Below are 120,179 nucleotides of genomic sequence, written 5' to 3'. Positions count from 1 at the left end.
TCGCTTTATTGAAGCAAAATTATGATATGTAAAAGACTATTGTATTGATTATTTATTTGTCACATATATTCTTATGGAGTGATGCTATTCACACTTCTTTTTAATTAATTCTCACACACATCTCTCAAATTTCGGTAGTCGGATCAAATAAATTGAAGTAGATAAAAGAACAAAAACTATGAAGAAGCATTTGAGAGGTAAAAAAGAATGTGTGGATAGTATCGTCCCTCTTAGATATTTCATTGTTTATCATTCATTTGCTCCAAAATTAAAATTGTCCAATACGATAGATACATGGTCAATAAGGAAAACCCTTTCATCTTGATTTTGGTACAGTAACACAGAATCCTTATTAGAAAGAGCTTGTATAGATATGTAATTTAACTAAAAACCATATTGTTTACTCAAAAGTATGAGTATATAATTAATAAATCTTTGAGTTGGGATGATGCCATGGCCTAATGGCGATTAATATCAAATTTGGACCACTAATCCATTATCTGCGAAAATGATTAAGGGTTGCATACGCTATAAGACACGTTTAACCTACTTTTAAGGAAAGCAAAACCCTAATTCAAAAGCTCCTCCTTTTCATTCCAAAGCAAAAGGTTTTTCTTTTCACAGTAAACAGAGCCACATGAGGCCCCAAATACAGCACAAACGTGTGCAAACCAGATCCTGCCAAAATAGTGATACGACAAAAAACATTCAGAGTTCCGTATCAATAGCAAACTTCGTAATGAGAGAAAGCTTCCTTAAGTCGTTGTCCAAGCATGAACTGTGCACCCACCAGTTTTCTAATGGTGGAAAGTTCTCTCGCCACTCCCCAACTGCTGTTTATTGAGCTCAAAATGGATGAGAGAGAGGCTTTTCTATGCTATGGTCTTCTTAATTGCCTAGTCTCGGTTTTCCCTATATAATACCCCTTAATCCACTTCTTATTGTTAGACGAAGTCAATGCCAACGTGTAATCACCGAAACTTAAGGAGTCTCCATTCAGTTCAAACTCCCCCAACAAACCAACATGCCGCCACTTCTTATATCCCCCCTCCCAAAACGACCACCACCACTTGTGATTTCACAATCTCTCTTCCCCCTCCCAAAACATAGATGGAAACCTATGATGCATAGACACGGACACGGACCTTGAGTTGCTTCCTTAGCTCTGATAGTTCGGGGGGCAATTTTCGAGTGCAAAGCGTCTCCATTCAATTCAAACCCCCCCCCCCCCCCAAACAAACCAACACGCCGCCACTTCTTATATCCCCCATCCCAAAACCACCACCACCACCACCACTCGTGATTTCACAATCTCTCTTCCCCCCTCCCAAAACATAGATGGAAAGTTGGAAACAAAGCCGCTCACTGTTCTTTACAAAGGCAACACCTATTTTTTCAATATCACTGCCGAACAGGTTCCTATTCTTCCCCTTTTATCTAGAAATAATGAGTTATAAGGGCCAAAATCTAAAGCACCCAGTGGCAAAGCTGTTGAGGAGCAAAAAGGGGCGGCCGTCCTTCCTTTTGCCAGAAAAGAAGCCCAGAAATCCTAGTTTGTTGTGATGCCGCCCTTCTGGCCCTGGTTTTGCCAGAATCTGCAGACTGCAGTTTTTCGTTGCTACTACGTGCAACTTTTTTTTTTTTTTTTGTAAAATCCAGGCCGATACCATGTCAAAATGTATTGGGGATCCTAGTCACATGACGAAAATACACCCATTACATATTTTGCACCAAAACTTATGTATCGATATATTCGTACCGAAACTTATGTACCAGTGCAATTGTAGCGAAACTTATGTATTGATATATTCGTACCAAAATATATGTACTGATACATTCGTACCGAAACTTATGTACCAATGCATTCGTACCGAAACTTATGTACCACTGCATTCGTACCAAAACTTATGTACCAATACATTCGCGCTGAAATTTATGTACCGATGCAAACGTACCGAAACCTATGTATGTACTATAGTCATGTTCTGAGACATTTTTTACCAAAACTTACGTACTGATGCAAGTGTACCGAACCTTATGTATTGATACATTCGTACCGAAATTTATGCACTGATGCAATCGTACCGAAACTTATTGAATTAATTGTTATTGATTAATTGAATTATTATTGAATTAGTTAAATTATTAGTATATGATATGATTATTGATTTTCTTTATCAGAATATGATTATTGATTAATTGAATTATTATTGAATTCGTTGTTATTCATAGTACACTCTAGGGGTGCAACTCGGACGGGTTAGAAGATCAACCCAACCCTAATTCAATTTTTACAATTTGGGTTGAGTTTTAATTGGGTTCATTCGGATTCAGGTTTAATCGGATTTGGGTTTACTTGGGTTGGTTTCGGATTCAAGATTCCCAACCCATCACATCTTTTTGAAAAAATGTCAATATGATGCAAGAATGATGTGATATGTGTGATATAGATTAGATTGTTTAAAGATGCATGTGCAAATCTTGGATCACAGGTTGGATGCTTCAAAAGTTTTAGAGTGGATAATGGTTGCTATGACCTACTATTCGCCTTTTCATTCCAAAGCAAAAGGTTTTTCTTTTCTTGGGGTGATATTCTTCAATACCCCTTACTCCACTTCCTATTGTTAGACGAAGTCAGTGCCAACACTTGAGGAGTCTCCATTCAGTTCAAACTCCACTCCACCCCCCCTCCACTGGCCGGCCCCAACCAACCCACACTCTGCATACTTGTTTTTGCACACAGGCAAATATTGCATTAGGGGGTTGATCGTATGAGACTTCTTTTCGTATTCTAAACCACGTGGGCTTTTACAATCTTGCCACCGAAGTGATATAAATACCCCCACCTCCCATTCCAGCTTTGTATACCGACACCAATTCGTTGACAAGAGCTCATAAAATCAGTCAATCTCCCTCACTCACTTAGGAGCAAAGTTCACTTGGGTTTCTCTAGCACTTCTTTGGGTATGTTTTGTGACCAAACCACCACCACCACCACCACCCAAATCACAATCTCTCTTCCCCTTCCCCCCTCCCAAAACATAAATGGAAACAAAGCCGTTCATCATTCTTTACGAAGGCAGCACCTTTGTTTTCAATATCATTGCCGAACAGGTTCCTCTTCTTCCCCTTTTATCTAGAAATAATGAGTTGTAAGTAGAGGCGGATCTATTACCTTCTGCAAAATAGGAGAAAGAAGATGACTATTTTTCTTTCAAATTACTTGGCTAAAACGAGACCGTTTTGAGCCAAACCATTAAAAAAAATGGAAAGCGTGCATTTTTTATTGTGATTGGACATCCGGTCACATCTCTTTGGTTTAAACTCCACGTGAGGTTTACACACTGGGACTCTTCCAACCAATTAAAAACTTTAAACTTACCCTCCCCCTTTATGCTTATCGATGATTGCTGCCCAGTGGGCCTATAATCTTTGTTGTGCAGGCCGATAATATATTAGAAGAACTTCATCACCACCAGCATATGCAACAATTGCAGCAGTTGGTTAATCGGGTTGGGTGGGGTTGGACAAATGATCAACCCAACCTAACCCAACCCAATCAATGCAGGGGTTGAAATCGGGTTAGGTTCGGACGGGTTATAACTTTAAAAAAACCTGTTTTGTTCAGGTTTAAAATCGGGTTGAACATAAGCGGGTTCGGATTGACCCAACCCAAATTACATCCCTAATGAGCAGGTTCGGGTGGGCTCAACCCAAGTTGCACCCCTAATCCCAACCCATCACAACATCTTTTTGAAAAAACTTCAATATGATGCAAGAATGATGTGATATGTGTGAAAAAACTAGTTTTTCCTTCCAATTACCAAAATCTGTTGTGATGTCGAGTTTGTTAACTGCTCTACAAGTTCTAGCTTCTGGGGTAGAATTTCTTAATTTCACCAAGGATTCACGGTAAACATGGCATGGGATTATGAACAATTCAACAGAGCAATACTACTACGTGAATTATGAACAATTCAATTGAGCTAGCATGAAAAAATATAATATTAATTAATGAATTATACATATAAACGGAAACCTATTCTCCTCCCAGCTTTTCGAATCAAGTTGTAAATGCACCAGGACCATAAGCAAAAGAATTAGGTGTTGTATCTTTCTGTTGTAAAATACATCGACATTAATACCCCATTTAATGTATGCTGAGTAGTTGGTCTGCACAGCTGATATAGTTTGCGTCCGAGGGAATATCTGCCGTCCTCCTTGATTTTCCCGATACCTTTTTGTTTCGTAGTTGTCTTTCCGCTTCCTTCCTCTCCCCTCCATAGAAGTTCTGAACTCAAATTAGACAGTCCTTCTTGACATAACCATAAGAATTTATGGACCGCGGAACTTCGGATAATCCTCCACGATTCGCAGCTAGAGCTGGGTTAGTACATCTAATTTTCCTTTACTTTCCTTTTCCTTATTAGTTATCATCTTTTTAGTTTTTTTTTTTTTTTTTTTTTTTTTTGCATCTATTCTTCTCTGAAACCTTTTCATTCATGCACGGTCAGTTCGGTGAAAGTCTACTGGCCTTTGCATTCAATCACAAGCCGATTGTAAAGCATAAGGGAAATAGTACACAATCCTGTGAGCACACGTCTTGTACGAGGTACCGGGTGATATCTATAATAAGAAAGTGAGTAAGGCCGGGTGATATCTATAACGAGAGAGAGAGAGAGAGAGAGAGAGAGAGAGAGAGAGAGAGAGAGAGAGAGAGAGAGAGAGAGAGAGAGAAGTGATCGAGCATCCTCTCCTAAGCTCAGGATGTGGATCCTCCTGACCAGCCCATCTGGATCATTCAAAATTAATCGAATGGCTAAACATGAAGACTTTCTAAAAATTATAATAATTGCAACCGTTGGATTAAATTTGAATGGTCCAGATGAACTGTGACGACCAACAGAAGATGTGTGAACATGTTGTTTGTCATCATTGATTACGCATGTGATTACACTATTTCTTGACTTGTTCTACAATATTAGTCAAAATATTTTCTGAAAATCTTGAAAAGATACCAAAATGATTTATTGACAACAGAATTAACGGTACATGTACAATTCGGAGAACTGAAACATCTTAATAACTAGAGAGAAAGAAAGCAAATTTTAAAAACATTTTCAAGATAATCATCTCATGAAATGATCCAAGCCGTCCAATGCATAAAAATATTACAAAAAGCAAGTCCAACTTTTTAAAACGAATCAAGAGTGTTTCCATCAAATTTTACAGCCTGATAATATGGTATCATACACTCTAGGACCTCTCTCTCTCTCTCTCTCTCTCTCTCTCTCTCTCTCTCTCTCTCTCTCTCTCTCTCTAGTTACGTAATAAAACGACATTATAAAAAATGATGCTTAAATCCTCCTTTAAATAATATGATTAGTCCAAATCATTTCTTTGAATATTCTGGTTAGTCCAAACTCTCCTTCGAATATTTCGGATAGTTCACACCAAAGTGAAGTCACTTAGTTGATAATTAGCCTATTGTACAATGTTTTCACATTACATGAAACATTGCCAACAATGATTATAACTTGTTTGTATTTGATAAATAATGAACAACATCAATATTATCTACTATCTAAAAGGATTTAGTTATCTAAATTTTTTTGGGACCTACCCTTTTAAACTTTGCCCCTCTCCTCGACAATTCCTAACTTCACCACTGAAAGCACCCTTTTATTAATTAACTAATTTTTTGTTTAATTAGTTGGTACTTAGTTTCTAATTGATTGGGTTTTGTTGTGCAGGCTGCAGCACCAGCAGCAGCAGCGTCGAAGGGCGTCAAATGTCAATGGAAAAGTTTATGGAGAAAGTCAAAAATAGGTAAATTCATGATTAAAAATTGTCCAAAATAAATAGTAAATGTGAAAATAATAACGCGTTTTTGGTTTTGGATAAGATTACAAGTTCCAAGGAAATTAGGAACTTAATCGTGAACGTGGCTATGCGAGTTTTTTTATTATTTTTAATAATGATTTTTTATGGGTATTTTTCAAAAGACAATTAATTACATTTTTATTTATTTATTGCGGAGTACAATTACTTTAATTAAATATTGTGTTTACTATTTGAATATTAAATATGTTAATTATTTTAAATTTTTTTCTAATTTTATCCAATGAACCACTCGATCCGTTAACTTTCACCAAACCGACGAAATTGGACAGAGAGCATTAATTATTAATTTTGTATTGCCAACCCAACGACAAAGTTTGTCATATAAATATTGTTTAGTCGACGAATTGTTGTCTATCAGATCACACCTAATTTAATGAAATTCAAAACATGTGTTCACACAACAACCAAAATTTTGTCGATTAAACTTCTCTCCGTCGGGTAAACCTCAGTCAACGCATGTTTGTCCGACGGATTGTCGTTGCAAATTTCGTCGAGTAAATAGAAGTTGTGATCTAATAAATGACCCTTTCGCAATTGGATTTAAGCTGATGTTTGAATGTTAGAAAGTGATATTTCATCTTGGTCCAGGACTCGAAGAGCTTTAGGAGCTTTATGTTCATAAGGTTGGAACCGAGGGTATTTGATGAGTTCATTAGGATAGCAAGAATACACGTTCGGGATTTTGAAATTACTTATAGCAGATATGGAGGCATACGAAGATTAAAATCTTATAAACTACATGTTTTGATTGCTAAGATCATTGCAGATTTTTTTGCAAGTAACCTGATCTAAATTCACATTTAAAAGAATTTTTATTGCTCTTAGAACAAGAATTTTTCTTGTAGAACTCCTGCACTTTGATGTCTGCAAGAATCTGTCAGCCAAAAGGCTCAAGATAAACATTAGTTTGTGTTCTCCTAGAAACTCCACTGTTAGTTCTCCGATGTGTATTTGGAACTAATAAGGTGGAAGATCTTTAGGTGGAAGCCCCTTCACGTCTGGCGAATTTTCAAATCTAACACGTGGACAATACAACAGGATGATGTGGAGCACGTGTAACCATTTAGCTTCACACTGTGACAACCTGCTCTGTACCAAAACTTACATACTGATACATTCGTACTAAAACTTATGTACCGATGCAATTGCACCGAAACTTATGTACCAATAAATTGTACCAAAGCTTATGTGTCCATACACATGTACCGAAACTTATGTATTGATGCATTCGTACCGAAACTTATGTACCGATGCAATTGTACCGCTACATTCATACCGAAACTTATGTACCAATACATTCGTGCCGAAACTTATGTATCAATGCAATCTTACCGAAACTTATGTGCCGATACATTCGTACCGAAACTTTGTACCAATGCAATCATACCGAAACTTATGTACCGATGCAATCTACCGATACTTATGTACCGACTCAATCGTATCGAAACTTACGTGCTGATACTTCTGAACCTATGAGGTTTTTTTTTTTTTTAATATAAAATTGGTTTTGTATTGCTGTTTATTTTTTTAAGGGGCTTTTGGATCTAGTTCCAAAAACATAGGTAGTTTTGAGACTGAGTCCAGTTATCCAATTACATATTTTGATATCAATTTTACCCCTTCATAATCATTTATTCAGTTTTTAAATTTTGAATATTTAAATACTCAAACTAAAATATTATCTAGTAACCACGTACTATTTATGAAGAAAACAAAACCGATATAATCTAGTAACTTCCTACCTATTGTATAGGAAGAAAAATGTTTTATACCTACAAAGCAGATATAATCTACCTGCAAAACAAAAATAAAATACCTATTGTATTGGAAAAAAAATGCTGGGAACATATGGCGGAACATAGAAATATAAATATGATATAATATACCTCTATTCAAGGAACGAATTTGGTGGAAAGAACACAAAAATATCATCCATGAAAAAAATAGACAAAAAAGAGGAGGATTGATAGAAGGAATTGATTGGAAGAAATAAAAAAGGAGGGATGAAACAGACTGGGGTTGAGGTGATTATATGGCTATAACTAATCCTACAATTAAGGGATTAGTTAAACGACAAATAATCCTGTAATTAAGAAATTTTGTGTATTTACAACAATTCGATTTACAACAATTCGTAAACCTAAGGAGTAAATATGATACAAACCACAAATAAGCATACATGAAATCTCAATTATTGGACCTATTTCAATGAAGTGGACTAATTCCACTAATTGGATCTATATCAAGTTATCATTTTTTTTAATTATAAAAAATTGAATTTTAATAAGTATTATCTATTTATATGATTGAAGCATAACAAAATACATTAAGTATAGAGAGGTAGACAATTTCGGATGGTAGGTTATAAATAATAAATGTGCTGTAAATACTTAAATATGGTAAGTTTTAATAACAGGGACTTAAATTAGATTAATAAAACCATTTAGATTAAAATCTAAAAAGAATCATATTTAACTCATAAAATCTAAAAGCCCCCATCACTTTTCCCTCTAACTCTCCCTCTCACATTGCTTGTCTTTCTTCTCTGCAACAACACAGAGAAATCACCCTCACTCGTCATCTCCTCCGCCGAGCTCCACCAGGCCATTCCAAATCACCATCTCGCCTTTCTCTTTTCTTTGGACCAAGAAAAATCTAGGATGGGGCTTCGAGCTCAACACTAAACCAGGGAACCCTTCAAACCAAAGACAAATCTCCCTCTCACATGTATCAACGGTTAAAAATCACCTACATACAGTTAGAAATTACGAAGATGCATGTAGGTTGCATTTTTAGAGAGAGAGAGAGAGAGAGAGAGAGAAGGGTTTTTTTATTTCGAAAGGAGGAATGAAATGGATTGGTGTGCAATTAATTAATAGTTAGTGGTCATTGCATATTGTGTTTTACAAAGTGGGCTTTTTTTAATCTGTGTTTTGTAAAAGGGGCTATTCTAGCTAAAGTTTGCAAAATATTAAGTGGTCGTCATCATCTGTAAGCGTTCAAGAGATCAGTTTTGATGTGACAAATAATGTATGAAATCAATACACAATGAGATAAATTTACTAAATATAAAGAACTATAACTCTAAACCCCAACCCTAACTAGAGGTTTAGAAACTCACATCACAAGTAATCTGGCGGTTACAATCTCTTGCCACATCACGTGGTATGGTTGGTTGGTTGCATGGGCGTATACAAGGGTCCCTTGGGATCCTATTGTTCAATCAAACTCACAAAAGCATGATACCCCTATATTTTCATCCCCACCCAAGACTGTAGGCAAACCATTAAAAGGGGGACTTTGCGTACTAAGACCCGACATACGTTGCACATCTGTATCTCTTTCCATTTTTGCGAACAAAGCTTAAAGAATAGTAGAGGCAGTGGATCCCACATCGACTAACTAACGTCAAAGGAGTCAGGCAGGATGGGTATAAAACGAAAAGGATGGACGCGGTGAAACATACTTACCTGGACAGGGTCAATGGGCGATCGCGAAGGCTCATGGCCTAGGTTGGTGACCTTCATTGCACTCCGAAGGGGTGCCTGCCTATGGTCTCCTCAATGTAGGAGAGCCAATGTCATAATTTGTTGCTGCGGGGGCTTGCGTTCGCGCAGCCCCTACCCAATTTAAGTTTAGTTGTTTATAAATGATTAAAGCATTAATCTATGTGAATCCATATTTTAAGTAGTTGTGTTATTGGTTGAGAATGCTTATGAAAACTGTGGTTGTTACTGGTCACGAATGTTATATTGGCATGTTTTTAGTTCGGAATGTTATGGAGGTCCATCTAGGCTAGTATTTCTCGGTCTCTTCGTTTTGGTAGAGGAGATATGTGGAAGGGTCCGAAATGATATGTTGGCATCTCAGGGCCTAGGCCTTGATCTGTTCACTTTGGTGGATATATATGAAATAAGGTTTGCAAAGATGACACTAACTCAAAACAGGGGTCGTATTATTGATCTAAAATATCACGGAGTCATCATGATGTGCAAAGAACACCGAGTGAAATAGCGCAAAGCACTCCTTATATCTTCGCATTAGTAGGGCGACCCCCAACTACAATGGTGCACAAAGCACTCCTAAACCATCAAACCTCAAAACACTATATTTGGTGCAAAAAATGCAAAAATCTTAATTTTGATTGAAATGTTGACTCGGTGTAAGTGTTGAATTTAGGAAAGGATGTTGATTAGTTCTGCTGAAGCTACCAACAAGATGACCTACACGAATCAGAACTTTTGCTCAATCATACAATGATACAAATCACAAATTGGAATTGTATGGAATTCGACAACATTGTCAGTCGAATTTCATGTTTTCTGCAACGTGCCTAATGGAATCGAAGAGCGCAGTAGACAAATAACGCTCTCCGAAGCTGAGGAACACAACCTGTAGAGACAAGAAGGGAAAGCAGAGATGTTGATGGACTTGGATTGGGAGAAATGCAGCCCAGTAAGGTTCTATTTCAACTCGGAAAAGGCATTTGGACTTACAACAATGAGTTTCCCAGCATTTTCTTGCCTCTTTGCTAACTTTATAGCAGCTGCTGCAGCACCAGATGAAATCCCCCCTACAAATTATTTGCAACGAGAGAAATCTCACATTCCGAAATTCTGTATCAGAAAATCATGGTGAGTAAAAAATTCATAGAATCATCATGATTGTAAAAGTGGTTCCAACTAATCGCTATCATAGCAGAAGACCTTCTTTTAGGGAAAGTAGCTTAGAAGTTTTGATAGCTTCCTCGCTGGATACCTAAGCGGAAACATGAGCATTCGTTAAAAGGAATTTCAAAATCGTTTGGACAATGTACTTGCTGTTATAACAAATACATGCAAGTATCAGAAACAGTTAGAAACTTTTTTGTTCGACAAAGTAAAATCAATCTGTCAGGACAAGAATTTGAACCTGTCCGTAAAAGATCATCTGTTATCGTTTCTAAAACGTTAAAAACCACGCTGATTACTGAAAAATATGATCTACTATAATAATGGTAAAACTAACCACTGAAAAATGCAACAAGGACTTGTGCAAGCAGGTAATGTCACATCTAAAATATAATGATTTCAAGACTTACTTGAATAACTTCGTCGAGAAGGCTAACATCCAGAACTTTGGGTATGAAACCGGCACCAATTCCTTGGATCAAATGTATCCCTTTGAAGCATGTGCATATTATGTATCCAGATATGCAAACGTCAATATATGAGGACAAAATCTCAAATACTGTGAAATCGTAACTCATCTGGTGTGCCACCATTCAAGATAGCACTTTCGGCTGGCTCTACCCCGTAAACCTAGACATAAACAAAACAAATCATAAGACTACACCATGTAAGTTATGATAGACTTCTCTCTTTACAAACGCGTATAATGCAACCTTGATGTCGGAATTTTTCTCTTTTAGGAACTTCCCTGCACCAGTTACTGTCCCTCCAGTCCCTATCCCTGCAACTAGAGCATCAACTTTCCCTCCCAAGTCTCTCCATATCTCCGGGCCAGTGGTTTCATAGTGAATCTACACTAACGATAAGAAAATGATTCTTACACTCTCAAACAAATCTAGCCATGTCATGGTTGCTGCAAAAAGTACCTTCGGATTTGCAGGATTTTCAAATTGGCAAAGCATATGACTATTAGGTGTGTTACTCAGCAACTCCTCGGCCTTATCAAAAACTCCCTTAATACCCTTGGCAGGATCTGTTATGTACACCTCAGCTCCAAACGCTCCTTCTTTCGAGACTCACTATGGATGGCATGCTTAGCTTGAGCTTGTAACCCTTGCTAGCAGCAAGGAACGCTAATCCAATGCCGGTGTTTCCACTCGTGGGCTCAACGAGGACAGTCTTTGGCGAATCAGTGCCCAAGAATCACATAAACAAGCCAGGGAAGTATGTTAGTTAAAACACTCCACATCTGGGATTATATTTTCATATTTTCTATCGAAAAATCTATAGGCTGCCGCAAGAATATAAAATGTAAAAGCCATCCAACCACAGCAGTAAGCACAATGGTGTTTCAATCCAACCTCCCCTGGTGTAATCAGACCTTTATCCTCTGCGTCCTTGATCATACTATACGCAATTCTGCATAGTAAAATTTGAGACAGACTCCACATCCCTTGCTAAATTGTTTTCGTAGTAGAAAAACAAAACAAAGATTCTAGGGAAAAATAAGAAAGAACATGCCTGTCTTTCACACTAGAGCAGGGTTCCATTGTCTCTAGCTTGGCAGCAATTCGAGCTACACAACCATCCACAACATTATTGAGAACACCATTGGGGTATTGCCGATTGACTGCATAAATCACGTAAGAGAACGAAAAGAAAACATACTGTAAGACACGTTAAAATCTACAAAAACTGAAATGAAAACGAGGTAAAGAATCATCGGAAGCTAAAGAATCTCAGAGAAATATTTACTTCGGTGACATCTTTCCTGATTGCACAGTTGCCCTCCATGTTATCTTTCCAGGCTGCAATTAAGCTGATAAAGAAGTGGAAGAGTGAAAGAACTTGTAAACAAGAAGGTTGGCAAAAGAGATCACTAAAGTCTTACTTGCATACCAAGTAATTGCTGATAAATATTGTAAATTTTTTATAATATTTTGTAGCAGTTTTTCAAATTTTCAACCACATTCGATACAAAATTTAAGCTGAGAAAGAAAACCCAATTATTTGACAATCAAACAAGGAGAACCGAAGTCTAACATTGCAACCTCATCGCAGTTTGGGATTAATAAATAAATAATGATGATGATGATGATTATAATTTAAAAAAAAAAAAAAAAAACAATCGTTGATTTCCAAATATTGTTTCTGAGAGATACGGGAACTCTTTTGCTTTAACTTTCTATTCTGTTTTAGTCAAACACAGCTTTGCACGCTTGTCATTCTTTTTGCACTATTGACAAGGCAAATTCTTGAGTGTAACCGTGATATATATTATCGAAGAGTAAAACTTAGTGAAACATGATGATATATATTATTTACATGAACATGGTTTGTAGCTTGTTTTCTCTTGGTTATAAGAGCGTTTGTAGCCCTCGGATTCTAATGTGAATTACTTGCCAACACAGCTTGTACAAGAAACAAATGAATGGAAAAAGTTCATGGAGTGTTGGGTTGAGAACATTGCAGTTGATAACAATTACAAGCTAAGTTTAGGCACAGAAAGCGTATAAGCTAACGGGTCGGTACAAAATTAGACTTCCAACTGTTTATGGGTACAACCGTTTACAATATAAATAGATGATTATAGGTATTTTCCGTTGGTACAAACATGTACTCATTTAACTCTCGTTTGCTTTTGCGTTCTCTTTCCTCTCGACTAACGGAAACATTGAAAACTCTGACATAGACATGAGGTTTGACTTTTAATTTTTTATCAGTGTAGTCTTAATTAAACTAATCCTTTATGCAACTTACATTTTCTCATAATAACAATAAATTAATTATTCTGGTGTTCTGATTAGTGATTAATTATCATGGGTTCATAACTTGATTATAGTAAACAAACACGAGCTGAACTCATATATACATACATGTGTGTGTGTGTGTGTTGATGCTCCTATATGTTCTTGCTGTCTATATAGTGGTTGCTAAGTGCGAATCCAATTAGTTTTGCCCATCCCTAGGTGTCATTAGTAAGCATGTCCCACATCGACAAACTAAGGTCAAAGGAATCAGGCCGGACTGGTATAAACAAGAAACGATGAGCATGTAGAGAAGTACTTACCTGGACAGGGTCTATGGGCGATCATGAAGGTTCATGGCCTGGGTTGGTGACCTTCATTGCACTCTGAAGGGGTGCCTGCCTATGGTCTCCTCAACGTAGGAGAGCCAGTGTCAAAATTTGTTGCCGTTGGGGCTTGCGTCCGCGCAGCCGCTACCCAATCTCAAGTTAAACGGTTTGTTAATCTAAATATAGCAGTTGTTGACGCAATTTTGCCTTTGTCTTTTATGAACAGAAATTATAGAACTCTAGGATCTTACTTCACCTAAAACCAATTCCCTGTTTAGCCAAATCATATAGCGTATTCATTGATGTTCTAGTTGTATGATGATGTTAGGGACTTAAGTGGAACGAGTTAATGACGTTCCAAACCAAAGCCATGTAAACTATTAAGTCCAATATGTTCCATGGAAGTCTCTCTAACTAAGCCAAAAGTAATAGTGATTGTACCGATAACTTAGATTAGCAAAAACCAATCGCCTCCTTTTTTTATTCTTAGTATGTGTTGGAAAGTGACTGAATTTAGTTTTTATATATGTTGATTCTAATCCCTGGGTATTCCCTAGCCACTTGCAATATAGAATAATTGTCAATTTTTTATTAGTGTAGATCTTTTTATTTATTTGAACTATAATTTAATTAAAATTCAAAACACAGAGATGATGATTTGAACTTAAATACAAAGCGGAGAATAAAAATGATTTAACGAAATGTAGGCTTTGGTATGCAAAACACTAGGTTATTGTGGAATTAAAAACATGGGTGGAAAGGGGAGCTATCAAAAATTAATGGTGCGACTTTATTATTTTGGTTTGCAGCCTTTGGTGTTGATGCTCACGTTGATCTAATAGGTTTTTTTTTTTTTCTTTTTTTTTTTTTTTAAGACAAGCGTTGATCTAACAGGTTTGATTTTAGCTAAAAATGGTAAGTTCTCCTTTGCAAACTTCGGTTTTTGTGTGGATTCGTCCCACATTGACCAAGTACAGAAAGCGGAGGGAAGTGAGGGGGTATAAATAAGAAATGCAGGTGACGGCTACAACTTACATACCTGCACGGGGTCGAATGGGTGATCAAGTAGGCCCATGGCCTAGGTGGGTGGCCCCCATTGCACTTTGGAGGTGCACTTGCCTAACATCTCCCTAGAGGAGACTGTACGTCGTAATTTGTGGCGGTGGGGCTGTGTACGCGCGGCCCCTCTAAAATTCTATTCTCAAATATTTTATTTATATTGCTGGTCGATTATTCATTATAAAGAGTAAGTTACGTAAAACGCTATGCTGCTAATTCGCCATGTGGACCCATCTCACCCGTTAAATTTAGCATTTATTTAATGGGTATATTCCTTAACAGATGAACCCAATCATCCGTGACTAATGTATCATTTTGGGTATGTCCGCGAAACTCCTTGGTTCCATTGTGACACATCAATTTATCATGTGTACAGAAATTAAAGTCGTTATACATAACATCGTATTATCAAATAAAAAAATGTTCAAATAAATCCGTAACATACAATTTTATCATTAGTAGTCATACTATACGGTCTATGCAAGTCTATAATTAGGAGTCATACTTTGAAAGGCATGTTCTATGCCATTTGCCAATTCTCTTCTAATTTTGTTATCTATTAATCGATTGGAGAAAAGACTCTTAATTTTCTTCTAAATGTATTCCTCTCACTGTAATAAACTACAAAATAAAAAGACACGGACATAGCCTGAAACTCGAGTTGAATTGAATGAACCATATAAATACTCGTGTTTCTTGTATGCTTGCACAATTTTACGTCTTGACTGCACCAATCCAATTTTTATCACATTCATTTGCAAACATGCATTTTAAAGACAACCAATATCGATATTTCATATTGTTCGAATTGGCCAACTTTGCACTCAAATCATGCTGTAACAAAAAGAATTAAGCTCTAAATCTTGCACATAGATGATAGACCACGAGAGGAAGTATTGTTACATGAGAGCTCTGTGCAACTCTATATTAGATTTCATCTTGATGATTCTATGAAGGCTTATTAATTTGTATCCCATATTATAATCCAATGGGGTCTCCCAGCTTGTGAAAGTTGAGTGCATATATCCCACGCACTTATCACATATAGGACTTATCAGGATAGTCAATGGGATGCGAGAAAGATCCCAGAAAAGTAAGCAACTTAATGGACAAGATGCGCACGAGTCCCACATCGGCTAGAGTAAAGCAAGAGAAGAGAGAAGGTGCTATAAAAAGAAGTGAGAAGCAACGTAGCAACATACTTACCTGGACGGGGTCAATGAGCGATCAAGAAGGCTCATGGCCTAGGTTGGTGACCTTCATTGCACTTAGAAGGGGTGCCAGCTTAAGGTCTCCCCAAGTGGGAGAGCCTACGTCATAATTTATTGCACTGGGGGCTTGCGTTCGCGCAGCCCCTGCAAATTTATATCAGATTTCGACTTTGACTTAACGGGAATTTAAGAAATTTTCAGCTGAGGAATAATTTTGAATGTGAACTGGGTTCTTATGTCAGATTTCTACTTGACTTACCGGGAATTTTTGAAATTTTCAACCAAGGAATAATTCTGAATTTGAACTGTTTTCATGATTTTGCGTAGCAACCAGGGAAAAGAGGTGACACGAACGTTTTTTTCAAGGTGGGTGTGGGGTTGGCATCGGGTGGTTTGGTTCGAGGTGGATTTCAGTTTTATTTTTCGTCCCGTTATTCAAGAGTCGGCATTATTGAAACCAACCCACCCAATGAATTGAGCAAACCAACCCACCCAAGCATTGTTTTAGGTGGGGTTGTGTTAGGGCCTCTTCCACAAGTTGAGCCTATTGCTTTCTCTTTTATTTTTGCGTGAGTATAAGTGACAAATTCAAGGCCAATGTTATATTTAGACCTAAATTTAGTGGACTGGTGTTGTTTTGAATCCTTCCGTGTTGCATACCATTAAAATTTCATCATTCATAAAGTACAAGTTCGTTCAAGAGTTGTTGAATTGTATATGTTTGTCTACTAATTACCTTATTATAGCATATAGGTCATCCTATGCCCATACATAACACTAATCAAAGATGATAACCTATCATTCTACAAAACCTCTTATCGGTTGCATTGGTTAGTAGACCCTGCATCATGGCTCAGGATCAGAGACCTTTATATTAAAGTGCGGCTTTTAACCACACGGTCTTGACAGGTCGGTGATTTTTAATCGTAGGCGTTGCATGGGATTACAGTACTCGGAGGAGAGCAAGAGGCCATCAAGCAAGGAACAACAACTCCAATAACCGACCCAAGTATCCGACCTTCACTAAGACATACGGTGGGATGGGTTCACGTTTGAATGAAGGAATTGAATCCACAGTTATTGAATTAGTTGTTGGCATATCGACTCATGTGCACTCATAAGTTCTTGGGCCCTTGAATCATGGTAGAACGCCGCAGTTAGGGGGCCCCGAAATTGGAATGCGGGAGAAAGAATGGAAAGATAAATGGATGGGGAATCCCCCTATGTGTTAGGAGCCAAAAAACGGAAAAATATTCGTGCAAAAGCATGAGAGCCCCAAGCCTATGTAATAATATTATGAGAGTTTTAACGAAAAGATCGCGGTATTATTCACTATAACGAAAAACTACATTTTTACATTAAAAAGTCAATCCTGGTACTATTCACTTTATCCTTTATTTTGTCCTTATCGTTAAAACTCAAAGTTTTCAAGCCATTTTCATTAGTTTTCCTTAATATTAACCCTTGGAAGATAGTTTCCTTAATTTCCCATTCAGTGAGTCTAGCCAACGTCATAACATGTTGTCGTGGGGGCCTCCGTTTGGGAAAAGGATCCGGCGAGTGGTTTGGTTCGAGTTGTAAGATGTTGTCACTGGCTTCCATTCTTCTTCCTTTGGATTTCGTACATCAAGGAGAAAGCTAGCAACTTTTCAACCTTAATATGTTACTTGTATATATGCTCGATAATATGTTACTTGTAACTCCAACACTCATCATTTTACATAAAAATCTATGGGATGAGATTCTCTCCCCTCGAAATCTTCTCACTTCCTTTCTCAGTACGTCTCTCCTTATTGACGTAGCTTAGTTATAACCGTTCAAATAGAAGGGAGCTGAAGGGGAGGGTCATTTGGAGGAGAAAGAATCCTCCTCCAAAATGTAATCCTGCAGGCTGTTTCTCTCGGGGACTAAGAGCAACTCCAGCGTTGGAGCCCTCCCCCCTGGCAATACACTATTCAATCCACCTAATGAACAGTAATTGCCCTTAATGAACAGTAAGTAGCCCTGGCAATAGATTTTGCATCTCCACCGTTACACTTCTATAGCCCTGGCAATAGGCAATAAAATATTAGTATTTTTTTTATTTATAAAATTAATACAAAATAATTTTAAATGTAATATCGGATAAGATTTTTAATCGTTCTCGTTGCGCCACGTGTCATTATCCTAAATATTATTAAATAATACAAAATAATACAATTATTGGTGATGGATTTCTGATAAGATTATTAACCAATCACGTCGCGCCACGTGTCATAATCGGTTCACAATCTTTGAGGATAGATTTCCATCAGATTTTAAACGAATGACGGCATGCCACGTGTCATAATTTGTTAACAATCTTTGATGATAGATTTCCATCAGATTTTTAACGAATGACGGCATGCCACGTGGCATTATGCAGAACGTAATCCTTTCTGAATCCTCTATATAATCCACCATCCATCTTCACAAATCTCACACCAAAATTCTCAAGATCTCTATCATTATTCATAATTTATGCTTCCTTATTCACAAAAAATCAGTATCAATATTCATAGTTTCTGTTTCTTTCTTTCAATGTCTTCTTCTTCTTCCTCAAGGATGATGTGGGAATTGAATCAGGAAGAGGAAGACTTGTTTAACCAATCAGAATCAATGTTCAATCACCAGGGGGTAAGAAATGAGAGGGAAGAAGATGAGGAGCATCGAATGAGAGATGACGACGTAAGAAGGGGCAGAGCCTCACATTCCCGTCGAGTCATCCAAGTTGCGGCTCAGATCTGCAGGCCCAGCCGTTCCGGAAACCTTGATAGAAGCAGGCAACGACGAGGTATTGAACTCTTGGATGATTATTTTGTTCCTAATAGTGCATTCCCTGATACGTACTTTAGACGTCGTTTTAGAATGGAACGACATTTGTTCAACAAAATCATGATTGCTGTTTGCAACCATGATTCTTATTTTGTGCAAAAAAAAGATGCTTTTGGTGCTATAGGTCTACTGCCGGAGCAAAAAATTACTGCTGCCTTGCGGATGCTTGCATATGGAGCATCTGCAGACCAAGTGGATGAGATAACGAGGATGGGGCAATCAACCATTCTTGAGTCCCTGATGAGGTTTTGCGGAGCAATCGAATCTATCTACACCGCTGAGTACCTCCGCAAACCCACACACATGGACTTGGAGCGGCTGCTGAAGAAGGCGGAGATGCGTGGCTTTCCTGGGATGATTGGAAGCATTGATTGTATGCACTGGACGTGGAAAAACTGTCCAAGTGCATGGCAAGGCGCTTACGGGGACAGAAAAGGGGCAAAAAGTATCATTCTGGAGGCGGTGGCATCTTTTGATACATGGATTTGGCACGCCTTTTTCGGGGTCCCGGGAGCTCAAAATGACATCAACATCCTTGCCCAATCCCCAGTGTTCAACGATGTCCTGCAAGGAAAGGCACCAAAAGTTACATATGAGGTCAACGGACGTATGTACGACGAGCCATACTACCTAGCTGACGGCATCTACCTGCGCTGGTCAACATTTGTTAAAACAGTGCCACGTCCGCGGAGTGCCAAGGAAATAATACAAATAAATAATACAAATAAATAATTATAATGAAAATAAGTAACTAGCAAATATATACATATATATATATATATATAAGTAACAAAGATAATGAAAATAAGTAAGAAGGCTTCAAGTTTAGTAAATAATGAAAATAATTAACAAATAAATATATATATATATATATATGTCATGTTAACCTTAAATATACACATTTTTTTTTTCTTAATGTAAGTGATATTATACATTAATTTTAATGAAAATAAGTAACAAATAAATAATACAAACAACATAATTATAATGTAACAAATAAATGTAACAAATAAGTAACAATAACATAATTATAATGTAACAAACAAATTAATAATACAAACAACATAATTATAATGTAACAAATAAGTAACAATAAATAATAAATTTTGTACGTAACAAATAAATAATACAAACAATAAATTATAATATCTTGTTACCATATCCGAGTAATTTTCCCCACTTCGAATATTACTACTAGCTTGTGCCAAAGCGTCTCTCCACGTACTAAACGATTGGCTAAGTAATTTCCAACGACTGGACATCGATTCTTTGATTCTTTTCCCACCAATTTTCTCAAGATAATTGGTATGAATAAGACTCCACATTTCTCGCAACTGCATCTCATTACCCGTAAGCGAACTATGAGTAACTTCAACCCAGCTAGTACACAACGCAACATCTTCAATAAGCGACCAATTCGTACCTGCACCAGTGGTCATTTTGTTGAAAAAAAATGGATTCAAACTTTGAGACAAAGAAAGGAATGTGATTGAAGGTAGTTGAGAAAATATGAAATTGTTGTGAAGGTAGATGATAATGAGAAGGTATTTATAGAAAAGTAAAAACAATTTTTTTTACAATTTTTTTCAGATTTTTCAGATATTTTTTTGAATTTTTTTGAATTTTTTTAAAATTTTTATTCAATTAATTAATCTCTGCCGTTGGATATAAAAAAATTTGAATTCCAACGCTCCAGATTGTGCCACGTGTCACAACGGTAACTTTTCAGATTTTTTAAACTATTTTTTCATTTATTTTTTAATTTATAAAGCATTTTAATATCCACCGTTGATCTCAGATCGAACGGTGGATATTAAATCTGACACTTTTTTTTTTTTTACCGTTGAGATCTAACGGTCCACATTAAGTGACCGTTAGGATCTAACGCACCGTGGGAAGCCACGTGGCTTCCCAACGGTAACTGACAAAAATTAATTTTTTTCTGATTATTGTGTCGGGACGCGCCCCCACGCGCGGGTGGGGTGCACGCGCCTGACACAAAAAAAATTAAATAATACGCTGACGCCACCCTGGCGTCAGCATGGCGTCATCCCCACCTCGGGCTCAAGGCCTGGCAATCCCTCACGGGCCTGGCCCTCGGGCCTCCCCCATCCACCGGGCTGCCTCACGTTGGAGGCCAACCACCGGCCCTCGGGCCTTTGTTTTGGAGACTGTCCCCTGAGCAATTTGCTACGGTGGGAATGCTCTAAGCTTGGAATGGCAGAGGCACGAGCATCATCATTGGCAATTTTTGCAGCATTTTATTTGGTTGTTATCTTTAACCCTATTTACAATATTTGTAGCTTCAACATTCAAGTCCCACATCGGAAATACGTCCAAAGCGAAGGGGCGAGGCTGAAGCATAAAAGAGGAATGTGAGGCACTAGGCAACATACTTACCTGGACGGGGTCTATGGGCGATCAAGAAGGCTCATGGCCTAGGTCGGTGACCTCCATTGCACTTAGGAGGGGTGCCTGCCTATGGTCTCCTCAACGTAGGAGAGCCAACGTCATAATTTATTGCACTGGGGGCCTGCGTACGCGCGGCCCCTGTCAAACTGTAGTTCTAAACTTGTGTTCATAAGGTTGTCTCTAAACCCTAAAATCGTGTGTTTCTTAAAGCTCATTTTCAATAAATTAACAAGGGACCGATGAATTGACTGTCGGATGACATAAATTAACCATGGTAGTACTACCCTTTATTATTAGCCAATTTCTTTTTATTTAGATTCGAACTTGGATCTTAAATTCGGATGTGAATTTGGATCAAGGAAAGCAGATTCAAACTTAGGTGCAAATAGATTAAGGGAAAGTAGGTTCGGATTTGAACTCAGGTGCAAAAGAACAAGCACGCTGCCTGCCTACCCCAACCCAACCATCTATAATTTGCTAATTTTGCTTCATTTGATGCTATCATACAACCATCCTTGCTGTTAATTGCAATGAATTTATAAGAGAGAATGCAGTAAAGTTTCTTAAACTAGTCAGCCATACAAGTCCTGTTTCCTAAATTACATTACAAGCAACAAAGCCAGCACACTATTCTTCACAGCAATTTATTGGGTCACTCATGTCAAGAAGCGAAAGCACTCAAAGCAGGAACACGGTGCAACATGATGATCGCGAGCTCTTCCTCACACAGCATGAAATTTGTACAACTCCTTTGAAGAAGCTGGGGAACATATCAGGGCTCAAACACCATGCTCTCGGCCTCCCGCTTCACAGATTCAAACAACACGGAGGATAGATAACGCTCTCCGAAGCTGGGGAAGACCACCTGCAGACATTTTGGAAACAAAAAGTAGTTAGACCCTATTAGCAGAGTGATCCGGTCTATACGGAATGTGCTGTTCCTGTCAATTTGTACAAAGGAATTTAAGTTCGCCACTAATTCAGCGAAAAACAGGAGAAAAATGTCTATAAACACACTTAGAACCAAGCACGATTGTACAACGTCTAACTATTGTTTGGAAATGAATAATGCCTTCTTTTTCGGGTATATATCTGAGAATTACTGAGAACCACTTAAACAAGAAGCCAACTAGTTTGACACATTGTTGAAAATCCATTGCAGTAGATAAATAGCACTTACAACAATGAGCTTTCCAGCATTTTCTGGCCTCTTTGCAATTTCAATTGCCGCTGCAGCAGCAGCACCAGATGATATTCCTACCTGCAATACAAGTTAAACATAAATTATAATAGAAGATGGAACTACGGAAGAAACCAAAGTAAACCAGAATACTGCGATTGTTGTAAAATTCAGGACACATGTAAACAGCATGCTAAACGAACCAAGGGACATCCTTTCCTTTATGGTTTTGGACTTACCAGCAAACCTTCTTTCAATGCAAGAAGCTTAGCAGTTTCTATAGCCACTTCACTTGTTACCTGCAAAGCCATAGAAGGATGGGTTTCAGTCTTGGCTCTCAACTATAATCGACGTCATGCAATGAAATTCAAAATGTGCATTCGCAACCAGGATTATTTAACTCTTTCCAGTATTTTCATAAGCATACTTATCGCTTCTTTCACATTTTAAATTGCAATGTTTTCCCATTTTATGCAACTTCTTATATCAGCCAAAAAGTCACTTGAAAAAGACCAATCGTTACAAAACGAATAACCACAATACCACATGTTTTCAGTGAAGAATTGTCAATTAAGTTTTCAGGCTCACTTGAATAACTTCGTCAATCAGGTTGACATCTAAAACTCCAGGGATGAAGCCAGCACCAATTCCTTGGATCTTGTGAGGGCCTAAGATATAAGAAGTCAACTGATCATAAAACTGAGAAAAGGACAACGTGAGAAGAAAATGTGCACTTTTTCAAAAATTAAACTCTAAATAAAGAGCCCGCAGCCCAAGTCAAAAGGCCCAACATTTTATGATTAAACACTTTGCGATTGTGACAAGCAGGTCATCATGACTCACCAGGCTTCCCTCCAGACAAAACAGCACTTTCAACTGGTTCTACACCATAGAGCTAGGCATGCGAAAGGCAAGGGAGCAAGCGGGCAGTTAGAAATATGAGAAATAATGATATCTGAAGAATAAACAGCACTTAAACATTGAATAATTGCTACCCTCTACATTATACTGTGCAAAGAAAGGGCCAACCTTAATGTCCGGATTTTGTTCTTTGAGGTACTTCCCAACACCTGTTATCGTACCTCCTGTCCCTATCCCAGACACAAAGGCATCAACTTTACCACCAGAGCCTTTCCAGATTTCTGGTCCTGTAGTTTCATAATGCACCTAAAGAGAAAAGAAAAGACTTTTGATCAATCTATTCAGATAAAAAGTCATAAATTAACAAAAAATGATATGAGCTTTCACCTTTGGGTTGGCAGGGTTTTCGAATTGCTGAAGCATATAAGCATTGGGTGTCTTTGCCACTATTTCTTCAGCCTTTTGAACAGCCCCTTTCATGCCTCTGGCTGGATCTGTGAGGACAAGTTCTGCCCCAAATCCTCGAAGAATGATCCTTCTTTCAAGACTCATTGAAGCAGGCATGGTGATTATTAGTTTGTAACCCTTAGCAGCTGCCATGAACGCCAATCCTATGCCAGTATTGCCACTTGTAGGCTCAATCAGGACACTCTACAACATGATACAGGAAGAACTTGTCAAATCAAAAGTTTCTCATTTACCTCATTAACTATAGAAACCGAATATGGAATGGAACAATAGTAGGCTGTGAGAATGTAGCGAAAATTACCAATCATTATAATCATTTATTTATTACACGGAGAAAGACAGGAAGAGATGGGAAGAAACAGCACACGTCAATATAGAGATGAATTCCATATGATTGATTGATATCTGAACCAAATTGTCGAATGATAGTGGACATCATAGGAACTGACTGTATGCAGAAAAAGGCCTTAAACTATGAAATCGGATAACGATCAATAACAGAGATTTCTATAAAGGCTTCAAAGGCACCACATGGAATCAGAAAACCCAATTCACTTGTCTAGATAAGTAAGACATGAGTACTAACCTCGCCGGGCGTAATGAGACCTTTCTCCTCAGCATCTTTAATCATACTATATCCGATCCTACAAAGAACAATCAAATTAATTAGAAAAAAAATCATAAGTTTTCATACAAGTCCAACTTCAAAACAATCAGACTAAAGAAAGCACACGCTCGTGACAAATTATCCCAATCAAACAACTGCGGAGTGTGCAACCGATAAATATTCGGATCAGAACTCGTTAGTACCGATCTTTGACACTAGAGCATGGCTCCATCATCTCCAGCTTTGCAGCAATCTTTGCTACACAGCCATCTACCACACGGTTGAGATACACCAACGGTGTTTGACCGATCAACTGCAAACATTCACAACGAGTAAACAAATCCGATCAGCTAAATACCAGATAATGTTCAGACACTAAAAGGCCAAAAGGGTATGAAACTGAAATGGGAATGGGATACGACTTACTTCAGTGACGTCTTTCGCAATCCCGGACTTCTCCTCCACCATTTTTACCAGATATCTGTTTAAACAATGAAGAATTGAAACTTTCAACAAACAAAAAATAAAAAATCCAAATCATTCAGCTTCAAAGTAGCAGCAAAAATAAATATCAAGTTTTTTTACGGCAATCTTTTATGACTTTGAACTGTAAGTGATTTGATTTCTTTTGTTTCCTTTCATTTCTGGAGACTTAACAGTCCAAAGTTTTAACCTTTTCATTTTCCTCCATTTTTCTCAGCAACCAAACAGATTAAGACTTCACATTAAACAACCAACAACCCCAATAACCATTTCCATAATCCATGATCATGATACCACAATCAACTGAAAAATAAAATTGGGTATTTCGATTGAATAAAAAAAAAAATTCCCATCATATCAAATCATGCAGGAAGAGTAACAATGCTAAGATTTTTATGAAATATTGACAAAAACGAAATGGAAGAGAGAAGTTTACCAGGTTGAAAACTTTGAAAAAAGGATGAGCTGGCAAAAAGTTTATGAGAGGTTGTGAGAGCAAATGACAAAAAGGAAAGAGTTGCGGATATTTAAAGAAATCTTTGTTGGCATCACGTCTGTCTGACTTTTCGCCGGCTTCTTCTTAGCAATTCTTTGAAAAACAAAAAAAAAAATTTGTTTGAAAAGAAAAGGTATGTTAAAAAGTTACATATTTACTGACCAGAAAATGAAATAAAATCATATATTATTTGCTGATGCTAAATTGGAAATGGCGTTTTCTATGTCTTATTTTTAAAGGAAAACTAATGAAAATGGTTTGAAAATTTTGAGTTTTAATGATAAGAGCAAAATAAAGGGTAAAGTGAATAGTATCAGGATTGACTTTTTAGTGTAAAAATGTGATTTTTCGTTAAAGTGAACAGTACCGTGGGCTTTTCATTAAAACTCCCTATTTTTAAAACTGTTGAAAGCGTTTTTTATGAAAATAATTTCAGAACTAATTTTTAGCAAAAAAGCAAGCAAATATTGAAACATGATTGATATTTCCGTGGGAAGCATTTCAAGCGCTATTCAATCCAAGAACTTTTATTTAAAAACACTTTTCGTCATTTTAATAGTACTTCCGAATAGGCCTTATTTCAATTTTCTCCTATTATTTGTGAATTTATAATTAGTATTTGTTTCGCTATTTATTTTGGTAATATATTTTTTAAGCGATTTTATTAGAAGGAAAGCGCTTTTCACACAACTATTTTTATTTTTCACACACGCTTGTTACTTTTTTATTAATTCATTTGTTTTGACAATAAAAAATTAGAAAAAATGTATAAAAAAAATGTATAAATAGCAATGCACTTATTAAAAACGCATTCAATTTTTTTATTAAAAGTTCATGTGCTTCAATGAAAGTTCTTAGAAGTGCTTCTTTACAAAGTGATTCGACCACCTAAAAGCACTCTTATGTTTAAAAACAATCCTAAGCAAATCCTAAATTCCTTTTCTCCTATGACATCAGACAAAGAGGAACTTTCTCACGTATTACCATTATTCTCAGTTATAAATCATTTTGTATTTTAAGATTAGTTCAGAGAACTATTATTTGCACATTCTAAAAGTTTAATTGTGAACCCTTCATAAGAATATTTTTCTTTCTAAATATAGAAAGTTTGGAGTGCACAATTTGATTATTTTTAGTTACGCTTCCTGAAACTTCATTTTAATCTCGCTTTGCTCCTCATAATTCAAAAGCCGCAACTTTACTCCCTAAAACTCAAAATTCGTTTCACTTTGCCTTGACCTCCTAAAACTTGAAAGTCACCTGTTTAAAACTCAAAATTTGATCCCAATTTCCTTAGACTGTTAATTTCTTATGTGCGTTTTTTTTTTTTGGACAATTTCTTATGTGGGTTTGATTTGGGTGAGTCAGACTAATCAATTTCTTTTTTGTTGTTTTCATCTCTTCAATTTCTTTTAAATTTAGTATTATTTGATTGTTGTAATCAAATTTATTGCACACGTGACATAGTCTTATTAAGTGTTGGGTCTCACACAAGGCGACCTATAAGTTTCAAGAAGAAGAGATAGTTCATAAGTTAAGTACAATGAATTTTGAGTTTAAGAGAATAAAGTAGTGACTTTTGAGTTATAAAGACAAAATGATATTAAACTAGAATTTCAAATGACGTGGCTAAAAATAAGCCTAATTTTATATACTAGTGATTTTGACTTTTTATATGCGTAAAATTTCTATATCAATTCAGATGAAAGTATTATATTACCATTATTTGTGTGAATATTGTGTCCCATTCAATAATTTAGTAATGTGTGCCACAAGTAACTATTAGCTCGTTTGGAAGTGTTTTTAAAATTATTGAAAACACTTAATGAAAATGTCTTTAAAATCAGTCCTTAGTAAAAATGCAAGTAAATCCTAAAAAGGCATTTAACGTGCTTCCTGAAAGAAGCACATAATTAGTGCTTTTGGAACCTAAAAATATTTTATCTAAAAGCACTTTCAATTATTTTAAAAGTACATCCAAACGAACCAATAATTAATTGTGCTTTCAATATAAAATGCAACATTTATATCTCACTTTGTTTGTTGATAATCGGTTAAGATTATATATATATATATATATTTTTTGGGTCAAAGGTTAAGATAATCTTGGGATATCCTCCATGAGACACCGAGGAACGAAAGAATATGTTTACTCGTAAAATAATATCATAATACTAGACATTATATTTTATTTTTTCTAATTAGTTTTTTTATGATCACCCCTTTTTTACTCTTTAATCATGATGCTTAGCTTAATGCTCCCCTTCCTTTATTTTTTTATAATTGGTTTTTGATAATCATCTCTTTAATCATGATGCTTAGCCTAATGCTTCCCTTCCTTTAATCACCTTTTTCTTTTGTTGAAAAAGAGGTGGGGGATGCTGTAGACATCGAAATTTCAGTAAAAACAAATGTTCACCAATGCATTAAAGTTTTGACGTGTCAAGGCATACATGGCATACGCCACGTGTTGTACAAATTGTACACATGGCGTGTGACTCAACAAAATAGGAAGAAATACCCTTGAAGGATTAAACAAGTTTTTCTTCTCATTTTGGGCAATGACAAGGCAAGTACATTTCAATCCATTGAGGATCAAAACAAGTTTTTCTTCTCATGTTGGGCAATGACAAGGCAAGCACACTTCAATCCATTACGGATCAAAGTAAGTTTTTCTCATTTGGGCAATGACAAAGCATACACATTTCAAGTTAAAAATGGTGCTAAGTGGGAAATTAGGCCATAAGTTACACCACTTCAAGTTTAAAATGGTATTAAGTGGGAATTTAGGCCACCACTTCAAGTTTAAAATGGTATTAAGTGGGAAATTAGGCCATAAGTTACACCACTTCAATTTCAATATTGCATTAAGTGGGAAAATTAGGCAATGGTGCTTGGAAAGGAAAAAAATATTTTTGTGGTGGTGATTCATTCTCAAAGCCTATAAATAGGCTTCTCCATCAAGGTATCAAGCATCAAGGAATTCACAAATACATTTCTCTACTCCAAAATTAGAAGAGGAATTCCCCAAATCCTTGAAGCTTTGAAACTCCAAAGCTTCCAACCATCCAAATTCCCAAGAATTCCGAAGGATCAAGAAAGCTCTCTTCGTTCTTCGTTAAATCCTCTTTCAAGATCAAGCCCCGACGGCCCTTGAAGAAGGTGTTCATCGTTCATCCTAAGATCAAGCCCCAACGGCCCTTTGGATCAACAGCACAAACAAATCCACACATCCAATCATTCTTCAAGATTAAGCCCAAAAGCCCTTGAAGATCCGCTCATCCATCAACCTTCAAGATCAAGCCCAAAAGCCCTTGAAGAAATCCACACAACCATTATTCAAGATCAAGCCCAGACGGCCCTTGAAGAAAGTGTCCATCATTCATCATCCGTTCATCCTAAGATCAAGCCCCAACGGCCATTTGGATCAACAACATCAACAAATACAGACACCAAAACCTTGAAGCCTTAAAGTTCTAAAGCTCTCAAGAAAATCCCGAATGATCAAGAAAGCACTCTTCGTTCTTCGTCAAATCCTCCTTCAAGATCAAGCCCCAACGGCCCTTGAAGAACTTCCACCAACTCAAGATCAAGCCCCGACGGCCCCTTGAAGAAAGTGTTCATCATTCATCATTCGTTCATCCTAAGATCAAGCCCCAACGGCCCTTTGGATCAACAACCTCAACAAACCCATACACCCATTCTTCAAGATCAAGCCCAACGCCCCTTGAAGATTCATTCATCATCCGTTCATCCTAAGATCAAGCCCCAACGGCCCTTGGATCAACAAACAAATCCACACATCCATTCTTCAAGATCAAGCCCAAAAGCCCTTGAAGAAAACCAACTGTTCATTCAAGATCAAGCGTCGACGGCCCTTGAAGAAAACCAACCGTTCTTCAAGATCAAGCCCAAAAGCCCTTGAAGATCCGCTCATCCATCAACATTCAAGATCAAGCCCCGAAGGCCCTTGAAGAAACTTCCATCAACCTTCAAGATCAAAGCCACGAAGGCCCTTGAAGAAACTTACAACTGTTCATCCAAGATCAAGCATCGACGGCCCTTGGATCAACAAATCTACATCTTACAGAGATAGAATCAGAGGATCAAATTACAAAGAGATCGTAACCCCAAAATCATTAAACACAAAAAATATTATTTTGTACACGTTATTCTTGTTTCTTGTTTCAAGGAACTTTCGTGTTCACAGATGCAATATGAGAACTTTCCAGAAGGTCATCCATCCTAGTATTACTCTTACCCAAACTCGCTAACTTCAGAGTTTTGATGGAATCTGGTGCATGTGAGTTGGTACGATCGCATAAGAGGTGGGGGATACAACACGAGGACTTCCCATGAGGTTACCCATCCTAGTACTACTCTCGTCCAAATTTGCTTAACTTCAGAATTCTGATGGGCTCCAGTGCATGTGAATTGGTATGATCGCATCCTCCCCTTCCTTTATCTTTACTACTTGCTTTTTTGATAATCACCCCTTTTTTTATTTACATAATAATACTTGTGAGAAGCTTATGGACTATCCCATAAAAAATAACAGAATCACAAAAGGGTTGTACCATAATTATTATGTAGAAGTATGAATTCATTACAGTACTAAAAAAAAGTATGAATTCATTACAATTGAGAAATCCTCTTTTCTTCTTTCATATTTGAAAAAAATTAAAAAATTTGGAGTGCACATGAGATTTTAGAATGTCGATAACAATAAAAAAAAAAAATCATATTTTTCATTTTGAGGAAAAATGTTACAAACCAAGGTTCTAAAAAGGCACTAGTCGGGTGCTGAATAGGGGCCTGGCGCCTATTGATTTTTTTTTTTTAATAATTAATTTGTTATATAATATATAAATAAATGTCTACTTATACTAAAAAAAATACATAATTGTATTCCAGATACATAAATTACAAAACATAATGACATAAAGATTATAAAGTACTATAACAGATTGAAAACACGAGGAACCAGTATATAATGAGCGTTCATACAAGTATTTAACAAGTCACTTACAATTTATTGAAAACATAAGATGCAAAATCAAAGTTATCTATTTTTTGTCTAAGTGAGAATCGTGACATAGACGGGCATGTCTAGATTTCAAATGCTTTGAGATTAATTAGAGGCAGTGGTTAGCTGCCTAACTTCTAGGCAGGGACTAAGCAGCGCTATACCGTGATTTTTGGAATAGTGTTATAAACTTATAATTAGTTTGTAATATGGTCCCATAGATGTTAATCAATTGCAATAAGTTTAGGATAAAATTTAGGAATTTGTTGTTATTGAAAATTACAACAAGAATGTCTTGCGTTCCATGACCCTTTTGTCTGGGTTGCGGCCGCTCTTATGAATGATGTGTTTGATATTTGGAAGATGAGATATGCATCTATACGTATTTGAGTTAGTTTTATTCCTTCCGTTTTAACAAAAAATAAATAAAAAATTACAACACAAACATTTTAAATATCCCAAGATTCTCAACTATGAATAGAGGTTCAATCATTAAACGCGTCAAAAAGAAGCAACAAATTTAGAAAAAAAACATTAACAGACAAAAAATTATTTTAAAAAATTGGACCAAGTGAGAGTGATAGTTAGAAATTAGAATAATTTTGAAACATTCATACCAAAAAAAAAATGTTCGACTGAAAAAAAAAGGTGTTTCCCTTCTGGCCCAACTCAAAAGGAACCGGGCTCACAAATCATGTTAGTTTGGGCCGAAAACAAAAATCTCTTGGTGTTCGATTGAAAAAAATTGTTTTCTTCTGGTCCAGCCCAAAAGAAACTGGGCTCGCATATAACATTATTTTGGGCCGAAATTTAAAATCTCCTTGGGTTAGCCTGCCTGATTAACCATTTCATATCACAAAATAATCTTCATTTGTTGGTTCTCAGTTAGAAGTCTACATAACTAGTTGAAATTTAAGTTACAAATTACTGATGGGATCAGAATATTCAGTTATAGTTCATTTGGTGTTGCAAGCCGATGATAATAATCATCCTTTCGATCTTCTTGTTTTTACATGCCGATAATTTCTTTCAAATGTTGGCAATGCGAACTTCGGTATGTCTACAAATAAAAGAATTTTGTGGCGGACGGTATAGCAACCTATAATCTTGATTTAAATTCAGGTAATTCTTATTTTGACAATCCTTGTGACATCCCATATCGTTCAGGGGAGTGGATCCTGTAAACCTTATATGTATATTCTCATCCCTACCTAGCACAAGGCCTTTTGGAAGCTCACTGGCTTCGAGTTCCATAGGAACTCTGAAGTTAAGCGAGTAGTGCACGGGAGCAATCTCATAATGGGTGATCCACTGGGAAGTTCTCGTGTGAGTTCTCAGAAATAAAATCGTGAAAGCGTGGTCGGGACCCAAAGCGAACAATATCGTGCTACAGTGGTGGAGCGAGTTCGGGATATGGTGGACCTTGGGCAAGGATGTGACAATTTGGTATCAGAGCTAATCCCTGGATTGTAAGATCCCACATCGCTTAGGGAAGTGAATCATGTAAGCCTTATATGTATATTCTCATATCTACCATGCACAAGGCATTTTGGGAGCTCACTGGCTTCGGGTTTTATCGGAACTCCGAAGTTAAGCGAGTAGCGCGCGAGAGCACTCCCATGATGGGTGACCCACTGGGAAGTTCTCGTGTGAGTTCCCAGAAATAAAACCGTGAGGGCGTAATCGGGGCCCAAAACGGACAATATCGTGCTACGGTGGTGAAGCGGGCTCGGGATGTGGTGGGCCCCGGGCAGGGATGTGATAATTATCTGAGCCAATCCCTGGGCGGAAGTGTGTCGACGAGGACGTCGGGCCCCTAAGAGGGGGTGGATTGTGACATCTCACATCGTCCAGGGGAGTGGATCCTGTAAGCCTTATATATATATATATATATATATATATATATATATATTCCCATTTCTACCTAGCACGAGACCTTTTGGGAGCTCACTAGCTTTGGGTTCCATCGGAACTCCGAAGTTAAGCGAGTAGCACGCGAGAACACTCCCATGATGGGTGACCCATTGAGAAGTTCTCGTGTGAGTTCTCAGAAACAAAACTGTGAGGACATAGTCGGGGCCCAAAGCAAACAATATCGTGCTACGGTGGTGGAGCGGGGCCGAGATGTGGTGGAGCCCGAGCCGAGATGTGACAATCCTCATTCTTGTTCAGTTAGTTTTATTCGTGAAGACAACTTGAGATATTTAGGTCTAGATTTATTATTGAGTAGATTTGTTCAAGCTCTTGCTTTTACCCCTATTTTTTTTATAAAAAAAAAAAAAGTTTTTTTATTTTTTTTTCAAACAATAAATTTTTTTAAATTAGAATTAGATTAGTCACTGACGAGGTTTGAACCCATGCCGTCATGCAAAGGCTTAACATTTTTCCATTACTGTGGTAAATGGCCACTTGCAGAAAAAAAAAAAAAGTTCGAATTAATACTTGTTTACAGAATTGAATCATACCGTGGAAATTACAAATTATATGAAATATATATTTCGGAAATAACATTTTTTATTTTGAGAAAACCCCGAAGAGGTTTGAAACCGTGATGCCAAACAACCTGCATGTGATCGCGTGTTTTTAAATTATGTGTGTTGAAAATAATTAATAGCAAAACATATTTGCAACTTTTTTTTTTCTTTGAACATATTATCTAAACTAAAGAGAGGGGTTAGACTTAACCTCATAATGAGCTAGTAATAATATGATTCAAATTCGCATTTCGACAAGAATTGAATCTAAAATCTCTTATTTACAAATGAAGACCATAATACTAAATGGCTGCAACCTTTATTTATAGTAAAAAAAATTTCCTTAATAAGAATTTCAATTAAAATTTAGCACAGGATGATTGAAATGTAAGCGGACCCGACAACTAAGTTGATACTTCTCAATATATGATATACTAATAGTAAACAAGTATACGTGTTATAATTCTATATTCACCATAAACTAGTTATCCAATCACACTAAAATATTTTTCGATAAAGTTAATATTCGAAAAGATCAAAATACAAACACCTCAACTCGGCAAAAGCAAACAAGGACAACACCACTCTTGACAAAAGGAGAATAAAAAAAAAACAAGTACAACAGCAGTCCTATGTTCTAACATTCGTCACCTCTTTATCTGTTCGTTATGAAGTATAATTCTCTTCCTTTATTATTTTTGTATCTTTTAATTTCTATTTATTTGAATGATTATGATTAAAACCGTTATTACTTTATGTTGACTTTTTTATTTAAAAAAAAAAAAATGAAAAAAGGGGAAGGAGGGAAGAGAAGTTGGAACGGTATTCCTCACGGTGAGGGCATTTTGGTCACAACAACTTTTACCTTTTAGCCACCAGAAAGCTCCGTACACGCAGATCTCCAAAAGCTTCAAACTCCAAAGCACCTTTTTTTTTCTCTCTCCGGCTCCGACAAAAACGACACCGTATTCATGGGCGTCCCTGCGTTTTACCGCTGGCTAGCGGATCGGTACCCGCAGTCCATCGCCGACGTCGTGGAGGAGCATCCTAGAGAGGACTTAAATGGCATCCCATTGCCAGTCGACGTCTCCAGACCAAATCCTAACGGATATGAGTTCGACAACTTGTACCTTGACATGAACAACATTATACATCCATGCTTTCATCCGGACGGCAAGGTTTGCCCTCTCTTTTCCCTTGCAATTTCCGTTCTTTTTATTGAAATTGTTGATTTTGGTGCTCTCAGATACGGAATTTTGCTTAAATTTGTTGTTAATGGTAATTTTTTTGTTCAAATTATGGGTTTTGGAGGTGTTTGTTTGGGTTGCGTCCACAATTTCCTCACTTTTTGTTGCTGTCGATGAGAATTGAGTTCCAGATAGACTGTTTGCATGTTGTTGCTGTGGTGTTTGCGTTTAATGATCGAAACGATTGATTTCGTAGTTGTAGAGATGAAAAACTTGGTCTTTTGGTGTAATTGTTTGGATTTAACCCTATCTATATCTTTGTATATGTATTTTGTGGCTTGCCAATACTTGAATTTAGTGCCTTTTTCTTGTGAGAAGTACGAGACTCCGTTGTTTATCTTTCGTATGTCGGCTTAAATACTGACTTGGACCATTAGATTGAGTAAAAGTTATCCTGTTGTTTTGTCGGTGTTTGAAATGTGGGCATTTACCAGGTTATTATGTGCTTTCGGTGACCTCTTTATGATGAAATGCCTTTACTTAAACCTGTATTATGATGACATGTTATTTTTTTGTGTGTGCAGCCTCCCCCCTCAACCTATAATGATGTATTCAAATCAGTATTTGATTACATTGATCATCTGTTCACATTGGTTCGACCAAGAAAGCTTCTTTTTTTGGCAATTGGTATGATTTAACTTAAGACATGTTGTTAGGTTTCATCTCTAAAATTTTTCTTGCACTAAATTCAGTACTTAATATAAATTTTTTTTTTTACTCTCGCAGATGGGGTTGCTCCAAGAGCTAAAATGAATCAGCAACGTTCTCGACGTTTCCGAGCTGCAAAAGATGCGGCTGAAGCGGTACCATCTTATTCACTGTGCATAATTGGTTCCTGTCCAGGGAGGCATTGACTTATTGTTGTCTTTCTTAAATGTGTTATGTTAGGAAGCTGAAGAGGAAAGACTGAAGAAAGAATTTGAGATGGAGGGGGCATATTTGGTTCCTAAAGAGAAACCTGAAACTTCAGACTCAAATGTTATAACCCCTGGCACTCAATTTATGGCAGTGCTCTCGGTGGCACTTCAATATTACATACAAAGCAGGTTGAACCACAACCCTGGTTGGCAGTCTACGAAGGTTGGTTTGACATCATTGTCTGTATTGATTTGCAACTTCCTCCCTAAGCCCCTTCAAGATCGGATGGTTCTTTGCCTACGGAGTAATCCATTCTTTATATTTTTACCATGTACTTCTGGTTTTCAGGGTACTTTGTCTCTCTAAATTTATTTATGGGGCTGCATTGGGTGGTTATTTGAAGGTTATGCTTTCTGATTCGAATGTTCCTGGCGAGGGAGAGCACAAAATAATGTCATACATCCGACTGCAACGCAACCTCCCTGGTTTTGATCCTAACACTCGGCATTGTCTTTATGGTTTGGTGAGTTTACGATTTAGGCCTTTTGCGATTCTTATATTTGCTGCAATAATTATCAGGTTTTTGTGAATAGTTCTTTTGTTGTGTGCATGTATGCGTGTTTTGTGCTCTTTGAAAGGGAAACCATTTTGTATTCCTTTATTACATTGCTTAGTTTAGCTCTAATCTGAGTATTTGGATCATCATAATCAGGATGCAGATCTGATTATGCTGGCTTTAGCTACACATGAGGTTCACTTCTCAATATTAAGAGAGGTAATTTCTCATTCTTCAGAACACTTCTGAGTTGTTTATTATAAGGAAAACTAATGAAAAGGGCTTGAAAACTTTGAGTTTTAACGATAAGGAAAAATAAAGGGTAAAGTGAATAGTACCAGGTTTGATTTTTTAGTGTAAAAATGTGGTTTTTCATTAAACTGAACAGTATCACGGGCTTTTCGTTAAAACTCCCTTTATTATAAGTGGTTGGTCTTATAGATTGTTAACCACAATTGTACAGGTGATTACTTTTCCAGGCCAACAAGAAAAATGTTTTCTTTGTGGACAAGTTGGTCATCTGGCAGCTGAGTGTCGTGGTGTACCTGATGATAATGGAAATGTGGTTGATAAAACACCAATTCACCAGAAAAAATATCAGGTTGAAGAATTGTAATCCAGCCTCTTGTTGCTACCCCTTTTGAATTCCTCTTGATATCATTCTCATATTATTCCTAAATTGACATTTTGTTTCTGCAGTTCCTCAATGTGTGGGTATTGCGTGAATATTTGCAATATGAGCTGGATATTCCCAACCCTCCTTTTCCACTCAATTTTGAAAGGATGGTGGATGATTTTGTTTTTATGTGTTTTTTTGTTGGCAATGACTTTCTTCCACATATGCCAACATTGGAGATCAGAGAGGTATGTTATTGTAGCCAGCAGTCTGTTGCTTTAATTTTCAGAAGTCAGCCAATTTTATGGGTTTAGATACTAAGTTTATTGCATCCTTGTCAAATTAAAATGTCTTAAGATTTTTTAACTTTTACTGTATCAAACACATGATTGTTGCACTGTTCCTTCTGTTTGGTTGTTCACTTTTCTTTTTTACATGATGAAAGGATAAAGTTTTGGCCTTTTCACATACAAGCACTTGATAACATTGCACTTCCGAGAAAAACACTTCAAACCCAATGCTTTAGGACAAGAACCCTCTGACTTTGTAATAGGAGAAGGGCACCAAAGGAAATCTACCGCTAATAATCCATTAGACCATGGCATGTGTATAGATTAGGGTTTTTTTCCCTGTAGTTGAGTTTTTGAAGTGTTTTTGTATAAAACTTATAGTTGTTGGGGTATTTTCTAATTTCTATTAACTTTTTACTGCCTCAGGGTGCTATTAATTTATTGATGCATATTTATAGAAAGGAGTTTACTGCTATGGGAGGTTATCTTACTGATGCGGGTGAGGTAAATTACTCTTCTTTACATGTCTATTAAACTTGTATCTCATTGCATTTTCCATAAATGTCATTCTGATGTGTCAATCGCAATTTCTTATCTATGATGTTTGTAATGGGTGCCAAAGTCATCTAGTTTCTCTTGTTTTTTTATATTTAAAAGTATCAACTATTTGGATGTTAACATTTTTTAAGTGCGTGAAAATATCTAAAATTCACCCATGGATGAGGATTGAATGAATGCCAATCCTATCGTTGCTACATAACAGTATTGGGAAGACCTGTATTGTAATGTAGGAGACTTGTTACCACTAACTCCTTATTAGAGATCTAATACGAATAGCAAACCGTAGTAAACTGTGACTGCAATTATTGGAGCTCCTGCAGTATTGTGTGTAAATGGTATACAATGCCTGATATAGAGATTCAATTAAAATAGCAAAGAAAGGAAAGAGTGGAACATGATTATTCCTAATAGTCAGATGTGTTTGTTTTATGTAAAATATTTTAATCTCTCTCTAAAAAAAAGTTGGATGTTTGCTCTGTTATCACATTTGTTTGTTTAAATATGTTTCTATGAAGAATTTGTGTGTAACATAGTAATATTTGCAATTTTATCGACCAATTGGAAAATATGTTCCTATGTGAGACTTGTGTGTAACATGGTAAAATATTATTTTTTGGCATAAAGCTTATGTAACGATAGTTTATTTTAGTGAACATTGGGACCATGTATGTGCTTATCCATGTGAGTTTCTCTCACAGGTATTGTTAAACAGAGTTGAGCATTTTATTCAGTCTGTTGCTGTTTTTGAACAACAAATTTTTCAAAAGCGGGTTCGAATTCAGCAGGTATTTCGCTTCTTTCTGATTTAGCATGTACTATCAGTTCATTTGTTTGTCAATTTACTGGAGCATCTTCAAACCAAGGGATGATGACAAATTTAAGCATGATAAAGAATTTATTCCTTTCAATTGCTGTCTTGTCCTTTAAATAATTTAGCCTTTTTTTTTTGCGGGAAGTTTTTTGTCAAGATTGCTAACCTAGGGGACTCTTTAAGTTTCTTTTTGTGATTACTTGATTATAACGGAATTCCTCTGGTCTTAAAATTTGCCCGTTACCATGAGTTGAATGTTTGGTTAAACAAAAATTTAAACTTATAGAGAGATGTAAATGATGTTAGTTATATAGGCGTGTCTGGCAAAAGACAAGTAATTTATAGGTTATGCTATTTTTGAGGGGCATCTGTTCTGAATTAATCATAATTATGTAGTGACTTATGTATTGTGTCCTGACCTCATGTGGATCCCTTTGGCAGAAAAGTTAGTCCATTCATGTTCAACACTATGTATTTCCCTACATGATATGTGAACCAAAGGCTTAGGGCGTTGTTTTTTAACGTATTTGAACACATGGAAGTGCATTTTTGTTAGGGGGTATATTGTGGAATTACAGGTCACTGAATCATACGTATCCATAACTATTTATTGGTCAGAAATTTGCTCCTTTAGTCGATCATACAGGTGTTTCTTCATGCTGAGGATTACTTTATTGCAGGCTATTGAGAATAATGAAGAGAGACATAGAGCTAGAAGAGAAACTTCAGCAGAGGTACCGGCTCCGGTGATAGACAAGGTCTGCAATATAATTGTAACTGTTACATCAAATTTTTATATAATGCAGTGATAAAAGAACTTAGCTTTTTTGTGCCATCTATTGTATGTTAACTCATTTCACTGTAAAGTCATGAAGTTAGTGCAAAAGCTTCTTAGAAACTCTACACTATAGAATTTTTTCTTGCTCTGGTTGGATAGCTAAGACTTTTCAATGTCCCTTATGTTAAATAGGGGAGGCCAAGTAATTAAGGAATGTATGGTGTTTATACATCTGAATGGGTTTAGAACTGTTTTTTATTTTATTTCTCAGGTTAAATTGGGAGAGCCTGGATACACAGAAAGGTATTATGCTGAGAAATTTCAAGTATCAAAACCAGAGGAGATTGATAAAGTCAAAAAGGACTTGGTAAGTTCTCTCTGGCGAGACTTTTTAGTAACATTATTTGGCTGTGGAATGTGGATATGATTTTGTTTTTGGATATCATTTACACTACCTCTTTTTGATTTTCATGTGAGCTGATCTCTTTATTTAATAATCTGCCATATATATTTTGGATTGAACCTCAGAGGTTTAAGCTGTGGGGTGGGGTCTGTACCTCTACCCATCTACAATTGGGCTTCTTTTTATCTCAGAAAAAAAAAAAAAAGAGATTGGGGAAAATGGTTAAACGACTGTGATTAGGTCTGTACATACTACATACCAACATGCAAGGCAATTTAGGATATCAGAAGATTTCATATGTTATGAGTTTAGGAGATTCTTGTTGGGTTCAGTTTGGTGCCTTCATTCCATTCTAAAGAGCTTGCCAAGTTTTATTGGAGAATGCTTGTTTCAGTGATGGTAAAGATGGATTGTTTTTATTGAGTAATTGGGTGCTTCATTGTTTTTTATGGTGTTCTAATTCAAAAGTTTTTCATCTTTTTGATGTAGTTTCGTCATGGTTTGATGGGACAATTACTAAGTTACTCCATGCTAAAATATTTTTGTTTCTTTGTAGGTTTTAAAATATGTAGAAGGCTTATGTTGGGTTTGCCGATATTATTACCAAGGAGTCTGCTCATGGCAATGGTTAGTTGGACTTTAACCCTTTGCTTCTTTTAACTACTTTGCCTCATCTTATTGCTGATCTGCAGGCCTGACTGCTCTATCTCCAAGTTGGAGGAGTGACAAGTTGAGCCAACTTGTTGACTGGATTGTGTCCCGTTCAATTTCAATAACTATGCTTGTGTCTGTTTGTCATTTTTTCAGGTATTATCCATACCATTATGCTCCTTTTGCCTCTGATCTGAAAGATTTAGATGAATTGGAAATAACATTTTTCTTGGGAGAGCCATTTAAGCCCTTCGATCAGCTCATGGGAACCTTACCAGCCGCAAGGTCTCTCTCTAATTTGTGGCGTTGAATTTATTCAAATAAGTTAACATTTATGTTTAGAAGATTTTCATTTTGTAGACGTGATAATGCTAATCTCACTATTTCTATTTTACAGCTCCAGTGCTCTTCCGGAAAAATACAGAAACTTGATGAGTGATCCAAGATCTCCTATCCATGATTTCTACCCTGCTGGTAATAATTGATTAGTTGTATAGATCTTTTTATACCGTGAAGTTGTATCCTATCTGATAATATTTTCCTTTTGAAATATCTGACTACAGATTTTGAAATTGACATGAATGGCAAGCGCTTTGCGTGGCAGGTATGATCTTGTGTAGTGTTGTTTTTCTTTATTTTTTTATATTGTAGTTTTTTTTAACCTTTTGGAGAGGTAAACTAATGGTAATTATATCACTTTATGTGTCTGTGTCTGTTTGGAAGTCAGGGTGTTGCCAAATTGCCATTCATTGACGAGAAGAAATTGCTTACGGAGACAAGGAAGCTTGAAAGCACTTTAACGGTCTGGAAGATCATTCATTTTCTTCCTAATATTTTTTTGCATTAGTTATACTTCATGTTCATATAATTAACTGTCAAATTTGTACTCCCTAAAATGAATTTAGTATACCAAATACTTACGTAAAGCGTTGGCTTTTATAAATTCTAGGTTAGCTTGCAGGAATTATGTTTCAGTTTCACAATCAGGTTTTTAGGAAACATATGGCACCAGGTGCTAGATTCTTTGTGTTTACGTGTGGCGTGTTTAATTTAATATTCATATATTCGCATAGCATATTCCTAGAAGTTTGCATAACACCAGAGACTACAGAGGAACATGATCAACTAAGGGGGATCAAAGTCAACAGTTCTGATAGACTGAATTTTGGGGTTGTGAGAATAACTGGAAATATAAATCTGTCCTTTCATGCCCATCTCTTCGAGCTCTGAACCAATAGTATTGAAATTATTGGCTGTGTGTATTTATTGGTAATTTGAGAGAGAAATGCCTTGAAGCTGTTGGTCTTTGGAATCATGGATTACATTTTGGTCAGAGTAGGAGTTAAGGATATTATATGGTAGGCTGCAATGAGCCTACGACTTATCTCTGGATTCTCTATCTTACCATAGGGCTATTTTGGACATCTTGCAGGAGGAAGAGCAGGCTCGGAATAGCATAATGCTTGATTTGCTTTATGTTTGTAGTTCTCATCCTTTGGCAGCACACATCAGTATGTACTACCAACTGTGTTATCAGACCCCCCCACATGAAAGATGTTTATGGATCATAGACACAATTACTAGGTAGGTTATTTTAGTAATTGTCTATATTGGGACTCGTGGTTTAATTGTCATTGTGGAACTCACTAGAATTGCGACCCTCTTACTTTTTTTTCAGTGGTGGAATGAATGGATTCCTTTGGTTATCCGAGAGAAATGGCGTTAGACATGTAATCCCTTCCCCTGTTCATGGTTATCCAAACCTTCATTATAACCAAGTCTTGTAAGTAGGCTCCTTACTATTGTTGTTGTTTTAGTACTTAAAGAGAATAAAGCGTTTTCATGGTGGGACTTTTCATATGCAGAAATGTTACATATCTTAACCCCACTCCTCATACACACATTCCAGAACCTCCCGAGGGTGTGATAATGCCCAGAAAGGTATGTGAGCTCTGGATTCTTTGAAGTTCTTGCCCAATTCTGACAGAATTTTTGGTTTTAGTCCATGTCAAATACATATAGCTTATATCCCCTTGTGAACACATTCCTTCTTCCCGTTAATGCTGGCATATATATCAGGTTCCTATGGTTGGTGTTTCTTTTGCTCATGCTTTGTTCAATGTGAATCTTCTAGTGAGAAATATTATGTTATTGTCATTTTCTTATGGGTCAAAAAATGTGAGGAGCTGCATATAAGTTGAGCTTTTCTTATTTTCACTTCATGTGTTGATTTATAATCAAATTGTTCCATGCTTGGAGATGCTAAGACGGTTGGGATTATGCTTCGTTTCTTGTCCTCTTTTTCTGTTATTCGTATTCTATTAACTTTTCTGTTACTCTTGACTATCTGGGATTCAGGGGGATATAATTTGAATTATTCTTTTAAACGTCTTCAGGTTGTAAGACCTACAGACATCAAACCATTCCCTACGTTATGGCACGACGAAGGTCCTCGACGCCAAGGTAGAGAGAGGTGGGTTGAATTCCAGTTGTCCTGATTTTACATGTTTTTCGGCTTAGTAACGAGATCTCAAATTGGGAATATCTGTGAGAATCTTTATCTTATAACTACTGCAACTCAGGACTCTGGATTGTTGTTTCTGACCCTGAAGCGTTTGTTTTATAGGCCACAAATACCTGGAGCAATTGCTGGATCCATGTTGGGAGAAGCAGCTCATCGACTAGTCAAGAACACCCTTAATATTAGACCTAATAGTTCATCCTCCGGATTTTGGGATCAACCGCCACTACGAAATTCCGGAAACTATGCAGGAAATTATCCAGTCAACCGACCAAGACCAGCTGGGCCCTCTGGGTATGAAGGTGGCTTCCGTGAAGAAGCAAAGTACGGAAATTCCTTCAATCCTCAGGTCATGATGACTAGGCCTAGATTTCCCGCGTCAAATGGTATGCAAGGTGACAGACAGAATTTTAGGGCACAAGAAAGAGTGCAATATCAAGAACAAAGTTTTAGGACACAAGAGAGAGTACAATATCAAGAACAGTACCACAACCTGAGAACCGCAATGTCTAGTTTAACAGTTCAAGGCAGTGTGAGAACCAGGTCACCTGCAGTGGCACCACCGGGGATGCCAAATTCAGGATACCAAGCAAACCATCAGCACCTGTTTGTGCAGAACATGGGTGCTCTTCCTTCGCCACCTACCAAGTGGATTAGCAAAGAACCAACTGGAAATGGTGGATTATATGTAAGGCAACAGGAAACTGGATATGGCGGAGCATATGAGCAACCACAGGTCGAGAAGGTCTATCAAGTTAAGGCGCGCGCTCCCCAGGATGTATCAGACCGTGGAGACCAGAGCGGGAGTGATTCTTCAGGATTTGTGTGATGTTGCCTGGCTATTTGTAAGAGGTGCAGCCACCCAGATTACTCCAATCTAGACGCTGCTGATTCTGGGGTTCTGATGCGAAACTGATTTGGCTTCCCTATGTTATGGAGTCAGTACCGAAAACCGCAGGTCTGTTTGTTACATCAATACAAGAGGATTTTTCTTCAGAAGCTCTCACAGGTTGTACTAACTGGCTACGGCGGGCATATACGACTAACTATTTCTTACGTAGTTTGTGAAATATGCAGTATATAGTTGCAGTTTGTTGTCATAGTTTCATAGGAAGAATTTGTGAAGGCGCTTGCCCAAATCAGAAGTAGGGGTTGATGTGTCATTAGCATGCAGGGGAATAATGTTATGTCATCCAAAAGGAATTCGATGTTCGTCGCTCCGAAAATATTTTCTATTTATTCGTTCCTTTTTATACCCGGATTTTTTTTTTTTTTTTTTGAAAGTATGATATGATTCGAGAACAGGGTTGTTTAAATGAAACGAGATTTGGTGCTCGTGTTTTTGTTTGTGGAATTCAAAGGGTTCAGCTGAGGGAACCAATCTTTTTAACTTTTTCAATGCGAGATGAATGCTCGAATGGCGGCGAGAGTATTCTAGGCTTTCTTGTGTTTACTAAAATATGTGTAACGGAGTTTAAGATCCGTAATCCAACACTAAAGAAATAAGATCAACCAACTTCTAATTGAGCCAGGCATATCATTTTCTTTATTTTCGTAATTTATGACTTTTTCCGTTCCAAGTAAACATTCCGAAAAAAGAAGTGAACCTTTACAGAACTACAAATCTCACAAGACAAAAAGACACTATACCTCTGATAATTTTACTAGTAAATTGAATTATTATACATTTTCACAATTTAGAAAAAAAAAACCCATACTTGTTTGATTATTGCAGAAAATACCCAGATAAGAAAAGCACAAAGAAAAGGAAGAGTCCCCCAAATATGAGCACAGCCTTCTGCCCAGAAGTGAGTGTATTCCCACCCAGCCCAAACTGCTGGTTCTGCGCAAACCCAGCGATCTCCACACTCTTACTCACAAAGAACCCCTGCGCCGCCCCGCACGTCGGACACCTCCAATCCTCCGGCAACTTATCAAACGGCAATCCCGGCGGCACCGGGTACGACGGGTCACCCATCGCCTCGTCGTATTTGTACCCACAAGACCTGCATTCGTACACCCCAGTGTTCAACACAGCAAACTTCTCCTCCAGCCGCCGCTTGTCGAACGTCGTTTCGAGTTCCTCCGCCGGCTCTACTGGGTCCACGGAGGAGGCGGGAGGGGGCAAGGTGGGTTCTTCTGAAGTGGGTTTGTCTTCCTTCGACACATCAATGGAGTTTGCAGACAATATGTGCGGTTTTGGGGGGATGTGAGTGAGAGAGAGTGAAAAAGTTTGGACCTTTGGGAGGAGGTGGGGATAAGGGAATTGGGTTTTGGGCTTTGGGTGGGAATGTTGCGGGAAAGTGGTTGAGAGGTGGAAAGAAAAGGTGGGTCTTGTCGCGCAAGCCATGGATGTCTGTAATTTCTCTCTGTTTTTTTGTCTGTAATTCTCAGAGCTTCTTTGTTGGTGAAAAGAAAGAAGAGAGAGAAAGTGTAGAAAGAGAAAATTGGGGTTAATTTGGGAATGTGATTGTTGTTGTTTGTTTATGCGGGTGTTTCAGTGATGTATGTGCATCTGGGTGGAGGAGAAAGGAAAGGGATCCATTGGAGGGCATATGCTTGCTTTGAAAGGAAGAGTTGGATAAGGTGGGGAAGGTGGTAAACTGTGGGTGGATCCAAGTTATTGGGCCGGGTTTGGGTTTGTGTCCAAAAATCATCAAACCCCAATAACCAATAAACCCAACCAAATACACAATAAATTAAAATTCTCCCCCCACCAAATAAGAACAGGTTATAAATAGATAAAAATTAAAGAGAGAACCTTTACTAGTGACATGAGCGAAGTATGTGTGAAATATCACACTGCAACTATTACACAAGCGGATGACTAATAAAAGATGGACGGATAGATACTGATGTTATTTATCTTTCATTTTCTCTGTATTTTGATAGTACACGGAATGCTCTATTTATAAAGCAACTCCAGCACACACCTTTTGAAAAATAGGATCTCCTTCATTTCCAAAGTCCACATTACTGTGTGGGTATTCATTAATCTACCAAGAGAACAATATTAGTAACTACTATATATTATATCACAAACGTCAGTTCAGCTTCTTACAAAGGGGTAGATCAGCATGTATTAGGAGTTGTACTTACGTTGGATCGGATAATAACATCATAAACGGCGTTTAAATTCTCAGCTGTTCAGGTTGTTCTACTTAAGTTTCTCTTGTACATATATTATTTCATGATAAACAACATCAATTCAATTTAACATTGATATTATTGATACAAAATCTATTATTTGACAAAAAAACGAAATTCCATCACACCTGAATGTCCCATCACAAAAAGTTAATTCAATTTCATAGGTGTTTTTTTCAGGAAGCATTAGGTAACAATTTCTCTACCAAATCAAGATTAACAAGCAAACTTTTCTATCCTATTCAACAACAAAAACAATCTTAGAAACTAAGCTCCTCCCTTGGACCTCAATTCCTCCAAAGCTGCCTTAACCTGATGCTGCACCAAATCCAACCTCTTTTCATAAGCCTCCAACTCCAAAATCTGCTGCTGCCTCCACTTCTCATCCTCCACCAATTCTCCGACTCCGCCGCCGCCGCCACTTCCCATTTTACCTCTCAAACTCAGAGGCATTGGATTCATAGCCAACCCTACTATCAACCCTCTCACATCATGACCATTATTCATGTTATCATCCACATTAGTAACGTTATTATTCTCATCAAACGATGTCGTTGGCCTCTCATGATCCGCAACGCTACTACTCGCCGCCACATTGTCCTCCTCCCTCTTCACCATGACATTATTGTTATGCGATTCTACGACACAATTATTTCTGGTTTTTTCGACGTTCCAAATCTTATGCGAAAGCTTGAAAACCGCATTGTCGTGTGCGTTTTTAAACCGGAACTCTTTCCCGGAGGAGTTGATTTCGTTCATTTTCTTCAGGACATTGTGGTACTTCCTCTTTAGTCTTCTCAGCTTTTCCACCATTTTTGTCTTGCTGCATTGGAGCTTTAACCTCGGTTTGATTTCGTCGTAAAACAACGCCGTTTCCTTAGCGGTGGCCTTGGTAATTCTGGTTTTTCTGGTGCCGTAGTAGTCAAGAAAGCCACGCAACAGCTCAAGCTCGTCCCCCTTACTCCAAACCCTCTTACCCCGCCGCTTCTTTTCCTCTTGGACGGACGTTAATGCCTCGTTTGCATGGTCAATATGCCGTCGTTTCGCACGGGGCTCGTATATTGTGAAGCTGTAGTCGGAGGTGGAGCTGGATTTTGGTTCCTCCACTTCGTCCTCATGCTCGGCCTCATGGGGTTCGTATGAAACGTCGTTTTCATCGTCATCGTCTTCATGATCATCAACATTGTGACCCTTTTGTGCTTGACGGACATTGTTGTTGCCGGGGTCATGATGACAAATATCATCGTCATAGTCAGATTCATACTCTGACGATGAATATGAAGAGGAAGAAGAGGAAGAAGAAGAAGACATGATCCAACTAAGCAGCGGCTGCCACGCCATTTTCGAAACAGGACTCGCAGACCAAACCAGAGATAGAAAGCTTGTTCTCGATCCTTCCTTCGGAACAGCAGCTTGGTCTGCGAGTTGGAGAGAATTATGGCATGCAGCTAGGGTTTGGAGATTTAATTGTATTTTAGGTTGAGATACCAGAAGGACAGATAGGTTTCCACAGTTAAGAAGGTTGTTGATAAGAATAGAGGATTAATTAAAGTGATGGTTAAAGAGGAATGGTGTGAATGGAGGAGAACAAATATCAATGGCTGCCGGCCACTGTCCGATAACGGCTGCGATATAGATGTAATACGATGTATTTCTTAGTAAATGTTATTTAGACACCAATTGTTACAATATCAATTTCTACAAAAATGGTTACAAAAATATTTTATTTAAAAATGTTTTCAATCGTTTAAAAATATTTACCAAACAAGCCCTAAGCCATATTATATGAAGTTGGTAATTAGAGTTAACCAACAAGTAAGTGCAATTACAAATTACAATAGCAATGCAAAGGGAAGTTGCATTGCACCCCCAAGGCATTGCCCTTAGAAAAGGGAAGTTGACGACTTACAGCAGGTCTTAGCCTTTTTTTTTGTTTTTACTGATCGCTAAAAAAAAAAGTCAGATCAAATCGGGTTATATTGAAAAAAATAGATTTTTTATTTTTATTTTTTATTAAATGATGAATTTTGTTAAATTAGGTGTCATATTAATCACGGATGAAATTTGAAACTACGCTGTTATACAAAAGCTCAATTCTTTTCACCACTATAGTAAACGGCAGCTTGCCAAAAAAATAAATAATTGGATCGATGAAGAATTTGCAAAACATCTACATTGATTAATTAACTCAAAGTGGGGTTAGCAAGTGGGGCCATACATGTAGCAACCGAGTTTGATCAAGGTCACCACCACCACCAAACTAGTCCACCATCGATCAACAGTCCAACACGTAACACATAAACTATAAGTCTATAACCATGTGTCGTGAACCAAGTTCCAACCAACCACCCACTTGACCCCTTCCCTCTCGCCCTAACCCCAACCACCCCCCCCCCCCCCCCCTCTCTCTCTCTCTCTCTCTCTCTCTCTCTCTCTCTCTTAAACGCAAATTTATAACCTCATCCCCCACCACCCGCCAATTTTACCCGAGATTCCCATAACACCCTCCCCCCACCACCACCGCCACGTCTAACATGGCCCCCGATCAGGACGACGTCGTTCTCCCCGAAGGCGACCTCTCCTCCTCCTCCCAGGACGATGAAGAAGAAGACGACGTCGTCGACGAAGACGAGGAAGAAGATGACGTCGAAGACGACGACGATGTTCTAAACGACGATGTCATCAACTCCGCCTCCCCTTCCACGTCATCCGCCGGCGCCACGGATTCTATCCCCGTCGCCATCGCCACCGCCACTCCTACCGTCACTGTCGCCCTTCCCGCTCGGGCCCCTCCCACCGTGCCTCTGACCCTCACGTCTGCTCCAACCACCGTAATCGCAAATGACGCCGTCTTGTCATCCGATCCCAAACGGCACCCCGCGCTGTCGTCCCAGCCGGAGGAGAAAAAACAGGCGGCGCTGGACGATTCTCGGAGACTCTTCCAGAGGCTGTGGACCGACGAGGACGAGATCGAGCTGTTACAGGGCTTCCTCGACTACACGACGCAGCGAGGCAGCAGAGGCTCGCATGGCCAAAACGACACCGCTTTGTTCTACGACCAGATCAAGTCCAAGCTCCAGCTCGACTTCAACAAGAGCCAGCTCGTCGAGAAGCTCCGGCGGCTGAAGAAGAAGTACCGGAACGTCCTCAGCAAAATCGCGAGCGGCAAAGACATCAGCTTCAAGAGCCCTCACGATCAGGCGACTTTCGAGATCTCCCGCAAGATCTGGAGCAATATCGGCCGAATTGGCGCCGACGAGAACGCCCTCGACGACGAAGATCCCCCTAGCAATCCTAACTTCGGCAGTTATGAGATCAAGGCCGAGGAGGCTGCCGGTTTCGCCGGCGATAAGAAGTCCACGCCGAGATCGCGCAAGCGCTCGCGAATACAACCAAGGTCCGACGAGAAACGGCCGCCTCCGCCGCTTCGTGGCGGTTTCGTTGAGCCGTCGCCGGTAATTAAAGATAACAACAACAGCACTAATATTAGTAACAATGGTGGTGGTAACAATTGTAGCAATTGCAATGTTCAAGGGTTGATTGAGGAGACGGTGAAGAGTTGTTTGTCTCCATTGTTCAAGGAGTTGCTCAGTAATGCAATGGGCGGCGGGCCGTCCAGAGGCTTCGGAGGTTTGGCATTCAATCCGATTCCCTTGAGCTTCGGTGGGCCACCGATGAACTTGAATTTCGGGGGCGGAGAAGTGGCGGATGACAAGTGGAGGAAGCAGCAGATTTTGGAGCTGGAGGTGTACTCGAAGCGGCTAGACTTGGTTCAGAATCAGATCAAAGTGGCATTGGACGAGTTGCGGTCCAATGGCGGGTGACCAGTCGATTGAAGGAAGACATTGATGGTAAGTTTGGGGACTCTTCACGAATCTTGAATTTTTTGTTCATATAAATTTGCTCCGTCTCTCTGATCAATGGTGCAGCAGGTGTTCGCATTTTACAAATTTTTCCGTCTTTGTTGGTTTCGTAGAACAGTTTTCGAATAATGATTTTCCGATCATTGTCTAGTTGTTTGATAGTTTTGTTCATACTCCTTAGACATGTGTATACGAGGTAGTGTTCTTTTCCTTCCCATATGTTCTTGTACATGAGATGTTCGTCAACATAAATTGATCAAGTTAGCATCTTTATGTATCGCTCTGGTCATGTTCGAAATTTGAAGATGTCATTTTGCGAGAGGGCAGCTCTCTCGTAGTTTCCATGACCGGTAGAGAAAGATCGGCGTTTCATGTTTTAGAAATCTCTTTATGTTTCAATGACCTGAACCTCTTTGCTCATGATTTGCAAGATCGGTGTATTCGACTATTAGTACTATGCAGATGCAGAGTCGTATACATATACTTGTGTTTGTGTTTGTGTTTGTTAAGCAAGGAGTTGTTCGTAGACATGTGCTGGTTTCGATTTTGGTTCGTAGCAAGGAGTTGGCCGTGTGTATCTATGCCGATCTTGGTTTCGATTTTGTGATCGAAACAATGTTGTATACTGCGTACTTTGGATTTCTTTGTTGGTTGTTTTACCACTGTCAACGCCTTCGAGAGACTCTACTCTAAGTTGGCTTTGTATTTTGCAACCCCGAGTTTGCGGCCGTGATGAGGAAACTAGGGTTTTGTTTCCGTCATCTGGTCGTTTCTGTTGGGAGATTAGTACGTCTACCAGAACCAGATTAGGATTTTCGAGCCGGAGGAAGTTGAAGTCGGAGAATTTTGTCGGAGTCACAGCAACGGCTGCACTTTCTGATACGAAACAATTGAATTTTGTCGTGAATTTGTGAAACGTCGTGTAATAATGACAAGGAGAATTAAGACTTCAATCAATTGTTTTGGATGTTTCACCAAGAAGGGAGCAATCGTGAAATCAATGCATGTGAAATTTCGACTTTGTTTTCTCAAATACCTGTTCGGCAATGACCGCGCTGTTCCCGTCAGCTTTCTTGATCTCCATGTGAGCCTTCTGGTAAAATGCAGTGCCCCTCAACGCGTCCGCAATGGAAGCATCGAAACCAATTGCTATGGCAGCTTCGGCTTTAGCTCCGTAAACCAACCTCTGTTCCGAAAGAGCAAAGACAGATTGTGGAAACCGTAAAACAGTATGATCTAGTTATTGTTTCAACGAAGTTAAGGGGTTTGAAAATTGGACCTTAAGTCTTGAAAGATGGATAGCACCAAAGCACATTGGGCATGGCTCACAGGATGCATATATTTCACAGTCCGAGAGCTCTATTCGATTCAACTTCTTACAGGCCTGTCCAAAACAATCGTCCCAAGATCAAATAAAGAACACCATAACTAAAACTTGTAGAAACCGGAACCAAGCGAACAAAACATGTTTGCTAAGATCTACGTACATACATACTCATAATGCTTACAACTCTACGATGACAATGCCGATCATACAAACCTTATCGTATAAATATTTCAAGCTCATTTGGTTATAAAAACTAAACAAATTGGACATGGCTTTAAGTCTTCCCTAAACCAACCAATATGCACGAGTATGCATAAATGCCCGAATGCTAGTACGGATCCAACAGTTTGGGCATGATGCAATGTAGTTATATATTAGTCTAACCTCTCTTATGGCAGTAACCTCTGCGTGGGCGGTCGGATCAGTATGTTTTAGAACCATGTTGTGACAGCTTACGACTATTTCATCATCGCGAACAATAACTGCACCAAATGGCCTGCCGTCTCCACAATCAACTCCCTTATAAGCTTCTCCAACTGCTTCTGTTAAGAATTTGTGATCTCTATCCTGTTCAACTGGTTGAACAATCAAAACAAAAGGCAAAGCATGATAAATACGAAGACCAGATCTGGTTGCAAAGTACCGCCTTTGTTTACATAAGACGGGTTTGGTGTTAGCTTCTTGATGTGCTGCAAATGCAGAGGCCACAGAAAGGGTTCCGTCTTGCGCTTCCACCGCTGCCAAAAAGAAGAGTAGCAATGAATAACCTAAGCACCCAAAATTTCCCAATTACATATGGCAAACTTCCAACATTTCTTACGACCCTCAGAACTTTACAATTAATATACAAGTTCCACGACTTATCTTCTGATAACATCTTAAGGGAAACAACGTTGTACCCAATCGAGGGCCCGACCAGTTTTAAGCTTTCATACATATACATAGTATTCCTAGTATTTAGGTGAAAAGAAAAAAGAACAATATGCAAGTGAAATATGCGGAAGAAAATTCCATAAAACAAAAAAATTTGGAGTAACTGCACTCGGAATATATATCAAAGTAATTATCGTTTGGCACTATAAAACCGACATTAAAATGAAGTCCCCGAACAAATGCTCAAGGACGGACACAACATCCACGTTAGGTCGTTAGTTCTTTCGTCAAGCGATTCATTGTACCTAGTCATTGCGAATTCCGACCATGGAATTGCATTTGATTATTTCAAAAGCATTTCAAGTACATTGTATCTAGAAATTATAGGATCATTCCAACTCGTATAACCTTACTGTTAAGGTCCAAATTCCATTCTTTTAAACTCGCATTGATAGGAGGAGGGACCTTGCATGGGCTTATAAGAGGTTGGTCTATAGTCTACTCTCTATATTGCCAATTGGTTTTACGGTGGAACCCAACTTTCTTCACCCTAAACTCCACCGAAGCAGGGTGTTTCGTATAATCATTCTGATCTGTATCCTTTCGATCATACAATCATCACAGAAACAAATTAAAACATTGCCCTCTTTTGAATCTTTTGCTGTCGAACTAACATTTTAAACTTTCTACTCTGTTCTAAAACCAAGGCAAGTCTTGGATTAAAAGGCAGTGGAAGCACTTGCAGTTGCAACATGCAAAACATCCACTGATTTTCTGGGCAAAGTGATCCGCACAATTCCAGACTTACCCAAAAGAAAATATGCAAATCAGAACAAGAAAGGATCCCAAAACCACAGTTTGAAGTAAAAGTTCAGAACTTTCAAGTTCTACCGGAAAAAAAAAACGGTAAAAATCCAGAAGAAACAATCACATACACTCAGTTCCCAATAGATTGGACGGACATGCATGATCGAAGAATTACCCAACAAAGAAAACGATGAGTAAAACAGTAAAAGTAAAAATGGGGTTAGAAAGAAACGTACCGTTAGCTTCCGCCATTGATGGGAAATGGGATTGTGTGGAGGAAGAAAGAAAGATCAGAGGAACGTGGAAGGAAAGGAGAAAGAAAGCGAAGTGAGAGATGGAGAGATTGAGAAGATGAGAGAGCTGTGATTTGTGATAGTCCACGAATTATTATATATATGTAGTTGTCGGTGGTAAAGTGCGAGAAGGAGACTCAATGGAATGGAAGTGCAAAAGAGTGAGAGCGACAAAGACACGACATGCCGGGCTGTTGGGCTGTGATTGTGAGGAGAGATTTACATGCCATTAGATTGCGTCACGGTAGCGGTATTTTGAGTTTACCACGTGTTAAAGTGTTGTTATTTTATCGCGTCACAATGAGTGATTGATTTGAAAATACGTGACTGTAATAATATGAAGAGATTCTTCTAGTTGCACTTGAATTTGTCGTAAACGAAGAGAGATTCTTACAGTCACTTAGTATTACGGTCTAATGATATTCCTCTCTACTTGTAAGTGAGAGGTCTTAAGTTCAATTTTCGCCAAAGACGAATTTGAATCACATAATTGCTAGTCCATTGTGAGTAGATAATATCAATTATTCAAAAAAATAAAAAATATTCTTACATACAACCAACCAGTTTTGACATGTCAACTACCCTGATTAGAATTTGGATCTAAGGATTTGCCGTAAATAAGGGCAACTAACATGTACCTCCAAATGATTTTTTAGATTTCATGCTTGAGATCATTTTTCCAAACCTTTTGTTGATGTCATGATTAATTATTCTCTTGTTCGTAAAACAATAATTGGATGACAACTGAATTCTCCTTATTATAATACATACATTGTTAGTGGCCCTCTACCACAATGGTGAAAAAGAGCGTTCTTGTTGCACCACGACATGCGTTCGAATCCCGTTTGCAACCTAATCTAACAAATATATCATTTGACAAAAAAACAAAACAAAACAAAAAAAAACAAACATTTCACATTTTAAGGCAACTAAAAAATTTCCATTACACAAAAATAATCAAACTTGGAGATCAAGAAAGCTCTACTGCTGCCCTAAGTAGTAGTCGAAATTCGAACCCTAATACTCTTCAGCAAGCACGGCGCATCGTTTTAATGTCAAATCCTTCTAGGAACTGTAGCCCTTCTGCAATTTAACCATCCCCATTGCTGTAATATTTTTCACCTCAATACAGTTGAGAAAATCTTTTCTCGCTTTCTTCATGATCAAGCTTTCCTTTCGCTTTCGGACGGGACCGTCGTCGCCACCGCAGGAGCTGCCGGTGTTACTTCCTTTGTTGCTTGATGACGACGGAACCTCATCCTCGCTTCTTTTTCTTTTGTTCCATGACGATGACGGAACCTCTGTCTCTTTGCAAATAACAACTCGCCGGCTTTGTTTTCGCAAAGCTTCCTCTTTATACCGCCTCTTCAACCTCTCGGCAGCCTTCTTTTCGGCCTCGTCGAGTTCTTCCTTCTCCTTTGAATCGTACAGCTCCATCCATCTGTACCTCACATTCTCCTTCTTCATCCTTTTGCTCGCCGCATCAGTCCTTAAACGCCCGAACTTCTGTTCGTAGAATTTCCGCCACAACTCTTCGGTAACTGGACTCAAATCTCTACCTCCGCTACTCTTCTCTACTTGCCTCAACTCCCCGACCGTACATTGTGGTAGGATTTTCTCCAGAACACTGAAATCTATGTCGCTAACATTACCGCCGTTGCGGCGCAGTAAATCAGCCACCGTAGACGGAGGAGCTGCTGCCTTCGCTTCCACATCCATCTCTCTCTATGCTCACAATTAAGAGTAATTGAAGGTCTGAAAAATAGTATGCAGTCTTGCGTTCATACGCTTTAATTTATAGGCAACGATCAAGTGCGGTTTCCTTTTCCTGTTGGGAATAGGAAATCCTAGTAAAAGGTGGCTTGTTTTAACTTTTATGTTTTTTATTTACTTTTTTAAGTACTCTTACCCCTACTGCATCTAAGAATCCAGATCCTTGCCGAATCCTCTTTGTGAGGATTCCGGATATCCGTAAATCGTGTACATTAATCGTACATCGTGCGGTCAGAAATCATTTTAAATATTTTTGTTTAAAATTAAACACAAACAGTACTTGATAAAAATTAAAGCACGATATACAATGAACGAACACGATTTACAGATCTTTAGAATCCTCACCAATAGAATCTGAAGAGGATCCTATTGGTACATCTAAGAATTTGCGGTAAACTAGGAGCAATGGACATGTATCGAAAAAAGTTTCATTATCTATTTTATTAGTTTATTCTTTTTATGCAAGTGATATTCTAATTAATTCGACCTAAACTACGAAAAGAGAGATTCAAACTTAAGTGTACATAGAAAAACACGCTGTTCTAATCACCGAATTCCCAAAATTGACAAAGGAAGGATCCTAGTTGGGTAAATAATCCGGTTTCCTTTTCCAGTTGGGTAAAAGGGATCTCCAAGATTGACAAATAATCCTAGTTTGATTAGGAAATCCACACACCAAAATTTTTATATGTACCGATAATACAAGTCACGTGGTCTCATATTTCGGGTCTTATAAATATATCATATACTACTTTGAACAACTAGCTATTGATTTCTTCAATCTTTGTTTTGTTTTTACTCTTTCTCTTGAAGTCTTTGAGTATTTTTCTTCTCGTTAGACTCTTACCAACAGAGTTACAATGCAGAAAGACGGAGCAAAGAGGAAGGCCAGCCGGAAACCTACTCGGCCATTGCAAAAGCGGGTCAAAGCCTCCGAACCCAAACTGGAACCCCAGCACTTGGTGGAGGAGCCCCGAAAACTGAAAGACATATGGAAGGCTGCGTTTCCTGTCGGAAAAGGCTGGGACAGGATGGACTCCGTGCACAAGGAGTTCAAGTGGGATTTCTTCAATCTCGAACGCGCATTTGAAGAGAAGGGAAAGCTGAATCATGAGGTTATTGGTAACAATGACAAGGTCTATCTGTTCGGCACAGTCGAATGTCATTTTCAGAGGAAGGATGAAGTTGTAGTTCCTGTTGTATCGCCTTCCCCGCCATCAGATGACATGGGGATTAAGCCGGTGAATGGAGCAGATATTAGGGTTCCAACGAAAGCGTTGAAGATGGATTGGATTCCATGCATTCCTCTGTACAAGAAAGATTCAGCCACCCAAGTGATGAAGTATCCTCAAATATTTGTCTTGGGTTGCACGGAAAGGAGAAGTGACGCTTCAAACTGCACGAAGGATGAAAGTTTCGTGAAACGTCAGTACTTCTTTCCGTGTTTAGATGATCACGAGGAGGAAGAAGATGACTGTCGGGTAGGAGGCGAGGAGGATGAATTTGCCAAGTTCATCATAGAGGAGACGATAGGAGGAGACAAGGAATTGTCTCCTGTTGTAAAAGCTGGCTTGAAGGAGTATGTGGAGGACATGCTATTTGATGCAAAGAGAAACCATGGAGAGAACGAAGTTAGTAGCAGTAGTGTTTTTTCATTCATCCGAGCGATACTAAGGGACGGGAGATGCAAATGCAAGCACTCGGACGAAGGGACAAACACTCTAAAGCGCTTGAGCCGGGAAGAGGGTTTCAGAAATAGGACGATGTACAAGTTCTACCGTGTGCAAACACCGGAAACTCCCGACATTTCAAAAGCTAAATATCGATTCATCAACAAGTACTACGGCACAGCTCTTGAGGTTCTGTAAAACAAGATGCCAAATCCTAAAGCATGTGTTGAAGTTCAATCACTAGTTAATCAGTGCAATGAGTCTGAAAACTTCATCAAAGAGTTTTATATCCACGACTAAATTGTCGTTCATTAGAAGATTAAGAAGTATCTTCGCTTCGATATCACGAATAAACGAAGGTCGATGAATAATCTGAAATCTGTTGCTACTTAATATGATAAATCTGTCCTCATCATAATACTGATATTCGGGAAAAAATAGGAAGAAAAAAAAAAAAAAACTAAATATTAGATGGCTCTCTAAAATCCACAATGACAGGCAAAATCTTTCATTTTAAACGCATCCTAAAGGCAAAACATGAACAAAAACTAGAACCGAAATCACTAGCCCTCATTTCTTCTTTGTCTTGGCAGCATCTGAAGCCTTGGTCTGCACAAAAAAGAACAAAATCGTTGTAAGAAGCAAGGTAATGAAATCAAACAAGAATTACACAAGGAAATAATATGTCACTTTCCTACCTTCTTTACTCCTCGGATCTTCTTGGCTCTGTTCTTTCTCTCCTTCAATTGCTTCCTTGACTTCTCTACTTTAGTATCAAGTCCGTTCTGCAATATCAAAAACGTTTTTAGTGGTATGAACTAATGGAGGTTTGAAGCAGAACCGATGAGAAAAATTACTATATACTAAAAAACACAGTATGAAACCAACCATGAAGAGATGGAAATAAAAAGGTTTGGGGGTAACATGACCATACTTGTGCTCCCACGCTTAGTTTAGTTTGTCATTACAAGTGACGTACATATGTACTCATGCTCAACTACTAGTGAACGCCAGAAAAGAAAAGATACCAAGAGACACATTACCAACAAAATACCACTTGGAAGATACATTGATAAATCCGACCAATTAACAATCAACAGCTTTACAATTCTTACTGACTTAACTTAGATTAACTCAATGTGTCCTAGGGTTTACCCGTGTGTTCATCAAATCACTTCAACAAAGCTATCTACATTTCTAGCGCTGGCAATGTCCTACGGTTTAGGTAGCAAAAATGAAATTTGAATAGATGAACTTATCAGTAAAATCTGGACTTACCCTGATCAACCTGTACTTGGGTTCATACTTCTTTGCATTTTCAACAGAGTCATAAATCAATCCAAATCCAGTAGATTTGCCACCACCAAAGTGAGTCCTGAACTTGAAAACAAAGATTGCATTCGGGTCCTTGACCTCATAGAGTCTTGCCAGCTTCTCCTTCAGCTCAGCCTTCACAAAACCAACACACCAATTCATTTAATTAGTGACCAAGCACATAATTCACATTATTGCTATCCAAGTATCCATTACGAGAAAGAAAGAAAAAAGGTCATTTCAAAACAGTTATTTTACAAGCTCTAGTTCTTCGTCAAACATAACACCATTGATTGAACAAAACATACTGTGACAAATTAAGATAAATAAATAGCCAAAAAAGTTCTGTAACCATACCTTGGAAACATTTGGCCTGCCTGGATGAAGAACATCAATGACCTACATGGAACAAAAGCAAAAATTGAATTACGATTAACCCCGTAAGAGAAGATTATCACGGAAAGCTGACAACACGAAAATCTAACAAATCATTTCAAACTCGTATTTTTCACTGAACTCCCTTCAATCCAACATAAATTCAAGTTAAAAAAAAAAAAAAGAAGATCTGACCACAGATAATACAAACCAAATTATTAACAAAAACCAGTTGGGTGACTCAGAATTAAGTAAAAAAATAAAATAAACATAATCGGATCAAAGCATCCATATTTACGGTGAAAAATCACAAAAAAAAAAAAAATATATATATATATATATATATATATAATGCTAACCAAATTATAAATAAAAAACCAGTTGGGTGAATACGAATTACATAAACAAAACACATATCCAGATCAAAGCATGCAACTTTAGGGAGAAAAATCACAAAACTAACGAAATAAAACAGCGTAAACATCGCTAACAAGTACACTAAAAAGTTAAAGATATAAAACCCAGTTAAATACTAGAGGCAAAAAGTAAGAAATTATGGAGGAACTCACGAATTGCTTGCGAGAGAGAAGGCGGTTGGTCATGAACTTCCTGGTTCGGATGGTGACGGCCTTGTCCGCCATGGTTGGTTTTGATTACACCCCAGAGGGCAATGAGGCGGAAAATGCAGTAGTCGCGGCAGCGGAGGCACAGAAAGTTTGAGAGAGAAGGAAGAGTTTTGATTTTATTGGATTAGGGTTTTAGGAGGATAGAGATTCGATGGGTCTGGGCCGAGCTACATTTAACTTTCTTTTTTAATTAAGGCCAGGTCCAAAGGGTCTAACAATTCTCCGGTCGGACTTGGACATCAAGCCCTGATTCGGGTTGCACAAGAAATCAGTCTAGAATTCAATTAGGAGTGCAACTCGAAGGGATTGGACGGACTAAAATTCCACTGATGATAACCCATTCTTATAATTTTGTTTCGAGACCGAATTTTATCAAGCTAGCAAAAATATGATCCCAACTCTCAATCAAACCCAAAACAAACTCGAGTAACACAAACACCTAAAAAATTGTACACAATTTCTTGTATCGTCAATATGTACAAAATGAGTGAACATTTGTATACATACTAGACATTAAACTTGGTAAGGCAAGGCCTGAATTCAAGGAAATTATGGGCTACAACTAGCCGTGTCACTTCATTTCCATGACCGAAACACAAAAACTTCTCAAATAAGGCAATCGTTTTAGACAAGAGCAACTTATATAATACGAGTACATTTGTTACGTAACGTTTACACGAATTAAAAACTTACACGTGTTTTTATTTCATTGACACTAAATGCCACTATAGAAGTGTGTCATGTCAGATTAGTCCTCCTCCTAGGTCTATCCGATGAGTCTTCAACCGTTGAATCTTGATCCGACCCAAATTGCACCCCTCTATCCAACAAAATATAAAATAAAAGTCACGTGCAAAGCACAATCTATCTTCATGAGTTCATCCATGAAAAGACAAAGACACGGAGGAAGAAGTTTGAGGCGGAGATTGAACGAACCAGACGCCAAAGCCGCGACAGCAGCTGCTATCTCCTCCCCATAAAATCCAATTCTCAAAACAAAAACCCGTCCACGCTTTTGATTTCTGAATTCCAAAAACGCTCGACTCGAATGGCGGCAACAGCTTCATTGATCCAACCCAACCCACTGAGATGGAACAAGCGCAATATCCTCCCCCCTCTCCGTCCCCTCCCCACAAACCCAATCAAATTCAAAAACTTCAATTTCCAAATCCAAAAACTCCCCTGCAAATTCAAAGTTCAATGCTTTAAGCAGCTACCCGAATCAAAATCTCGGTCCCTGGAAAACCCAGCACACCCAGCAACAAACCCACCAAACCCAATTGGGATTATCACCGGAAAGCTGCTGAATGCTCTGAAGGCGTTGAGAAAGCCGGCAATGGCCGCCGTGTTGTTTGGTCTGCTGCTGATGTCCAACCCGAATTTGGCATTGGCTGCATCGGGCGGCCGGGTCGGGGGACGCTCGTTCTCGTCTTCCTCGTCGTCGTCGAGGAGTTATTCGGTGCCGAGGACTTCGAGTTCAAGGCCCGATTTTTCGTACTCCGCGCCGTACTACGCGCCTTCCCCGTTCGGTTTCGGTGGCGGGGGAGGTGGGTTTTACGTGGGGCCGGCAGTTGGGGTCGGAGTCGGAGCCGGGTCGAGCTTCTTCCTGATATTGACGGGCTTCGCGGCGTTTGTTTTGGTTTCCGGGTTCCTTTCGGATCGGTCTGAGGGCAGTGTGCTTACTGCTACAGAGAAAACAAGCGTTATCAAGCTTCAGGTATGATTGAATGCTTGTAATTTTCGCAAGGCAGTGGATATTTCAGAATATTTTGTTTGTATGTATGTGTGTGTGTATATATATGTATGTATGTATGTGTATGTATATGTATATGCAATTTGAAATCCTCTGTAAAATTAGAGCTCCTTTTACATACGACCCATGACTTGTTAGGTTGGAAATTTGTTCGTTTATTGAAGTTTAATTGACTCGTTTTCCCTTGATTGCATTCAATTAGGAAGTTTATGTTGAAGTGGCAAATTGTGGGAGTTTTTGCCTTTTTTGGTCGGTACATGTTAAAGGAAGGGATGATTTTGCTACAAATAGAAAAATTTGGGGATTAAGAAATGATATGGTTGTAAGTAAGCACATTCTAGGATGGATGTTTATAGATGAATGAGCATTTGGGGATTGGAGAAAAGTGCCACTTGAAAAATACGGCAGTATTTGTAAAACATATCACCATCGACTGGCTTTAACCTCGAAATGGGGATAAGTGTAGGGGATCATACATACAATTTGGAAATTTTTTGATATTTAGTGCTGTAATCTCACTGTGTTGACTAAATTTTGGAAATGTGATGTGCACTTTATAGACTCTTCTGTTGGATTGCAATGAACAATGTATCCTCTATTGTTTCACCTTTACTTCTTTAAGGTTGGTTTGTTGGGCATGGGACGAACACTCCAAAGGGATCTTAATCGGATTGCTGAAACTGCAGATACTTCTACCACTGATGGTTTGGCCTATGTTTTGACAGGTGAACCTATATATATTATTATTCATGCACACTCACATCATATAACTGAGCTCTTAGAATTGGTTTTTTTATTATACCAATATTTAGATTTATTGCCATACCCATAATGTCAAGTTACGATCTTTTATTACACTGAATGTACAGCTCCTACGTTCTTCTGGCTACGATTCTTTCTATTCTTATTTATTACTTTAAAGATCAATCATCTCTCAAAGGATTGATTATTGGATAGCTTGTTCTGGACTTCCCTATAGGTTCTGCAGAGGCAGGGGAAGGGCGGGTTCAAAGCCCTTCATTAGTATTATCTTAATTTTTTATTACTTTTGTTATTCTGATGCAAATTTTACTCAAATTGTAGAGACAACACTAGCTTTGCTACGGCATCCTGATTATTGCATCTCCGGCTATTCATCTGTAAGTTCATAACATCTGTTAGAGTACTTGGTTTCTTTCTGGTGTATTGTTGTGGTTGCCCACCATTGTTAGAGAAGGTGGAAACCCCTAGGAAGAGATGATGATAAATCAAAGGAATTCATATCTCTCTTAAGACATTTGGCACTATAAAGTATAAGATAGTATATGGCAGTGGCAGCTACTCATCAGATAACTTAAACAGATTAGGCTAATCTTTTAAGGATTGAAACTTTTGAATTTTGATGTCTCGTGCACATATGTAAAGCTTTCATACAATACCTAATGGTTCTGCCTCTCTTTAGACAAATTGTGGGAGGCTGCTTGATCTATGATGGTGAAACCGTTACTATTGTTTACCATTCTAGAGGGCCGGTGGTATTCTTTAAAAGGATTATAATAATTCAAGGGAACTCTGATACTCAATAAACTAATTGCAAACCAGCGTTGGTCTGGTGGAATAATGTCTGAAGTACGACCAGGATTGGAGTATTTCTTGTAATTGCTTATGGATGTATCATGTATGGAGTAAAACATAAAGTATAACTTAATAAAAGTATGAGGATTGTGAAGGACATGGATTATAACTTTTGTCATGCTTCTAGGTTGCTCTAAAACGAGGCATAGAGGATGCAGAGAAACGCTTTAATCAGCTTTCTATCGAAGAAAGGGGCAAATTTGATGAAGAGACACTTGTCAATGTGAATAACATAAGAAAGCAAAGCTCTACAAGCCGGAGTGCTAATGGATTCCGCAACGAATATATAGTGGTAAGATCAAGTTGGGATAGCCTGTGTTAAACCACATTTCCAGTTTTCAGTGTCAGTTATTCATAGTATACCAAAGGACAAACCCGTGTTGCTTGTTCACATGTTAAGCTCTGAAAATTCTATTAAAATCAGTGTTTCCATCTCAGCATTGTTACCAAGGCCCCGCTGGCCTATCATGGAAGTATTGGTGAATATGAACGTTTGGGAATAGAAATGTTAATATTTGACCTCATTTCTGACTGAACTTAATTCAGATAACAATATTGGTGGCTGCTGAAGGGGTGCATAAGTTGCCTGCCATCAATGGCAGTGGTGACTTAAAGGAAGCGTTGCAAAAGCTTGCATCCATTCCGTCGAACAAAATAATGGTAACAAAAACATTATACTGCATGGAACTTGTAAATTTATCTTTTAGATCTGTGCTTGATACCTATACGTGTTGTTCTTTTTCCTGCAGGCAGTAGAGGTCTTGTGGACTCCTCAGAATGAAACTGACACTCTGTCGGAGCGGGAACTACTTGAAGACTACCCACTTTTGAGGCCTTTATGAGAGAACACTCAGGTGACCAGGCACAGTCCTGCAAGAGGCACAACTGAACTATCCTTCAACGGGGTTGTACTGAATCATTGATGAAAGGCCATTTCGTTAAGGTATATATCCGCGATGTACAGAAATTATACATGTATAAGAATCAGTGTCTTTTCGAATTATACTCTATACAGAGGCTTCTACAATTAGTGTGGAGTTTGGCCGTGTTAACTACAATCATTTGCATGTAATAGAGGTGTACTTTGCAAATTTAATGCAACAAAAGCTACAAGTCCCACTCAGTATGAGCTTGTAGAGTGGTTTTGCAAAGGTTTCTAATGGTTTGGTTCAATAAGTGGTTACATCTGGTTAGTTATTAGAACTTCTACACCTGGGATGCAATTATTGTGGCAGTATCCTATCCCAAGTGAATCACACGCTGCCGATGTAGGAAAATTAAAATACATTATAGTATTGATTCGCTTGGGATAGCTCCACAATGGCATCCTGGATATAGGTGACTTTCCTGCATTGGCAATATGTGAATCACTTGGGATACCTCCACAATGGCATCCGTGGCGTAGGTAAGTTTCTCTGCCATCCAGGAGTAGAACTTTCAAGCACATGGGGTCATTTATGTGGTGTTTCAAGTCAATCACATACTGCCAATGTGAGGCAGTTAAAATGTGTAGCAGTGCACGTTGATTAATTTGAGATACTATCACAGCGGCATCACAGACATAGGTAAGTTTCTCTCGGTTAAGAGTATGAAAAGGACAAGTCAAGGGTTGGACTAGGACTAGGCTTTAGAACTAGTTTCTTCCATCATGTGTTGTGGAGTTTGCCTAACATTCCTACCATTTTCGGACGTGGGAACTGCATCACAATGGCACTTTTTATAGGCTTCTTTTTTACCTCTTTCGGCGGTAGCCTGTAGGGTTGGAACTTGGATGGAGATAGGCTGTTGAAGTAGTGGTAGGGGAGTTTTTGGGTGGTGCTTTCTTGCAAGAAACACTTTTTAAGTTCTTTTCGACTTCAAAAATATTTCGCAAAAAACATTTGCAGTCATTTTAAAAACACTTTTAAACGAGATTTTGACATTTCAGCAAAGTTTAAGGTTCAATGAGCTGAGGTGGTGGAATGAACTGACCTTAGACATTGAACTTGGGTCTAGCCAAGTTGAGCAAACTACCACTTCGGTTGAACCCAAGTGGTCCAACTCCAATAATTCTCTTCACGAATCATGTATTCATGATGGTGTCTTGTGCCAACCCATGAAGTGGAGGTCATTTTCCGAATCAACCACAAGAAAGGTTGTGTTTTTAGTTAGCACTTTCAAGTTTCAATTTCTAATGACACTCAAACGCTATATTTTGATGAAGAAGATCCTAAATTCAAATCTCGTAAACCACGTTTACTGATCTATATTAAAAATAATAATAATAAATAAATGAACTCCCAGTTGTGAGGGTGGGTGATGGTTAGGAGTAAGCTAGAGATCCAAAGAATCTATCAGAACCCTTCTTTCTGAATTAAAAAGTTGTAAAAAGGGAACTAATTTTTGCACGCATTTTTTCTAAAAAAGTAACTTATTATTTCTTCTTTCTAAATAAAAAAAAGTTGTAAAAAGGGAACTAATTTCCGTACACATCTTTTCTAAAAAAGTAACTTATTATTTTTTGAACAAACAATATTATCTAAGTTAAGAGGGAGAGGTGGGCTTAACCCACAATGGGCGGTGGGCTTAACCTATAATGGACTAGCAATAATGTAGTTCAAATTCGCCTTTGACTAGAACCGAATCTAAAACCTCTCACTATACCACTAAACCGCAATACTAAATGGCAAAAGTAACTTATTATTGAAATCACATTTTAAATATTCTATGTTGGAGCTAGGAATATATTCCAATTTCATTACTCTCCCTCCAAGTTTGAGTTATCCCAAAAAGGTCCAAATTGATTTTTGTGGGTCTGCAATCCATCTCAAAATAAGTAAAAACACATGACTTGAATCCCACTTGAGCAAACTTTACATCACCATCGTATTATTTAAGTGAGAGAGATTCTTGTGTCTCTCTCACTCGTCTAAAAGTGGCAAAGCATGCAACCCTTTCAATCGTTTAAAAGAGGAGGAAACTTTGGACAGGGTGGAAGAGATTCTTGTGTCTGGTACTCGAATTAGGTATAATGTTTGAACTAGTTCTCTTCTTAAATGACTCAATTATAAATAAATAAAAAATTTGAAAACCCCATTGATTGATTGTTAGGGAAGGGTCGTGTGCATGTGGATATCCTGTCTAGAGTACCGTATTGAGATTCTTTTCAAATTTTTGTATTCGGAATTCAAGAATCAAGAAATTTGAATCACTGATTTTTAATCTTACGATCCTTGTTAGTTCATATCAAAGATTCGGATCTTTCTCTTCAACGACTCGAATCTCCTAATTCTTAAGCTTCAGACACAGAAATTCGGAGGCAATCTCTATTCTAAAAGTACCCCTTTATTTGGAGTCAAATTACCAAAAAGTTGGTCAGATTTGTTGTCATCAATATCTATTTTTTAAAGCTTAAAAAGTTGTGATTCAGATTTGCACAATCTGAACCGTCTGATCAACCTATTCTAGTAAGTTCGGAAATTCAGATCGTTGAAATTTGATCCAACGGTTACAATTATTATAACTTTTAAAGTAAACATCTATTTGTAACTGTTTAATCAAATTTCAATAACCAGAATCCCCGAATTTATGAATTAGGAGAAATGTATCCGAAGATGATCCATTTCCCCTACATACAATCCCATTTGGATTTTCCCATAATGTTATGGAATCTAAAACCTTTTGAGTTGGTCTCAATTTAACACCCAACCAAGCCACCAATGCAAATTATGCAATATAAAAATAAACGAAAAGACTGGTTGGCCTCCACTTTGTTGCCCACTTTTACCAAACCCAAAAAGAATGAAAGGTATCATTATTCCTACTTATTTATCAATTACAATTCTAAACGCGTGGAAAATCTTTTTTTTTTTTTTTTAATAAATGCGTCAACTTGTAATGTACGAAAATAAGAAACAACAGCTTAGTACGGAATGGGGCTAGTCAAATGATGTGTTCTATGATTTGATTTTTGATTATCTATATTTGAAATTAAAATAAAATCATATACCTAAACTTTTTTAGATTCCTCAAATACCTGAATTTGTATTCATTAAGCCATCTCGTTTGGGATGGTTACACATAAAAAACAGATTTGAGTTTTTATTAATACAAAAATGATATGTTACAATAAAAAATTTATAATTTGGGTTAAATCACAAAATTCAATTCGTTATCTATAAGAGTCGTAAGCTGAGAGTATACCAATAATACTAAAGGAGATTTTTTGAGTTAAATTAAAGAACTTTAACATAAAAGTGAGTACAACTTGGGTACAACTTTTGGAACAAGATATGGTTTGGTGGTTTGATATGTAATTTAGATTAGCTTAGTTTTCTTTTTCAAGGTAAGACTCACCCTAAGGGAAGTTAGTATGTGGACCATCCCATATTAAAGCAGCCAATATTTTTTGGGTGATAAATATGGGCAACCGGGTTGTAGGTTAAGAGTTCAAATCGTCTTCGAATTTCAATCTAAAGTCGATGAACCGGTTTAAGTTGAATCGTTCAAGATAGGAAGAGAGCGATCTAAACTCTTAATTTTTATAAAGTTGATTAATGAGATGAGCTAACGATGATTGTAAAATTTAAAATAAATGATATGAAATACTACATCCATTGAGTCTAGACTATAAGAAAAGAATCTCAATTCCTAAGCTAAGTAGATGAGCATGCATGGAATGGAACATGGGGAACCGAATCCCCTCCAGATCTAAAAGAATTGAGCCCACTCATCAAATGATCTAGGTTATTGAAATTTGATTTAACGGCTGCAAATAGTGGACCCTTTAAAAGTTATAATAATTATAGCTGTTAGATCAAATTTCAATGGTCTGAACCATTTGATCGTTGAGCTTAATTCATTTGGATATGAAGAAAATCAGGTACCCGAGCATGGAACATGAAAGATGATTTATTTGTTCTTGTGGGGGCCAAACAATTGAAAGAAAAAAAAACCCACTCCATAATTGACACATATTGAAGGGGCCAGGTATGTCCTACAAGAAGCATGGCAAAAGATCCTGATAAATCATAAACCCTTCATTGGCCAACTCAGCACTGACATGCCAATAATTCAATCCATCAGCACTTTTCGATTTTCAATATTTCTGAATATTAGACCGAACATATGCGTGTGAGGTCAATTAGCCACGTCTGCTTTTGGTATCCGAATTCTAAATCAAATAGCTTTAGGTGCTATATTTCTTTTTAGTGTCTTGAGTCTTGAGAAAATTGGAGAATTTAATTCCATCACCGATCGTATACAATTACATGTCTGCCTCATTCTAATTGTATACATTCAGTAACACCTCAAGAATCTCTTAAATTATTCTTGCTCCCATACAACCAATAGGTCTCTTGTAATAAGGAGATGGAGTTGAACACAATCTATGTAGGCCTCAAAACTTGCCTTTTTCCTCGTAGATAAACCATAATTTTAAATACAAAGCATCCTGGAAAGCCACATCCCTTGGTAAAAAAAGGAGTGGCCTTGGTAACCATACATGATGTAAGTGTATGGAACCTGTGAAAAGAATACATGTTTTGTGCCTCTGCAAGTTTATAAATCAACAGCATCAACCGGGAGAGAAACTGCCCTGCGAAGAGAGTGAGGAAGCAGTGAGCCTGTGCATAAACTATTGGCAGTGATCACATTCTCAGAATTGGGAGACTCCATCGCCTCGCAATTTCGGGCCCTTTGAGGTTCCGAATTGGGACAGCGCTTTTCAAGATTTGCAAGGAAATCCAGAGTTAAGTGTCGGTGATCATAAGCGCAAGATTTCGAAAGAACTATGTTGTTGATTCCTTGTAATGTGTTTGAAACCACAGAATATAAGAACCCGTTGTCTATTTTGTGTACTTTACTTGCATTCAGCGAAGATTTTGAGAGGATGGAAATAGAATGTAAACCGGATAAGTTTCTGATGGAATTTCTTGCGCCGGATGCTGTAGTGTTTTCCGATTGAGGATCTTGCCCATCTTCAACTGTGACTAAGTGATCCATTTTCTCATATTCTTCGTCAGATGGGCTCTGTCCTGAGCCTACTGAACTAAGTTCTCGACTTTCTTGTGGTTGTTGTCCCCAAATTTCTTGGTATTGAAGGCAGTCTGATTGGCTTGATTCATTTGGTGCACCCCCTTTCACATGATGCTCAGACTCATCAACTTGGTATGTAATCTCCTCAAAACGACCGTGCATTGAAGGACAACCATGTTTACAACATTGAATAGCTTGCAAGTCCTTGGCGCTAGGGTGGTTCGACAGATACTCCATCATGGAACCACTAGAGGTGTGATTAGAAACACAATTGTGACAAAAGCTTTGACTAGCACACAGGGGTGTTTCCACTAGTCCTGGTCCTGACTGCCAATCGGGTACCAACAAGGAAATTTCCCCATCAATCATATCTGCTATTCTAGTTACATCTTGATCGGTGATATCCAACTCTGCAACCATTTCAGTTGACACACTCAATGCTGTATCATTCTCAGTGTCAAATGGGAAATGAATGTTGCGTACACGACCTGCAATATAGGATTTAAAGTGCTACATTTAGTTTCCACACATAGGCAATCCATAAATAAACTTTGGAAAGAAAGTAAGGACAATGCCAACCTTGTTTATCTGTAATTCTAAGTCTAAAAAAGATACCACCGTCTTCTATTCTCTTCCCCCTAATACTTATGCCGACATCTTCAGAATGATCACCCTCATGGTGCTCAAACAGTTTGATTCCAGCTGATTCGACATCGACAGGCTGATACCCCCACTCATTTGGGGCATCGAAACTGTAACCATTCGAGTACCCATTACAAAAGGAACTGTTGCTCCGATGAAGCTCTAATAGAGGATGCCGTACAAGAGGACCCACGTCATCTAGCTGCCTAACATAATCTAGTGATCTCAAATCATATTCACATTCATCAATTTGGAGAAAACGGTCGTTTAAAAGCTCCCTTGCAGAGGGCCTCAACGATGCAGTTGCCAAGCATTTCTCAACGAATTGTCGTACTTCTGGATCTTTAACTTTGTACAAAGCATCTGGTTTTTTACCCTATTAAATTCAGAATGCAGAAGGAATCTTAGATGTCACATTTTTCCTAAAGAAAGTAAAGCATTCCACTAGAGAGAAAGGGAAAGAGAATCCTCTTACAGAAACAACTTTCTTGTAGATCTGTACAGGATGAGAGCATTCGCTATACGGATATTCGAAAGTGACCATTTCCAAAATGCACATCCCAAATGAATAAATGTCAACTAGCTCATTATAAGCCTCTTCATACACTTCAGGAGCCATGAACTCTGGTGTCCCTACTTCAATAAAATCGAAAGAAGTCTAAACACATTAATCTTCTAGGTAAATAACTTTCCCTTGTTCCAATCAACATCACAAATTATGAAACAAACAAAATTTGCATAGGGGCATTCATATTTGACTCAAAATTTGACAATTTATGAAGCACTTCTTATAGGATGGATCATTCCAACTTACCAACACAGTGCGCGGCGTGCGATTTCCTTAAGACTGCAGCTAAACCAAGGTCACCAATCTTCACTTCCCCTTGGTTTCCATTGATGAAGATATTGTCACACTTGAGATCTCTATGGATCACAGGAGGGTCATGGCTATGGAGATACAGAAGCCCTCTCAAGATCTGCCTACACCAATGCTTCACTGCTCTAATGTTTACTCTCTTGTGCTTTAACCTATACCTATCAGTAATTTTTTTTTTTTTTTTTTAACCAACAAAAAATTAACAAAATTGGATTTAGAAAAATTAACAAAAAATCATATTTTGTATTAAAAACTCACAAAATACATACTGCTTCAGAGTCCCAGAGGTGAACATTTCAGTGACAAAATTGATGTTTCTGTTGGTAGTATCAACCCAGGAAGTGTAGAACTTCATGATGTTTCTGTGCTTCAATGTCTTGAGAAGGTGGATTTCACAGTAGAGCCTCTCAAGATCTTCAGGGCTCTGCAGGAAATCATAGAGCTTGACCTGGTTCCAAGCAACTTCTATCCCTTCATACTCATCAAATGCTCTGTAACTGCAACAAAAATACAAATTAAAAAATAATAAAATAAACCCAGAAAAAATCACTCAAAAAGCCTGCCAAATATCCAGAAAAATTCAAAATTTTGGGAAATCTGAACTGGGTTCTGATGATTTTTGAAGAAAGTTAAGAGCTTCAAGTCTTACACTGTCTTAGAAGCTCCTTTGCCAAGGATTTCATTGTACTGCAACCAAAAATAAAAGGTTCATTCTTCAAGCAGAATACACAGAAGAAAATGAGAGGAGAGAGAGAGAGAGAGAGAGAGGTAATTACTCTGCCATATCTCCCAGTTGGATCAACTTCCACAAACTCAGAGAAATCTGGTTCAAGATGTGAGAGACCATTCATTTCTGTGAAACCAATCCTCACTTTTTGGCCTTCCTTCTTCTGGTTAGCTGCTGCTTCTTCCCCGTCGGCTATTTCTTTGTATATTCTGACACAAACACAGAGAGAGAGGAGAGAGAGAAAATGGAGAGGATTTATATAAAAAACTGGTTTCTAACGTTTCAGGGGGGAGAGAGTATGGACATTAAAAGATCAAAGGAAAAAATGTATCGTTCTTATTTTCTCCCAGCAATCATTCTTTATTTATATATTTGGATATACAGACAGATCAAACGACCCAGCCCCACGACGGTATGTGACAAACCGCCAGTCTCTCTATTTTTTTTTCTTCAGTAAAATAGGATAAAGGTAGAAGATTTTTGCCTTCAAATTTCTCTTTCTGCGCTACCATGTTATTCTCCATCTTTTAATTCTTTTTTGATTTATTCATGTCAAAAGTATAAAAAGCCTAGACTGTATATTAGAAGAGATTTGGTGTGCCAGAGATTATTTTGCTGAAAAAAAAAAAAAAATTATGTGGTGTCTCCCACTTGACGGGAGAGATAAAAGGAGGAAAATATTGAACCGGTTACAAGATTTTGCATGTATGTAGGGTTGAAGGGAGGAAGATATTGAAATGGTTGCAAGATTTTGCATGTATGTAGGGGGCCTCCTATAAAATTAGGACATAAAATTTCCTGTGTTTTGCTTTGACCAAACATGGTGTGGCATCACTCAGTGTGAGAGTTACTTTAGTTAATGAACGGACAATATATGTAGGATTATATGTAGAAAGAATCACGTAGGATTACATCTAGAGACAAAAAGAAAGACAATACATGGAGTCCTATTTTTATGTGTGTAGCTCCACATCCACATGATTAACAAATATACCTATAATTTGCCTGAGTCAAGTCAATAATATTGATATGACATGAGTTCAACGTCACATGTCGTTTTGATTAATAATGTATTGACATATGTAAACTTTTCTTTACATGACAATGTAATATCGTTTCAATAATTATCTTATTGTAAATCATATGGTAAACATGTAGACCTGTGTGGCTAAAAGCAACTGGTTGCAAACAAAGTGTCCACTTGAAACTTGAACCATGCTTATAGTCATTCATACTATTTTTCTGTCCACGTTATCCTATATTTCTGAATAAATTTTCATTTTGTTTAATTTTGAATTTGTGTGAGTAGCTAGAGACCTAGTACAAGGGTAAATATAAAAAAATTCGAACACTCAACACACATGTTTGTTGAACGAAATTGAAATGATTAGAAATCTTTCTTTTACCATAACAAAAGATAAGTGATTATGAATATATTTTGAAGAAAACATTACTAATTGATTTCAGAGCAAAAAAAATTACGCACATCGTGTGTTTCGAGTTTGGTATATCACACGAGCGTCACGTGAGGATGAGGGTTGACGAAATTTCTTCTTGAGGAGTTGTTATTTTACTGTAGTTGAATTCATAATAGTTATTTTTAAGGAAAACTAACGAAAAGTTAAAAAAAAAAAATAGTTTTAATGAAAAACGATCAATAAAGGTGTAAGTGAACAGTACTAGGAAAGGTAAAAATGTGGTTTTTCGTTAAAAGTAAACAATATCGGAAATGTTTCGTTAAAACTCTCTTATTTTTATGTCAACATCTCATAATTTTGTTAGTGCATTTTTCAGACCATAAATAATATGGTAGAAGAATCCATCTCTTGAGTTAGGAAGCATTTGTCAAGATTTGTAGATGCCGGATAGACATCAAAGTTTCTTCATCTGTTAATTGAGTAGATTTTTTTTCAATTCTTTATTTAATAAGATAATCAATGTTATTAATGGACTTTTATATCTCATAATCTCCAATCTATTATCACTCCGACCTTTATCCGCTCACCGGATAATACTAGAAAGATCATCTATTTAAACACATATGCAAATCATGTGATGTGTCACCAATAAGAAATAAATACGTAAATCAACACTTAAATAATAATTTCTCATCAACAATCACGTCATATAGTTTACAAAATATAATTTAAATAGATGATCTCTCTAACATTACGTTTACCATAAATATTATTTTGCACTTTACAAAATACGTAGTATATACACAAGAGAAATCGCGAATCTGGTAAATTTGCAGAAAAACAAAATGATAATTAAGAAAAGACAGTGTGCATGGCTAGGGTTTTGGACTCGCATATATTTTCATGTGACTTTGTCAGACGTAAACAGTTACAACGCATATGCTATTGTGTTGTGATATCCTTTTCAAAGTGCCACTTGTTTTATTTTTTTGGCTATTGACCACATGGTTGGCTTGCTTCCTTGAGACTTGGAGGATATATATATATATTAGATTAATTAAAATTAAAAAGAATTATTAATGAGAATGAAAAGAAGAAAAAAAGAAAAAAAAAAGAATAATTAACTACCAGCAGGCTACTCAACTGCATTGAAATGATTTTAACTTCAAAAGATACTTCAATCATTTACATTATTTGGGTTTAGAGTTTAAGTTCGATTTGCGTAAATGACGAGTACAATATTAATTTATTATGTTAGTTCATTGTGTATTTTAACTCAAATTTTTCACTATTTCGATGCAAAATATTATTGTATAGGGAAAAAAAAACATGCTTAAGGAAATCACTTGAGTAATGTAAATATTGTTTATTAAATTCTTAATTTGAAGGAAATTTGAACAAAATGATCCAGAAATCAGATTTATATTCTCTCCCCACCCATTTCCCCTCTCCTCTCTCCCCTCTTATTTTAATGCTCAAGATTAAGCCACATTTTTATCCTGTTTTACTTTCTCTGGAAAGAGAGAAAGAAGAAGAGAAAACTAAGAAAAGAGGGAAGGAGAAAAGGAAGGAAAGAGAATCCAACTCAAGTTCGATAAATAATGCATCATGTAAAAATCAAAGATCATGAATATTTGTTTTGAAGTTATAAATTAATTAAACCATTAGGGTCTATGTATGTCTCTCTGTTAGAAAATAATAGAGGACATGGAAGTGACTAGCTATCTGTGTTTTGTTATCGCTACATCTATTCATGAACAAAACACAATGATCAAACATGGTTTGGCACGACCGACTCACATCAATAACGGAAGACTCTCACGCTCGTGCTTGACCGACTGACCCAACACATCGCTTGAGCAATATTGATACATACTCTATAACCGACATAATACTTTCATTTAAGATTTGTGCACGTTACAATCATGTCATCGTGTGTTCCTAAAGAGGCAACATTTTCAACCAGGGAAAAGATTGGCCACGTGGTTTAGCTAAGGAGTGAGGCTACAATCTCTTTGTACAACCACGTACTGGGTGTCTACCATTGCATGCAGAAACTTTGTTTTTCGTTCGTTCACGTCTACATATTTCAGTGCTTCTTTATTTAAGCATTTTTAGGTTAATGTTGTCTCTTAGTTAGGTTCCCAAGAGGTAAGATCAAATCACAAGTAAAGCCATGCATGCATGGAAAATGAGATAAAACGAATTTGAATTCTCCTCGGACCTTAATGTCTGAAGCTTAAGGACCAAGAATTATGGATTATTGACTTGTGTGAAATCAAAACCCTCTTTTGATTAGTGTGAGGTGGACAAGCAGAACGAACTAATGAAGATAGTTGGATTCCGTATACTGAGTTCTGGAATGGATCTCTACTTATAGGCTTATCTGTCTCCTATAATTATTTTAATTAATTTTAGGTATTATTAAGGGCATCCAAAGACTGAGCAGACATATTATTCCAGCAAATACATACACATATATAATATGTAGTATTTGCCGACAGTGGTTGGCAAGAGATCGTCCATACATTATAATTTATACAGCTAGTGTCATGCAGCTTTCATATTTTCAAATAAAAAAATAACAATGCACTATGCAGCTTTCGTACGGAAAAGAATACTTGATTACGGAAAATGATCCTACGAGGATCTTTTTTCAGGGAATCATAAGAATATTATAATCGTAATCGTTCATCGTATATCGTACAATTAGAAATCATTTCAAATTTTAAAATTAAATATAAATAGTATTTAACGAAAACTGACTGTACGATTTATGATAAACGGTCACGATTGCAGAATCCTTACAATCCCCGAAAAAGAATCCGGAGCCAAGTCACACACCATTTTTCGTATTTAGTTTTTTAATTTATGACCAGAGAGGTTTGAGTTCAAATTACTGCATATATTCTATATTTTGATCTTCTTTTTTTAAACTACGTAATGCCCTATGGACGACTTTTCTGTTTTATACTTTTATCAGCAATCAAAAAAGACATTAGAAATTTGTAATTTATGATTAACATACATTATGGAAAGGTAATATATAATTATATATAGATATTATTTATATTGAATCATAAATTCCCAAGTTTGACTAGTTGATGTTGAATCCAGGAACGCCGTACACAAGATGAGTCAACAATATACGAAAGGGTGACTCCAAAACTCAACAAAGTACTTTCATATAGAAGTTTCCGGAAAAAAAAAAAAAAGTAATTTCCGATAGATAATTTTTAAACAAAACTAATGAAATAGACTTGAAAACTTTGAATTTTAACGATAAGGATTAAGGACAAAATAAAGGGTAAAGTGAATAGTACCAAGATTGACTTTTTAGTGTAAAAATATGATTTTTCGTTAAAGTGAATAGTACCGGGAGCTTTTCGTTAAAGTTTCCTAATTTTTATAAATTAGCGGATTTATGACACTATTTTTTTTTATGCATTTTTAACCCACGTTTACATAAGGTTTATTTTGTAATGTATTTTAATGATCTAAGCAGTCTATCTTTTAAAACATTATTTATTGATCATTCTTATAAAAAATTAGACAAATTCAAAACTCTTAAGACATTCATTTGTAGTGAAGAAAATAGACGAATACGATTCTATAAAGAAACTCCAAACCCTTAACCCAACGGTCATGTGGTTTTAGAAATGAGTGATTTTTTATAGACATGATCTTTGAGGGAAGATCTAAATGATAAATGGTTCGAATCGTTGAAGTACATTACGAAGTGAATCCTATATAAATGTATGTCAAAAAGTTGTGCAAAAATAGTGTGACGGGTTCGGCCCCATATTATAAATTTGTAGTTTTTTTTAATAAAAAATATTATCTACGCTAAAGGGATGAGCTAAGTCTGACAATGAGTTATTAATGATGTGGTTTAAATTCGTCTTTAGTGATAATTGAACATAAGACCTCACACTTACAAGTAAAGAGAAAAAACATTACACTGTAATACTAAGTGACTATAAATTAAAAAAAAAAATGTATGTACATCAGTCTCAATAAATTTTTAAATTTTCATCTCAACCTTTAGCTAAATAAGAAGCCACGAGACTGGATTTTTATTTTTACTTTTATTTTTATTTTCTATAGAACGGAGAGATTTGAAAATCAAAGGGGATTGGTACACCAAACAAAAAACAAAATTTAGGGAATTAGAATATACAATCAGTCCATTATATGTAAGAAAATGATATAGAATTGATTTGTTTTCTTATTCAAGAGGCAGAGCCACAAACTTATAGTTGCAAAAGTATCCTAATAAGGTTTCTACGATCAAGCTAAATCATTCACAAATAGGGAAAGAAGTTATTTACAATATTGACAGAATCAACATTCCATTCTAAGCTCGATCTCCTTCAACACTCCCCCTCAAGTTGGAGTGTATGTTTATGACACCCAACTTGCCAAGTAGCACTTCAAACTGTGTCGAGCTTAATGGCTTAGTGAATAAATCAGCCGGCTGATTTGTAGTTCGAATATGAGCTGTCCGAATCATCCCTCCTTGAATTTTCTCTCGAACCAGGTGGCAATCTATCTCTATGTGTTTGGTTCTCTCATGAAACACTGGATTCGATGCTATATGTATGGCCGCCTGATTGTCACAAAACAAGGTTACTAGCTGTGTGTGATCAACTCCCAAATCCTTCAAAATGTTCTTCAACCATGTGACTTTGCAGCAAGTGGTAGCCATGGAACGATACTCGACCTCCGCACTTGAACGTGATACCGTTGTTTGTTTCTTAGTCTTCCAAGAGACTGGTGCTTGCCCAAGTAAAATGCAGTATCCCGTGATTAATCTCTTTGTGTCTTTACATCGTGCCCAATCGGCATCACAGAATGCCCGCAATTGGAGTGACCCTGTAGATGGTAGCAGGATACCTTGACCCAGTGTTTGCTTAATGTACTTAAGCACCTTATGGGCTGCTTCCAGATGCGGTTGCTGTGGCTAATCCATGAACTGGCTCAGTACATACACGGCGTAAGTCAGGTCCAGCCTAGTTATGGTCAAATATATCAACCTCCCAACCATTCTTCTATATGCCGAAGCATCATCTAATAACCTTCCATTGAATTGTGTGAGTGATAAATTCTGTTCCATAGGAAACCGAGAAGGTTTGACACCTAAAAATCCAGCATCATCCAAAATTTCCAAGGCATACTTACATTGCGACAAACTAATTCCATGCCGTGACCTGGCAACTTTGATGCTGAGGAAATACTTCAGCTGCCCTAAATCCTTAAGCTTGAATTGGTTGGCCAAGAATAATTTTGTGTTCTCTATATCCTCCAAATTGTTCCTTGCCAGTATGACGTCATCAACATATACAAGCAACACCAGGAAGTTGCCTTGACGATTTCGGACAAACAGAGAATAGTCGGATCGTGACTGCTGGAATCCCGTGGCTTTGAGGGCAATAGACAGCTTGATAAACCATTGCCTAGATGCCTGTTTTAAACCGTACAATGACTTGTGTAATTGACAAACCCGATTCTCCCCCTTTCGTCCGAAACCGGAAGGCAAAGACATGAACACCTCCTCATCAAGGTAGCCATGCAAAAATGCGTTGTTGACATCCAATTGGTGGAGATGCCAGCCACGCAGAGAGGCCACACTAAGTAGGACACGGACGGTTACTAGTTTGGTAACCGGGGCAAAAGTTTCCCGGTAATCAATGCCTTCAACTTGACTGTATCCCTTTGCCACTAAGCGGGCTTTGTAGCGTTCGACCATTCCATCAGCCTTCAATTTCACCTTATACACCCACTTATAGCCAATCGGCCGTTTATTAGGTGGCAACGGCACCAAGCTCAAGTCCCATTAGCCTGTAGTGCATCAATCTCAGATTTCATGGCGGCACGCCATTGTGGGATTTTGACTGCCTGAGAAAAACTCATAGGTTCTTTAAGGAGGGTAAGTTGGGCAACATATGTTTTGTGATGGTGAGAAAGGTGAGCATAAGACAAAAACTGAGAGATTGGGTGAGTCGTACCTGAACGGGTGACCAAGTTCGTGGATGACGTTGGGGCGGTCCTTGAAGGGAGGTTAGTCTCGAGTTGAAAGTCCTGCAAATAGGCAGGCGGCCGAGTCGAGTAACCGCCGCAGCACAGAGCTGGGTTAGTAGGTGTTGGCGACGAAGATGGGGTAGGTGCGGGTGTCGATGAGGAAGAATAAGGGTTTGGTGAGGGAGCGACGGGTGAGGGAGCGACTGGTGAGGGAGAAGACATATCTGTGAGGTCTGCAATGGGTGTGTTGAGTAAAGTGTGGTCAGGTGGGCCGGTGGGTGGAGTTAGCCCATCAAGAGGGGTGGGCAGATAGGTGTTGGAGAGGGAGTCCATGGTCAAGAGGGGAATGCTGGGTAAAGTTTGATTAGGTGGTGATGCAACGGATTGGTGAGGAAGTAGGAAATGAAACACATTTTCAAAGAAACTCACATCACGAGAAACGAGCACCTTTTGTTGACTGAGATAAAAAATGCGATATCCTTTCCGACCATAAGGATATCCCAGAAAAATACACCGAGATGCTCGTGGATCAAATTTCGAACGATTTTGTGCATGGGTAGAAGTAAAACACAAGCAACCAAAAACACACAAATGTGAATAACTGGAAGTTTTATTAAACAATTTTTCATATGGGGTTTTGCCATTGAGAAGAGGAGTAGGTGTTCGATTTATAAGGTATGCAGATGTGAGAATGGCATCCCCTCAAAAACGATTTGAAAGCCTGGCCTGAATAAGCAAGGCACGTGCCATATTTAACAAGTGTCTATGTTTTCTTTCAGCAACCCCATTTTGTTGTGGTGTATTAATACAACTAGTTTGATGCATTATACCTTTATCTGCATAAAAGCTTCCAAGTTTGAATTCAAGGCCATTGTCACTACGTATGACCTTAATTTTGGAATCAAATTGAGTGACAATCATATTGATGAAATTAACTAGAAGAGTCATAGCATCAGACTTGTGTTTCATAAGGTAAATCCATGTGCATCTAGTGTAATCATCAACAATGGTAAGAAAATATTTTGCACCCAAAATGGAAGCAACTTTATAACCACCCCATATGTCAATATGAATTAAATCAAAACTAGAATGAGTAGTAATTGAACTTGAAGGAAAGTGAAGTTTTGTTTGTTTAGCCAAAGGGCAGATTGCACACTCGTCGATATCACAAGAGGCATATTTAAAATTTGAAAAAGAGAATAAGGGAAGAACTCTGGTAAATGGATGTCCAAGACGTTGGTGCCAAAGGGTTGGATTGGATTTTTGTGCTTGATTACATATTCTTTTCTTGGCTCGATCGAGATAGTAGAGGCCCTCCCGTTCAATTCCAGTCCCAATCATCTTCCCCAAGCGAAGGTCTTGTATGATACAAAATTGGTTCAAAAAAATGGTTATACAAGATGAATTGGCTAACTTGCTAATTGAAATCAAATTCAATTTGAAATACGGGACACACAAAACGTTCTCAAGAATTAAATTGGGGGACAAGACAACTTTGCCAATGTGAGTCACTTGTACCATAGACCCATTCGGCAATTTGACTGTGTGATTAGTAACCGGTCTCAAGGTAGAAAACAGGTTGGGATCATAAATCATATGGTCCGTGCAGCCACTGTCTAAAATCCAAGTATTTTGTTTGCCATTAGAGTTAAGTGAAAAGGCTTTACCTGAAAGTCCTTCATGGGTTGTGGAATTAGCAACATGATTAGTAGAGGAGGACCTGTTTTGCAGCACACTCAATATTTGTTTGCACTCTTCAACGGTAAATGGGAATTGGATCTCATTCCTCTCTATCATACATGTTGCTGCTTGGTTCCCTTTGGAAATCACCACACTAAACTCGGCCTCAGCCGTTGCCTTCTTCTTGTGGCAATACTCGGCTGTATGACCCTTCCATCTGCAAAATGCGCATTTTAGGTGTGCACGGCAATTCTTGGCAGTGTGGTTGGTTTTGTTGCACTTGGTGCACTTCAACTCACCCTTTTCTCCTTCGGATTCACGGCTAGAATTCTTCACGACAAACATGGCCACATCCAGTTGTGCCTGAGTTTTACCCGTTGTCACTTCTGATTGCTTCTCATGCCGCAATACTAGGGAGTACGCCTTGTTTACTATGGGTAAGGGATCTTGCAGCAAAGTGTTGCTGCGAACACTTGCATACGATTCATTGAGACCTATGAGGAACTTCATGGTTTTCTGCGTGTCCAAATATGCAGCCACTTCCTTGACCGATCCACAGGTGCAAATCAGGAAGGTGCACAAAGCATCACGTTCATCCCATAGTCCCTTCAATTTCGTGAAGTAAGATCCCACGGACATATTTCCCTGCACACAATCATGAATCGCGTTCTCGATATTGAACAGTTGAACCACGTTCACATGTGAGAATCTCTCCTGTAATTCCAGCCACATCTGCCTAACATTCTTGCAATTAATCACGCTGCTGGCGATGTCTTTCGACATCGACCATAGCAGCCAAGTTTAGACCAAATTATTGCAACGATTCCACTGCTGCCATTCATTTGGATCCTTGTGACTCGGCTTCTCGATCGAACCGTCTACGAGTCCGATTTTGTTTTTGACCGTTAAGGCCATAGTCATGGATTGTTTCCATGTGCTGTAATTATCTTCGACCAAGGGCTGCGGCACAAGGATAGCACCGGGTTGGTCTGAATGATGAAGGTGTAGTTGGTGATTGGGATTATCCCATTTGGTTCCCGAAGCCGTATCCGATGATTTGATCTCTGCCATAGAGGGCGGCTAGGGTTTTGCTGTGTTTTGTTTATTGCCCAGATCAATGCTCTAGTACCATGTAAGAAAATGATATAGAATTGATTTGTTTTCTTATTCAAGAGGCAGAGTCACAAACTTATAGTTACAAAAGTATCCTAATAAGGTTCCTACGATCAAGCTAAATCATTCACAAATAGGGAAAGAAGTTATTTACAATATTGACAGAATCAACATTCCATTCTAAGCTCGATCTCCTTCAACATTATACATTGGTTGAATTAATATTTGGGAGGATTAAAATAACGTAGAGCACATATTAAGCCAAACTACCAAACACGTGCATTGGTTAACACAACTTTGATATATTAAAATTTTAATTCACATGAATCACGACTAAAAACTATTTAATCTAGCAAAACTTATACAATTTTTTTTTATATACAAATAAAATTGGACGAGGAGATCAGACGTAAAACTTCAAGTACAAAAGTAAATAATGTTCGATTTGTAGTAAAGAAATGAGAGGTTTTAGAGAAAGTTGGAGTAAGAATCCCTGAATTTTGGCTAAATTAGAGAGCTTTGGGTACTTGGAACTAAAAATTCATGAGTATATTGGTCTCGGAACTTGTTATAATGTGGAGCAATAGTCTTTTTTGCCAACTCCGTTAGAATTTTCATCAATTGTTTGTCCCTTTAAACCCTTTATTTTGGATCGAAGTTCTAATGAGTTAGTCAAAATGACCATTGCTTCACATTATAACAAGTTCATGGATTAATATTCATGAATTTTTAGTTCAAGAACCAAAACTCGAATGGAACTAAAACTCAGTGACCATTGCTCCATTTACCTTGAAATTTTGTATTTGCATACCCATATTAATTCATGAAATAGTCGAATTCTTAGTCGATAGGTAGAAATTAGAGTATTTTCCGAAGGATTAAAAATTGTATTTATCCAAAAACTAAACTCTAATTCTAGAAGATCATTTTGTTTACAAATTCAATACCAACCCCTACAAGAAAAAGTATTATATTTTATACAATGTTCTTGCGTAAAGACTTAAGACTTGGACTTTAAACTTATATTCGTGCACGCTCTCCTTTCTCTTTCAATACCTACAACCTTTTTTGTAGTCAAATTCACCAAGATGTATACTCACCAAGAATTACCAATCGATTCACTCTTTTGTCATTACCCTCGATCTTTTTCTTTTTTCTTGACACTTGTAGGAATTGAACGCGCACATTATTTATAAGTATAATAATTTTCTATCACTGTGGTAAAACATTATATGGTGACAACATTGCTGACCACCAAAATAAAACCACGTTCTCATTAAAAATCAGTCATAATTTTTTTTTATCTTATTTGGAAACGATTTGATAGCTATTTTCTTTTCCGTTGCTGTTTAAATATATATATAATTTTTTTTAAGATTCAGCTTGATTTTGTAAGTTTTCAAATTCTAAAATAAAAATCTGAAAGCTACTTTTATAATTTTTCAAAATTTAACTTGATTTTGGTGAGAACCGAAAACAATTATCAAACCGCCCACAGATTTGCTAGACTATTAACAGTAGTTAGATTCGTTAATTTTAGGGAGTTTTACCGAAAAGTCCACGGTACTATTCACTTTAACGAAAAACCACTTTTTTACACTAAAAAGTCAATTATGGTACTATTCACTTTACCCTTTATTTTGTCTTTATCGTTAAAACTCAAAGTTTTCAAATCTCTTTCATTAGCTTTCCTTTAATTTTAAGTTACAAAAATGGAGGTATGCATGGGTAGGCAGTATTGTACCAATGGCTGGGGTACACGTGGAATCTATGTTAACCAAAAACATAAATGTACGAAATTTGGCATAGGGATAACTCAATTTTGTGTTGCCAAATGGACATGTGTGATGTTTGGGGGTTAGGGTACATAGTGGGGATCCTATGCCTCTGATTACTATCTATCTGTTAATGTTAAGAAGATTAATTATTTAGATAAAATTTTATAAATTATATGATGTGATTGTTGATGATTTAATTGTTATTTAAGTGTTGATTAATGTACTTATTTTACATCAGTAACACCTCTCATATTTGTAAGTTCGATCTGAAAAAAATTAATCTACTCAACATCACACTTACTTAAATTTAGCAACCAAAGACGGTTTTAATGGATATAATTAATTATTGGGCCTAAAGTTATGAAGTTAAAGATGATACTCAAATTGGTCAGCCCAAAAACAATTTTTATTAAGCCTAATATTTCATAAAATTTGGGATGGGCCTGTAATAACTTTGCATCCAAAATTGTTTTCTACAAATTAGAATGGATTTTGTGCCAAAAATTGATAAGAAAATCAAAGTCTTCATCTCAAGCAAATAGGCTTGTAGTGAGCAATACAAAAGTGCTTATTCATGGAAATTGTCATGATCATTAAATTTTAATGTGCAGTGAGTCATACAAAAGTGTTTCTCTAATAAGCCTATTTCATGTGCATTCGAAAAAGAATACAAAAGTTATCAACGAGAATTGGTTGAATTCGTAAAGATCGTTCTCTTTGCTAGATCAAAGTCTAAGTTTGAGTTCCATTGTAGTCAATCTCTCTTGATGAGTAATTGGTAAAAACCAAAAAATAGGCTTTGTAAGTCGTAAAAAAAGCTTGTAAAATGTCCTAGTACTGGGATGAGTAACCTCACCTCACCTCCCCTAAACTTTTTATCAACAAAAAAAAAAAGAACACGAAAGTTGTTTTTTGACTTGGGAGATTCAAAGTACCACATTAATACAATCAGAAGACGATGAAACACAAAAAAAATAAAAATAAAAAATAAAAAATAAAAAAAAAAAAGGGAGGATTGCATGTCAAGCACTTTTGGGATGAGCGGTTTTGAGAAAATTAGTAGGTAAGTTCATTTTGGTTACATTTTTAAGCATTGTCTACCAATATAAAAAACTTCTTCAGATTCTTTTTAGTACACACTTTGAGTTTTTTTTTAGGTATTTGATTTTGAATGCATACTGATAAGTGTTTTCTTTCACACTACTTTAACCTAATGAAGCTATGGCAGTAAGCAATGTCGGAACAACAATAAAATGTTGGACTGTGGTCTAGGAGTTTGGGAAAGTAAAACTATAACCAAGAAAAGCCATTTGAATATATTTTCACTCCAAAAGTTGAAGATTTCTCACCATGATCTGCACTGTGAAGCAATATCTGCCATAACAAACGGGTCCGACATCTTTATGCAGCGGAGCACACGATCGCCGCTGGTGCAATGATTGCTGATTCTACCGTCTTTCATGGTATAAAAGTCTCAGAGATCAGTAATCTCGATGCAAAACACTTGCACGTGCCTACAATTGGGAGCCTTGGGGGGTCGCCGAAGCCGACTCAAATGAGTGTGATCAAATGCCAGGCGTTCGAGGCCAATCGATCGTAGCTGGTCGCGTACAACGTTGAGCTTCTGAAAGTCAATGCAAAACTGGAGGCAATGAAGAAGCTAGAGATTGGCATGTATTTTGCCCGATGTTGTAGTGTTTTCCAACTTAGGATCAACTATGACTAAGCGATCCATTTTCTCATATTATTTGTCAGGATGACTTTGTCCCAAGCCCACTGAACTAAGTTCACGACTTTCATGTTGTTGCTATCCCCAAATTTTTTAGTACTGTAATTGGATTTGATTTTTTCGTGCAGCCTTTCTCACATGATGCTCAGACTCATCTACTTGGTATGTAATCTCCTCAAACAACCGTGCATTGAAGGACAACGTGTTTACAGCATTAAATAGCTTGCAAGTCCTTGGCGCTAGGGTGGTTCGACAGATACTCCATCATGGAACCACCAGAGGTGTGATTAGAAACGCAATTGTGACAAAACCTTTGATTAGCAAACCAGGGTGCTTCCACTGGCCTTGGTCCTGACTACCGATCTAGTATCAAAAGGGAAATTTCCCCATCAATCATATCTGCTATTATGATTTCATCATGATCAGTGATATCCAACTCTGCAACCATTTCAGTTGTATCATTCTCAATGTCAAGTTAAAAATAAATGTTGCGTACATGATTGTATAAGGTATATGCAACTTTCTTTGTTGATGTGATGTGTCATCAATAAAAAATAAACACGTTAATTAATACTTAAGTAATAATCCAATCATCAGCAACCACGTCATCCGATTTATAAAATTTGGTGTCACCAACATTATTCATAGTAGTATTACTGATAACAGGCTTTGGATGATGTGAAATGACTTGTGAAAATGAAACTAGTCAAATTTTTTACTACACATCTGCCTTTATGTTTTTGAGTGTGTGCTATTATGCTCACTCATTGTCAAAATTTTCACTCACTTTATATTGTTTTTTTTTTTATGTTTATTTTAGTTATAAGGTGGGTGAAAAATAGAATAGATGATTGAGTATAGCAATGCTCTTTCACAAACGTGAAGAACGAAGACAAGCTCATTCTTGAACAAGGCTCAAAATTTGAGGTTTGAACACCATGGGTAAAATATTTGTGAAAAGTTGATGAAATATTCGACAGATTCGATGCGGATAAAAATGGTGTGATCGATGGTCAAGAGTTTAAGACTCTGTTGGCTGAGACAATGGTCGCGGTGGCGTGGGGAATCGGGGGTTCGCCCGTGCTGGTGGCGCTTGAACATGGCAGCCTCCTCATGAGGGCTGCTGAACATGAAAAGGCAAAGAACATGCAAATAGCTGAGATCAATTAATTTTCATGATCTTTTTATTTTATGGTATTTTCTATACATATAGCTACCAAAGATTGTAAATGAATGATGCTTGGAATAAGATATTCATAGGCAAAAAGATGTGAAACTGAAAATTTTGGAATACTTCTTTATTTTTCAGATGGTATATATGGAGCAATTTTTATTACCTTAGCGTTCGCCGATCCTTTTAACAACAATATATGGTTTTATTTCAAAACTACATATAGTATAAAAATCACGAAATTTACAAGATAAAATAACCTATTTTTTAAAAGATCTATAAGTCACGTAATGAAAGATTTAGGAAGATTGTTATACATCACCCGCACGTGATGAGAAATGTCATGATTACCTGTAATAAGAAATGTTAAGACATGATATTACCCCCATAATATAGAAGTTCGTTTCCTATACGGAGGGAAACTAATTTTGGTAAATCAATCTAAGATTATAAAAGACTGGTTTTCTAACATTGTTGTCTTTCTCTACGAAATAGTTAGTTGGCAGAACTATAACCTTCGTTCTAGGTTTATAGAAGTATAGGCACAAAAGTACATATTGCACATGAATTATCTTAATAATTCTTTGGGGTATTTAAGTGCGGGTGTCGTTCTGTCAACTGTCTGTCTAAAACACATATGAGAGACTCCTGCATTCAAATTCATCAAAATAGCCCGGTTTGCGTCTTGGACGAACATATGACATAGCATGGCTCTCCGCATCCAAGATTTTCTAGTTTCTCCTCGTTTGGATCGTAAACTAGGTAGGTTAGTTGTAGCTTAACCAGATTTTGGTAAACTTGGATCAAATCCATGCAGCCTAAAAAGAAGAACGATCCCTGGCTGGGAGATCGGGATTGTGCCGGGAATTTGCCAAACAGCGTGCAACGTCCCAAGAGACACTTGTTTCGTCCTCATTTGGCTAAATATTAAGCATGCTCATCGGCATTCAAAACGATTAGTTGTTGAAAATCAAAGCAAAATATCATGTTTTTTTGTGTTCGAGAAGTTGCAGTCTACAATCTACTTGCCATGTTTCATCAGTGACACCAATATTGGTGTCTTGCCATCTTGATCAACCCGGGAAGGTTACACAAACTGAATGAAACTGATTACAAACTTTTCATCTTAAACATAATTCAAAGGACATTACAACGTTAATAAAAGGACATCAAACTATTGTTTGCATGCAAATAATTGTTTGTTCACATTCAATGTCATTTCGTTTAATTTTAGATTAGAAATTTGTAGTCGATTCTATTTACTTGTATTTCTGCTCAATACTTTTGTTTTGTAATAATACAAGAAGTTGCTGCCTACAATCTACTTGCTGTGTTTCGTTGGTGTGTCGTCATCTTGATATCATATGATGCATTTCCACTTGATTGACTGAAACTGAAGCTATCATACAAAAGTGGTTGGGGAACTCTCTCCTTTCCCCAAGGCCCCATCTTCTAAAATCTCCTTTTGAGACGGCAAAACAAGAAGAAAAACAAATTATATATAGGGAGAGAGAAAAAAGAGCCCTACTTACCCTTAAAGTAAACTAAAAAAAAAAGTCCAGAAGTCACCTGCAACTGTGACCCAAATGAAACCCTAGTGCAACCCAGCTCACTCCCATTCCTGAGAGAGAGAGTTTAAAAGTCTGTCAAAGGCGCAAATTAAGGAGGATATAACATGAATGTAAGGCTTAGCTACTGGTGCTGATGATTGTGATGATGGGATCCTCTTATAACTTTTATCATTCAAGATTCAAAGCCACAACCACATTCTAAGCCAAAAGCCAAAAGCCAAAAGCTCTTATTATTTACTCTAAATAGCAGGTAGCAAAGCCTCAATATCCCAAACTCCCCATCAGTACCAAGCCAAAGACTAATCCTTTAGACCTCCAAACACACAATCTCTCTCTCTCTCACCACCTTAAAACTTCCCACACAATTCTCCAACTGCTTATGGCTTGAGCAACAAACACCAAAATTGGAACATCATGATCCCAGCATGTTTCAGCCAGCCCAGCACACCCTCAAGCACCTCTCAAGCACCCCAAAACCTCATAACCTGCATATACCAAACTCAGCTTTGCAACTCTCCCACATATCTCACTCTCACCTGGTCCAAAACCTTCTTCTCTCACTCCCTCACCATCCATGCCTCTGACTCGTTCTCCTTCACCGTCTCCCTCAACCCATCAACCTTCTCATTCTTTCGAACCAGACCGGGCTCCAAATCCATCTCTCTAACCCACAGCAAATACAAAAGAATCAAGTTCTACTGGGACTTCACCCGGGCTGACTTCACTCACAACTCCGCCGAGGCCGAGTCATGCTTCTACATCGCCATTTCTTGCAATGCAAGGCTTGAATTCTTTCTTGGGGATCTTCTGGACGATTTGAAGAGGCGATCAGGGTTAGTTCCAACTCACAAGCTCGGCAAACCAGCACTACTGTCAAGGCGGGAACATGTGTTTGGACACAGGAATTACATATCCAGAGCTCAGTTCTTGGGATCCAAACACGAAATTGGAATAGAGTGCAGTGAAGGTACACTTCGACTAAAAGTAGATGGAATAACAAGCCTGGTTGTCAAAAGGTTGGCTTGGAAATTCAGAGGCAATGAGAAGATTTTTGTTGGCGGAGTAGAATTTGAATTTTATTGGGATGTCTTCAATTGGGTTAATAATGAAGGTGGTAGTAATGGGAACGGTCATGGTGTGTTTGTATTTCAAGTCGGCGATGGTGGAGTGTGGCCGGAAATGGTAGGTCCTGAAAAGAAGTTGATGAGGAAGAGCTTGTCAATGTCGACTGCTTCGACAACAGTGCCGTCAATCGCATCGCTGTCTCCATCACCATCGTGCTCGAGCGTGCTGCAGTGGGCAGAGGAAAGTAGTGATGGGGGGAGGAGTTCATGTTCTTCATCAACTAGGTCATGTGGTAGTAATGGAGGGTTTTCTCTGTTGTTGTATGCTTGGAAGAGGGATTGACACTTTATCTCTTAAATTCCAATGTGATGGTTTGAAATTGGAAATAATTACTCCTTCATGTTGTAAATTTCTGGTGTTTTTCCTTTTGGAAATGACATCCGAACACTCTTTTTCTACTTTCACCGCATACCTCTCCATTTTTTTGTTTTTTGAGAATCTCGAGAAAATTTATTGATATAAAAAAAAATGTTACATCTAATTATGCGGATGTAAATCTTACCTTTTATAGAGCCACAAAAAAAAAAAAAAAAAAAAAAAAAAAAAAAAAAAAAAAAAAGAAGAAGAACACGAAAAAAAAAAGGTGACATAAACCTTATCCTTCCTGAAAAAGAGGGGTATGACATATGACCAAACCCCTTCAAATAAAACTTAAAAAGTAGGCTTTCTAGCAAAAATGGTCCATGAGATTTGCATAACAGATCACTTTAGTCCCTGAGATTGAAAATAAATAGAAATAATTCCTGAAATTGTCCACCATTCATTATTTTGATTCTTCTTTTTAAATTCCGTTAAGTGTTCCGGAGCTCTTGACTGGAAATTTGGGCAATTTTCAAAGCTTTGTAACTAAATCGTTTCTTAACCAAATTCAACCCATAATATATCAAAATGAAGATATGAAAATGTAGGATAATATTATATCTATTTAGAAGTCCAATGGTTGCTGGAGATGGCCAGAGAATAGCCTGAAAGATGACTGGTCCGCGGGAAAACTGAAAAACTCACCGAAAACTGGGTAAAATTTAAATGTTCATAACTTCTTCAATACTCAACAAAAGCTAGTGATTCAAAAACAAAAATCATACTTCTCAACGAGAAGAAGAGAATGGTACCTCTCTCTACAACTAATTCATAGTGGTTTGGCCAGAAAAACTGCTCGAAAGTGGCTAACTTAAGACCAAGATAGACACTTTCAAGCCATTTTCTGGCCAAACCATGGAGATTTATCCATCAAGAAAGTTAGCATTCTCTTTATCTCATCGAGAAATATGATTTTTGTTTTTGAATCACTTGATTTCGTTGAGTATTGAAGAAGTTATGAACGTTTAAAATTTACCTAGTTTTAGGCGAGTTTTCCAGATTTCCTGTAAACCAGTCACCTTTTAGACTATTTTCTGGCCATCTCTGGCAATCAATGGTCTTCCAAATATTTATAATATTGTTCTACACTTTTTTTATCTTCATTTTGATATATTATGGGTCGAATTTGGTTAAAAAATGATTGAGTTACGAAGCTTTGAAAATTGCCCAAACTTTCGACCAGGAGCTCCGAAATACTTAACGGAATTTTTAACGGAATGACCAAAATAATGGATGGTGAATAATCTCAGCGACCATTTCTATTGATTTTCAATCTCATGTACCAAAGTGATGTGTTATCCAAACCTTATGGATCATTTTGACCAAAAAAACCTAAAAAATAAGAATCTACAAAATAAGTTGTGCAAAACAAAAAGGAACTTCCAAAAGCATCTTGAAATCATTTCTATTTCTTTTTATATAAGTATATATGCATTTTTGTTTATATACAAGTGATATTCTATTATAAACACACCCGCTCCTGTGTATAGAGAAAAAAGATTCTTTCTAACCAATGTAATTACCCACACATGTAGGGTATAAATGCAGTCTAATCACTATAATTTTCAAATTTTGAAGTCTATTCATCTTAGGATTCTCTAGTAGCCTTTTTTAATGCCCTTTAACAAAAAGGCCTCGACTTTCTGCGCAAGGACATGAGGAGCTCCCAATGCATCTACAAGAACATGAGGAGCTCATCATTGCAAACGTACACTTCTGCCCCTTTGTAATCGAGAAGAGATCTTCTTCAAATTTTTTCTACAAGGCTAACGAATAAAATGATTCTGGTATTTGAAATTTCATCTAACGGTAAAAAATTATTATAATTTTTAAAAGATCAAAATAAGTGGACTGTTAGATAAAATTTCAAATGTCTGAATCACTTGATCTAATGATCTTGGAGAAAGATTCAGAGAGGATCTCTTCTCTTTGTTATCATCATAAGCACTACAAAAATTTCATCTCTTATTTTCTCTGCTGTAGAAAGCAAATAAAATTGAAAAATTTAGCACCTTGGTAAATATTGTAATATGATTTATTGACTCTGCAATTGTCTGCAATAGTTACAAGCACAAAGTTGCCGGGAAAATTTCGTGGTGGTTTTACACAGCACATTATTTGGCCAGATGCTAAAGGGTAGAAAGCACCCGAAATGGAACAAAATAACAACCAAATCACGTGTATTCCAGTATATTTTAGCATTAGAAAAGTCTATACAGAACTAGACAGAATTTTAATCGACATAAATAATATACAACCATAAACTTCTGCATCTACAAAAGCCCACATACAGGAATAGGTATTATGTTTACATTTGGATTCCCCTACGTCGTTACATTGGCACAAGTCAAAAGAAATACCAAAAACAAAGCGTACCAAGTAAGGTCTAGTACTATCAAAAGAAGCAAAATCTAACCAGACTTTCAAGTTTCGCCGAGATACAGGACTTCAAATGTTGGAACTACGGAATCGAATGTCGACAACTGAAAGTTCGACCGGTACCAGTGAACATAATGTTGGTCTTTCCGTGGTGGTCCTGATTAGCAACTCCTATTGATCTTAACGTAAAATGATTGTGAACCTCGTTCGAAGTTCGAAGACTTACCGTGTTCAGTCATTGGATCTTCCATAAGCAGGTGTGAACAGGTGGCCAGAGACATTCCAGCTCTTGGTCTCGGCGTGCCTTATATGAAAGCGCTTTTGTTCTCACTTTAAACTTATAGTCTTAGTCATAGAACGTACCTCCATCGATGCAAATGAGAGGCCTCCATGGAAGTTTTAGGTATGTCCTGCAGACCGATTAAAATTGTTACGATGAACAGACAGCTAGGAGTTACAAAGAATCCCGCAAGACCGATAAAAATTGACGCCCTGTAGGTATGTCACTCCAGCCAAAGACCATGAAAATTAGCGGATTGACCAAAAACTTTATGACCAGGGAAGAGAAACAAGTAGGGGAAACATTGAGCATGCAATCGAATTCGAAGTGTATGACAAGCAGACACATATTTTTACATACCTGCATGTTGCAGTTTATATCAAGTAGAAGTGAAACGAAAGAGAACCGCAGAATTTTCTTGCCTCGAAAATTCGAAATCTAACAGTTGGATCTTCGAAGATACAATCTTCTGTATAAATTGCAGAAGTGAAAATCCCTCTTACCAAACACAAAGTAGAAGTGTGAAATAACAAAAAAAAAAAAAAAAAAAAAAAAAGGAAACCAATCGGTTAACGATACATTCATATACGCAGTCATGCGCAAGGAAGCTCTCATTCAAACAGTACAGGTAGGTAACTGTTACGAAATACGCATTCTCGAAATCAGATTTGAGAATCGTTACGACATCATCAATGCCGAAAACTGAAAACTCATCGGTTCCGTTGTCATTCACTCCATTCATCTCCACGTCAGCATTTAACGAAAGAATTGACAGACAACTGACGGAATGTTTGAAATTGTAACACATTTGTAGATGAGGTATGACATTGATATTTTTTAAAGACGGGGTATGAAGCTGTGATTGACCCAATAGTTAAGATAATTTTATGTAATTTATCCAAAATTAAAAGAAGCGAAATCTGAAGAGCTCGCTTCACCACCAAATTTATCAGACAATTAATTGTGACCAATATTGAAGGTTCATGACTTTATATAGTATGCTCATAACCACTAGAAGAAGTTAGAAAGGAACAACCTTTGCCAAGAAGATTGTACAATTAAGGATGATTTAAAACATCATATTCAACAATTTCACATAGAATTAATCCAAATTCTCAAATTTACACATACAATCGAATGCTCGAATAGATTAATTTGCGTGAAAATCCCAAACATTGAATCTTTAGAGGATAAAAAGCTCCTCGAAATACTTTTTTATTCAGAAACAATTTTTTTATCATTAAGGACAAATTTTTTATTATTAAGGACATTTTTCAATTCAAAACCGTGAAGTGTGACTCATTTTTTGTTTTTTATCCTAATCATACAAAAAATTATCCTTAACGATAAGAAAAGTTGTCTAAGTGTTTTTCGATTAAAAAAAAAGAAGTTTTGTAAAGAACATTTTAAGAAAAATTAATGAAAATGGTTTGAAAACTTTGAGTTTTGACGATAAGGACAAAATAAAGGGTAAAATGCATATTATCAGGGTTGATTTTTTAGTGTAAAAATATTATTTTTTTAATTTTAGTTAAATTTCCTAACTTTTTATAGTTCTCCATTTTTATCCTCGTTCATTCCATGGGGAAACAAGTGGAAAGTGAGGGGAAGGGTAAATTAGGAAAAAAAAGTACCTGGTTGTTTTGTTGAAGGAGGAGAGGGCCTGAGAAGCTCAGTGATTCCGCTCACGGCGATTTTCAAAACCTGCGGGGTTTCTCTCCTGTGATTGTTGCTTCTGTTGTTATCCGGTGCGGCGGGGGAGCACCGGATGCCGTGGATTGCCCGGGTAATGAACGGTCATAAATGGATCAGAAAGCAACCAACGATCAGGAATTGAAGTAAATTTGAAAATCGAAATTTGAATGTTCTGTTACCATCGACTGCGGGAGCGGAGGAAGCCATTGTTTTGGTGGGTTCATATTTCACCGAGTCTGTTATTACAGTTGGTGAACTGCCAAGGTCGGGTCGGGTTATATTTGGTAGGAGGAATTGGGCCTGTTGGAATAGAGAGCCCATTCAACCCAAAGATTATCTTTTGTTAATTATCATTCAAATTTGAAATCATCTGAGCAATTTACATTATGATTCTCACTTTTTATTAGCGGGAACGACAAATTCTAACTTGAGGCTTTTTCCAACCGTAAAGAAGCAACACTAATTACTGTTAAATTAGTTTAATTTTTAAAATTCGTTTTTTATTTAATGAAATTAAATTAATTTAAAACGGTAATCAATAAGAGATAAGCATTACCTCATCTAGGGATGGCAATTTAATCCGTCAAATCCGATCCCCGCAAGTAACTGATCCGAATGGTTCAGTTTTGGGTATAAAATTTCGAGTATTTTATGATTATGGATAACCGTCGAGTAAATTTTTCGATTTCGGGTTCGGTTATGATTATTGGGGTATCCATCCCAAGCCCATACCCGAAACCAAACCATTTCATTTATGAATAAAAAAATATGAATATTTATTATATAAAAATGGATTGTTAATAATCATGCATTATTAAATATGAAATTAATTATTTACTTTTTTATCATTAATAATAGGAATTAATGCTTATAATTTTTAAGAGTGTAAATGTTTTCTTAGTAATATAAATTTTTAATTAATTAGATGCATTGTATCCATTGTATTAATAATAGCAATTTATTTAATATCGTTTTTTTTAATATTCTCAGTTAGTTAAAAATATAAATAAATATATAAATATCATAATAGGAAAAACCGTTCTCCAATAAAAAATGGGTCATCCGACGGGTTCCGTTATAGAGAAAACCAGTTCTGGAATTCTACGGATTTGAGTTTGAAGAAAATAAACGAATTTGGGTAAGAAGATGACATATCTGAATCCAATTCCTCCTGTTGCCATCCCATCAGCAAAAATGCACTTGGTATAATTAAGTGGTTAACCTTGTTTTGGATGCGATAATACGATTAAACCAGTCTAATGATTGCATAACACGTGTAAGTAAGACAACAGTTTACAGTGACGTTGACAAAGACTTCGATTCCTACCTTGGTTCTGGACGACGTTTTGGGTCCAGATATACATCTTCTTCCCCACTGATACCAGTCTCTCACTCTCTCTAAAACGCTACCGTTTCCAATCACAAAGCTTCAGAGTTCATCAATGGCCGAAGAAGCTCCCAGCAAACGCCCACTGAAAATCATAGCCGGCGCGGACTCCTTCGGTTGCTCTCTTAAGGACGCCTTGGTGTCCCACCTCCGCTCCCTCAACATCGACGTCGAAGACCTGGGTACCTCCTCCTACTACTCCATCGCCGCTGACGTCGGCAGCCGCGTCTCCTCCTCCACCTCCGATTCCGAGGAGATCCGCGGCCTCGTCGCCTGTGGTACCGGCGTCGGAGTCTCAATCTTCGCCAACAAGTTCCCCGGCGTATTCGCCGCCACGTGCCTCACTCCCTCCGACGCCCAGAACGCCCGATCCATCAACAACTCCAACGTCCTCGCCGTCTCCGGCATGTCCACGTCACCCGACTCCGCCATCGAGATCCTCGACACCTGGCTCAACACCCCCTTCAAATCCCCCTGCCCCGCTTCCGATTCCAAACCCTGGCCGCCCGAAGTCGAGTCCTTCCTCGACAATTCAATCCAAGAAATGCCCAAAATTGGAGGGGCTAATAAAATTGTGGATTCCGAGGAGGCTTCTTGCGCAATCTGCTGTTTGGTGAAGAACAGGGAATTGAACCCGATCGACATTATCCCCGGCGGGTCGATGAAGATTCTGAGGGAGACGCCGACGTCGGCGATTGTTAGGTTTAAGGCCGGGAGCGTGGAGCCGGCGCACCACCACACGTTCGGGCACGATCTGGTGGTGCTGTGGGGGAAAAAGAGCGTGTGGAATTTGACTAAAGAGAAAAGGTTCGATCTGACCGGCGGTGATTACTTGTTTACTCCGGCGGGGGATGTGCACAGAGTCAAGTACTATGAAGATACTGAGTTTTTGATCACCTGGGATGGCCATTGGGACATGTTTTTTGATGAGGATCTCGAGGCTGCTAAGAAGGCTGTTCAGCAGGAATTGGAGAAGGGGTCCGAGTGAAAATCGTCAAAGGCGGCAGCGGTGGCGTTGGCGGTGGAAAGTTCAGTGTTTGCTGGTTGTGTTCAAGTGTTGAAGATGATGAATACGTGTTTATGTAAATGCATGTTTTGGAGATTATGTACTTTAAAATGTAGCAACTTTGTGTTTGAACAATAAAGTTGTGTGCTTGGTGTGATTACTCTTTTTGGTATATCAAGTCAATCACGTATTTATGAAAATGTACGAAGGACGGCAATTAATTTGAGATAACGTTACAGTTGCTTCGCGGTTGAATGAATGTCCATAGACTCAAAACCGTATCCACCTTACTTAATGGTGGATTCCGGCGATGATGAAACTTGGGTTCAATGTGAATGATGCACCAATTGCACTCGTTTTCAACTGATACCTTCGGTTTCCCAAGCTCTAACAACACCGTTCTCAGGTTTCCGGTAGCATTTGGTTTTGGCTTTGATAACCGGCACATGACTTTCGGTGGTCCTAACAATGCGATGGCCGGCATTTTTGGCTTAGGAGGAGGGCAGTGGTCCATCGTAGCGCACTTAGAACGAAACTAACATGCGCTTCTCTTACTGCTTACCGTCGCGGACTGCAAAATGGGGAACGTATACGGTTCTGCAATTTGGTAATGATGCGAAGATAAGAGGAAGTTTTCAAACGAAGCTTGTGCCTGCAGGAATTCCCAGATACCATCTTAATGTGTTGGAGATTAGGGTTGCCGGAAAGCGCCTCGGATCCTGCACTGTTCAGGATGAGGAGTGACAAGAGCGGAGGGGTTATCCTGTACAGTTTCCTTGCTCGAACTGCATATGCAACTCGGAGAGGAGCTGACCTTGCTCTGGATTCTGATGCGATTTTCGAGCTTATTGATACTTCCGTCTGCATCGGTATAATGCCTACTTGTGATGCAGGGCCAAGTCTGTTAGGGGCATTCCAGCAGACAAATCATCGCTTCTTGTTCGATGTTAAAAGTTTGACGATGTCGTTTGTACCAGAGAAATGCTAATACAACTGAAAAGCTCATGTGATCCAAGGCTTGTACTTATTGACAGAAATAGTGCAAGGGAAAAACATGTGACGATTATATTTCATGCTCACCAGTTTTACATTCACCGCAGGATTCACGAATGGCACTAACCTTTCTATACTTTTATACCGATATAGAACATTGTAAAACATTTGTAAAGAACAAAGCCAGCTCATGTCAAACTCGCCGGCTTACTCCACGTTTTGATTTGAAGAGGGTTTTTCTGTGCTAAGTTGCTAACCAATGAACGGCGGGCAATTTGTTAGACAAGACTCAGCTCATCGGTAGTATTAACAGCTTTTGTGTACTCCCCAGAATCTTGGGCTGTAAACTTCTTTCGCAATCCCACCAACTCTTCCCCTGCATCACATATATACGCAGAAGCTTGCCTGCCGGACAAAGTTGCCCCTTCCATGCTGTCGATATAGTCCTGTAAAGGGTACAGCCATTTAGAACTCAGAATTTACAACATTTTTCTTTCTTCACTCTTGTATAGGAAAATCACTTGCGCAAACATACTTGTTTTGTGTATGAGCCGGCAAGGAAGAAATTCTTCACGGGTGTCTTCTGATCAGGTCTAAACGGATCTTTGCCAGGTCCCTCCCGATAGAGAGATTGCCCAATTTTGACAACTGATGACCAAGTGACTTCCAAACCTTGGGATGATGGGAATAAAGCCAAAACCTTGAATTGAAATTTTTAAGGTTCAGAATTTGATGTTTCTATTGGTTTCTTCTAACTGCAGTTTAACTAGTTTAACGTATGCAACGTGTTCTTTATAAGCTAATTACCTGTTTCGTCACTCTTGCTATAATTTCTTCATTTGGTAAAGGCATGTAAGGATCACCTGGTGTCAAAACGCATCTGCAAGATGAAGAAGCACCAGCCTCAAGTTCAAAACTATATTAGTGCGAATAGGATATATATATATATATATATATATATATATATATATATATCTGAATTATACAAATGGTATGTTTTCCTTACTGGAGGAGTGAACCTTGTCCCACAATGTAGTAATCTTCAGGAGAAGTAAGCGCTAGGTCGGCAAAGCAAGAGAAATCTGCATCGGGAGTATATAAGAGATTATCTAATCCCAAAGCTTGCTTCGATTTCCTATCAAACAAAAATATCCCCGTCCATTAGTCTGAAAGAGGCAAAAAAACAAATAAAGATTTCTACAAGGTCCTTAACACAAAAGCAAAACCCTTGTCACATCCAAGTACTTCAGTGTGTAAGGGAGAATCACCTTGACTGCTCTAGATCTTGTAACTCTGTGACCCAACCATCATATCTAAGTTGCACAGTGACAACAGGAACTCCGACTAGCTCATAAATATTATTGAAAAAATCCAATTCTCTCCATTGAGAAGGAAGCAATCTCTTGATTCCAGGCACATCACATGCTGTTAACATACATATATGAGAGAATAACTTATTCAACTGAACTTGGAAATAGATTTTCGGAAAAGGAAGGGAACAAAGAAGCGAGAGTAAACCAGAAACCTGCAACATAAGCGTCAGCTTTCACAACTTTCTTATTTGTAGCCTGCAACCATAAAAGGAACACTTTAGGTATTTACATTTAAAGAAGCACAAGTTCCACCACAAGCATCTAAGGTAACACAATAAAAGATTCCAGCCGTCAAAGAAATCGATCTTTATTAAATTTCATTTGTATTAAAAGAAGCAATATGATAAGTAAGTTACCTTGGACATCGAAAATCCGGCAACATATGTTTCTCCATCAGAAGATTTATCATACAGTATTCCTCTACACCCCCACCTAAGATGAAACCTGTTACAGCAGACAACGACATTCCAACTGATATAGGAGAAACAGAAAAAGAAAACAATCGTTATCTCTTCATTTCCATGCAAAGCTCTTGTATCTTTTACAAAGATATACCTGCCCCCCTTTTCAATGATATAATCTCTGATGGGGCCACTTAAGTAAACATCTGGCGAACCCTTGAGCATGCGTAGAAGGGAAGCCTCGGTCTTAGTGGCAAACAATGTGAATATAGTGAGCATACAACGAGCACTAATATTATCACAGTCAATAAACCCAAGTGCATATGCAACAGGATCCCACATCCGCTGGATACTCATTCGCGTGCCACCTTTTGACAAGAACCAATCAGAGAAACTTATCTGCAAAAACCAAGTCCAGTTTTTATAATACTGTGTTGAAAAAAAAAAATAATAATTGTAAAAGACTTCCAAACATTTCCAGTTTCAACTAACAATACAATGAATGGAGACCAAAATAAAAGATAGAAATAGCTTTCATTCTTACACTATCCAAATTCCGGACATCCTGCAACACTCCATCTGGATCAACAAGAGCCTTTACAACCGGACTTAAGGCAAGAGCCACTGCATTTCTTGCTTTATCGTAAGTCTGAACAGTTATAAAGGAAAATCAATAACAGAAAAAGCACCATTACAATTTGATTCACTAGGATTAATCAACTAAATGATAATAAGGAAAAAGCGTATCAGTTTTTTTTTTTTTTTTATTGTACTGTCTTTCCCGACAAAAGGCGAACAATGCTTCATTCTCTATACTGGTAATGAGATGTGACAATGATGATGATTTGCAGTAAAGTCAGTCGTACCTTAATCTGATTAGTAGACAAAAAGGCAAGAATCCCATGTATTGGTGCTCCAATTGGGAACCGAAAATCAAGTTCTGCGATGAAAATCAAGTAACAGATAATGTACATTGGAGATCAGTGATTCATAAATGAACCCTGAAATACAAGATCAGGCACCAAGACATACCACCAATGTTACCCCCTTTGTTTACAAAAGTGTGAGTATGATCCTTGACAAGAAGATTTTCGTCTGCACCCACCTGTTTAGTGGTGGTCCAAGAAAACTTGTTAGCGATTATACGTAAAATTAACAAGTGTAACAGAAGTTCAAGCAAGCAAAAGTTGTCCACCTTTTTCATTAATCGGAAAAGATTACTGTAGCAACCGAAGAAAACATGGAGTCCCATTTCAATGTGGTTCCCTTTTTTATCAACAAAAGAGCCCACTTTGCCGCCAATGAAAGGCCTCGACTCATAAATATCCACCTGCAGAATTTACAAAGAACACATGTTAACAAGTTTTCCTGGAAAAGACAATCAGTCATCAAACAACCTTACAGAAAATTATGAAGTTAGCTTACTGAGAAGTTTCAGTCTAAGTTTCCAACTTTAAAAATTCAATTCATCCATTGAAGCAATGTAGCTCTAAACTGAAAGAAACATACAATTCAGACAAAGTAAACAAAATTGGCCAAACCTCATGGCCTTGATCCAAAAGCTCAACCGCGGTTGACATGCCAGCGAGTCCAGCTCCGATAATGGCCACTTTCAGCTTTGGACCTCGGTAACGCTCCGGTTCAGGTGGAAACAACCCTTTTGGAGCTGGAAGATTAAGCATTCATCTCAGTATACACTAAATAGTAGCTCAAACAGTAAATAATCATTCACTTCATCACTAAACATCATATCATTCTAACTTTTCGTGGGAATATTAAGTATTAACCTCAAATTTTAGCACAAAGCTTGGTATTTTTGTGAATTAAAGTAATTTGGAACTTGAAAAGTTTGAACTTTTGATCAAAAGCCCATAACTTTTCATAAATTCAGTTAAAGTAAATGTAATCCCATCACAAGTTTCCTCAAATTCATCATAATTCACCAAAAGAAAGAAACCCAGAAATTAAAATTAACCAAAAAGCATTAGAAATATTGAAAATTGACAAAATGGAGCTTAAGAAAAAAGGGAACTTTACCGTTAACCCCCATGTCAGAAACATTTGTGTCCAGAGAAGAACGAACCCAGAAGGAGGAGGACCACTTTGTCCTGGCAGGAGTCACTATACAGCGACCGGTTACTGGAGCTGCCGGCGAAAGAGCCCAAGAAGCCATGGATTCAAGCTTCTAAAAACCCACAACTTCAATCTCACTATCTCTTCTCTCTCCTCACTCTCTCTCTCTCTAACCACAGAACTGGTCTGTGTAAAGAAAGAGAGAGAGAAATAAAACTAGCTCTGAACCATCAGAGAGAGACTGAGAGAGGGTATCAGAAGTAGATGCTGAGGGTGAGAATTTGTCGCGTAACGGAGGAGTGAGTGAGTTTGGAGGAACCAAAGTTTCATGTGCAAATTCTGGTATACAGTTTACTATATTTTTCTTAACGGTAAGTGAGAGGTCTTAAAGTTCGATTCTCGACAAAGATGAATTTCAATCATATTATCATGACTAACCTAGTGTGAGGCTTAGCGCACTCCCTTAATATAGATAATATCGTTTGTTCTAAAATTAAATAAATAAATAAACTTGTTAATGGGAGGTGGTAGTGATTGTTTGTGGTTGGTTCGGAAATTGTTGGAGAAGTTTGTTGTCTTGTATGTCAAAATTTGGTGAAGCAGCAGAAATTACGCGAGCAAACCGTTAACGTGGGAAGTGCGCTGCTTCCTTCGCTTTGCAACGCTAAATGCGCCACTAAGACTTTTAGATAATATTCAAGGTGGAAGAATGTATCATGGTTTTATGAGTAAGAGTTGATATAACAGACGTGGGTTAGATTAATTATTCAGAACAGATTTTTCGTGTTTTTGTATATTATTTTTCTTACAAAATAGAGTAGTTTAAAATTATATTGTAAAAAATGTCAAACATTTCAAAATATATAATTAAACTATAACGTTCAAATGGTTTAATGTAAATTATACGGAAGAAAAACGCATCACGAACAATTGTTGGATTTGTAGCTACAAAGAGAATAAAGAATGCACAAAAAAGTAGGGGTTTAATTTCATTAACATTCCTCGAGATTTGTTGGTTTTTCACTTTCACACGATCTCTTTAAAGACGAATTTATTATTAACATCATTAATTTATATTTGAGATGACTAAATTGTATTTGAGTCGAATGATTTTATATATGAACGATCTACAAAAGATGAATAAAAAACTGAACGTTATATAACCTACTTCATCATCTGCTAGCTGGTTCATCTTGATACATATGAAAAAATGAAATTGCTTCACAATATGCAACTCTTTTTCCCAATCTGTCGCATTATATTTTGCAGAAAAATCGAAGTGGCGTTCGTGCGAAAAGGTTGAGAAAGAAAGAAGTTGGATTTTGTAGCATCATTCGTAGAATTACTAGTAGTGGTTACGAGAGAAATAGGAAGAGACTTGAGGTTACTAAAACTGCAAATATGGCCATGGCAGCAACGAAAAACAAAAGCAACTTCTGGGATTTCATCTTCTGGTTAATCTTGTCCTTGAGAACGATTATTTGGATGCGTTGGGTAGCTAGGGTTTAAGTGTCACATCCCATCCAGGCCCCATCACATTCTGGGTTCGACTCCGCCGTAGCACGATATTGTCTGCTTTGGGACTTGACCACGCTCTTACGGTTTTGTTTCTGGGGAGAACTTCCCAGTCACCCATCTTGGGATTACTCTCGCGCGAACTCGCTTAACTTCGGAGTTCTGATAGAATCCGAAGCTAATGAGTTCCCGAAAGGCCTCGTGCTAGGTACATTTATTGCTCAATAAATCGTAAACTTGCTTCCAAATAAATAAATGAAATAGAAAAGGATACGATCAGACTTCACTACTGATTATTCGTAAACAATAGCAATAGTTCCGAGTATGAATCGCTAGCTTCATACCGAACCCCTCTTTTCAAAATTTTCAAGATTTTTGTTTTATGCTTATGTTTGTTTAAGTTCTGTTACCATAACAACAAACTATCAAACTTATATTCTTCAAAATATATTTTTTAATGCAAAATCTATTATCATACATATTTAAACACTTGTGATCAATGATTAAAGATATTTGAATTTAATAGTGGTTACTCAGATAAAGTAATGTACGAAGAAAAAATTCAAAGGAATAAACAAAAAAGCAGAAAATAAATTAACAAAATGGAATTGGGAAAGATTGATACCACGCTAACAATCCTCGCCTAGTCGTATTTAAATCATCGTTCAATCTATTTATTTTCACCTTCGTCCAGTCGTATTTAAAACAGTTTTTAGTCAGTTTCTACAACTTCGTACATAAATCGTTGTTAATTTTTCACCTTCACCTCACCATGTAATTTGAAGATTATAGTAATACTTTTTGTTATATTCTTGAGGGTGGAACACCATTTTAACAATGTTTTGGGCCTCCCTACTATATTTTTCACTTATTTTTTTAGTTTTCAACTTAAATAGTTTACTAAATATACATTTGTTACTCAATAAATCGTAAACTTGCTTCCAAATAAATAAAGGGGTGTGATATTTACACACCTCATTTTACTTCTCACACACGTTTTTAATTTTTGGTCGTCATATTGGATGAATTAAAAAAGATCAATGAACAGAAATTATCAAGAGGTGTGAGAGAAGTAAAATAGGATGTGTGGATAGCACATCTCTAAATAAATGAAATAGAAAAGGATACGATTAGTACTTTAATACCGATTGTGACACATAACTGTCGCTATCGTATTAGCAATAGTTCCAGGTAAGAATCGCTAGCTTCATACCGAACGCCTCTTTTCAAAATTTTCAAGTTTTTTGTTTTATGCTTTGTCTTTATTTTAGTTCTGTTACCATAACAACAAACTATCAAACTCATATTCTTCAAAATATATTTTTTTAATGCAAAATCTATTATCGTACATATTTAAACACTTGTAATCAACAATTAAAGATATTTGAATTTAATAGTTGCTACTCAGATAAATTAATGTACGAAGAAAAAACTCAAAGGAATAAACAAAAAACAAAGAATAAATATAAAAAATGGAATTGGGAAAGATCGATAGCACGCTACCGATCCTCGCCCAGTCATATTTAAATCATCTTTCAATCTATTTATTTTCACCTTCGCCCGGTTGTATTTAAAACAGTTTTTAGTTAGTTTCTTCAACTTCGTACATAAATCGTTGTTAATTTTTCACCTTCACCTCACCATATAGTTTGAAGATTATAGTAATACTTTTTGTTATATTCTTGAGGGTGGAACGCCATTTTAACAATGTTTTGGGCCTCCCCACTATATTTTTTACTTATTTTTTTAGTTTTTGACTTAAATAGTCTACTAAATATACATTTGTTGCTCAATAAATCGTAAACTTGCTTCCAAATAAATAAAGGGGTGTGATATCCACACACCTCATTTTAATTCTCACACACGTTTTTAATTTTCGGGCATCGGATTGGATGAATTAAAAAAGATCAACGAACATAAATTATCAAGAGGTGTGAGAGAAGTAAAATAGGGTGTGTGGATAGCACACCCCTAAATAAATGAAATAGAAAATGATATGATTAGTACGGCACTACCGATTGTTCGCAAGAAATGTTGCTAAGGGTTAGCAATAGTTCCGACTATGAATCGCTATCTTCGTACCGAACCCCTCTTTTCAAAATTTTCCAGTTTTTTTGTTTTATGCTTTATGTTTGTTTTAGTTCTGCTACCATAAAAACAAATTATCAAACTCATATTCTTCAAAATATACTTTTTAATGCAAAATCTATTATCGTACATATTTAAACACTTGTAATCAACGATTAAAGACATTTGAATTTAATAATGGTTACTCAAATAAAGTAATGTACGAAGAAAAAACTTAAAGGAATAGACAAAAAAACGGAAAATAAATACAAAAATGGAATTGGGAAAGATCGATACCACGCTATCGATCCTCGCCCAATCATATTTAAATCATCGTTCAATGTATTTATTTTCACCTTCGCCCAGTCGTACTTAAAACAGTTTTTAGTCAGTTTTTACAACTTCGTACATAAATCGTTGTTAATTCTTCACCTTCACCTCACCATGTAGTTTGAAGATTATAGTAATACTTTTTGTTATATTTTTGAGGGTGGAACGCCATTTTAACAATGTTTTGGGCCTTCCTACTATATTTTTCACTTATTTTTTTAGTTTTCGACTTAAATAGTCTACTAAATATACATTTGTTGCTCAATAAATTGTAAACTTGCTTCCAAATAAATGAAGGGGTGTGATATCCACACACCTCATTTTACTTCTCACACATGTTTTTAATTTTCGACATTCGAATCGGATAAATTAAAAAAGATCAACGAACAGAAATTATCAAGTGGTGTGAGAGAAGTAAAATAGGGTGTGTGGATAGCACAATCCAAAATAAATGAAATAGAAAAGGATACGATCAGTACTTTGATACCGATTGTTTGCAAGAAATGTCGCTAGCCGGTTAGCAATAGTTCCAAGTATAAATCGCTAGCTTCATACCGAACCCCTCTTTTCAAAATTTTCAAGTTTTTTGTTTTATGCTTATGTTTGTTTTAGTTCTGTTACCATAGCAACAAACTATCAAACTCATATTCTTCAAAATAATTTTTTTAATGCAAAATCTATTATCGTACATATTTAAACACTTGTAAACAACGATTAAAGATAATTTAATAGTGGTTACTCAGATAAAGTAATGTACGAAGAAAAAACTCAAAGGAATAAACAAAAAAGCAGAAAATAAATTTAAAAAATGGAATTGGGAAAGATCGATAGCACGCTACTGATCCTCGCCCAGTCGTATTTAAATCATCGTTCAATCTATTTATTTTCACCTTCGCCCAGTCGTATTTAAAACAGTTTTTAGTCAGTTTCTACAACTTCGTACACAAAACGTTGTTAATTTTTCACCTTCACCTCACCATGTAATTTGAAGATTATAGTAATACTTTTTGTTATATTCTTGAGGGTGGAACGCCATTTTAACAATGTTTTGGGCCTACCTACTATATTTTTCACTTATTATTTTAGTTTTCGACTTAAATAGTCTACTAAATATACATTTGTTGCTCAATAAATCGTAAACTTGCTTCCAAATAAATAAAGGGGTGTGATATCCACATATCTCATTTTACTTCTCACACACGTTTTTAATTTTCGGCCGTCGGATGAATTAAAAAAGATCAATGGACAGAAATTATCAAGAGGTGTGAGAGAAGTAAAATAGGGTGTGTGGATAGCACACCCCTAAATAAATGAAATAGAAAAGGATACGATCAGTACTTATCTACCGATTGTTTATAATAACTGTCGCTAACACGTTAGCAATAGTTCTGACTTTGAATCGCTAGCTTCATACCGAATTCCTCCTTTCCAAATTTTCTAGTCTTTTGTTTTATGCTTTTGTTTGTATTAGTTTTCTTACCGTAACAATAAACCATCAAACTCATATTCTTCAAAATATATTTTTTAATGCAAAATCTATTATCGTACATATTTAAACACTTGTAATCAATGATTAAAGATATTTGAATTTAATAGTGGTTACTTAGATAAAGTAATGTACGAAGAAAAAACTCAAAGGAATAAACAAAAAAGCGGAAAATAAATAAAAATAATGGAATTGGGAAAGATCTGTACCACACTACCAATCCTCACCCAGTCGTATTTAAATCATTGTTCAATCTATTTATTTTCACCTTTGCCTCACCGTGAAGTTTTGAAAATTAAGGTAAAACTTTCCATTAAGATTCTTGAGGGTAGAACCTTATTTTTGAGTTTCACTACTATATTTTTCACTTATTTTTTTAGTTTTCAGCTTAAATATTCTATTAGATATACATTTGTTGCTCAATACATCGTAAATCCACTTCCACATACCTTACAAAATTTTCCATTATACTCATGGAAAATGTTTAGCGAAAATAAAAATTTTGCATTTTTGACAAAAAAACTTGGGTTCACACTCACATTTTTAGTCCATTTTGTAAACTCGTACATAAATCGTTGTTCAATCTATTCATTTTCATCTTCACCTCATCGTGAAGTTTTGAAAATTAAGGTTAGACATTCCATTGATATTCTTGAGGGTGGAACCCAATTTTAACAATGTTTTGGGTGACACACCCTAACCCGGAATGTTCACCTGAACTCTTAATCGAGCTATTCTGGCCGACACCATAAAGGTCATGAAGTCATATAGTGTTGTGATGTGGAAAATATAAATAAATTTAAACCTAAAAGTGCCTAAATGAAAGAGTGCGCATGTGAACGGGATTGAACCCATTTCACATGTGATGTCAGAGCATAAATAAAGTATAGTAAAGTACAATGAGAATTCTACCATCGAAGGTAAACTCCCAAACCAAGATTTGTCAAGAATCCTCGTCGACATGAAAGCTCAGCCACTAAAACCTGAAGGGGCAAAAAACAAGGGTAAGTGGGCCTAAAAATAAAGCTTGTAAAACCTTTTCAAAAATGTAACAACCCATTGCTGTAAAAAAAGTATAGTTTCCAGATATATATACTATATATACTATGAAAACGTTTATCATAAACAATAATACCACCATAATGCAACAATTCATAATATTTAGCATATAAAATGCATGACCATCGGTAATCACCATAACTTGAATGAACGAACTTATTATATGAGTGCTCATCGACATATACTCACACACGAGTTCATGCAGAGGTATTCTGACATGAATAGGACTAAGTGTAATAATAATGATTTACGCTTTAGTACTACAATCACGTGAAGACCGGCGCTATGAGCGTCACATATGAGTCCTAATTGCCCATAGCAGTCTAAGACATGACAGGCATCTACAATGGATCCAAAGTGAGGGTACGATGCAATGTGAACATACACGTGAAGTTTGGCCCTAGCCTGGACGAGTACAAACACCAGTGTAGCACACGATGAGCAGATAACGTAATTATAATCATATAATGGTAAATCAATAATTCGATAATTCTAGTCAATGCAATACTATTCATGACCGTAAATCCAATTAAGGCATCAATAATAATACACATACCTGTGAATCCCATAGAACGTAGCATAATTCCATAAATTCTACGCTAATTCTTATAAACGTTATTTTAATCTAAGCGTAATGTACAAAATTCTTTATCAAATATATAAATGGAAACTAAATAAATATATAATATTTAAAAAACAAAGCTCCACTCGCAAATCATGTCGTTGGGTCGAACCCGCCTCACAGGCTACGAAGATTATTGTCATGCAGTTCACCTAGAAACGAAACCATTTACGTAAATATATAACGTACTAATGTAAATTCGCGTATTCGTACAAAGTACGGCTAATAAAGAAACTATTTTAAAAAGGTCCAATTTCGAAAAACGGATGTCGGATTTGGGTTCGGCACGTTGAGAAACCTAAGGATGGACCTCGGGTTCTTCCACGAGCCAACCACCCATACGCGTCCACAAGCACACACGCGTCTGTGAGTACCACTGTACTAGCTTTCCTCGCGAGTTCCTGCAATTTTACAGGTTTTCATCCAACATTCAAAGCTCCGTTTGAGCTCATTTCTCAGCTAAACTCAGTGATTTAAGAACCAAATAAAAGATAGGAGTGTAGGGAACAAAACTATACCCATTGGAAACCCAGTCGTGGTCGGCGTCGTCCCAAAAAAGGCCTGAAAGTGGCTGCATCATTCGTCAGAAAATCCAGGGGAAAAACTCCCCGAGATGCTTTCTGCATTATATCACCCCCAAATCTCATTTTAAAGTTGAAAAACAATATAAGGCTTCGAAATAAGAAGGATGTGAAGGTTTTTAGGCTCACCATGGTCGGGGAAGGAAATGAATAATGATACGACCATTGTACAATGCAGGTTCAATGGCTGGGTTACATTCATAGCTCGAAGTCCTAGTTTCTGGGTTGAGAAGCTCGTAGATCTCATTAAGGTAACAAGTATAGCGACGTTGATGGTGGTGATCTCGGCCTCACGGCCGTGCTATGCTTGTCGAGATGAAAGTATGAAAGGGGTTGAGGGAGTTAGGTGTAGGACGAGTGACAGAGAGAATTAAGGTGGCGAGTGATAGAGAGAGACGAAGTGGTGGTCTGAAATTCGTCGGAATGGCAAAGGTGTGGTGGTGGCTTGGTGAAGTTTTACCAAGAGGAGAAAGATATAGTTTGAGTGAAAGAGAAATAGTGTTTAAAAAGAGAGGGTGGAAAGGGTTTGAAAGTTTAAAAGAAAGAGAGATGTTCGGGAGAGTGGGAAGGAGAGGACACTGTGACAAATGGGAGAGGAGACCCAAGTGGGTAGGTCCCACAAACACATATATCCAATAAGAAAATAAAAAAATAAGAAGGATGAATATCTAGAATAGTGAATTTACTAAAATACCCTTCTACTTTGTAGTTTCGTAAAATCTACATCGTAGCTCCAAATTTGATTCTGCTTACGCCTATGTGTTTGTACTGTTGAGTACTACAGGAAGATCGTAAAATAATAGCTCATACACATCATGAAATAATGGTCAAAGAAAGTCAACAATCACCTCTCTAGAGGCATTTTGGTCAAATCACACATTTAAAATTAATAAAATCATAAAATTAGGGACGAGTTGTTATATTAGGCCTCATGACTACATTTTTCACTTACTTTTTTAGCTTTCGCCGTTAAATGTTATACTAAATAGACATTTAGTGCTAAAAAAAAAAAAAAAAACACTTCAAAATGCGTTATAAAGTTTTCATTAATGCTCACAGAAAATATTTCGCAAAAAATTTTTTTTTGCATTTTTGACAAAAAAAATGTGGGTTAATACTCACGGTTTTAAGTTGGTTTTTACAAACTTGTATATAAATCATCGTTCACACTATTTATTTTCACCTTCGACTAGGGGTGGGCACCAGGAATCGAAAACCGAAACCGAAACACGAATTGAATCGGACCGCACCGAACAGTTTGGTTTTGCGATTTTGAAACAGTTGAGGTTACAAAACCGAACCACGACAAAGAAAACGGTTTGGTTTTAGTTTTGGGTTTTCAAAACTGCATCGAAACCGTACCATATATTGAATGTTATGTTTTAAATCATCCAATTTTGCACCACTATTCGACATCATTGCCTAAACTCACTACTTGCATTTGTCTGTCTCTCTCTTTCTTAAAACTCATCTTCATCTCTTTCTCTCAAAACTCATCTTCATCTCTTCCACAGAAGACATCAGTGCCCTGAACTCATTGCTTGCATCTCTGCGTGCGACCTGGCTGCTTACATCTCTGCGACCTCACTGACCTTTTTATCCATGGTTGTAGTGTGGTTCATGCCATCGTAGGGCTTTAGTGGCTTTAGTGGGACCATTATATTCATCCCATGGCTTCCAACATAATATACATTACTTAACTGTATAAATCCTTTTACCTGTGGAACCAAATTAAATGAGAAAATTCTTTTATGTGCAACACAGTGTTTATTGATGAACATTTCAAAATTTCTCAAGATTATATTGACGACTTAATCATTACCTTATCTCTACTCCTTTCACTAATTACTGCTGTTGGAAAATACTTGGCAAGAATTGTCATAACATCACCAACTAAGTCCAAATGGCTAGAAGTAGAACGTACCACCCATGAATTATAAGCTAAATATGAGGAGAGTGGTATATTAGGGTAGAGATGTTATGCAGGTTTGACAGTCTTATGCATAAATAGGTGTACATTTTAAATTGTACATTTTTTTCTCAAAAACTAAATCGAAACCTTTTGAAACCGCACCAAACCGAACCAAATGGTTTGGTTTCATTTCGGTTTTGGCTTCAAAACTGCTCTGCAAAAAGTTTCGACTTTGGTTGCGGTTTCACTCAAAACCACACCGAACCGCACCGCGCCCACCCCTACTTTCGACTCACTATGAAGTTTGAAAATTAAAGGAATACCCACTTTCCGTTAATATTCCTGAGGGTGGAACCTATTCAACAATGTTTTGGGCCTCATTACTATATTTTTCACTGATTTATTTAGTTTTCGACTTAAATAGTCTACTAAATGTACATTTGTTGCTCAATAAATCGAAAATCCGCTTCCAAATGCCTTATAAAATTTTCCTTAATGCTCACGAAAAGTATTTTGCGAAAATAAAAAATTTGCATTTTTGACAAATATCGTGGTTTTTAGTCGGTTTTTACAAATTTGTACATAACTCGTCGTTCAAATTATTTATTTTCACCTTCGCCTCACCGTGAAATTTAAAAATTAAAGTAATACTTTCCGTTAACATTCTTGAGGGTGGAACCCTATTTTAATAATATTTTTTGCCTCACTACTATATTTTTCACTATTCTTTTAGTTTTCAACTAAAATAGTCTACTAAGTATACATTTATTGATCAATAAATCAGAAATCCGCTTCAAAATGCCTTATAAAATATTCCTTAATGCTCACAAAAAATATTTCGTGAAAAAAAAAAATTTGTATTTTTGACAAAAAAAAACATGGGTTAACACCCACGGTTTTTAGTCAGTTTTTACAAAGTCGTATATAAATTGTCGTTCAAACAATTTATTTTCACATTTGCCTCACCGTAAAGTTTGAAAATTAAAGTAATACTCTCCGTTAATATTCTAGAGGGTGGAACCCAATTTTAACAATGTTTTGGGCTTCAATACTATATGTTTCACTTATTTTTTTAGTTTTCGACTTAAATAGTCTACTAAATATACATATATTGCTCAATAAATCTTAAATCCGCTTCCAAATGCCTTGTAAATTTTCCTTAATGCTCACGGAAATATTTCACGAAAACAGAAATTTTGTATTTATTGTAAGATCCCACATCGCCCAGATGAGTGATCTTTATATGTATATTCTCATCCCTACCTAGCATGAGGCCTTTTGGGAGCTCACTAGCTTCGGGTTCCGTAGGAACTCCGAAGTTAAGCGAGAAGGGGGCTAGAGCAATCCCATGATGGGTGACCCACTAGGAAGTTGCTCGTGAGTTCCCAAAAACAAAACCGTGAAGGAATGATAAGCCCAAAGCGGACAATATCGTGCTACGATGGTGGAGCAGGCCTGGGAAGTGATCCGCCCCGGGCCAGGATGTGACATTTTTGACAAAAGACATGGGTTAAAACTCACGGTTTTTAGTCGGTTTTTATAAATTTGTACATAAATCGTCATTCAAACTATTTATTTTCACCGTCGCCTCACTGTGAAATTTGAAAATTAAAGTAATACTTTCCGTTAATATTCTTGAGGGTGGAACCCCATTTTAACAATGTTTTAAGCCTCACTACTATATTTTTCATTATTTTTTTAGTTCGACTTAAATACTTTACTAAATATACATTTGGTGCTCAATAAATCGTAAATCCGCTTCCAAATGCCTTATAAAATTTTCCTTAATGCTCACGGAAAATATTTCACGAAAATAAAAAAATTGCATTTTTGAAAAAAAAAAGTGTGTTAACACTCACGGTTTTTAGTCAGTTTTGCAAATTTGTACATAAATAACCATTCAATCTATTTGTTTTCACCTTCGCCTCATTCTGAAGTTTTTAAAAGTAAGATGAGACTTTCCGTTGAGATTCTTGAGTAGAACCCCATTTGACAATGTTCTGGGCCTCACAACTATGTTTTTCATTTATTTTTTTAGTTTTCAACTAAAATATTCTATTAAGCTAAATATACATTTTTTGCTTAATAATTCGTAAATTTGCATCTAAATACTTTATAAAGTTTTCTTAATGCTCGCGGAAAAGATTTCGCGAAAAAAAAAAATTGAATTTTTGACAAAATAAGTATGGGCTAGCACTCACGGTTTTTAGTCGGTTTTTCAAATTCGTACATAAATCATCGTTCAATCTATTTATTTTCACCTTTGCCTTACAGTGAAATTTTGAAAATTTAAGGTAAAACTTTCCGTTGAGATTCTTGAGGGTGGAACCCTATTTGACAATGTTTTGGTCCTCACTATTGTATTTTTCACTTATTTTTTCAATTTTCGGCTTAAATATTCTACTAAGTATACATTTATTGCTGAATAAATCATAAAATCACTTCCAAACACCTTATAAAGTTCTCCTTAATGCTCATGGAAAATATTTCGCAAAAATATAAAATTTTCATTTTTTTCCTAAAAAAACATGAGTTAACATTCCCAGTTTGTAGTCGGTTTTGCAAATTCCTACATAAATCTATTTACTTTTACCTTCGCCTCACTGTGAAGTTTTGAAAATTAAGGTGAGACTTTCCATTGTGATTCTTGAGTGTAGAACCCCATTTGAAAATATTCTCGGCTTCACTACTGTATTTTTCACTTATTTTTTTAGTGTTAGGCTTAAATATTCTACTAAGTATACATTTGTTGCTCAATCAACCGAAAAACTGCTTCCAAAATCCTTAAAAAGTTTAATTTAATGCTCATGAAAAATATTTTGAGAAAATAAAATATATGCATTTTTGTCAAAAAAAACATGGGTGTTAGCAGGCTCGACGCACGCAAAATGAGACGAACTCATCTCATGCAGAGCGAGGCGAACCATGACATGCAAAACAAGGAAAGCTCCACTCACAGAAAATAAGGCAGAGTTCTGAATGCAAAACGAGGCGAGCTTTTCGCACAAAAATAAGACTGGATACGTCGCACAAATCGGGGCCAACCCTGCCCACGAAAAATTTGGTTGGCACCATGCACGCCAAAACGATGCGGGCTCCATGGACGTAAAAAGGGGCGGGCCTCTGGCACGCAACAATGTAGACACCTCACATGCAAAATGAGGCGAACCCAGGCATACAAGATGAGGCGGGCTCTGCGTACGCAGAACGAGGCGAACTCCAAGGTGTCTAAAAAATAAGTTGGGCTCCACGCATATAAAAATATATTTTGAAGAATATGAATATGATAGTTTGTTGTAGGGGTAAGAGAAATAAAAGAAAAATTAGCAAAAATGTAAAAAAAATTATTCAAATTCTTGAGGGTGGCAGAAAGTCAAGGTGACTTTCTGGCAGCCACAAAGTCATGCATGACTTTCTTCCACCCGCAAGAATTTGAATTATTTTTGTTAATTTTTCTTTTATTTCTCTTACCACTACAACAAACTATTAAATTCATGTCTTCAAAATTTATTTTCCTGTGCAAAAATCTATCATAATTCATATTTAAACACTTGCAATCAACGATTTAAAACCTAAATTTAAAGATGTTTGGATTTTTTTTTTTTGTTAATTTTTCTTTTATCTAAATCTAAACTGCATATTAATAGAACCTTCTTTGTCAACCAAAAAATGATGAAAGACTATTGAAAAAAACAAAATTTTGATATTTTTTGTATAAACTTCACCTATAGGTGATTTTAAGACTATCTTTCATTAATTTTTTTAGTTTTAGGCTTAAATATATTGCTAAATATAAATTTTTTGCTCAATAAATCGTAAATCCACTTCCAAATACTTTATAAAGTTTTCATTAATGCTTGCGGAAAATATTTCACAAAAATAAAAAAATTCATTTTTGACCCAAAAAATGTAGGTTAACCACTAACAGTTTTTAGTCGGTTTTGCAAATTCGTACATCTGTTCAATCTATTTATTTTCACCTTCGCCTCATTATGAAGTTTTGAAAGTTAAGGTTCCATTGAGCTTCTTGAGGGTGGAACCCCATTTGACAATGTTTTGGTCCTCACTATTGTATTTTTCACTTATGTTTTCAGTTTTCAACTTAAATATTCTACTAAGTATACATTTGTTGCTCAATAAATCATAAAACTGCTTCCAAACACCTTATAAAGTTTTCCTTAATGTTTGCGGAAAATATTTTGCAAAAACAAAAAGTTTCATTTTTTGACCCAAAAAAATGGGTTAACACTCACGATTGTTAGTTGGTTTTACAAATTCGTACATAAATCATCGTTTGATCTATTTATTTTCACCTTCGCGTCACCGTGAAATTTTGAAAATTAAGGCAAGACTTTCCGTTGAGATTCTTGAACGTGGAACCCCATAAACATAAAAAATGACTGGTGCATATTACTCTAATCAATTAACCTAATTCACGTGTCTCCTGCATGAATTATATACAAAATGAGAACGTCGTTCTGGGCTTTGGGCTACAGTTTGGTTTAGCAAACCACTTCAAATTTCCAAGTAAAGCCCAAATTGGTGGAAAATGGATTCTTTTCTTGTTAGATGGACTATTGAGGAACTCAAGACTCGAGAAAAACCTTTCTTATTGTTGACGATTTATATGGAAAGAAAATAACACAAAAAAGTTATACAATCTTATGTTGGAATTTAACCTTTTGACTTTGTTTTGCCCCCCACTTTGTTTCTTTTTTTTTTTTTCTTTTTCTTTTTTCTTTTTATTTGGATATGAGCAGCAATTGTGGTTGGCTATACCTATCAAGGTGGATGTGCCCTGCTTACTGGAGGGCTTAGGTCAATATTTTAGCTTTAATGTGACTTCAGCATTGAGGTGATAATGTATTTCTCACATTCTTGACTTATTTTTTTACACAATCAAACAATTTAATGTTTTGCTTAGTTACAAGTTCATGTTGTTGGGCGTTTAGTTATAAGCTCATGTTACTGGGTTCGGCTGCAAAACACCATCAAAATGTAAGCATACCCCATCCATACAATACATGATTGCAACTTCAGAAGGAATGGGTGAAAAAGATCAATGAAATGATTGATACAAGCACTTCTACAAAAACAAAAGTTCGCTACAGAAAGACCCACTCACCTCATTACATTTTATTTTACAGCTTTGAGCTTTTTACTTTTTTTCCATCGCATGAATCTCTCACTTTCTCTGTCTGCACTTCACCCAAGTTATCGGGTTCTTTTTCTTCCTTTGCATGTGAAGATCTCATGTCACGTCAACAAGGCACGTCAATAACAATATTTTTAATAAACAGATAAAGTCTGTTGATTAGATAGTGCATCCGCTCTTTAACCCTAGTTTGAATTCTAATCTCCGTGAATTATGATAACACATTTTCAAAAGTTTTTCAACTCACTTAACCACTTAGCCATTTTTTATATTAAAGTTGATGATCCATGATCCAAGATTAAGCAAAACCATATTTTGATACGTTTGAAGTGGTCCCTGCATTGGTTAGATATTCAAGGGAAGAGGATCTCCTCTGGATTCACTTTGTGGGGATCTTAGTGATCTTTACATTCTAACCGTTTATCGTATATCGTACGGTTAGTTTTCGTTAGGTACTATTTGTGTGTAATTTTAAATAAAAAAAGTCAAATGATTTATGACTGCACAATGCATGATGAATAACTAAGATGTGAAGATTCCTACAATCCTCACAATTTGGATTCGAATGAGATCCAAATAAATATTCAAGGGGTGATTTATTATAAAATAGGACCAAGGAGAAGCTTACACATATCATTTAATCATAGTATAAAAATCACATAATATCAATTTTAATAATGTTAAGACCAACCATGAAGAATTAATATTATTATTGGCCTTCTTGTGAGTACTCCCATGCCGATCCAATTATAGTTCAATGCACGCTGTATCAGCTAGGAATTATTATTATGTTTTAATAAAAGCGATATTCTAACTGATTTATGATACCGCGAGGAGAGAGAGAAGCGGCTAATTCAGAAAAAAATTATTAGAGGGATTAATAAGAATAGTGCGGTCTGCACAAAATTTTTTTGGATGAAATAGCATGCTAATTTTTTCTGTGAGGCATTTCATCAAGTACTTGGTAAGTTTAAAGTCATTTTTCAAGCCATATTGCCTTATGTCGACAAATGACAATGACTTTCGAGCAAATATGTCAACTGATGTATATAGCTTTTGAGCGAGCATGTCTACAGTTGCTGACATATGTCGAGTAATATTATCGATAGATGCCCATACCAATGCATGGAAAGGTATGAGGCTAGCAGCTGCTCTGTCTACTGTCATATAAGAACTTTGTAGAGAAGTTGGAGGACAACATCCAAGGAGATCTCAGAATTTCAAAGGACATCACCCAACTCTCAGCTAACACATCTTGTTACTTAGTGGATCCGACCCTAGAAGAGAGATTGAACTCAAGAATTGTAGGACGCAGTAATTAAAGAGAATGACCTTAACCACCAAAATAATTCATGATGTGCAATTTTATTGTTTGATAAAGTGTTATTGTATTGTTTGATAAAGAAGCTAGGAATATTGTTTTGTCACATAGTTATGTAATTCAAAGTGGTGGCCAACATAAAAATGATGGCACATCAAGATGATGGAAGAAGCAGTTGCTGGTTGGGCCTCATTTGACTACGGCTTAAAGTAAGTCTCTTCTTATTTGGTACTACTACTCCTTGGCTTTTTGTTGTTTAGGGTATCAACTAGGGCTAGCTTTTGCTTTGGGTACAAATAGACCTAGCATGATACTATCTACTACAAGATTCAAACTTGAGATTTCGTTTTTTAATATTGTGAAAGAAAGAATGACTAAACTAATAATTAGTTGGTATGTCGACATGTTTCTTAATTTATATTCTTCGGACTATAAGTTTTATTACTTCTTGTTTTCATTATCTACATTTAGAATTTTCCGTTATGGAAAAAGAAAAGTTCTTTTGAAATTTTTGATATTCAAATATCTATTTGCACAACTTAAATTACATGTGATACAAAGGCAGAAAAAATGTAACTTGTAACTTAAACCGTTATTAAATATCTATGTTATTTTTTATCCTGTAAAATAAGTAGAATTTTTTTAAAATTTTATGAAGCACCTAACTCTTGGTGTGCCGCTAGCATTACAATCGAGTTATATTATTCTTCAGTCTCCACTTTGGTGTGCCCACGAATACTGATTTCAATACCAAATTATTGTTTACCAATAATCCTTGTGTGGTTTAGTCAAAGTACTCACCCCCGATATCTTGTATATCAAAAAGATAAATACTCTTGGTATACTTTCCATGTAGGATTAAAGAGGGAGACCAAAAGGCTAATCCCAACAACAAATTAAAAGGATGGTTATAATCGTACATAGGTTGCTTTTTCTCCGATACTTTTATGGCTTGCTTGTCTCTTATCCTTCTTTATTTGAAGTATAATATCTTGTAAACCCCACATATCCATGCACCCTCCTCAATCAACTCCTACTCCCAACACATGCACTTTACTATTTTGCCCTAATTAACAACTTCCCTTTCCATCCTTCATAAATTGACTCCACCTCAACCCTCCGTTATAAAAATGTTAGGAAAATAAAACAAATCAGAATTGGCTAGAGTAGTTTGTTCTTATCAATACACTTATGTTCGAATTTGAAGAAAAGTTGAGGTTTCACCAAAAAATCAATTGGCATTATAAGGAGTAGTTCAACTTCTTATAAGTCTTTGCATAATTTTTCTTTTCATCGATGTAGACTCTATAACGTTCACATCCTCACACGTCCCCTCACGTGTGATGAATTTTCAAACCAAATACATGGACAATACGAATTGGGTGACATGGGGCACGTGTGACCCTTGAGCTTCACACGTAGGGTAACCTGGTCCGATACCATGAAGAAAGTTAAGGTTCCATTATAAAACTAATTAGTAATATGGGAAGTAGTCCAACCTCTTATAAACTCTTGCAAGATTTTTCTTTCACTCGATATGAGACTCTTTAACTTTCACATCCTCATAGAATCTTCTCTCTATAATTTAATATAAACCATCGCTCGAATAAGAAAAAAAAATTGAAAACATATTTAAAATCTGAATCCAATAAGTACAAGAGCAACAAACAAAAGGATCAGATAATTTTGGGCTGTTTTAACCAAGAAAACTTTAATGAAAAGCCACCGATACTGTTCATTTTAACGAAAAATCACATTTTTATACTAAAAAATTAATTCTGGTATTATTTATTTTACTCTTTATTTTTTCTTCATCGTTAAAACTCAAAGTTTTCAAATTTTTTTATTAGTTTTCTTTTTAACAAATCGTGACACGTGAAAACCACGTCCTTATATGTCACTATAATGTAAGAATTGACAAAGCTTACTCATAACTTTAGCTATCCATATTCCCACACGCACAGCCAAGCACGTGGGATGCACTCTCGCAACTCATGAGGCTAGTAATAAATAAAATAATAAATCTCTCAAATTGAAACGTGTATTACGACGATTCTTTGTGGTATTGAACTTGCATCACATATTCACATGTTTGTTTACTACGACTTAATAATTTATTCGTTCTGCATCAAAATCATACGTCATTGTATTATGAGGAGTGTTATTATTATTTTCAACGTTCGTATGATTCATAGTAGCAGAATTAACCAAAGAACTTGGAATCAAATGAGAATTTGGGGTCGATGTGGTTGGTTAACTATACACATCAGCCATTTTTGTTTATGTCAATGTCCATTCATTTGTGTTTCTGGTTCCGTCTATGTTCACTCATTTGTTTTGCTTGTTTCGCTTTCATTACCCAACCAACAATTTATTAAGCGAGACAACTAATCACATATTTTATTACACATTGATGATAGTTCTTAAAACATCACATGACAAAGACTGTTCATATATTCACCAAAAAAGAGTGTTCAACATCTCTACAACACATTTCAAGACATTGCTTCAAAACAAGGAGATATTTTTCAGTGTGTCCGGAATACGAGGGTGGTACACCACATATCATTGTACAATTGGAGGGACACTTGAAAAAAAGAAAAAAAAAAACTTTCCTCCACTTGTATAATAACATATGGCTTACCCTTCGTGTTCTGGGTATACTTAAAAGGAGGATGATTCTCTCCCATCCTAATCTCTCTCTCATTCCATCACCTTTTACTTGAACGGTTATGATTAAGACACCTTAACATCTTATATTAATTTTTTGGGTAAAGCACAAAAAACTACCTCAACTATTGGTGTCACGACACTTTCATACTCCATCTTTTAAAATTGACAATGTCATACCTCATTTTTAGAATTTGGTCCAATGTTACACCTTCCGTTACTGGGCTGTTTACTTTTCAGTTAAATGCTGATGTGGCTTAATTCGGGATCTACTTTCTATTAAAAAATTATTAAAAACTAAAAAAAATTATTTAATATTTTTAAAATATTAAAATAATAAAAAAGTAAAAGTAAAAAAAAAAAAAAAAATACAACCCTCGTTCGTCCCTCCTCCTTCCCCCCTCCTCTGTCTTCTCCCCATCTTCATCTTCTTTTCCCCACCTGTAACCCCCCCCCCCCCCAAAAAAAAAAAAAAATCCAATTTGTCTTCTCCCCGCACCCACCCTTAGTTTGTATTCCCCCCTCTTCTCTCTCATGCAACCCAGAAAACAAAAAAAAAAACCTAGATCCCGTCAGCAGGAAGATGGGTGCGCGGAGAAGGTGGAGGATAGGTGCGGAAGAGGATGTGGAGAATGGATGAGAGTGGTGGATTTAGGGTTGGTAGGGGGGAAGGGGGGACGAATTGGGTTGGGTTGGGTTTTTGTTTTTTTTTTTTTCCTTCCTCTTCTTCTTCTTCCCGCCGTGGGGGGGGGGTGTTGATGGGTTTTCAATTTTTTTATTTTTTTTTTGGTTGAAGATTAAGAAGAGAAGAAGATGAAGATGGGGAGAGAGAGGGTTGGGTTGGATTTTTTATTTTTATTTTTTACTTTTCTTTATTATTTAAAAAAATATTAAATAATTTTTTTTTTAGTTTTTAATAATATTTTAATAGAAGTGGGTTTCGAATCAAGCCACGTCCGTATTTAACTGAAAAATAAACGGCCAAGTAATGGAAGGTATAACATTGGACCAACTTCTAAAAATGAAGTATGACATTGTCAATTTTAAAAGATGAGGTATGAAAGTGTCGTGACACCAATAGTTGAGGTAGTTTTTTGTACTTTACCCTAATTTTTTTAAAGAGACGGTAAGACAAATAACAAAGTGTGACAGGAAGGGAAAGAAGAAAATGTGAATAAGAGAGAAGAGAATTCTGTTTACACTCAAAAAGCATTCCGAAACAAGAAACCAAAAAAAAATAATAATAATAAATAAAAATAAATGAAAAGTCCTCAAAACTAGCGCGTGAGTGAGATTTGCTCAAGAAGTTTACCTAGAACACTTGTCCAACGACTCTTTGCAGAATCAAATCCCTACCAGTGCTCCCACAATACCAACTCGTACAGATTTTCAAATTCTAAACAGAGAGAGAAAGCCTGAATATCAGGATCCTCTCCTCACCTAAAGGGTGAGAATCTTCGTGAGCAAGTCTATCGGATCGTTTAAATTTTATCCAACTACTACAAATAGGAGACTTCTTTAAAAGTTATAATAATTATAACCGTTAGATAAAATTTAAATGATTCGATGAACTTACTTAAGAGGATCTTCATCCTTAGTTCAGGAGAGAGAATTCTGATCCATGAATTGGCAACACTATTCAATGGTCAGGACAAAAGGTAGTCCGTCCTGGCTGCGGTCAAAGGTCATTCTTGTACTACGACTAAGCTGTATAAGTGTACATATTTGTTGTGATTTAGTATTATAATTTAATAGTATTTTTTTTTATTTATTGAGATATTTTAGATTCGATTATCGTTAAAGGTGAATTTAAATCATATTATTATTAGTCTATTATGAAGTTAAACTCATTATTCTTTCTATTAATGTAAATAATATCGTCTGTTAAAAAAAATGTACATATATGAACGTTGTAACAATTTATGTTTTAGATAAACTTCAAGATAAGAAAAGTTAAAAACCGTCCATTCATATCCTATCCATAGATGATTAAACGATTTTTAATTAAATCCCATATTTAGCAAAAGTAATCTTTGAAAAATATACTCTTTCGACCACGACACATCTTGAATGAACTTGTCTATTTGAGATTGCTTTCAAGAGGACTAAATATTTTCAATGTTCAGAGATTCTCCTAACA

The 120,179-nt window shown here is 37.0% G+C and overlaps 15 protein-coding genes, 1 long non-coding RNA gene, 6 other non-coding genes and 2 pseudogenes across 26 annotated transcripts; 11 read left to right on the top strand and 13 right to left on the bottom strand.

The window, feature by feature from the left end:
* Positions 1 to 9,366: 9,366 nt before the first annotated feature.
* LOC125470110 lies at positions 9,367 to 9,528 on the top strand. The gene has a single exon (XR_007252350.1). It is a non-coding gene; the product is annotated as a U1 spliceosomal RNA (small nuclear RNA).
* Positions 9,529 to 10,206: 678 nt separating this feature from the next.
* On the bottom strand, positions 10,207 to 12,672 carry LOC103954441 (annotated as a pseudogene).
* Positions 12,673 to 13,636: 964 nt separating this feature from the next.
* On the top strand, positions 13,637 to 13,798 carry LOC125470113. The gene has a single exon (XR_007252353.1). It is a non-coding gene; the product is annotated as a U1 spliceosomal RNA (small nuclear RNA).
* An 883-nt stretch (positions 13,799 to 14,681) lies between these two features.
* Positions 14,682 to 14,838, top strand: LOC125470114. The gene has a single exon (XR_007252354.1). It is a non-coding gene; the product is annotated as a U1 spliceosomal RNA (small nuclear RNA).
* A 1,069-nt stretch (positions 14,839 to 15,907) lies between these two features.
* On the top strand, positions 15,908 to 16,068 carry LOC125470108. Its single transcript, XR_007252348.1, has one exon. It is a non-coding gene; the product is annotated as a U1 spliceosomal RNA (small nuclear RNA).
* Positions 16,069 to 21,165: 5,097 nt separating this feature from the next.
* Positions 21,166 to 21,327, top strand: LOC125470111. The gene has a single exon (XR_007252351.1). It is a non-coding gene; the product is annotated as a U1 spliceosomal RNA (small nuclear RNA).
* A 373-nt stretch (positions 21,328 to 21,700) lies between these two features.
* On the bottom strand, positions 21,701 to 25,327 carry LOC103954443 (cysteine synthase). The gene is made up of 11 exons (XM_009366277.3): positions 25,221 to 25,327; positions 24,728 to 24,782; positions 24,505 to 24,614; positions 24,281 to 24,338; positions 23,614 to 23,877; positions 23,395 to 23,532; positions 23,209 to 23,260; positions 22,954 to 23,033; positions 22,605 to 22,664; positions 22,366 to 22,446; positions 21,701 to 22,050 (listed from the first exon to the last, which is right to left on the bottom strand). Exons 2-11 carry the CDS (start codon positions 24,767 to 24,769, stop codon positions 21,958 to 21,960), a joined length of 978 nt encoding a protein of 325 aa, XP_009364552.2. The 5' UTR covers positions 24,770 to 24,782; positions 25,221 to 25,327; the 3' UTR covers positions 21,701 to 21,957.
* Positions 25,328 to 29,487: 4,160 nt separating this feature from the next.
* On the bottom strand, positions 29,488 to 29,605 carry LOC125470107 (annotated as a pseudogene).
* Positions 29,606 to 29,612: 7 nt separating this feature from the next.
* On the bottom strand, positions 29,613 to 29,731 carry LOC125470106. Its single transcript, XR_007252347.1, has one exon. It is a non-coding gene; the product is annotated as a 5S ribosomal RNA (ribosomal RNA).
* Positions 29,732 to 33,671: 3,940 nt separating this feature from the next.
* LOC103954437 (5'-3' exoribonuclease 4) lies at positions 33,672 to 43,327 on the top strand. Its single transcript, XM_009366271.3, has 22 exons — positions 33,672 to 33,958; positions 34,552 to 34,654; positions 34,754 to 34,830; positions 34,916 to 35,107; positions 35,289 to 35,408; positions 35,598 to 35,660; positions 35,905 to 36,042; positions 36,141 to 36,305; positions 36,774 to 36,851; positions 37,607 to 37,693; positions 38,400 to 38,477; positions 38,769 to 38,864; positions 39,457 to 39,527; positions 39,708 to 39,836; positions 39,949 to 40,025; positions 40,115 to 40,155; positions 40,279 to 40,353; positions 40,984 to 41,135; positions 41,230 to 41,334; positions 41,417 to 41,492; positions 41,948 to 42,024; positions 42,178 to 43,327. The coding sequence occupies exons 1-22, from the start codon at positions 33,752 to 33,754 to the stop codon at positions 42,899 to 42,901; spliced, it is 2,931 nt and encodes a 976-aa protein (XP_009364546.2). The 5' UTR covers positions 33,672 to 33,751; the 3' UTR covers positions 42,902 to 43,327.
* Positions 43,328 to 43,725: 398 nt separating this feature from the next.
* LOC103954439 (rubredoxin) lies at positions 43,726 to 44,643 on the bottom strand. The gene has a single exon (XM_009366274.3). It carries the CDS (start codon positions 44,420 to 44,422, stop codon positions 43,799 to 43,801), a length of 624 nt encoding a protein of 207 aa, XP_009364549.2. The 5' UTR covers positions 44,423 to 44,643; the 3' UTR covers positions 43,726 to 43,798.
* A 686-nt stretch (positions 44,644 to 45,329) lies between these two features.
* Positions 45,330 to 46,761, bottom strand: LOC103954492 (probable transcription factor At5g28040). The gene has a single exon (XM_048568269.1). It carries the CDS (start codon positions 46,558 to 46,560, stop codon positions 45,487 to 45,489), a length of 1,074 nt encoding a protein of 357 aa, XP_048424226.1. The 5' UTR covers positions 46,561 to 46,761; the 3' UTR covers positions 45,330 to 45,486.
* An 865-nt stretch (positions 46,762 to 47,626) lies between these two features.
* LOC103954440 (probable transcription factor At3g04930) lies at positions 47,627 to 49,359 on the top strand. The gene has a single exon (XM_009366275.3). It carries the CDS (start codon positions 47,754 to 47,756, stop codon positions 49,041 to 49,043), a length of 1,290 nt encoding a protein of 429 aa, XP_009364550.2. The 5' UTR covers positions 47,627 to 47,753; the 3' UTR covers positions 49,044 to 49,359.
* A 646-nt stretch (positions 49,360 to 50,005) lies between these two features.
* Positions 50,006 to 52,484, bottom strand: LOC103954490 (guanosine deaminase). 3 transcript variants are annotated; one of them, XM_048568509.1, is made up of 5 exons: positions 52,326 to 52,484; positions 51,087 to 51,146; positions 50,794 to 50,984; positions 50,362 to 50,466; positions 50,006 to 50,268 (listed from the first exon to the last, which is right to left on the bottom strand). In XM_048568509.1, the coding sequence occupies exons 1-5, from the start codon at positions 52,339 to 52,341 to the stop codon at positions 50,080 to 50,082; spliced, it is 561 nt and encodes a 186-aa protein (XP_048424466.1). In that variant the 5' UTR covers positions 52,342 to 52,484; the 3' UTR covers positions 50,006 to 50,079. The 3 variants fall into 3 exon arrangements, with proteins under 3 accessions (XP_048424466.1, XP_048424465.1, XP_048424467.1); XM_048568508.1 differs by having other exon boundaries at positions 50,794 to 51,146; positions 52,326 to 52,483; XM_048568510.1 differs by lacking the exon at positions 51,087 to 51,146 and having other exon boundaries at positions 52,326 to 52,458.
* A 963-nt stretch (positions 52,485 to 53,447) lies between these two features.
* LOC103954489 lies at positions 53,448 to 54,101 on the bottom strand. Its single transcript, XM_009366323.2, has one exon. It carries the CDS (start codon positions 54,099 to 54,101, stop codon positions 53,448 to 53,450), a length of 654 nt encoding a protein of 217 aa, XP_009364598.2.
* An 882-nt stretch (positions 54,102 to 54,983) lies between these two features.
* On the top strand, positions 54,984 to 56,023 carry LOC125469993 (protein HEAT INTOLERANT 4-like). The gene has a single exon (XM_048568308.1). It carries the CDS (start codon positions 55,016 to 55,018, stop codon positions 56,021 to 56,023), a length of 1,008 nt encoding a protein of 335 aa, XP_048424265.1. The 5' UTR covers positions 54,984 to 55,015.
* Positions 56,024 to 56,193: 170 nt separating this feature from the next.
* Positions 56,194 to 58,244, bottom strand: LOC103954436 (40S ribosomal protein S24-1). Its single transcript, XM_018649216.2, has 5 exons — positions 58,084 to 58,244; positions 57,497 to 57,538; positions 57,104 to 57,274; positions 56,524 to 56,610; positions 56,194 to 56,434 (listed from the first exon to the last, which is right to left on the bottom strand). The coding sequence occupies exons 1-5, from the start codon at positions 58,153 to 58,155 to the stop codon at positions 56,396 to 56,398; spliced, it is 411 nt and encodes a 136-aa protein (XP_018504732.1). The 5' UTR covers positions 58,156 to 58,244; the 3' UTR covers positions 56,194 to 56,395.
* Positions 58,245 to 59,099: 855 nt separating this feature from the next.
* Positions 59,100 to 62,662, top strand: LOC103954435. The gene is made up of 6 exons (XM_009366269.3): positions 59,100 to 59,857; positions 60,516 to 60,618; positions 60,977 to 61,032; positions 61,635 to 61,799; positions 62,054 to 62,167; positions 62,257 to 62,662. Exons 1-6 carry the CDS (start codon positions 59,189 to 59,191, stop codon positions 62,347 to 62,349), a joined length of 1,200 nt encoding a protein of 399 aa, XP_009364544.2. The 5' UTR covers positions 59,100 to 59,188; the 3' UTR covers positions 62,350 to 62,662.
* A 4,216-nt stretch (positions 62,663 to 66,878) lies between these two features.
* On the bottom strand, positions 66,879 to 70,261 carry LOC125470092 (probable serine/threonine-protein kinase WNK9). 2 transcript variants are annotated; one of them, XM_048568575.1, is made up of 7 exons: positions 69,818 to 70,261; positions 69,691 to 69,728; positions 69,311 to 69,538; positions 68,979 to 69,199; positions 68,640 to 68,800; positions 68,102 to 68,540; positions 66,879 to 68,010 (listed from the first exon to the last, which is right to left on the bottom strand). In XM_048568575.1, exons 1-7 carry the CDS (start codon positions 69,890 to 69,892, stop codon positions 67,046 to 67,048), a joined length of 2,127 nt encoding a protein of 708 aa, XP_048424532.1. In that variant the 5' UTR covers positions 69,893 to 70,261; the 3' UTR covers positions 66,879 to 67,045. The 2 variants fall into 2 exon arrangements, with proteins under 2 accessions (XP_048424532.1, XP_048424533.1); XM_048568576.1 differs by having other exon boundaries at positions 68,640 to 68,797; positions 69,818 to 70,256.
* Positions 70,262 to 76,149: 5,888 nt separating this feature from the next.
* LOC125469991 lies at positions 76,150 to 79,670 on the bottom strand. The gene is made up of 2 exons (XM_048568306.1): positions 78,726 to 79,670; positions 76,150 to 76,944 (listed from the first exon to the last, which is right to left on the bottom strand). The coding sequence occupies exons 1-2, from the start codon at positions 79,668 to 79,670 to the stop codon at positions 76,150 to 76,152; spliced, it is 1,740 nt and encodes a 579-aa protein (XP_048424263.1).
* Positions 79,671 to 86,316: 6,646 nt separating this feature from the next.
* Positions 86,317 to 87,897, top strand: LOC103954433. Its single transcript, XM_009366266.3, has one exon. It carries the CDS (start codon positions 86,664 to 86,666, stop codon positions 87,654 to 87,656), a length of 993 nt encoding a protein of 330 aa, XP_009364541.2. The 5' UTR covers positions 86,317 to 86,663; the 3' UTR covers positions 87,657 to 87,897.
* A 2,002-nt stretch (positions 87,898 to 89,899) lies between these two features.
* LOC125470102 lies at positions 89,900 to 91,760 on the bottom strand. The gene is made up of 2 exons (XR_007252346.1): positions 90,754 to 91,760; positions 89,900 to 90,523 (listed from the first exon to the last, which is right to left on the bottom strand). It is a non-coding gene; the product is annotated as an uncharacterized LOC125470102 (long non-coding RNA).
* A 1,687-nt stretch (positions 91,761 to 93,447) lies between these two features.
* LOC103954428 (DNA damage-repair/toleration protein DRT102) lies at positions 93,448 to 94,641 on the top strand. The gene has a single exon (XM_048568395.1). It carries the CDS (start codon positions 93,531 to 93,533, stop codon positions 94,461 to 94,463), a length of 933 nt encoding a protein of 310 aa, XP_048424352.1. The 5' UTR covers positions 93,448 to 93,530; the 3' UTR covers positions 94,464 to 94,641.
* An 880-nt stretch (positions 94,642 to 95,521) lies between these two features.
* Positions 95,522 to 99,566, bottom strand: LOC125470035 (zeta-carotene desaturase, chloroplastic/chromoplastic-like). Of its 2 annotated transcripts, none has more exons than XM_048568393.1 (14): positions 99,286 to 99,566; positions 98,790 to 98,914; positions 98,444 to 98,578; positions 98,281 to 98,353; positions 98,115 to 98,188; positions 97,793 to 97,897; positions 97,403 to 97,647; positions 97,204 to 97,318; positions 97,000 to 97,042; positions 96,743 to 96,899; positions 96,481 to 96,609; positions 96,282 to 96,354; positions 96,010 to 96,174; positions 95,522 to 95,920 (listed from the first exon to the last, which is right to left on the bottom strand). In XM_048568393.1, the coding sequence occupies exons 1-14, from the start codon at positions 99,419 to 99,421 to the stop codon at positions 95,753 to 95,755; spliced, it is 1,743 nt and encodes a 580-aa protein (XP_048424350.1). In that variant the 5' UTR covers positions 99,422 to 99,566; the 3' UTR covers positions 95,522 to 95,752. The 2 variants fall into 2 exon arrangements, with proteins under 2 accessions (XP_048424350.1, XP_048424351.1); XM_048568394.1 differs by having other exon boundaries at positions 97,204 to 97,291; positions 99,286 to 99,564.
* Between the last annotated feature and the right edge of the window lie 20,613 nt (positions 99,567 to 120,179).

This window comes from the organism of the source record quoted next, unplaced genomic scaffold, assembly GCF_019419815.1.
Source record: "Pyrus x bretschneideri cultivar Hongxiangsu unplaced genomic scaffold, Pyrus_bretschneideri_v1 Contig48, whole genome shotgun sequence".
Classification (NCBI taxonomy): domain Eukaryota; kingdom Viridiplantae; phylum Streptophyta; class Magnoliopsida; order Rosales; family Rosaceae; genus Pyrus; species Pyrus x bretschneideri.
This window is presented reverse-complemented; position numbering and strand designations above follow the sequence as displayed.

Bases quoted from the DNA above. Each gene is read 5' to 3' on its own strand.
- LOC103954435 (XM_009366269.3), top strand. From the start codon at position 59,189: ATGGCGGCAACAGCTTCATTGATCCAACCCAACCCACTGAGATGGAAC. The intron at 59,858-60,515 runs GTATGATTGAAT...TACTTCTTTAAG, and splicing joins CAAGCGTTATCAAGCTTCAG to GTTGGTTTGTTGGGCATGGG. The intron at 62,168-62,256 runs GTAACAAAAACA...TTTTTCCTGCAG, and splicing joins TTCCGTCGAACAAAATAATG to GCAGTAGAGGTCTTGTGGAC.
- LOC103954439 (XM_009366274.3), bottom strand. From the start codon at position 44,422: ATGGCTTGCGCGACAAGACCCACCTTTTCTTTCCACCTCTCAACCACT.
- LOC103954428 (XM_048568395.1), top strand. From the start codon at position 93,531: ATGGCCGAAGAAGCTCCCAGCAAACGCCCACTGAAAATCATAGCCGGC.
- LOC103954489 (XM_009366323.2), bottom strand. From the start codon at position 54,101: ATGGATGTGGAAGCGAAGGCAGCAGCTCCTCCGTCTACGGTGGCTGAT.
- LOC103954437 (XM_009366271.3), top strand. From the start codon at position 33,752: ATGGGCGTCCCTGCGTTTTACCGCTGGCTAGCGGATCGGTACCCGCAG. The intron at 40,026-40,114 runs GTAATAATTGAT...ATCTGACTACAG, and splicing joins CCATGATTTCTACCCTGCTG to ATTTTGAAATTGACATGAAT. The intron at 41,136-41,229 runs GTAGGTTATTTT...CTTTTTTTTCAG, and splicing joins ATCATAGACACAATTACTAG to TGGTGGAATGAATGGATTCC.
- LOC125470035 (XM_048568393.1), bottom strand. From the start codon at position 99,421: ATGGCTTCTTGGGCTCTTTCGCCGGCAGCTCCAGTAACCGGTCGCTGT. The intron at 98,354-98,443 runs GTGGACAACTTT...ACCACTAAACAG, and splicing joins TTTTCCGATTAATGAAAAAG to GTGGGTGCAGACGAAAATCT. The intron at 95,921-96,009 runs GTATGTTTGCGC...TACCCTTTACAG, and splicing joins CCGGCTCATACACAAAACAA to GACTATATCGACAGCATGGA.
- LOC125470092 (XM_048568575.1), bottom strand. From the start codon at position 69,892: ATGAATGGTCTCTCACATCTTGAACCAGATTTCTCTGAGTTTGTGGAA. The intron at 69,729-69,817 runs GTAATTACCTCT...TTTTGGTTGCAG, and splicing joins CAACTGGGAGATATGGCAGA to TACAATGAAATCCTTGGCAA. The intron at 69,539-69,690 runs GTAAGACTTGAA...TTTTTGTTGCAG, and splicing joins AAAGGAGCTTCTAAGACAGT to TTACAGAGCATTTGATGAGT.
- LOC103954440 (XM_009366275.3), top strand. From the start codon at position 47,754: ATGGCCCCCGATCAGGACGACGTCGTTCTCCCCGAAGGCGACCTCTCC.
- LOC125469993 (XM_048568308.1), top strand. From the start codon at position 55,016: ATGCAGAAAGACGGAGCAAAGAGGAAGGCCAGCCGGAAACCTACTCGG.
- LOC103954490 (XM_048568508.1), bottom strand. The intron at 50,467-50,793 runs GTTAGACTAATA...TGTTTTGGACAG, and splicing joins AGGTTACTGCCATAAGAGAG to GCCTGTAAGAAGTTGAATCG. The intron at 50,269-50,361 runs GTCCAATTTTCA...CTTTCGGAACAG, and splicing joins TCCATCTTTCAAGACTTAAG to AGGTTGGTTTACGGAGCTAA.
- LOC103954436 (XM_018649216.2), bottom strand. From the start codon at position 58,155: ATGGCGGACAAGGCCGTCACCATCCGAACCAGGAAGTTCATGACCAAC. The intron at 57,539-58,083 runs GTGAGTTCCTCC...TGTTCCATGTAG, and splicing joins TTCTCTCTCGCAAGCAATTC to GTCATTGATGTTCTTCATCC. The intron at 56,611-57,103 runs GTAAGTCCAGAT...TTGATATTGCAG, and splicing joins CCAAGTACAGGTTGATCAGG to AACGGACTTGATACTAAAGT.
- LOC125469991 (XM_048568306.1), bottom strand. From the start codon at position 79,670: ATGTCGAAAGACATCGCCAGCAGCGTGATTAATTGCAAGAATGTTAGG. The intron at 76,945-78,725 runs GTACAAGTGACT...GTGAAATTGAAG, and splicing joins AATTGCCGAATGGGTCTATG to GCTGATGGAATGGTCGAACG.
- LOC103954443 (XM_009366277.3), bottom strand. From the start codon at position 24,769: ATGGTGGAGGAGAAGTCCGGGATTGCGAAAGACGTCACTGAA. The intron at 24,615-24,727 runs GTAAGTCGTATC...GAATGTTTGCAG, and splicing joins TTGCGAAAGACGTCACTGAA to TTGATCGGTCAAACACCGTT. The intron at 24,339-24,504 runs GTACTAACGAGT...TGTTCTTTGTAG, and splicing joins TGCTCTAGTGTCAAAGATCG to GATCGGATATAGTATGATTA.
- LOC103954433 (XM_009366266.3), top strand. From the start codon at position 86,664: ATGATCCCAGCATGTTTCAGCCAGCCCAGCACACCCTCAAGCACCTCT.
- LOC103954492 (XM_048568269.1), bottom strand. From the start codon at position 46,560: ATGGCGTGGCAGCCGCTGCTTAGTTGGATCATGTCTTCTTCTTCTTCC.